This window comes from Capsicum annuum, chromosome 3 (genome assembly GCF_002878395.1).
Source record: "Capsicum annuum cultivar UCD-10X-F1 chromosome 3, UCD10Xv1.1, whole genome shotgun sequence".
In the NCBI taxonomy this organism is placed as follows: Eukaryota; Viridiplantae; Streptophyta; class Magnoliopsida; order Solanales; family Solanaceae; genus Capsicum; species Capsicum annuum.
Genome location: NC_061113.1, coordinates 197,323,127 through 197,467,305, shown reverse-complemented (window position 1 = coordinate 197,467,305; position 144,179 = coordinate 197,323,127). Strand labels below are relative to the sequence as shown.

Below are 144,179 nucleotides of genomic sequence, written 5' to 3'. Positions count from 1 at the left end.
TGTTTTACGAGATTGTAAGTTCATCTCATCGAAATAAAGAAAAGAAAATGAACAAAACACATAAAATATAAACAAAAAATAGTGGAAGAAATATTTAAAGCTTATCAAGAAGAAGATTGTTGATGACAGAATCTGTTTTTTTTTATAGATGATGGTATCTATAGCCCTCTAATGTATTTAGAAAGGTGATTTTTCGTGTAAATAATGACGTGGATTGTCCATGTGGTAATTTTTATCCACATGGCATGCTTGGTGGTATTCCATTATGATAGGGGTCTTTTTTAGTCAAAAAATAAATGAAATATATTTTTGCTGCATTCCGAATAGTTCAGGAGTAGGTTAGACCTTTATTCGTTAAAACTATTTAGAAAAAATTTCTCATGGATCAATATAGACCGTATATCACTCTTGTTTTTAAAAATAAGTTCAATTAAAAAGATCAAAATAAGCTCAATTTATAAAATAAGTGGGTCATCAACCCGCCCAAATCTAAACAAATCGGGAAGATCATTATTTTATGACCCTTCTTTTCCACCCTCCTATGTCCTAAGGATATAGGGGTATTTACATAAATTGTATAATATGTAATTTTATTTATTAATTATAGTATATGTTTATTCTTAACGTTGATAGCATTACTTTTTAAAATAAAAAATAGCTAAATACATATATAATACATGTTTAAATACGATTTTAATACAATAACACATAAACTAACTTGAATAGCATTTAAATATTTCAAACTTAATTATAATACATTTTGAATATCATTAACAAGAAGATAAAAATACACAAAAAATTTAATACATTTTGAGTTCAATATATTATACGTATTAAAGACATACTTCAACATACGGTGTGAATATATTTTAACTAAAATATTTTTAATAGAAATATATTATAAGTATTACATGTGAGTTTCAACATTCCATTATAATTTAAATTAGTTTGCGTCGTTAGAAATGTATTATATTTGTTAAGAAATAACAATTTTTGAATTCATAAAAAGGTATAATATTGAATTTGAATTGTATTACATCGATCTTTTATGTGAATTACTATACCGACGCCACTATACACCACCCTTTTCCGTCACCACCACCAAACTCCAGCCAGAGCTTCACCACCACCACCAACAGACCGTCACCTCCCACTTTTTATTTTTTTCAGTGAGAGCTCCGTCACCACCATCAAACTCCGGCCAGAGCTCGGTCACCACCACCAAACTCTGACCAGATCTTCACCACCCTTCATTTGTTTGAACAAAGAATCACCTTCGCAATTAACTCCCTCCGGCGAATTAGTCACCAAATAACCCTCATCTTTTCTGGCTAACTCACATCGCTGGAGCAACCAATAACTTCATTACCCACTCCGTTTCTCCTCCATTACCAAATAACTCAGTTAAAATTCAATAATTTCGGCCAGATTTGGACAAGTTCCGTCAAATCTAGTTGCTCCATTATAATTCTGACGTGAATGTGATAGCTGTCAGAGTCAGAGCTTTGATGATGATTGTGTTAAACAAAAAAAGTAATTGTTGACTAGTGTTTGAAGGAACGGTTAAAAAAAAGGAAGGGATCACTCCGACATCGTGAGTTCGTCAGAGAAGTCGAAAATGATGGAAGGTGAAAGAGAGAAGGTTGAGGAGATGTAGTGCAAAAGAAGTTGAGAATAATCCTATTATTAAAACAAAAGATAAGCTATACATGGTACTAAATTAAATATTATACTATACGTGGTAATAAATACAATAAAAGATATTAATGTTATTTCTCTCGGATTTAATAAAATCTGTATTTTTCAACAAAAACATCAAACAAATGTTCAATAATCATATGAACAATCAATGAAGTTTAAACTCTGTATTTACAACTTTAAACTTTTAACATTAAGTTCAACCCAACTTGTGAACATCAACAAAATGAAGTTCAAACTATTTTTTGAAAAATAGCAAAATAATATGTTAAGAACTTTAACACAAGTTCAACCAACTTATGAACAATAAAAATGAAGTTTTAAGAACTTCAAACACAAGTTCAAACAATTGAAGAACTATCAATATGAAGTTCAAACTATTTTATGAAAAAATAGTAAAACCAACATTAAAGAAAATGAGTTGGAAAAGAAAGATTCAAGTCCACCGACTCCATGTTGTGTCCTTAAGAAAGTTATTTTCATCGAGTTCTTGAGGTTATGAAATATATCCTCCCAAGATAAAATAAATCATTTCAAAAAAAAAAATAGTGGTACCTCAAATTTCGTCGAACTATGAACGCACTCAAAGGCAGTAAATCACACTAGATTTTTTTTTTCAAGAAAGAAGAGTATTTTTCTTCAAAATTTTTGGTCTATACTTGAGGAAAAATTTAGGTATTTACAGCCATCAAGGTATTGCTTCATGAAGACAAGCAATGGTTTAGAAAGGTGCATCCCTTCATAAAGGTGTAATTCTTCGAAAAAGGTGCAACTCTTCATAAAAGTCAGAATCCTTTGAAAAGGTCATAACATCCAATCCGAAAAGATGCCTATACAAATACATTCTTTATCTTGGGGTCTTTTAAAAAAAAAACACCTACTTGTTTTTCACTCACACCTCTTAAAAAATCAATAATTTCCCTTATGAATGGGGAATGACTATTTTATAAAAAATTTATGGACATGTGTGTGATTTACAAGCAAAGACTAGTTGCATCTGGATAAGTGAGTTTTCCTTTGAAATTTTTGTAGTGAACGTGCATCGGATGCACTTGAACAATCGATAGATTTGATATCTTTAAACCGTCGAACTTTAATGTAACCTAGTCAACACAAGCCATACAACCAACCTTTTATTGTTTATGGTTCCCAGGATTTTATTTGTTTCAGCCATGAACATGTCCCAATTTCATGAGGGCGTAGAGAATAGGTCATTACTAACATTCTCCTTAAAACGGCTTCCATTCTATCCCCACTTAGATGATTCCTAAACGTTTAATCATATAGATCATACTATTTGATCAAACCTACAAATTTAAAAACCATTAAACAACTTCAAACCATAAGCCTTATCCTTGTTCTTTGAACATTGTCTTTATCATGAGAATGAGTTGAGTATATTGACAATGAGAATGTTGAATCTAGTCTACTAAGAGAGTTACTGCCATGCTGACTTTCCTAGGCCTTAAACCCATTTCCTTCGACGATCTCTTAACTCCCTCTCTAAATAGATCTTTTGTAAGTGGATCCGACACATTATCTTTTGACTTTACATAATCAATAGTGATAATTGCACTAAAATTAGTTCTCTAATGATATTATGTCTCCATCTTATATGACGAGATTTACCATTGTATATTATGCTCCCTGCCCTACCTATCGCCGCTTGACTATCACAGTGTATACATACTGGTGCCAAAGGTTTGGGACAATGAGGAATATCGTCCAAGAAATTTTTGAGCCATTCAACTTCTTCACTGGCTTTATCAAATGCGATAAATTCAAATTTCATTGAAGAGCAAGCAATGCATGTCTGTTTGGACGATTTTCAAGAGATTTCTCCTCCACCCAAAGTAAATACATACCCACTCATGGATTTTACTTTATTCGATCTGGTGATCCCATTTGCATCACTGTATCCTTCAATTACCACTGGATATCTTTTATAATGCAAAGCATAGTCTTGTGTATATTTTAGATACCCCAAAACTATTTTCATTGTCATCCAATGAGTTTTCTTGGGATTACTCGTGTACCGGCCCAATTAGTTTTCTTGAGATTACTCATGTACCGACCCAATTTACTAATAGCACATGCTATATCTGATCGTGTATAATTCATGATATACATCAAACTTCTTAACACTCTTGAGTAGTCCAACTGTGAGTCACTTTTACCTCTATTTTTTTGAAGTGCAAAGCTCATGTCTAATGAAGTTTTGACAATACCGAAATCAAAATACTTGAACTTATCAAGTACCTTTCTAATGTAATAAGACTATGACAATGTCAACCCTTGTAGAGTTTTATGTATTATTATCACTAAGATCACATCCACAACTTCGGGGTCTTTCATATCAAACTTGATCTCACGCATTTATTTCATAGAATTTATGTCAGAAATATTTCTACTGATGATCAACATATCATCCACATATAAACAAACAATGACTTTGTAATTTGGAGTGTCTTCAATGTAAACACATTTATCACATTCATTTATCTTGAAGCCGTTTACCAACATAGTTTTGTGAAACTTTGCATACCACTGTTTGGGTGCTTGTTTTAGTCCATAAAGTGACTCAACTAGTTTGCACACTTTCTTTTCTTTACCAAGAACCACAAAATCCTCAGGTTATTCCATGTAAATTTCTTCCTTTAATTCTCCATTTAGGAAAATTGTTTTCATATCCATTTGATGGATTTCAAGACCATATATCGCTGCAAAGACAACTAACATCCGAATGGATGTTATCCTTGTTACAGGCAGTATGTATCAAAATAATTAAGTGATTTTTTTTTGAAGTCTTTCACTACAAGTCTTACCTTGTATTTATCAATAGTACCATCAATTTTTCTTTTTCTTTTGAAGATCCATTTAGAACCTAAAGTCTTATTTCCTGGAGGAAAATCAACCAACTCCCAAGTGTGGTTGCTCAAGATTGAATCAATCTCACTATTGACTCCCTCTTTCCAAAAGAAAGTATCCAAAGACGACATCACTTCTTTAAATGTTTGAGGCTCATTTTCAAGAAGAAATGTTACAAAATCTGATCCAAAGGAAATTGACGTTCTTTGAAGTGTACTACGCCTTGGATTCTCATCATTAAGTACATTGTCGTTTGATTCATCTCGAGGTCGTTTAGACCATCCACTAGACAGCTCATGTCCAATTTTATTGGGATAAATTTGTTCAAAGAACTCAGCATTATCTAATTCAATTACCGTATTTTCATTGATTTTCAAATGTTTAGATTTATGAATCAAAAATCGACATGATTTACTGCTTTTAGCTTATCCAATGAATACACAGTCCATATTCTTAGGTCCTATTTTTACCCTTTTAGGGATAGAAACTTGAACTTTCCCTAGACACCTCCATACTTTGAAATATTTCAAGTTGGGTTCCTTCCTTGTTTATTTTTATATGGAATTGAACATGTATTACTATGGGGCACTCTATTAAGTACTCAGTTAGATGTAAGGATAACATCTCCTCCACAAGTTTTGCGTTAATTCAAACTTATGAGTAAGGTATTTATTATTTTCTTTAATGTTTGATTTTTTCTTTTTCGCCATCCCATTTGATTGAGGTGAATACGGGGCAATAGTTTGATGGACTATTCTATTTTCTACACATATCTCCGCAAAAAAGAGATTCATATTCTCCACCCATGTACTTCTTATCGTTTTGATCTTTTTATCCAACTGATTTTCAATTTCTATTTTATATTGCCAAAATACGTCTATTGTTTCATCCTTACCATTTAGCAAATAAATATAACAATATCTAGTGCAATCGTCCATAAAAGTTATAATATACTTTTTTCCACCACGAGATGGTGTTGACTTCATATCACAAATGTTTGTATGGATTAAGTCTAAGGGATTGAACTATCTTTCAACAAACTTATACGGATACTTAGCATACTAGATTCCACACATATTTAACACTTTGATTTATTGCACTCAAAGTCAGGCAATACTTTCATACTAATCAGTTTTTGCAATGTTTTGTAACTGACATGTCCTAAATGGCTATGCCACAATCATTTCACTCTAGTAAGAAAAAAGAAGCTTTATCTTTTTTTTTTATTATTTTAACAGTCATTACATCAAGTTTGAAAAGACCCTCATTGAGGTAGTCCTTTCCTACATATGTGTCATTCTGGCTTATTACAACTTTCTTCAAAATAAACACACACTTAAACATGATTTTAACGAAAAGTATTGTCGACATTAAGTTCTTCCTAATAGTAAGAACATGGAGAACATTGTTGAGAGTCAACACCTTGTTGGGAGTCACTTTTAGGAATATCTTTCCACTTCCTTCAACCTTGGTTGTTGCATTATTTCCCATGAAGATAACTTCTTTGGGATCAACGGCATCATAAGTAGCAAAAACTTCTTTGTCCGCACAAACATGTGTAGTAGCTCTTGAATCAAACCACCATTCATTTGGATATCCAACTAGATTGCTTTCAGTGATCATAACACACGTATTTTCAATCTTTACAGTTGTTTCCAACATATTTATCTGATTTTATTCTTGTTCTTAATCAGAACTTGACTGTTTAGAGCTTTGTGGCCAACATCACTACAATTATAACACTTGTCTCTAAACGTTTTCTTGTTTCATTCTTTCTCTTGTCCAGAAGACTTCCTCATCTTCTTATTATTTGGAGCATCTTCCTTAACAGGATTTGCAACCAACATTGATGATTTCTCATGCAACTCATTATCCTCTTCTATCTTGGGATGACTCACAAGATCTTTCAATCATTATTTTTTCTGGAATATGAGAATCTATATTTATTAACATTTGCATTTCAAGTTTGTTCAGCCAAAATGACATCATTTGCTGTCATTTTTTAAGTTCATACCAATTTTTTTTTATTTTTCTGTCATTTTCGTTGCTAGATCAATATCTGAACAACTTAATGACACAACATTAATTATCATTAGCACAACACCATTCACAACCAAATCAATTTGTTGATCAGTTTCATTTGTCATTTTCTTGTCAATCTTCGACATATACTGTAGTATTTTAGAATACTAACAATAGAGATTTTAATCTTTAACCAACTTGTTTCTAGTCAATGATGAACTTTTTATATCTTCAAATCATCAACCGAATAAACTTTGAAACCTGACGAATTTTTTATGACTTCAAATAAGAATCAAATTCAAAAAGAGTGAAAGCCCATACGTTTTAAACTCCAGAAATCAATACAGAGATTTTACCAAATCAGTGAAGTTTTTATATTCTACAAATCAAATTTCCACACTGATTTTTCGATGAATTTTTATATTATTCTAACTGAGGGAGTAGAAATTAAAAGATTTTATCTCCACAAAATTGGACTCAATACAGATTAATCAATTAAATCAGACTCAATACAGATTAATCAATCAATTGATTTATAAATGGTGATAGTTTTTTCCTTTTCACCAAACAAGCACAAAACATATATTTTTCAATTTTCTTAAGATTGTTGTTTTTCTCAAATTTAGTAAAATCTGTATTTTTCAACCAAAACTTCAAATAAATTTTCAAATAGTCATATGAACAATCAAATGAAGTTTAAACTCTGTATTTACAACTTTAAACTTTTAATAATAAGTTCAACCCAACTTATGAACATCAACAAAATGAAGTTCAAACTATTTTTTATAAAATAGCAAAACTAGTTGTTAAGAACTTCAACCCAAATTCAACGAACTTATGAACTATCAAAATGAAGTTTCAAGAACTTCAAGAACAAGTTCAAACAGTTGAACAACTATCAATATGAAGTTCAAACTATTTTCTGAAAAAATAGTAAAATCAACGTTAAAGAAAATGAGATGAAAAAGAAAGATTCAAGTCCACTGAATTCATGGTGTGTCCTTAAGGAAATTATTTACCTCAAGTACATGAGGTTATGAAATATATCCTCCCATGAGAAAATGAATTACTTCAACAGAATAACAGTGCCTCAAATTCCACCGAACTACGAACGCACTCAACGATAGCAAATAACACTAGAGGTTTTTTTAAAAAAGAATTAAGAGTGTTTTTCTTCAAAATTTCATATCTATACCTAACAAAAAAGTCAGGTATTTATATCCATCAAGGTGCTGCTTCAAGAAGAGAAGCAATGGTTCAGAAAGGTGCACCCCTTCATAAAAGTGTAACTCTTCGAAAAAGTCACAACCTTTTGAAAAGGTCATAACCATCCAATCCGAAAAAGAGCCTATTTAAATTGCATCCTTTCTTCTGTTGTCTTTCCAGAAAAATCATCTATTTTTTTCACACCTCATAAAAATCCAATAATTAATTATATAAAAAATTGAAGGATATATTCTAAGAGCACAAACCGCCCTCATAAGGCGTAAAGAAATTGATGCTTCAAAAAACTATTATTCTTTAGTCCCAATTTATATAGCATTGTTTAATTAGGCATAAAAGAAATTTTTTTTGTAAATTTGTGGCTTAAAATAAACATTAACTATACATATGTATGATCACATATCATTTCATTTAGAGTAAAATGAAAATTGTTAAGTTGAATTATTTTAAATAGAGAAAATCCATTGTTTCCATCCTAAACTATACATGAAATTGTCGAGACACACCCGAACTTTAGAAGGGTCCTATTACCCTCCCTCCCCCCTCCCCCCGACTAATTAAAATTGTATTTTTGGCAATCTTAGTGACTGCTTGGCACATACGTGTGTCTACGTGGACCTTCAGTGTGCTAATTCACTGATGTACCATGTATGTGCCACATAGACACTAAGGTTGCAAAAAATGCAGTTTGAATTAGTCTAGGGGGTAATAGGACCCTCTTAAAGTTCGGGTGTGTCTCAACAATTTTGTGTATTGTTTAGAATGGAAACAGAGTATTTTTCCTTTTAAATATAAAAAAGTAATTTTTTTTTAGATAGGCTAAAAATATATGACATAAATCAAATAAGATAAAACATTATGTACTCTTATGTACCACAATATATAAATTAACTTATACTCAAAAAGTTTAATGACGTGGCCTCCTCCACCACCACTAAGCAAACAGATCCAAAAAAATATTTCCTAGCTGGCAACAAGTCATCTAACCCCAAATTTAGTAACCCTATCAGAAAATCTAATGATACAAATTTAGAAAGCTCAGTTCCCACTATAAATGTTTCCACGTACCAAGTCTTGGGAAGCATTACACCAGCTTTTATTAATGCTTCTATTCCTAGTACTATTAATACTACAAGCCGCACTCTCACTACTACTTCAATATCTTCCTTCCAACATGGCGAGAAGACCACGAAACTCTTAACGTACCAACTCCCAAAGCTCTAACTCCTAATTCTTCTACAACATAAATTCAATCCCAGTGCAGATCATGCTCCCTCCATCCAACTAGTCCCTCTCATGGGGTTCCCGACGGGAACAATTCTAGTATACACCACACCCCTCATCCCGTCGAACCCAAACCCAAATTCTTGGATCAAAATATGTCTCCAGGGGCAGATAGTGGCCCTCCATGTCCTAACGGAGCAAGGCAAAATAATGATCCTTATTTAAAATCCAGTGGTGCTAGCCACATTAGCATCGAACACCATGAGAACGTCTATGGAAATATACAACAGCCACCTATGGATGTGACAGTGCTACAACCACCAATGAATTACCAGCTACCAGTAATCCCATTCTTCTACATCCCAACTTAGGAGACTCCGACAGTAGGTCCGACTATGTAACCAGCTCAGATGGGGGCCTCGTTTCTACCTTCAGTGATGCCCAACTTCCAAGACATAGATCCCCTATACCACCACTGAAAGGTACAGGGGATGACCTAGGGACTAGGACCTCTCAACCAGGAAGTGGGAATGATGGGGTCGATGGAGACAATGGGCGCCCACGTTCCAAACAACAAGCCTCATCGTCTCAGGTACCCAATTCTTTAAACTCATTTCCTCTAAGAAAGGTTCGTACAATAACACAAGAAATAGAAGAAGCTCTCAAACTAATGCGAGAAACACACACAGAAATAATGGTTCTAAAAGAATTAAAAGTAATGATTTACAACAAGAAATTCATACTTCTCTGTCCCCTGAATCTTCTGAAAAGCTCAATAGATATCAGGCGCTCTTTCAATCCGCAAATAGGGAATTTTGTTTTGATAATGAATCCCACGATGAGGACCACAGACCTGGAGCTCACTTTGGAACCTACAACGGACACTCCCATGATAAATCCTCCCCACCTAAACAGATCTATGAACATAATCTTTTGGAACTGTAGGGGATGGAATGGGCCTGACTTTAGACGTAATTTACGATCATTGATTGATTGGCATAAACCACCTTTGGTAGCACTGCTTGAAACAAAAATGCAGGATCATCAAGCTTTTCTTGATGATTTTTCTTTCACAAGAATGATTGATGTCCTAGCAATAGGTAACTCTGGAGGTCTAGCCATCCTTTGGGATGATACTTTGTTGGAACTTGATCGAATCTCCACTACGGACCAGGAAATTCATGCTATTATCTCTACTAATACTTCCTGGATTTTTAGTTGTGTCTATGCTAGTACTTATAGGTACAAACGTAGAATTCTCCAGCAAAATATCAAAACCATTAAAAATAACTATAATGGTAAGTGGCTCATTGGAAGTGATTTTAATGATCTACTGAACTGTATTGAAAAGAAACATGGTAATCCTATGAATTTTTCTCGCGCCCCTGATTTTTGGGATATGATTAACTATTGTGAACTAAATAATATGGGATTTTGGGGCAGTAAATATACTTGGTTAAACAAATGATATAAATAAAAAATGCTTTAATTCTTGAGCGTTTGGATCGCCTTTTTGCAAATAATGAAAGGCTTTTAAATTATCCGGATGCTCATGTCATCCATTTGCGTAAGACCCACTCAGACCATTGTCCCCTACTCCTAAAAATTGATAGAGTAGGCCCTAGGCTAAAATCCAATTTATTCGCTTAGAAACAATGTGGGCCTCCCACGTTGACTTCCCCATTTTAGTAAAATGAATTTGGGATTCCAACTTATCTTTGACTGATGCTATCTCCAACTTCTAGATTGATATCCAAAAATAGAATAAAGAATCTTTTGGTAATATTTTTGCTAAAAAAGGATACTCTTGAAAAGAATCCAGGGTATCCAAAGCTCTCTAAGCATTGAAGACTTTAACACAATCCTAAAATTGGAAGAAGATTTTTGGAAACTTAAATCCCGTATCACGTGTCTAAGTCAAGGAGACGCTGATACAAAATTTTTTTCACTCTTCTACTCTAATCAGAAGAAAGAAAAATAGAATTCTCTCACTTAAAGATGAGAATAATAATTGATTTTTTGAGCAAGAGGACATCCTCAATCACGCAACTCATTTCTTTCAAAACCTCTTTAAAACTTCTCTCTAAGTGATAGAGATAGAGACTTCCTAGGTCGCTTTCCTACAGAATAAGAAATTCGTGATGCGGTTTTTTCTTTCCATCTGTACAAAGCGCCTGGACCTGACGGCTTGCACCTTTTCTTCTACCAAAACTACTGGGACTATGTTGGCCCCTCGGTTATATGTCTTTGCATGCAAACTTTCCATGAGGAACGAATCCCCGAGAAAATAAATAAAACCCATATTTGTCTTATGCCAAAATGCAATAATGCTACTTCGCTCAAGAATTTTTGTCCGATTAGCCTTTGTAATACATCTTACAAGATTATTACAAAGCTTATTACTCAAAGATTGCACCCCTTGATGAATAATCTAATCGTCCCCTGCCAAAGTAGCTTCCTAAAAAATCGTCAAACGGGTGATAATGCAATTGTAGTTCAAAAAATTATTAACCACTTCAAGAACTCCAAAGGTAAGCTGGGTTGCTTCCTTATGAAAATTGATCTGGAGAAGGCCTTCGATAAACTTGAATGGTTTTTTATCCACCATACCTTAATGTACTTCTACTTACCCACTAAATTAATTAACCTCATCATGGCCTGTATATGCTCTAGTTCTACGACCATCCTCATTAATGGTACCCAAACGAACTTCTTTAATCCTACTAGAGGTATCCGCCAGGGTGACCCTATTTCTCCATATATCTTTATTCTATGCATGGAAGTGCTATCACTAAACATCTCTGGCGCTGTCCATGAAAAAGGTTGGGACCCTATCCGCATCTATAGACGTGGCCCTTCTCTCTCTTATTTATTCTTTGCTGACGACTTGGTACTTATGTCATCTACCAAGTCAGCAAGCTGCTACAGCATCAATTCTTTCCTAACAAACTTTTGCTCATGGTCAGGCCAAAATATTAATTTCTCAAAGTCAAAAATTCTTTCTCTAAAAACTACACTTCGGAATTAGGTAATTGTTTGGGAAAAGTATCCAGATTACCATGCTAATAGTGACCGAAGAACATGTTATTTAAGAATAATCTAGTATATAGTAATCTAAAATGATCATATTTTGTTATGTATATGATTGAAGGGAATATTTTGAAAATAGCATCATATGAAAAAACATGACTACCTATTTATCTGATGGAATGATAGATAAATTTAAAATACTTGTTGTGTATGTACTTAAAGATATAGAAATAGTAGATATAAGAAAAATTATATACGAAGAGGTATTTTATTTTAATGAAGATTTATTAAGTTCTATAGAAAACTTACACCTATATAATGAAAGCTAATAATACACATTAGAAATATTAGAATATATTAGAAAAATTAGAGAAAAGACCATTGTTGTGTACACATACGGTTCGATAGAGAATTGGTTTTGAACCTCTCGATTATTTTTCTCTGACTACTATTCACTCACATACTCACTATCATATTCTATAATGATTTAATTATTATAATATAGTTTCTTCTGCAATTTGTAAAAAAAAAAGTTGATACTAATTGCTTGAGGATATGTCTTTTATTTTTTAATTTATTTCTGAGTAGATGATGATTTCTAGATTATGAACCCAACTGATTTTACTTTCTTATTTAGTCTTGCTATTTTTTTTTCATCTTCCAATTAATAGTTGTATTCTCTTTCCTGTATTTTTTATTACTTCGATTTTGTTTACATTTTTGAAATGTTTATTATTGGTATGATTATTCATTAAACTTAACTGATACTACTTTGTTTTTCTATATAGTTTTGGGAAGAAATTAAGATACAAAAAACTAACAGAATTGCAAATTATTGAGTGTCACTTTGAGAAAAGGTGAATTTCCCTATTTGATTTCAAATGAGGTTGTGAATACGTGTGTGTGTGTGTGTGTGTGTATAAATATAAATATTGGTGAAATATTTATATACACATCTATATACATAATAAAGTTGTATAGTCTAACATAAATTTAAGCCAAGTGGCATCTTGAGAACTATCCTATTGAATTCTTACAACAAAAAAATATCATTTTATAACAAAAAACTATTTTATTGATTATTTAAATATTTAATATTATTTCTTATTTAATATTTTGATTAAAAAATAACTAATATTTATTTCTATTGAGTGGAAGCTATTATGATTTCATACTATTTCATTTAATATTATTTCATATTGTGGTTAAAAAACAATTAAATTTCATTTCTGTCGGATGAAAACCATTACGATTGTTCAATTATTTCATATTAAAATTAGTAGTTAATTATGTCATATTATTCTATGTTTTTATTGATTATTTATTTATTTAATATTATCTCACATTTCATATTGTGGTAAAAATAAATGATTGTTCAATTATTTCATATTAAGATTAGTAGTTAATTAATTTATGTTTTGTCGATTATTTATTTATTTATTTCATAGCCTTCGTTTGTTTAAAAAGAGTATGTAATATTAGTTGTGCAATTACTTGACGTATATGAAAAGACATATTGAGTAACTCAATATGACAGGGTAATCAATTACAATCAAGAGACATAATTGGAAAAGAAATATTTTAATTGAGATGAGAAATTTTTAGTATTAATGGAAGGATGTACAATTTTGAAGTCAAATAAAACAAAAATACGAATTTAATTGAAAGATAGTTAAAATTAGATATCACTACTATATTGAGACTAATCCAACTAATTAAACTATCTTTGTATGAATTTCACTAATTACATTTTTGTATAATAGAAAATAGTTAATTGTCAATCTTGAAACAAATATTATCAAATGGGGAATATGATAGTAATATAGATGTCACCAATATGGGTTGTGGTGCAGTGGATAAGGTTGCTCTACCCTTAACCAGAGGTTGAGGGTTTGACCCTGGATATGGAGAAAACTCTGTTGGGAGCGCTGCTATCTTAATGGGCCCTGCAACACGCGATCCGTATTAGTTGGGGCTCCAATGAGGACACCGAATACCGGATTGAAAATCAATAAAAAATATAGATTTTATCCCTAAAATATGCAAACAATATAAATAATGATATTATATTAAAAAAATTATGATTTCATTATAACTGAGTAAATCGAGAAAGTATTACAAGAAAAATTTGTGAATTAATTATCAATTGGTAATCAAAGAACTTATATGAAAAAAGTTTAATTGAAATTTAAAAAAAAATATTTCAACTTTAATCGCAAATAAGTTTGACCTATTTTTGTAAAACAATAAATGAATGAATATAAGAAAATCCGTAAATAGGAAAGAAAATAGTTATTACCTTATTTGAGTGATTATAAAATTATAAAGATAATTAAATAATCAATTGACTATAGTCAAATTATAATTTTATAAGAAATTTTTGAGAAATAAATCAGTAGTTGAGAAAACAATTAATTGTTACCTTTTTAAAATTCTTCCCCAAATTATAAAGGTAACTAATATCAAATTAATATAATCAAACTATAAAAATATGAGAAATTTATTGGATTGAATTTCCGAAATTATAAAGGTAACTAATATCAATTGTTTTCGTTTTTGAGTCTTTTATGTAATTGTACATTAATTAAATACAATCAAGATATAAAATTAAGACAGATTTATGGTAAGTAGATATTTATAATATTAATAATAATTTTATTTTCATCAAATTAATTAGATTAAATTGATGTAAAAATCAGTTAATATTGAGAATTATTTTAACAGAAAATATATGCAAAGTTACGTAATTGATATACATATATTGGTAAAATAAAAAACAATAAACATTGACTACTACTTTAGCCATAAATATATTTTGAAATTTACAACATTAAATTTAAGGAACTTGAGTTTATATATTATGATTATAAAATTAATTATTATTAATTGAAATTAATTAGTTGATTGTGTAGTCTTATTACAATTATGTCGTACATTATTTATTTAATGGAAATACATATAATTAACTTATTTTGTGCAATCTACTATGAACTTATTAATTCAAATGAAATAATTTTTAAATGGTAAGTTTGGACTATAAAAGAAAGGAGATTATTTTGTTGAAATTTTAAATTAATATGTATTAATCTATTTTAGTGGGGTATTAGTCTTCAACAAGATCTCCACATTTAAATGGAGTAATTGTATGGCTTTAGCATCTTTTATGTATTAAAAAAAATAGAGACAAAAAATTATAATGCGACAACATTTTTGGATTATTTAATTCATTTATCACGTTTTAAAATATTATTTATATCAATTTAGTGATGTTTATATAGAAAAGTTAAATTTTTTAAAAATAAATATCTTAAGTTTTATAATTTAAGTTAATTTGTGTACTAATTTTAAAAAGTTAATTTATAATTTACATTCTATTTTTATTATATGGAAAATTTGACCTTATATGGCTATATATACTAATTCAATAACACAGAAATATTGTCACACTTTTCTTTTCTCTCTCTCTCTCTCTCTCTCTCTCTCTCTCTCTCTCTCTCTCTCTGCTATTGTTATTGATCATTAACCTTATTGGTATTTATCAAGCTTTTCATTATGAATATTTCTTTTCTATATTATAGAAGAGGTGGTTTCAACATGGTAGTTTTTTGTCTTTAAATTCATACTTAAGGGTATTAAAGTCATTACAATAAATTATAAGTTGAATTCAATTATTTTTTGTGCTTTGATTTTGGAATCTCATCAAAAGTTTGAATAAAAGCCCATTTTTTTCTCTTTAATTACAAGCAATGTCATGTAAGAAATTTACCATAATGTCATCACACATGGCCTTACATATATTTTCACACATCTGGGCCCTCTATCTTCCATTTATTTTTCAATCTTATTTATCCTTTTTATGTATAAAATTGTTTCAAATATATTTAAGTAAATTAATTAGTAGGATGATAATTTATTGTAAAAATTAATTATAATTGATGCAATTAAATAAATTTTATTCTTTATTTAATTTCATATCAAACATATAATTTACTTTCTTTCTTATTTGTTACTACAATTTCGCCTAATTTATTTTTCTTCTAATATATCAATCGTGATTTTATTATATCACCTCTAATTAATTATTATAGTCATCTAAGTATCATATCACTTAAATTGGAGTAGAAAAGTTTTACACAATAATTAAACATTTAAATTATTTTTAAAAATATAATTGACTATCAATGACACAAAACTTTGGACAAGGAAAGTAGCATATATTTTTTAAAAATTACATAAAATATATTATAAATTACAATAATTAAAAACTTGAAATATCTAAAAATAATTTGATCTATTATATATTTTTAAAAAATACTATAAATCACAATAATTAACAACTTAAAAATTTAAACAATATAAATATTTGGTTGACTCTCGATCCCAGATGAATCTTAGGATGTCTATGTAATCCATCTTTTTTTAAAACTTTTGTTTAAATATATCAAAATTGAAAATGCAAGTTCTAATACAGTACATTAAACGATGTATAAGAAATAATGTAAGCATAAATAATACCAATATTATTAATACAAACATTATTAATGCAAACATTATTAATACATTCTATCAACATTATTTTTATACACTCTAACAAACGACTCCACGTTTGAATGGAAGAAGAATATACAAAAGCAAAGTTCAATAAAATATCTACATAAGTATGTTTTATCGTATTTTCAAAGTCAAATAATTTAAATTAATATGAAAGATGGTTCTATATAATTTTTGAAACACTTAAAATTTGAATTTAAATTAATTTAGTTTAACGGCAACCCACATGTGATGTAATATGCAATGACTAGATAACCCTTTATATTTTTCAACAATTATTCTCTATTTTATACAACAAGTGTCAAGTCTTATGTATCAATTTTAATCTCATATTTTCTACTTAATGTAGCAAATCTTAATCATATGATTAAATATATAGTCTTCTATATGCATCGAATTTTGTTATTTATATGAGTAAGTTATACATAATTATCTTGTAAGACTTGACTCCTTGAAAAATACTACCAAGCAGTTAATATGTTTTGTTTATTCACATTTTATTATTCATAATTCGAACTAATATCAATTTAACTTGCTGTACATAGTAAAAATATCTTAACGTTGTGCCCGTACTGACACGGGACATGCTCCTCTATTGTAGAAATAAGAATTGTCAATAGCTTGCTAAATATTAATTCAAAATTTTCTTCATAAATTTCAAGCTTTAAATATAAAGGTTTCAACATAATAAGAATCACACATATTGATGAAATATTATCCATATTTCAGAATGAGAGTTCAGCAGAAGAATATACATATGAGAAAGTTGAACAATATAATCACAATGTAACATAAGTTTGAAACAAGAAAATCATTTGTTGAAAATGATTTGAATTATTCGTAGTGATTCTTCTTTCTCGAGAAAATTAAGTTTGTTAATTTTTTAATATCTTAATACAAATATAAATTTATACTATGAATAATATAATTTCTTGATTATATATTATTTTGAGGTTTTGCATAATTTTGATCTAAAAATGATTGATTTTTTTAATTTTATTAATCGTTATTCAATATCATATTTTGGTATAGTAAAAGATCCGCATATTGAAGGACTGTTGTCACTAATTAATAATGAGATTTCAAGAAGAAGAAACCTATGAGAAGGTCACTATATATTCAACAATATAGGTTTGAAACAAGAAAATTATTTGTTAAAAATGATTTTAATTATTCATAATGTTTTTCTTTCTTGAGAAAAATAAGTTTGTTACCTTAGTGATTTCTTTATCCAAATACAAATTTTTGTAATATAGTCTCACTAAATAATGAATCTATTAATATAATTTAAAAAAATATATCAATTTTTTTTTTACGCGAATGAAAAATAAAAATTTCAAGATCTTGCTTGAGATTATTATGATTTATTCGTTTAAAATTTTAAAATTTTTAAAGATAAATTTTACTTATCTCTTTTTTATATTTAATATTTTATGATCCTATTTTGACTTAAATGTGAATGTTATAAATGGTATAACTAGAACGATAATATTTTTTCTTTATACTTGGTCTCCTTTCAATATTCGTATATAGGTAAATATTTTTAATAAATTCAAATTGATTTTATCTACTTTTTTTTTCATTTGAAGTAATTTATTATGAATTATTTGTTATGAACTATTCAAGAAACTATAATTAATTGGAGATTTCGACTTACATTTCATTAGTTTATGTTGGCTTATTTATTGGTCAATGAAATATTTTTTATGCTTTACTTTTTGATAAATTTGTAAATCTAAATTATTTTTGTAATCTATCTTTATTTAATAATTACTTTTACTTAAATATTATCCGCATATCGTGCGGTTACTAATACTAGTTACACAATAAAAGTAAACACAAAACTTAAACTGCACTTGTATAGCTATAAAATTGTAAGGTTATAAAAGAAGTCATTGTCTTAGACTCTATTTGTAAAATTATTTTTGATACTTTATTGTTACTATATATATTTTTCGTTAAAGATGAGATAAAAGTACAAAATATGTTATTTCTAAATTTTAGAAATAAATTATTCCTCTTAAACGAACTAATAAACAGAATATGTCACATCATCAGACATCAGTGAATCAAAGGGGTACAATCTAAAATTCATTTGTTCCCACTACTAAACTAGAGTACTCATTCCGCAAACAACGGAAAAGTAGGGACCCTAGCAAAAGGTCGAAAATTATTTATTCTAATATTGGGACATACTATTGGATTAAAGATTTAATAAAAATATGATTAATGTTTAGACAACATTAGTAGTAGTGATTAGTGAATGACAAAAGTCAATAGCAAAAAGTATAGCGGAGCCAAAAGAGAAATATTACCTCCGTTCCCTTTTAATTGTTACAAAATTTCTAATTAAATTTTCATTTTTATTTATAATTTTTGACATATTAAGAAAAAATATTTTTTATTTTCATATCTTTTTCTTAGGATTAATTATTTTTTAAGAAAATTAATTTCAAGACACAATAATAAACATCATTTAGTAAAAATTCTACTCATGATAAAATAGCTTTGTCACTAATTATTTTTTTAATGAGTGTATAAATCAAAATATAACAAATAAAAATAAATTAAGAGAATAGTTGTTTGATTCACCTATCCAGGAGGGATAAAATAAAAAGAATATAGTTGTCCTTAAGTGCCTCGGTGTTTGCAAATTAATCCATAATCATGATAGTTTTCCACATTAATTGATCATCTTTGGCTTTAATTACTTGATTAGCAAGTTCCATCCATTCTATATTGGCATATCCTCTTCCTTTGCTAATTTGGATGACAGCTAGATCAGTTTTCAGCGTCTCTTGCAAGTTGGAACGATTCATGATGAAGTTTAAGAGTCTTTCGGTCATTTTCAAAAAGTACTTTCCAAATTTCTTTATTAAGATGTTTTAAAAATATTTTTTCTATCAAAATTAGTTCATTAGGAAAACAAGTTTCACAGATAACATTTTATATTGATTGTGTTATTTGTATCCTCCAACATGCTTGAATACTAATCTTCACCCCACTCTTATAGCCTTCATTCCCACCACCTCACATTCCTACTCCGACCATCACTTCCACATCCAATAATATTTAATAAATATTATTAGAAAAATATCTTTTACTTACATATCAAGAAAATAAGTAAAGAACACGTCCCAAGATAAGATATGTGAAATAAAAGAGAACAATACTTGTTGAGTTTTTAAGAGGTGTAAATGAAAAAAAAAATGGTGTTTTTTTTCAAAAGACACCAAGAGAAAAGATGCAATTTGAATAGGCTTCCTTTCAAATTGAATGATTCTGACATTTCCAATGGATTGTGACTTTTTCGAAGAGTTGCACCTTTTTCAAAGAGTTCCACCCTTACGAAGAGGTGCACCTTTTTGAACCATTGCTTCTCTTTATGAAGCAACACCTTGATGACTATAAATATCTAAATTTTTTCTCAGGTAAAGAAAAAAATTTTGAGTAGAAAAATAATCGTCTTCTTCTTCTAAAAACTCTTGTGTGATCATCAAATCGTTGAGTGTGTTCGAAGTTTCTGAAAATTTGAGGTACCACTATTTTCATAAAGAGAATCATTTTATCTTGGGAGGAAAGATTCCATAACCTCGGGTACTTGAGGAAAATAAATTCCTTAAGGACACATTGTATATTCGGTGGACTTGATTCTACAGTTTTCTGCTTCATCTTCTTTCTTAAAGTTGATAAACACTACATTTTGATAGTTCATTTGATTATTCATTTGGACTTGTGTTTGAAATTATAACTTCATTGTGGTTCTTGAAAGTTGTTCTTGAACTTGGTATTGAAGTTTGGGTTGAAACATACAGATTTTTGTATACGAAACAACAATCTTAAGGAATTTAATGAAAAAAAAATTTGTGCTTTTTTTGATGAAATATTTTTTTCACCATTTATAAATAAAGTACATTCATAGTCTGTATTGTTTGATTTCTGGAGATTAAAGCTTGTTTATTTCTACTCTGTTTGAACTTAATAGTGATTTGAAGATAAAATTTCATCACGAGTTAAAGTTCATTCGGTTGACGATTAGAAGAACATAAAAACTTCATCGTTAAACTAGAAACAAGTTGGTTTTTAAAATTTTAGAATTAGTATTCTGACATAAAACAAGTTGGTTGTCTTTCTATGACAACAAAATGAATACCGAAAGTCATGTAAATGATGGAGTGACAAGTGTAACAATAACAATTGTTGCTACGACTAGCCGTACAAATATTGCACCCGCAATGGCACCTGCAGAGAAATCCGAAAAGTTTTCAGGTGTAGATTCCAAACATTGGCAGCAAAAGATGTTTTTCTATTTGACGACTCTAAGTCTTCAAAGGTTCATTCCTGATAATGCTCCAGAATTTCTCGAAGAGACATCGGACAAGGAGAGATTTGTTGTAATGAAGACATAGAAACACTCGAACATCTTATGCAAGAATTATATATTAAGTAGCCTCCAAGATGACCTGTACAATGTGTGAAGCACTATGAAGAACTCGAAAAAGTTGTGGAATTCTTTGTAACAAAAGTATATAACAGAGGATACAGGAACTAAAAAGTTCTTTATTGTAAAGTTCCTTGACTACAAGATGATTCACAGTAAAACTGTCGTCTCTCAAGTACAAGAATTGCAAGTAATCATCCATGATCTCCTGTCAGAAGGTATGAATATAGTAAATACCTTATTTGAACATGTTAAATGTGTTCTTGATAATCACATGACCTTTGTTGTAGGTTTGATTGTGTATGAGGCTTTCCAAGTAGCGACCATAATAAAGAAGTTGTCACCTTTGTGGAAGGACTTAAAAAACTACTTGAAGTATGAGAGGAATGAGGTGTCAGTTGAAGACCTCATAATGAGGTTGTGTATTGAAGAAGATAACAAAGTTACTAAAAAGAGGTCGATAGGGAATTCCGCAATCAGTGGAGCTAACATTATGGAGGATCACCCTAACAACTCAAAGAAATCTAAGAAAGCTGATGGACAACAAAATAATTTACCAAAGAAGAAATTCGATGGGAAGTGCTTTAATTATGGCAAGGCTGGCCACAAGTTCGTAGATTGTCGGGTCCCTAAGAAAGTCATAAAGAAGGATCAAGGCAACCAGGCTGAATTCAAAAATAAAATGGATGATCTATGTATTATGCTTTTAGAATGCAACTTGGTGGGTAATCCTAGAGATTGGTGGATATATTCTGGTGCCACCTATCATATCTGTGCCAATAAAGATTTGTTTGCATTATAAGCTTCGGCTCAAGATGAGGGGAAGATTTATATGGCTAACTCCGCAAAAGAAAGGTTTAAGGGACGGGAAAAATCTGCTTAAAATAACGTCAGGCAAAGTGTTGACTCTCAACAGCGTCCTTTATGTACTGGAGTTGAGAAAGAACTTAATTTCTATATCGCTCTTGACCAAAAATGGATTTAAAGGTGTATTTGTTTCTGATAGGGTTGTAAATAGCAAAGGGGCAGTGTATGTAGAAAAAGGCTACCTCACCGAGGGCCTGTTTAAGATGAATATAATGACTGTTGAGATCAATAAAAGTTTTGTTTCTTCTTGCTTGCTTGAGTCTAATGAATTATGGCATGAACGATTAGGACATGTCAATTACAAAACTTTGTGAAAATTGATTAACATAGAAGTTTTGTCAAACTTTGAGTGCAATAAATCAAAATGTCAGGCATGTGTGGATCAAAGTATGCTAAGCATCCGTGTAAGTCCATTGAAAGAAATTTCAATCTGTTAGACTTAATCCACACAGACATTTGTGATATGAAGTTAACATCATCTCATGGCGGAGAAAAGTATGTTATAACTTTATTGATGATTGCACTAGGTGCTATATATCTATTTGCTAAATAGTAAGGATGAAGCAATAGATATATTTAGAAAATATAAAATATTAGTTGAAAATCAACTAGAGAAAAAGATCAAAACGATAAGAAATGATAGGAGTGGAGAAATGAATCTCCTTTTGTGGAGATATGTGTAGAGAATAAAATCGTCCATTAAACTACTGACCCATAGTTACCTCAATCAAATGGGATTACGAAAAAAAAAGCCAAATATTAAAGGAAATGATGAATGTCTTACTTATAAGTTTAGGTTTACTGTAAAACTTATTGGGGGAAGCTAACCTTACAGCCAATCGAATACTCAATAGAGTGCCCCATAGTAAGACACTTTCAATTCCATATGAAAAAATGAAAAAAAAAACCAACTTGAAATATTTCAAAGTGTGAAGGTGTGTAGCGAAGGTCCAAGTTCCTATGCCAAAAAGGGTAAAGATAGGACCTAAGATTGTGGACTGCGTGTTCATCGGATATGCTAAAAATAATAAAGCATGTAGGTTTTTAATTCATAAATCCAAACATCTTGATATCAATAAAAATACGATAATTGAATCAGATAATGTTGAGTTCTTTGAACACATTTATCTCTATAAAAATGGACATGAGCGATCTAGTGGGGGTTCTAAACGACCTTGAGATGAACCAAGAGAGAATGTACATAATGATGAGAATCTAAGGTGTAGTACACGTCAACTCCTAGAAAATGAGCCTCAAATATTTAAAGAAGCGATGTCATCTTCAGACTCATCCTTTTGGAAAGAGGCAGTCAATAGTAAAATTGATTCAATCTTAAAAAACCATACGTGGGAGTTGGTTGATATTCCTAAAGGAAATAAACCTTTAGGTTCTAATGAATCTTTAAAAGAAAAATAAAAGTGAATGGTACTATTGACAAATACAAGGCAAGATTTGAAGTTAAAGGCTTCAAATAGAAGGAAGACATTGATTATTTTAATACATACTCGTCTGTAATGAGGAAAACGTCAATTCAAATATTAGTTGCCTTGGTGACAGTATATGTTCTTGAAATTCACCGAATGGATGTGAAAACATCATTTCTAAATGGAGAGTTGGAGGAAGAGATTTACATGGAACAACCTGAGGGTTTTGTGATTCCTGGTAAAGAAACAAAGGTGTGCAAACTTGTTAAGTCACTTTATGGACTAAAATAAGCACCCAAACAGTAACATACAAACTTTGACCAAACCATATTGGTGAACGACTTTAAGATAAATGTGTTTACATTAAAGACACACCAAATCACAAAGTCATTGTTTGTTTATATGTGGATGACATGTTGATTATTAATAGAGATATTTTTGACATAAATGCTACGAAATGAATGTTTGAGAGCAAGTTTGATATGAAAGACCTTGGAGTTGCGGATGTGGTCTTAGGCATAAGAATCCATAAAACTCCACAAGGGTTGTCATTGTCACATTCCTATTACATTGATAATTTCAAGTATTTTGATTTTGGTATTGCCAAAACTCCATTAGACGTGAGCTTTGCACGTTAAAAGAATGAAAGTGAAAGTGACTCACAGTTGAACTACACAAGAGTGTTGGGATGTTTAATATATATCATGAATTGTACACGATCAAATATAGCATGTGCTATTAGTAAATTGAGCCGCTACAGGAGTAATCCTAATAAAATTTATTGGATGGCAATGAAAAGAGTTTTGGGGTATCTTGAATACACTCAACACTTTACTTTACATTATAATAAATATTCAGCGGTCATTGAAGGATATAGTAATAAAAATTGGATCACCGAATTGAATAAAGTAAAATCTATGAGTGGATATGTATTTACGTTAGGTGGAGAAGCAGCCTCTTGAAAATCATCCAAACAGACATATATTGCCTTCTCTATAATGGAATTTGAATTTATCACATTAGATAAAATCGGTGAAGAAGTTGAATGGCTCCGAAATTTTTTGAAATATATTTCTTATTGGCCCAAACCATTGGTACCAATATATATACACTATGATAGCCAAGTGGCGATAGGTAAGGCAAGGAGCATGATGTATAGCGGTAAATCTCATCATATAAGACAGAGACATAATACTGTTAGAGAGCTACTCTCTAGTGAAATTATCATTGTTGACTACGTAAAGTCAAAGGATAATGTGTCGGATTCACTTACCAAAGGCATATCTAGAGAGGGAGTTGAGAGATCATCAAAGAGAATGAGTTTAAGGTCCAGGACAAGTCCATGGCGGTACCTCTACCTAGCAGAATGGAGATCCCAAGAGCTAGGTTTAAGGAGATCAAACAAAGTTGTGACTGACGGTTTAACATTGTCAATATAATCAACCCATTCTCATGATGAAGACAATGTTCAGAGAGCAACGATAAGGCTTATGGTTTTAAGTTTTTTAATGGTTTCTAAGTTTGACAGGTTTGACCAAAAGTTTGATTTATAGGATTAAACATTTAGGAATCACCTATCTGAGGGTGAAGTGAAAACCGCTTCAAGGACAATGTTACTAAAGGGCTATTCTCTCTACTCTCATGAAACCAAAATATGTTCATGACTAAAATGAAAAAAATCGTGAAAAGCATAAATGATAAAAGGCTGGTTATGTGACTTATGTTGTCTAGGTGAACATTAAAGTTCAACAGTTCAAAGATATCAAATTTACCGATTGATCGAGTGCATCCGATACATGTTCACTATGAAAAGTTCAAAGGAAAACCTACTTATCTAGATAAAATTAGTCTTTGCTTGTTAGACACATTCATGAGAGGGATTGTTGGGTTTTTAAGAGATATAAATGGAAAATGAATAGGTGTTTTTTCGAAAAGACACCAAGAGAAAGGATGCAATTTGAATAAACACATTTTCGGATTGAATGGTTATGATCTTTCCAATGGGTTGTGACTTTTCCAAAGAGTTGCACCTTTATGAAGGGGTGCACCTTTCTAAACCATTACTTCTCTTCATGAAGCAACACCTTAATGGCGATAAATACCTCAATTTTTCCTCAGGTAAATAAGTTTTTTTGAGCAAAAAAATAATTGTCTTCTTCTTCTAAAAACTCTCGTATGATCATCAAATCATTGAGTGTGTTTGGAGTTTCTAAAAATTTGAGGTACCGCTATTTTCAGAAAGAGAATCATTTTATCCTGGGAGGAAAGATTCTATAACCTCGGGTACTTGAGGAGAATAAATTTCTTAAGGACACACCGTGTGTTTGGTGGACTTGATTCTATAATTTTCTGCTTTATCTTCTTTCTTAAAGTTGATAAACACTTTATATTGATAGTTCATTTGATTATTCATTTGGACTTGTGTTTGAAGTTGTTGTAACTTCATTGTAGTTCTTGAAAGATGTTCTTGAACTTAGTATTGAATTTTTTTAATTGAAATTTTTGGTCCAGGCCATACCTTTTTATTAATATCAAAAAATCAAAACATGGTCCATATCTTTACATTGAGTGGAAGGACCCAAAAAGTGACCCGGTGAAAAAAATTAGAAGATGAATGGTTTCCTAATAAGTATAAATAGGAAATAGACAAGAGTATTCAGTACTCTTAACTTTCCTTCGCCACCTCTCCTCTGCAATGCTCCATCCGAGTTGGTCTAGGAGTTTATCTTGTACTTGCTCTGGATAATCTTCAAGCTCGATCTATGCATCTCATTAGTAGTGCTCTAGCATAGCTCGGGTGGTCGGGGTGCATCCCCATAGGGCTAAAGTAGCATGCCAACACCTAGATTCTTCAGTAAGTTCTTCTACTTTCCTTCTTTCAATTTTCTCGATCTTAACGCCACCAATGCAAAAGTTGAGCTTTTCTGTAGAGTCTGATGATGAATCAGTAGGCGCTTAAATTAGAATAAGCTAAAATAAATTAAGAAATCTGAGGTGGTATGGCTGGAGGCTCAGTGTACGTTCTTTTTTGGTGAAGGCTTTTGGTAGCTAGGGAAGATAGCTAGTGTAGGCATAAATTTATGGTCTTTATAAGAAACAATTAAGTTGTTCATGTATTTTATTCACATCCCCGTGAATTTGTAATTATTGGGACCCCCTATGCACTGTTTTATGTGAATAAATGACTAGTTTTTATTGTGCTTTCTACTCTTAGCTGCCATTATTGACTGATTATCTTGCAAGTACTAATTCTCAGATTAGGACTTTGCGCCTTGTATATATTGATTAGCTTTCGTATAATTGATGGTAGATCTATAAACCTGTTGTATTCCTTTCTTGACTAGTTTCTATTACTGAGTTAGCTAAAGCATCAGCTACACTGTTACCTTCTCTGAATGTGTGAATTATTTTTCCTTGCACTGCCTATAATTTGACTTGTATGTTTTCTACATATTCCACTAATTCACAAGGAACTTTCCGTTGACTCTCTAACATCTTCTTAAGAATAAGAAAATCAGTTTCTATGATGATTCCTGTAATATTATGTGCTTGACAGTATGTCAAAGATTCCATGATAGCTAAAGTTTCCACCTCCACATTCGTAGTCTCATCTAATCCTCTGGCCTTAGCAAAAACCAAATCTCCATTCTCATTTTTGATACAGAAGGCAATAACACCCCTACCTAGATTGCCCCGATATGCTCCATCAGTGTTACATTTAAGCTTACCCTTATCTGGTAATCTCCATGTAACACTATGATAATATAACCTTGATTTATAGTATTTTAGCATGTTTACCAATGTGGTCCAGTCTCTTTTTTCCACTACTATCCAAGGATACATTGATTTGATGAATTTCCTCATCAAATCTTGTACTTGCCAAACCAAAGTAGAAAAAGTAACCTTAACCCATGTTTAATACCATTTCTTCTTTTTGATAGGCACCATATGAATACTGCTGGAATTGTTCCACACACTATTTTTAGCTTAACAGAATCTATCATTGTCCACCATGTATGATTAGTTGATGTAAATCCATGTCCTCTATGTCAATACCTGTAAAAATAGCAAACTGCCTCCATAACCTTTCAACTATAGGGGCTGTTAGAAAAAGGTTCTCCATTGTTTCCTCTTTCTTATCTTCACAAACCAATATCTAGAAATAATGTTAATCATCATATGCTTGAGATTATCATCAATAGCTATTCTCCTTCTTCAAGCTCTCCACAGAAAGAAACTAAGCTTAAAAGGCAAGCCTTTCATCCATATATAACTATACTCCTACTTTCTAACTTGCTTCCTTCTCAACATATAAAATGTTGATTTAACAGTGAAAGTCCCTTGAGTATTTCCCATCCACCGGGCTTTGTTAGTGCCTATTTTCTCACTAAGAGGCTTTATGCTTTCTACAATGAAGTCCGTCATCTCTTGTGATACTCTACTTCTTAATTTCAGATAATATAACCCTCTATCTACTACAAAGTCTTTAACCTCAAGCTCCTTCTCTATTACATTCTCTCCTTCAACAAAATAAAGAGCACCTTGTCTAGTCTAATTATAAAATCAGAAACTTGAGTTTGCTGACTTAATCTGCCACCAAATATTATGCTCTACATCTTCCCTTATGTCAACTAGTTTCCTCCAGACATGAGATAATCCAAAGCCTCTTGCCAAAATAGGATGCAACTTTTTATAGTACTTGTTCCACAGAAATTCACTCCTTAAGGATGAAGTAGAAGTTCTAAAATTCCATCATAACTTTGCATTCAAAGCTTTGGAGACTAAATGCATATCTTTGAAACCAATACCTCCTTCATTCTTTAGATAACACGTGTTCTCCTAAGATACCCAATGTTTATTTTTGGCTCCAGCAGTATTAGCCCAAAAAAGTTTCGTAAATATCTTATGAAACTGATTGATAACACTCACCGGGGGATTCATAGCTGAAAGTAGGTATATAGGAACTGATTGCAACACATGTGTTATCAAAGATGTATCTGCTTCTAAAAGATAATAACTTATTCTTCCAGAGCTTTGGTCTTTTCATAACTTTCTTGTCAACTCCTCAAAATGTCTCTTATTCTTTCATCCATAAAACACATGATATCCCTGTGCAATGCCAGTAATTCTTTTAATTTTATTAATCATACCTATTGGGGTTTTTCATGAAGATAGAACAGACTCGTATGTAAGTTGATCATCTGGCCTTATATTAATTCATAATCCCTCAATACCTTAATCATCTTCTTCATTGATCCTGAATGTCTTGAACAAAAGAGAATAGTATCATTTGCACACGACGGATGATTAATTTTAGGACTCTGTTTAGGCATTCCATATCCCTTAAACATAGGATCTTCAAACAAATTATTTAAACTTCCTGCAAGAACTTCTGCATCAATAATGAATAAAGTAGGAGATAGAGGGTCTCCTTGTTGTAGACCTTTTTAAGATTGGAAAAAACTAAAAGACTGACCATTCACCAAAATAGAATACCAATTACTGCTGATCAGTCTTACAACCATGTCAATCATTCTCTCTGAAAAACCAAATCTTCTCAAAACCTTAATTAAGAATTTCCAGGAGATCCTGTCATATGTTTTTGCCATATCCAATATCACTACCACATTTTGCTCTTTCTTTTTAAAATTAATATCTCTTATTATCTCTTGAGCTAACAAAACATTCTCAGTTATGCTTCTTTCTTTCACAAAACCAGTTTGGTTCTGAGATATGATCATGCAAAAATCTTGAGACAATTTTATTAGAAAAAGTACTAAGGCTTATAGGTCTTAGATCTCCAAAAGTTTTAACCACCTCTTTTTTAGGGATAAGAACCAAATTAGTATAAGTAATGTACCTTGGGAGTTCTTGACCACATAAATAGCCTTCACCATGTTTGTAATTTCCTCTTCAATAATATCCCAACATGATTTAAAAAACTAACCAGAAAAGTCATCAGGTCCATAAGAACTTTCCCCATTTAGAGAAAAAACCACCTATTTTACTTTCTCTTTGGATGGCAGCCATTCCATCTGTTCATTCTGTTCCTGCGTAATCAACTTAGGAATACATTGAAGCATTTCTGAATTGTCTGCCTCTTGTTTTTTACTAAACTACTTTCTAAAAACATTTACAGCTTCTTCTCATATATTCTGTGTTTCGTTTATCACATCTCCTTACATAGATTGTATTTCAGAATCTTGCATCTTCCTCCTCATCCCTTTAACATAGGCATGAAAAAATATAGTATTTCTATCCTTATCTTTGAACCATCTCATTTCGGCCTTTTGCTTCTAATATTCCTTCTCCAAATGCAGATATGTTTTAAGTTTAGCCTGCTCCTTATTCAAAGCTGTCCTATTCTCCTCGGTTGGGAAAATCTCTAACTGGATCTCCTTTTCTTTAACCATATCCTCCAAAGTAGCTATTTTTTGAAAAATATTTCCAAGAGTCAACCTGCTCCACTGTGCTAAAACTTTCTTTATTTTCTTATGAACTACAGTGAAAGGTGACCCCTCTATATCTACTGACCATGCTTACTGAACCACCTGTCTAAAATTCTTGTGCTTCACCCAAAAATTCAAAAACCTAAATAGTTTTATCATTTTCTCCTGCGAAGCATTACAAATTACATATAATGGAGCATGATCTGAGCCTTGTCTAATTAAGTGATGCACTTCACTATTAGGAAAAAGTTGCATAAATTCAGCATTCTCAAAAACTCTATCCAATATCTTAAAAATATATTCCTCCTCTATTCTACGATTCTACTAAGTAAAACAGCTACTATAAATTTTAATTTGTTTAAAACACATGAACTGATACAACATGCAAAATCAACAGTTTCTTGCTGAGTTACTGGTAGCCTTCCTAGTTTTACATTTTCATCCATAATAGTATTGATGTCCCCCCAAGTAACTAAGGGTATTGCATTTGATCGGAGATAGTTTCCAAATCTTTCCATAACTCCAATCTCTTCAAAGCAATGCACCTAGCATAAATTGCAGTTATAAAAAAGTTCTCATTTGTCCCTCTTCTCTAAAACTTTATAGTTATTTGTTGTATTGAATCAAATATTTCTTATACTTCCGAACCTTCCTCCCAAAAAATCTAATTTTTTGCCAAAGAGTTAATTTTGGCATAAGGCAGTCCCAATCTTCTTTTATACACCTCCATCTCACTGGGACTTCGAAAAGGCTTAAGTATGGCTATATATGAGTATGATGTCTCTTATGAAGGTCTACTAGTCTTTCAAAAGACTTTTGAGTTCTAACAGACCTTATAGTCCAAAAAATAACTTTATTAATCATTGATCAGATGTAAAAGATGACCCTTTCATTCTCCTTGTGTTGATTTGTGACTGTTGTACTGCTAGTTGTGTTCCTTTTTTTGCTTTTCCTTTCAAGTAACTAACCTGTCTTGGAGATAAGTCACCTTCCTTTCTAACTTGTTCAATATTGAGGTCTATGCTTTCGTCTTCCTTTCTGTGTTGTTTCTCCGTAATCTCCTTTTCTGATAAAGCATTCATATCATATTTGGACGATTTAACACTTCTCCCACTTCTCTTGTTTCCATCATATTATCATTCCCCTTCAGATTTTTTGTGTGCTTAACAGATCTTTTGCTCTTTTATTTGTTTCCTTCTACTGCATTTCAGATTGTGAGTTGTTTTCTATTCCCTCATTTGTTTTTACTGATTTCTCCTTGCTATCTTCTTCTTTGTGGGCACTGCGTGCATCCTGATAAAGACTATTGTTGGTTGATTCTTGTATTTGCTCTATTGGTTTTTTTCAACATCTTTCTCCTTTGACACATTTTGCTCTTTTTTACCCTCATCATCTTTATCAGTTTTTTCTTCCTCCAATGCTTCAAATTTGTTGCCAACGCTGACTTTTTAATTAACAAAAGGTCTTGGATTCCATTCATACCTCCCTTTGTTAAAATATCTTCCTCTTCTAAAAGTATTTTTTCTATTCTGTTCTTTAAAATCACCTCTCCACCTTGACCTGGTTTTTTTTGTCCTCCTTAGATTGTATTCCCCATTCTTGTTTTGTTGTTGTTCAACTGCTTTACCATTCCCTATCACTTCTTCTTTGTTTTCAGCCTTATTATCAAACTCCTTTTACTTCTTTGGATATAATTCAGGATGTAAGACATAACAATCCTTCTCATTATGGCCCTGTAATTTGCATGTCTTATAGTATTTAGGTACATAATCATACCTAATATTGATCCACTTCTCCTTGATTTCATCATTCTTCATTCTCATTCCCACTTTAATCCTCTTTGAGAATTCTCCCAACAAATCAACTTCAAATTTAACCCTAGCACAGATAGGTCTTGTTTTATTTTGTGTAGTCAAATCAACTTGCAATGGCTTCCCTAACGCTGCAGCGAGGGAAAAAACTACTTCTTTCCCAAAAAAATTAGGAGGTAGAGTTGGAAAAGAGATCCACGTAATAATCACCGATGTTTCCTCCTCTGGATCAAACAAAGAAACAAAGGATCGCATTTCAAAGTACACATTAGATATGACCTATAATTATGGGCAATGTAAAACTGAGGCTTTGATAAAAGGTGTACATAGTCATCCAACCTCGTAGCCCTAATCAAAATATAGCGATTACTTGGAAGTCCAATATTCACCTCCCCCTTCAATTCACATTATTTTGGAATTAATCTTCTTAGATCTTGAATATCAGGCCATCTATAAGAAAACTTCCCTATCACAGCATACTGTAAATACTTACTAATGATCATCTGATTAATTTCTTCTTTTTCCCAAATAATTTTGGGCTCCCCATGGAAATAAGCAATCTGCTTTAAAGGTATTGGTTTATATTGAGGTTTTGGAGGTTTAATTGTATTGATATACGACATCTTTGGGACTTTCTCTACTCCCACAAGAGATTCAGTTCGCCCAACCTCCATTAAGGCCATGGTTGATCAATGAAAGCAAGATTAAGGGTTTGACGACAAGGAGTCTAAAAAGCATTTTAAATTAGTATTGAAGTTTGGGTTGAAACATATAAATTTTTGTACCCGAAAAAACAATACTAACAATAGCATCTTGTAAACAGAAGCTGAACACAGAAGAATATGCAGGGTAAAAACTTATCCGCACTTAATGTATACACTAAATTAATGTAATTTATCATGATTAAGTGATTAAATAAAGTAAAAGACACGTTTATTAATCATCATTAAGTAAAATGAATTCTAAATTCAAACACATGATATGCATATATTAGTTAGTTGTATATACCGAATGTGAATAAGTTTTAACCGAATATGCAGTATGCTAAAACAGAGAATAGTGTGGCTGCAGATTTTTATTAGCAAAATGACATAATAAGTTTAAACGAAAAATCTAAAACTACTAATCCAAATTATTCCTATATAATACTCCGTAACAAATCCATGATAAAGTACTCTCCAAAAAATTAGGAACAAAGCTAAAAAAGGAGACTTTTGTTTACCAACAAACTACATAGTAATTCCCAATAAATTGAAGTTAATTATGTTATGAGTTCTACCGTCCACCTCCATTCAATAACATACAATTATATAAGCCCTTCCCCTTCTGTAAATTACTTCAGATTTTGAGGGCCTCATCAAGAATAATTCTATAAATTACTAGTATAACTTCTGAGGGTTTCAAAATAAGCATGATTAAGGGTGGCAAATAGGCGAGTTGGGCCGAATTTGGGCGGGTCAAAATGGGCTAAAGCAATAAATGGGTCATTGCCCAACCCGCCCTAAAAAAATGGTCTAAGATGGGCTAAATAATGGGTTATAGCCCAATCCGTCCAACTTAACTCATCATTGAATAATTATTATAATAGCAATTTAGGTTGGAATGACTTTTTTAATTTTTTTTATATTTATATTGTTATAATTATTATTTTCAAGTAAAAATAAAGAAAACTAAAAAAATGTAATAAAATTATTTACAACACAACCTATCCCGTATCTTAAATGTTCAATTTCAATCCACCATTTAAAATCATCACACCAACAATAACAACAACAACAAACCTAGTATATTCCCACATAATGGGGTCTGGGGGGGGGGGGGAGGTAAGATGTATGCAGTCCATACCACTACTTCAAGAGAAGTAGAAAGGCTATTTCTGAAAGACCCCCGGCTCAAGACAAGGAATAATAGACAAATACTTAATAAAGCATGGAACAAGATGTCAAGACAAAAATATGCCACCCACAAGGGATAATAAACAAAGAATAGTAGACACATTCGTAATAAAGCATAGAACAAAGTGTCCTAGCAAGAGTAATACATCTACCAAGTAATGTCCTACCCCAACGACTCAAACTAGTACTAGCCTTCTATCCTAATTCGAGCTCTCCAGATCTTCCTATCTAGGGTCATGTCCTCAGTGAGCTGTAACTGCTCCATGTTCCGCCTGATCACCCCTCTCCAGTATTTCTTCGACCTACCCCTACCCCACCTGAAACCATCCAAACCAAGCTTCTCACACCTACGAACTGGGGCATCCGTACCCCTCCTCATCACATGCCCGAACCATCTCAATCGGACTTCCCGCATCTTGTCCTCCACCGAAGCCACTCCAACCTTTTCCCGAATAGTCTCATTTCGAACTCTACCACCCCTATTAAGCCCACACATCCAACGCAAAATCCATATTTCCGCCACCTTTAATTTTTGAATGTGAGAGTTCTTGACTAGCCAATATTCCGCTCCATACAACATGGTCGGCCGAACTACCACCCTGTAGAATTTGCCTTTAAGCTAGGGCGGCACCTTCTTATCACACAACATCCCTGAGGCAAGCTTCCACTTCATCCATCCCGCTCCAATATGATTGGAGACATCCTCGTCAATCTCACCATTCTCCTGAATCATGGACCCCAGATAGTTAAAACTATCCCTCTTACACACCCTCTGAGAATCCAACCTTACTACCACCTCGTCTTCCTGCCTCACATCATTAAACTTGCCTTCTAAATATTCTGTCTTGCTCCTACTCAACCTGAACCATTTAGACTCAAGGGTCCGTATCTACACCTCTAATTTATTATTCACCCCCTCCTTCCCCCCTCTCCCCCACCTCTCATCAATCAAAACTACACCATCTGCAAGAAGCATACACCAAGGCACCTCTCCTTGAATACGCCGTGTCAACATATCTATCACCAAAGCAAACAAAAATGGGGTAAGAGTGGAACCCTGATGCAACCCCGTCAAGACAAGAAAATGCTCTGAGTCTCCTCCCGCCGTCCTCACCTGAGTCTTAGCTCCATTATACATATCTTTGATTGCTTTAATATACACCACCGGTACCCCACTCACCTCTAAGTATCTCCAATGCACCTCCCTAGGGACTTTGTCGTACGCCTTCTCCAAGTCGATAAATACCATGTGCAGATCTCTTTTCCTCTCTCTATACTGTTCCACCAGTATCCACACCAGGTGAGTTGCCTCCGTTATCGAGCGCCCGAGCATAAATCCAAACTAATTTTCCGAGATAGCCACTATCCTCCTCAACCTCAACTCGACCACTCTCTCCCAAATCTTCATAGTGTGGCTCAATAACTTAATACCTCTATAGTTATTGCAACTCTGAATGTCACCCTTATTCTTATAAAGAGGGATTATAGTACTCCATCTCCAAGCCTCGGGAATTTTTGCCAACTTGAAAATACCGTTAAATAATTCAGTCAACCACCTTAAGCCAGCCTCCCTAGAGAACTTCCAAAAATCTACAGGGATCTCATCAGGCCCCGTCGCCCTACCCCTGCGCATCTTACGAATAGCCTGTCTGACCTCGTCTACCTTAAAACATCTACAATAACTAAAATCACGACACTCCTCTAGGTGCTCCAGTTTCCCTAAAATAATAACTCTATCCCCTTTTTCATTCAATAACCTATAGAAGTACGACTGCCATTTCTTCTTAATGTGACCATCCTCTACCAATACTCTACCATCCTCCCCCTTAATGCATTCACCTGGTCGAGGTCACGATCCTTCCTCTACCTAGCCTTAGAAAGCCTAAACAACCTTTTTTCTCCTCCTTTCTCCTCTAACCCCATATACAAGCTCTCAAATGCTGTCATCTTAGCCGTCATGACTGCTAACTTAGCCTCCTTCCTAGCTATCTTGTACTCCTCCCTATTAGCCCGCTTATCATCTTCATCCCTACTCTCACCCAACTTAGCATACACCCTCTTCTTAGTCTCCACTTTCTTCCTAACTTCTTCATTCCACCACCAATTCCCCCGACGATGGCCGGCACAGCCTCTGGAAATACCAAACACCTCACTAGCAGTCTCTTTGATGCATCTAGCTGCCCTATCCCATATACCATCCACGTCCCCCCCCTGCACTCCCACACCCCCATTCCTTCCACCTTCTCCCCTATCTCCCTCACATTCATTGGCATAAGACCGTTTCACTTAATTTTAGGTCTACCCTCCTCACCCATTCTCTTCTTATCTTTATTAATACCTAAGTCCATCACCAAGAGTCTATGCTGGGTTGAAAGATTCTCACTCGGGATGACTTTATAGCCTTACACAACACCCTATCCCCTTTCCTAAGCAACAAAAAGTCAATTTGCATCTTGGCTATCACGCTTCGAAAGATGATCAGGTGCTCGTACTTCTTCGGGAAGCTCGAATTCACCACTACCAACCCAAAGGACCTCGCAAAATCCAACAGAGCAGTTCCCTCCTTATTTCTCTCCCCAAAACCAAAACCTCCATGCATATCGCCAAAGCCTCCCGGTAACGCCCCAATATGCCCATTGAAATCTGCTGCTATAACAATCTTCTCAGAACTAGGCACTCCTCTCACCACCTCATCCAACGCCTCCCAAAACCGTATCTTCTTCTCCCCATCCAAGCCCACTTGTGGTGCATAAACACTACACACGATCAGAGTAGACCCTCCAATGATCAACTTAACAGTCATCAACCTATCGCTGATCCTCTTAACCTCCACTACCTGCCCTCTAAGATCTTCATCTACTAAGATGCCAACTCCATTCCTCCGCTCTCGCTACCAGAGTACCACAGCTTGTAACCATCTACATCCCTAGCCTTAGACCTTACCCATTTAGTCTCCCGCACGTACGCAATATTGATCCTCCTCTTTCTAAGAATCTTCACTAGCTCTATAGACTTAACCTGCAGAGTACCTATATTCCAAAACCCAACCCGTAGCCTATCAACTCTAGCAACCCGTCTTCCTCTACCTCACCTAACGTTAGGCCTAGCCCCCTCTCCTCTACCCGCCCTTTCCTCCTCCCCCACCCCCAACATAGGCCCCCACCTCAACCCCCTCGGATATGACCGTATCCTACCATCAATGCCCACATCCACAACTCCCAGAAAAAACACACAACGACGATAATCAAGCAACGGCAGGAAATAGAAAGCACAAGCATAGTATATAATATGTAATAATAAAGACAAAGTCAAACCCACCAATTATAACTAAGTCGAGCAATGGAATAAACCGGAAATATAGGACAACAGACAATTCCAACAAATTAAGCGCAAGACAGGAAACAGGAGATAATACTAGAAATTACACGAAGAATGAAATAGCAAAGGTTAGAAGTCACCGGATTACACTTGTAGAAAAGGTTTAAATCATCACACCAACAAAGTTAATTATAGTGCTCTTCTTTACATTAGTTCTCTCCATGATTAACTAGACATACAGACTTAACCTTTTGTATGCAAATTTAAAAAAAAAAACTAAGGGGGTAGGGCTGGGTTGAGTGGGGTAAGAAAAAAATTAAATATCTTTTCTTTTGGGCGGGGAGAAGGGGTCGGGATAAGGGTAGGTGGGTGGGGTAAAAAAGTTATCTTTTTTTAAAAAAATTAATTTTAAAAAATATTTAATTTTTTTTTGTGGTGGTGGTGGGGGGGGGGGGGGGGGGGATGGGTTGAGACAAAAATACTTTTTTCAATAAAAAGATTATTTATTACAACAATTTTTTCAAGACGGAAAAAAATATAAATAAAGTAACTTAAAAATATTAAAAATGGGACTATAATTACTAGGTTTAAATATCTTATGGGTCAAAGTTGGGCATCATTGTGAGCTCATTTGGGTTGATGAAAAATTATAGAAAGTAGCATACCTAAGACTATAATTACAATAAATAGCAACACTTTCTCAAAATTACAGTTTATAGCAAAAATAGCATTTTTTTGCCCATAAGTTTCAAACACGTGTATTTCACTACCTCTCTCCTATTTTTACTCCATTACTTTATCTCTCTCCTATTTTCACTCAATTATTTTACCTCACTCTAATTTTACCATTTTTTTTAAATTACGCTTATTTTTCGAATTCCATTCCAATTTCTTACCTGTTTATCACACTTTTTTTTTATATTATTGATAAATATTTTGCTTCATTAAATAAGGTAACTATCAAATTACAACTATTGCATGTTATCTCTTCCACATATTCTATAAATTTTGTATTTTTTTATTCAACGTTGTTCTTGGAATTTTTCTTTGGGGTTTTCTTAATTTTTTGTTGTAAGATTGTGGAGGATTAATACAAGATGAAGATCTTAAATTTGTTTCTACACCTATTCAGTCGAAGAAAGCAGTGAGCATTAAAAAGGTGAGACCGAAGCATCGTAATAATTTGGAGAAAATTTCAAAAATTATGAAACGAAAAGAATTGAGAAAAGCTTCATCTCCAAATTCTCCAAAAATGCAAAGATCTGAGAAAAAGATAAAGTCAAAGAAAATGAGAGAATCAAGTAAAATTTCAAGCCCTGTTGGTCAAAATTTTTCTAAATACGATTTCAAAGAGATAAAATCGAAGAGATATTTGTAATTTTATTAGTTTATGGGTCATGTGTAATATATATGTATTTTTTATATACATATGGTTATTGTTGATATATTTTTTAGAGGGTAACATATATAAATATGTATATATATTTTAGTATTTTTTATGTTTATGATATGTATTATGTATTATTTTATTTAACTATATGTATATATACATAGTTGTAGTTGTTACTGTTTAAGATATGCATTTGTATTTTCTTGTTTTATCTGAGTCACCTTTGTATTTCACAAATACATAAGAAGATATATATTATAGTTATGTTTGGTACTATTTAATATGAATATGATATGTATTTTGTAAATATATATCAGAGTCATATTTATATTTTTTGCATGGTAATATACATATGGATAGGTATGTATTCTGTAAATACATATGCAGAGTTATCTGTATTTTTTTGTAATGTAATATATATAATTGTCATACAGATCTGGATATGTATCCTGTATTTTTTGATTACCTATATATAAATGTATATAATTATCCTATTTGTTATAGATTTTTTGTTTCCAATATGTTTATATATACATATGAGTAAGATATGTATTTCTATAAGTACATATGCATATATATTTGTATGTTTTATATTGTAAATACATATTCAGATCTGTATGGCTATGTATTTTATATATTTTTTGAATATCTGTATGTCATATACATATTTGCCTTTTAAAAATAATAGCTAGAGATAGAAGAGTAAAAAAATTAAAAAAAATAGAAAAAAATGAAAAAAAAAGTGAAAAAAGGATTAAAAAAAATAAAAGTGTAAAAATAAAGGAAACAAAAAAATAAAAAAGAAGAAGAAGAAAACGAAAATAGAAAAATATGAGAAAGGAAAAAAATAAAAAAAATAAAGAAAAGAACGAAAAAGGAAAAAAAAAAAAAGAAGAGAAATAGAAGAAAGAAAATAAAATGAAAAGAAAAAATAATAAAAAATAAAAATATAAAAAAAGAAGATGAAAAAAAAAACTAACAAGAATTTTTATTAGAGATATAAGAGAGTGAAAAAAACATTAATGATCCTTTATTTTGAAATTTTGAAGATCATGAAGATAATAATCTTCAGACTTGAGTTTGATTTGAAAAAGTAATCTACTAGTTAAAGAAAAATATGTGAAAGGAAAAAAAAGAAAACGAAAAAATAAAATAAAGAGAAATAGAAGAGAAAAAATAAAGTGGAAAGAAAAAATGGAAAAGAAAAAGAAATTCAAATAAAAAAATAAAATGATAAAAAAAATAAGATGAAAAAAAAAACTAACAACAAAAGTTAGAGATATAAGAAAGTGAAAGAGGAAAAAAACAGTAATGATGCTTTATTTTGAAATTCTGAAATTAAATAATAACCTTTGAGTTTGATTTGGAAAAGGAACTACTAGTTTAAGTAAGAGTAATTTATGAAAAAAGAATTTACTGCTTTAAATACCTGGGTAATTATTCCATCTTTAACTCAACTGATTTGAGTAAAAGAAGAAAAGTAAATATCGTTTTTGTATATATTTAAATAGCAAACTTTACCTAAAATACAACGTGCTATTATTTGTAATTATGAAATAGTTGCTATGAAACTTCTAATTTTGAGCTTAAGTTTGCTACTTATAAAATTTTTCGTTGATTTTATGATGGGTTTACTTGGGTTGACCCAAATCAGCCCATCTTCAAAATCACTCTAGCCCAACCCATCAAAATATGGACGGGTTGGATGGGTCAAATGGGTTTAGGCTAGTTTTGCCACCTCTAAGCATGATCATATGTTTCGTTTATTTATCAAGTTTGACTGAATCAATTAACTTAGTCTATATTGATCCATATAAATTTAGCTAATTTAAAAGGTTAATTGATTTAATTTAGACTAATTACGTAGTCCAAATTGATCTATAGGAGAATTCATCAATATATCTAAGTAATTTTTTTTTGATATGTTATATATCGTTTTAATACTGAAGAAAGATAGCTTTATTTATTTTGTTTGGTAATTAATATACTCTATGAAACAAGCAAAGAAATTAAACTTTTATAAGAGTTGGGATGGATTGAGTTATGATTAATTGTTTATCTCACACTGAATCAATACATCTAAGCCCAACTAGCTTTCGAGCACTAAAAAGGTGAAAAAATTCATAAAAACACAATTTAAGTTATCAAAAATAATAAAAACTCCTTCAGTTTTAAAAAAATATTAAAATCTATATTTTTACCATTTTAACTAAATTTGAGCAATAAAAAATTTCACCAGGCACCCTATTTGGTCAGTCCCATCCAACCAATATCCATTTTCCTTTTTTCTTTTTTAAAAAGCTAATAATAACTTCATATAAAACTACTACTACTAATGCTCCTCCACTTCGTCGTCGCAAATCAAATGAATGTCGCTAGACAAACTTAAAATTGTTGGCAAATTCACATTTGTTGTTGTTTTAGCAAATTGATAATTGAGGTGTTCTTTATAGTATTTATGAAATCTATGTTTCAAATTTATGTTCATTTGAAGTAAATTTTGAGTGTTGAATCGATGTAAAATTATTAAAATTTGAAGAATAAGTTGTTTCTGGACAAAAGTATATTCCCATGAACTTCATACTAAAAGGTCTAAAGTGCAGCCATATATATGCCTGAACTTCTTGTCAAAATGTTTGAAGTTTGATTTTGTCAAGGGTACAACTTCATCAAAAATACATGAAGTTTTGACCTTGGCAAGTATGTTTGAACTGCAACCATTATATGGAGTGACAAATTTATGTGGAAAAAAAGCTCATGTGAACCTTTGGTCTCCCAGTAAATTAGATATTTATGTATATAGTAAGTATAATATTAGGATAACTTACATAAATTCCTGAATTTTTAAGTAATATTACATAAATTTTGATTATTTAGTTAATTACATTTTATTTCTGTTTTTTGAAACAGCGATACATATAAAAAAAGTGTTACATTTAAAACAGATTAGATCTTTGTTTTAGGAAGTAACGAATTTTGTTTAATGCTGCGACGCAAATCACGCCAAAATTGTTATAAGCATAAAATCTCCATCAGCCAGATTTCAAATTTGAAGCAAACCAAAATTTCTGAAGCAAACCAGATTACAAGCTCAATCATTTTGAATTTTCCCCAAAAAAACTTCTTTCTTCCTTCTTAATTTTCTGATTAACTTCAACGGAACTCATGACTGTGTTGTTGCATCATTTCGGGGTCTGAATTTCAAAAATTAGGTACGATAATTATCGGGTCGACGGTATTGTAATTCATGAAAAAACATCGTACCACAATTTAATGGACGCTATATCAATTCAATTAAAAATTGATGCATTTCTGAAAAAATTCATGTCAAATACGTTGTTCAAGGCAATTCATCAGCATTAGAGATTCATAATGATGTGGCTGTGAAACTTTTTCTTCAGATTTTGAAACATGAACCTGTATTCGAAAAGTGTCCACTGTATATTACAACAAGTAATATTGTAATTAACAGTGATGATTTTGACGTGGATGATATGGAAATTGAGTGCCATGATATTGTTGAGTTGTCTTAACTTCCAGTAGCTGTAGTTGATAACGTTGAATCTCTGCCAGTTGTTGATATGGGTGGTGAAGAACTAATAAGTTATTGCTATAACAATGTTGTAAAGGTGAGACAAAAGTATAAAAACAAAGCTACTATCGGTAATGCTTAACTATGCAATCAAGTACAGGTTCAATTTCAGAGTTGAGAGATATGACAAACAGAGGTTTGCTTTAAGTCTTTCATCGTCAATTTCTGATTTAATTGCTAATTGATACATCTGAAAATTTTAGTGATACATTTGTCTAAATTATACAGAGTTGTTGATTTTTTTTGTTTGCAAGTTAAGTTTTGTAATTTTTTTATAAAAGTGGATCTATATATTGTTTGTTATAGTATGTGATTCATATAATTACTTGCTTGCTATGCATTATTATTTTTTTATAACGCATAACCATTTTGGAGTTTTAATAGAGTAAATGTGATTAATATGAATAATACATATGTTATCATTATATTTGTAAAAATGATGATTCATATGGTAGTTGATGTTTTTTTGTCATGAAAATGGTGATACATTTAGTTAAAGTTTGATAACACATAACAATGTTTGTGTTTTTATAGAGTAAATGTGATTCATATGAATGATACATATGTTATAATTATATTTTTTAAATGGTGATTCATATGCTAGTTGATTTTTTTATGTCAGAACAATAGTGATACATTTAGTTTTTATGTCAAGCATTAGGTTGTATTTCATATTTATATCAAAATGTTGAATGTATATGAAATCTGTAGCATACAACCAAAAATATGATTACTTTCAAAAATTTTGATTAATATTTAAATAATGTGACATAGTGTAAAATTTGTACGATATATATATAACTTATGTGATACATTTAATAACAGATTAACGAAAATTTATATTTGTGATAAATTTTATTGGCATTTATTTCAGTTATGTCTTGATGTGCAAATCTCCAAATGTAGTTGGTTATTTAAGGTATCCTGTAAGCTTGGTACTGATACATTTGTAGTACGTACTTTCAATGATGAACACACTTGTCCATTAATGGACAGAGTATTTGATCAGCAGCATGCACAATTGCTTTTGTAGCTGGAATAACAGCTCCATAGTTGGTGAACCATAAAAGAATGATCACACGAAGTGTCATTATTGAAGATATAAAAAGGTAACTTGATTTGGACATAGATTACATGAAGGCATGACGTGCTAAAGAATGTGCTTTAAAGATATTGAGAGGGCGACCGTCAAACGGATATAAGAAAATGCCTACCTACATATACATGTTGAATTCTGTTTATCCCAATTCACATATAAGGATGCATAAGTCTCTGGATAATCAGTTCCTGTATCTATTCATAGCACTACATTCATTTATTAGGGGATTTGGGTATTGTAGACCTGTTGTGGTAGTAGACGGTAGTCACATGAGTGGACTATATAAGGGAACATTCATTTTAGCTAGCACACTTGATGGAGCAGGTATTGGACGTAGCGGTTCTTTTATATTTTTATATCAAATCATGCTAATTAATATATAAATTAGACTTAATGTTTGATTGATGTTATGTATTAGGTCATATATTGCCGCTTGCGTATGAAATTTTAAATTCTGAGAATGATTCCTCCTGGATATAATTTTTTCAGCAATTTAAGTGTGCTTTCGATGAGTGCGATAATAAGTGTGTTGTCTCTGATAAACATGAAAGCATAATTAAGGCAGTTAGTATGGTCTATCCATGTATACCACATTTTGCATATGTTTGACATCTTTGGAATAATGTCTTCATGAATTATAGAAAGAGTAAGGACAAGCTGACCAACGAGTTTTTTGCCTTGGCTAAAGCGTACAAGCTGGATGACCTTGATGAGCTTATGTGTAAAGTGGGAAAAATTGACAATAGAGTAAAGGTATATCTGAAAAATGCTGGATATGAAAGTGGTCACGAGTTCATGCTCCAATAAATAGGAGGAGGATGATGACTTCCAACATTACAAAATGTATCAACTCTCATCTTATTGAGGCACGTGAACTGCCAATTTTAGATTTTCTTGAACAGGTCAGAATCTTATTTGGTGCGCGGAGCTGTAAAAATAGAGACTGGTCTAGCTTTCTTGCTAAAAACTCATTGGGAGGTAAGTTTCAATAAATTCTTCAATTGAACGAGGTAAAGTCATTGCGTAGGATGGTAAGGTATTTAATATTTATTATATAGTAACTAAGTTGCTTTGCAATCTATTATAGTTTTTTTTTATAACAGATGTATCAAAGTGATACATCTGAAACTCATATGTATCATTCTGATACATCTGTAAAAATATTCCACCACTTGAAATCTCATTTCTTTATATTTAATTAATTTGTAATATTTATGATTCATATATTATGTTGACTAACATAACTCCATATGAAAAAATATTTTTAAGGTTAGGGAATCAACAAACTACATATACGGTGTGTATGAAGAAGGAAGAAAATACATAGTTCAGTTGAATTATAGAACATGTAATTGTGGTAGATTTCAGCTTGACGAGATACTATGCGTGCACGCTATTGTTGTTTTGAAAAGCAAACATGTAAAAGAAATAAAGTCATATTGTTCTTATTACTACAAGAAGGAAACACTAGTGAAGCCTTATGAAATGCTACTTTGTTTAATGCCCGATAAATGAGATTGGCATGTACCACTGGAGGTATCGAAAGATGTGGTTTTGCCTCCAAAATATAAACGTCCACTAGGAAGACGTAAGAAAGAAGACAAAAGAAAAGTAGCGAAAAGTTCTCATCAACCTCAAATCGTTGTGGCAAGTGTGGGTATGAAGGCCATAACAGACGCACTTGCAACTACTTTTCAATAGAGATGTGACATTTTTCTTTGAGTTGGGATCAGACTTGTTTACTTAGTTCAATATTTTGAATTCAAAAATTTGAGTTAAATACTCAAAAATTTATTGCTTGAGATATTTTATTTATAATGGAATCAGAAATGTTTTTTAAGATCAATGTTTATAATTCATTAGTACTATTCTCAGATGCAGGTATGTTAGAGTTCATGGTAGTTATGTGATTCATACTATCAATCCTTGTTACATTTTAAGAGATTTTTCCAGATGAGGAATAATAGTGATACATTTTCAACATATTATTACAAAGTGATACATATTAAAAAGATTTATGAATGTTATATGATTCATATCAAGCATTCATGAAATTTATGTGATTCATACTAATAATTCCTGATTCAGTGTTAAGACAATTAAACTCAACTGAATAATTAGGGATACATTTTCAACATATTGTTTGAAAGTGATACATATTAAAAAATTTATGAATGTTATATGAATCATATTAACCGTTCATGAAAGTTATGTGATTCATATTAGTAATGCGTGATTTATTGATAAGTCTATTTAACACAACTGAACTGCTGGTGATATATCTACAATAAATTATTTTCTAATGATACATATTAAAGTATTTGTGATTGTCAAATGATTCATATTAAGCGTTCAATAAAGACATGTGATTCATATTAGTAATGCGTGATTCATTGTTAAGGCGTTTCAACATAAATGATATTTTAGTTAAACTCCTTAATGAATTAGCTATATATTTATTTCACAAAGGTTTCATTAATAATTCTTTGTATTTTATATGAATTAAACATATGCATCAAACACACATTAAATGATGATAAACACAGTCATAATATAACAGATTAAATAATATGGTCGAACTACATGGGAACGAATTATTTCATAAGCTAAAATGTCATGACATTAACAATAAAAATACTAAAAACTTAATTCATAAAATAGGTTGTCTTGAAATATCCAGAAATCCCAAACATAAGAAATGAAATATCTAAAAATCCATAAACATAAGAAACCACAATTCTTTTATCAAACAACAAATACTAGACAATTACGGCTCAATATCAATCATCTCTATATCCTCAGATGGAATGAAGGTGCGTTTACGCCTAGGCGGATCTTGATTGTCATTAACATATTTATTGGATGTCTTGTTCACACCATAGTTCCATAAAAATGATGCGTATCTGGTACGATGTATTCTTGAATCAAACTCTGAATAAAAAATTTAATGTCCATCACTTAAATATTTAGCATATGCTGCAACAAATAAGACACAATCCCTGAAAAATAAAACAGTGGGTAGATTATGAGTTGTTGTGATCTCTTATGTAAAAGAATATATTTAAAATAATAAATGATACATACAGTTTGATGCTTGCTTGTTGCACAATACCATTAACAAAATAAACATCAAAAGGATGTTGATCCATCTTTTCCTTATATGCTTCTAGTTGTGACCAGTTTGTGCGCTTTTTTTTTTTAATAAGTAAGATATTGATAAATATGTTGACAACATTTCAGTTAGCTTTTTTATCTGAACTTCATAACCTCTATGAGCTTTCAAAGAGTCATACACACAAATACATCTTTCTTTGGCACTATCACAGTCAAAACCCAATGGAATGATTCCTGACAATTTATTGACACGTACACCTTATCTATCAAATGCCACGAAATACCTGCTGGAATGCATAGTCCTTGAATAATCTCACAAATTGGTCTCTTTATTAAAGCAATTTTTATTGAACGAACATTTTCGTCCTGCGAGCTAAGATCAATCTCAGATTGACTTCGATGATAATGAGTGTATATGGTATGGATGTAGTTCCTGAACATTCAATTTACAGTGGTATATCTATATTCACTGGTGGTGTCCAGTTTTTTTTTTTAAAAAATAGTAAATACCACATCGATGTGCTATAATAGAAGATTAAAATGTATAAGAACATGTAATTCATATAAGCCATATATAAAACAAAATGTAAAATAGTTGATACTTATGAATTTATAAAAGCATTGACTAGAAAACACTTACAAATTTAGATTTACGTTAGTCAGCATAGTATATGAATCATAAATATTACAGATTAATTCAAGTGTTGACATATTATTACATATGTATCACAATGATACATATAATTTTCAGATGTATCACTTTGAAACATCTGTTACACCTAAAAGCAAAAATAGACTGTAAAAATTAATTTGATTGGCATGTTATAAAAATCAGCTTGTGCTTAAATCATAAAAATCAATAAAGCAGTTATGTGCTATATATATTTCTTTGAGGCATACCTCATCATTCGGACATGTACTTGATTGGGCCATGGTATAAAACCAACTTTATGTGTAACTACAAAATCAAACTTCGATTTTAGGTCAGTGTATTTGGCCGTGTAGTGCTCATGCTTCCCTTTCCTAAAAGCAAATTATGATCCCAATCAGTATTGAGAGTAATACATATAAATGATATTTTAAAAAGTGATTCATCAATCTTACCTACTAGCTTGTGTTTTGTACAGTCCAACTGACATTCAAAGAGAGAACTTAGAGAAGAGCTCTTCAGCATATGGTCCATAAATGTTGAAACCTTCAAACGGGTAGTTCAACTCTTTACATGGTTGGGTGACTTCTTCATCTTTTAACCCAGAATCATAAATATTGGCATATGGTGATTGATATAGTTTTGAAGGCTGCCTATTTCTTTTGGCAGGTTTCTTGATAATATTTGACAAATTAGTCTTACAGATAGGGACCTGAGAAATAGCTGCAGTAGCATTGTCACTAACATAAGACTGACTATCAGTGTTGCCTTGCAGATTGCATGTGTCAATAGTTGCAATAGCATTATCAGTTATTCTTGTTAGATAGGCAGCAGGCAATGGTGGTACATACATGGTAATAGCTTTAGATAAATCTTTATCTATATTATGAAGGTTTTCTTCAGATTTCTGTGTGACGTATGTAAAAAGTAAACTTAGTATTATGTATTGATTGGAAATGCCTAAGCTATCTATATGTATTATAATGATACGTATGGACAAATATGTATAATTATGATACATCTGAAAAACTTACATAACAGATATCCAACTATTATTACTTGAAACTTTGATCATCTTTAGATAAGATTAAAACATTGCTACTGAAAAGTTGTTATGCCATAAAAAAATTTAAAATAAGTTTGTGACTCTTATAATGAACAATTTTAACTTACCAAATAATAAGAAATAATATTTGTGAGCAATTAAAAATAATCTCCGTTATAAGTAAATCGATATTACCTTTAGGCGCTCGTCCCTTATTCCTTCATCTATTTTATCAACTGTATTGTGCCTATATTCTTCTTGCACCTTGTCTGTGTACGCACTCTCAGCCTCCTGTTTGACGTTATGTCAAATCGTACTTTTGTGTGAAATTTAATTTCTGATATGAATTGATTAAATTGTTTATATGTATCAAATTGATACATGTGAAAACATATGTATCAAAATGTAGAGCCGTCAATATGGACTAGGCCCGTTGAGCTGGCCCGACCCAGTCTGCAATTTGATGAAGTTGGGCTTCAGGTTTTGCAGCCTATTTAAGAATAGGACTTTTTAACCCGGCCTGGATAAGCCCATGGCCCGTGGGGGTTGAGCAATGTGGGTTGGGCTAGCCTATGGGCCAGCCCGTAAGTCAAATACATGCAACTATTTAGATTGCTCATTACTCCCTCCATTTTAAAAAGAATGACCTACTTTTCTTTTCAGTCCGTTTAAAAAAGAATGACCCATTTCCTTTTTTGAAAATACTTTAATTTCAACTTTTCACATGGCATCTTTAGGGTCATAAGATTAAAGGGCATTTTGGTACATTTGACACAACTTTAATTAAAGGCCACAAATTCAAAAGTCTTCTTTATTTTCTTAAACTTTGTGCCAAGTCAAAGTAGGTCATTTTTTTTTAAACGGGGGAAGTAGTATTTTTATTTGGTTTGAAGGATATCATGATGAAAGTTATTTAATTTTGCAATTAGGAGTATTTTGGGGGGTGTTAGAGACTTAATTAACAAGTATTAACACTATGTAATATTATCTGATAATATTTATGTTTATTAATATTGTCTGATAAAGTTGTTGCCATGTGACCAGGAGGTCACGGGTTCAATCCTTGGAAATAGCCTCTGGCAGAAATGCAAGGTAAGGCTGCGTACGATACACCCTTGTGGTGGGGCCCTTCCCCGGAGACCCCGCATAGCGGTAGCTTTAGTGTACCGGACTGTTCTTTTTAACATTCTAAATTTAAATTATAAAATATTATTTTTTAAAAAGTTGTCTGGTCCGTGAGGCTTGCAACCCACAGAGTAATGTTGTGGGCTTGGTGTTTTTTGGCCCATCATTTTGATGGACTAGTCCGGCCTAGCCCGTCAAACTCAAATTTCGTGTGGGTTAGCCCAGATGGATTGGGTCGACCCGTATTGACGGCTCTATCAAAATGATACATCTGAAAAATATAAGGAACACATATCAAATATTTGTTACTGAAATCTTGATTAAACTTTCTATATGTATCAAAATGATACATATGAGTAACTTAATTATTACATATAAACCATTATGTTAACAGTTTCAACACTTCCAAAAATAACATATAAGCTATCTGAGGCTAATGTTTTGAGCAAGTAGTAACAAATTGATCATACAATTAAGTCAAATTAATTACCTTTAAGCACTTGTCAGCTCCTCCTTCATTGCCACCAACTTTAGATGATTGTCCATCATTCTCCACAATATTCTCACTTTTAGCATCCATGTTATGCTCATTAAGAGATTGAGGAGGATCTCCTTCTCTATTCGGGATATCTTTTTCACTTTCATTCACCGAATAATGAGCAACCTGCAAGATAATAAATTAGAATAATATGGTAACATAGTGATATTAATGATAAGTTGTGAATACCTTGCCATATGAAGCAAAACCTTCTTTCACAACTTCAAAAAGCCTGTATAATGGTCCACCATCAACTTTTCCAGATCATTAAATTTTATGACAACCTACATTGTGAATAACATTTTGAATTTCATGTCAACCTATAATCTATTTTAACATTAACACAACAAACCAAAAAAATGTTATACTTGTAAAAGTCTTAACATAAGACTTTATGTCATCCAAATCTGACTTGGATAGTGATTCTTTTTTCTCTCCAGCAGCAGATGCATTATCGGCATCCTTCATCTCAACATTATGCATAACTTTGTGTTTATCCAAGAAAACATGAGGCTCTGAACGAGCTCTTGATGGACCTGCCAAATGTTTTTCTTTGGACAACTTCTCTGACTATTTTTGTGTCTTTTCTACACGTGAACTCATATTTTCTAACTCCTCAACTATTTTTTGTTTCTTCGCAGGAGGGTGTGAAGACGGACCAGCATCAAGCCTCATCTTTTTCAGAAGGTCTATATTTGAAAGACTACTGAAATCATCAAATTCATGAAGAAAATCAGTCGGAGCTGTCCTTTCAGATTGTTGTTGTACAGATATAGACTGTGCTACATTTGCATCATGATCTATTGGACCAAATGTCAGAGGGTTGGGCAAATCAAGTTAATTCAATTTCTGTGGTAACGGGGATAAATTCATGTATACAAGTTGTACAAAAGAACACAAAATACAAAAAGTTAACAGTACCTTAAAAATTAACAAAACACATACAAAAGTATCACTATAAAAAAATAGTACCTTACTAAACATGTCCTCCATCAAATCCTCATATCTAGTCTTTGCTTTAACCACTTTTCAATTCACCATACTTGGAATTAAATTATTCTCATGAACGGCTATTGATTCATAAACTTCGAAACAACATTCATACTAACAAATTTGAAGAGTGTATGACATGTCATTCAAACGATAATATTGTTCCACCTCATTCATGGACCGACAAATTGAAGCCATCAGTTTCGCAAATGCCAATTTACCCCATGAAAAATGACTATAACTTTCGTCATCCACCATGTGAAAGTCTCGAGCAGTGATATTGACTTTATCTAACTGGGAGAACACAAATGTGTGTATAAAGTACAATATCCCAATCTTTACCTCATCTTTCAGATTTTTTCCCTCTTTTTATTCAAAAAAAGCTTGATCAAGTCACTTCTTTTCACATTTGTTGTCAAATATGAAAAATATTTTTTTTTATAGTCGACATGGTGAAAGGTCTAAATAATTGAAATCATCTTTGTTGCCGATGCATTTCAATTCGATAACGATAGCAAACTCGTACAGTGAAAATCGAAGAATTGTATTATTGACCAATACCCTTAGTTGATCCTGATATGGGTGTTGGACCTCTAAGGTCATCAAACACCTTACTATCGATCCTTGAAAGTTACAATTAGGGAGGTCCAAAAATGACCCAAAACAAGTGCTTCTAAAAATTTTGATTCCTTCATCCTTCAAAACTTCTTTAAGCCTATCTACTACATTGATGTTGTGTGCAGTACCAATTCTTACGTTGTGGGCAGGTCATTTTTCACAACTAAATTAACATTCTGCCAACAACAAAGATTGACAATAACACAAATTAGAAGATGATTCATATGTCAAATGTATCACATATTTATAAATTACAACAACAACAAAATGAGTAGAGAAAGTATTATCATATATGTATTACTAATAATATGTTCCACAGAGAATCACTCTTACACTGTAGGACACTATGTATCTCCAATTAAATATCAGAATATGTATCAAATATTTAGTGTGAACAAAATGTATCACCCATTAATAGCATATGAATCACCCAATAATTAAAATAATAATTGTAACAACCATATGAATCCCCAGAACACCATATGTATCACTCATTATCTAATATGTACACCCATTAAAAATATAGAAACGGTACAAATCGTATGAATCACCATAATATCCATATAATTATAACACATATATCATCCATATGAATCACCATTAAATTATAAACATATATGAATAACTAAATACTTTTATATTTGTATCAATCGATTTTTTATATTTACCATCTAATATGTATCACTTGTGATATCAATACCCGATTCAACGAGGATTTAGGGACATGTTCTATTACCTCATAATCTTCCATTTGCATGTCGGAATTTTGATTTTTAGCAGTAAAAACATGTCTTAAATCTTTAATTTTTCAGGGTCACTGCGCTGCTTTGACCTATTTTCACTAAAACCTTCCTCAGTGTAATCAAAGTTTCCCAGAGTAAAATCCAAATCTTGATTACTAGTAGGAACACCTTTTTGTGTTTCAATTTGAGAAATTCTCAAGATGAATGAGGGTGAATCTTCATTAGCCATTGAAGACCAAACAAATTAACACAAAAGAAGTTAAAGCATATATGGATATTGACTTGTCTTGTTAAAAACTAACTTAAAATTCACATAAAAAAATAACTAACCTCTTTGAAGTAGTTGACAATTTTTAAAATTTAATGATGAAAGATTACGGTTCAAATTAGTTGAAGTAGTGGAGAAGGAAGTTAACTCAAAATCTGCTGAAGGAAGAGATTTTAGGGGAGGGATTTGTGGAAAAAAAGTTGTTACATTAAAGGATGAGAGAAAATCGCGTTAATGGAGGAGAGAAAATCAGGTATGAGATTTACAACATATGTATCAACAGTAAAATTGTAAAAAGGAATTTTATGTAATTTTTAAAAAAGTAAGGGATATTTGGTAATATGGTGTCTTAAGTTTTGAAATTTATGTAATTTATCGATAATATCTATTGATATCCATGTAATAAGACTAAGGGTACATTTGTTTTTATTAAGATTCAAACGTCTAAATCTGAATGTATATCTGAATGATTAAGATGTTGTCTTCAGATCTGAAATCTGAATGATTAAGACTATTTTTCTTTCAATATATGAATATGCAAAATTTATTTATTTGCATATATAATAAAAAATATAATTCAAATAACAAATAATTATATTTTAAAAAATATTTGATTTTAATACAATAAAATTATTATTTGATTAAAAAATATTTATATTTATTAGTGATAATGGAGATGATTTGTAACGGTGATGGTGGTGGTAATGATTAGTGTTAGTGATTAGCATTATTGGTGATGATAATTGTGAAGATAGAGATGTTTGTTATTGTAGTGACTATTATGATGATGGTGATTGGTAGTGGTGGTGGTAGTGATTTGAAGTTGGTTGATGTTAGTAGTTGGAGGTGTTGATTGAGATAGCTTAAAAATGAATGCATTATGATTGACGATGTGTTGGTGGTAGTTTGAGATGTTATTAATTGTGATGGTGGAGATTATTATTAGTAGATATATACTGTAGCAATGATGGTGGTTAAAGCGGTGGTAGAGGTGGCGACACCGGTGACAATGGTGGTGGAAGAAAATGTGTGGATGTTGATAATGTCTTAGTGGTAGTTAGAGGTGGCGCTAGTTGTGATAGATGAGTTGGTTAGTAGTTGGAATTGACCGATAGTGGTTGATGATTGGTGTTGGCATTGGCATTGACATTTACGGTGGTGATAGCGACAAATATAATTAAAATAATGGAGGTGGTAGATATGATAGCGGCTAAAAATATTGGTTAATAAAAATTATGATTGTGAGTGGTGGTGGTGGTGGTTGGTGGTAAGGTGGTGGTTGGTGGTAAGGTGGTGGTTGACAATGGTGGTAGTGGCAGAGGTATTTAGTGGTGGTGACTGATGATTATGGATAGAGTGGTGGTGAATATTATTCAACAGAAGACCTTTTAATGATTAAGACTTAGTTCCTGATCTGAATGATTAAGACCTATTCAGACCTATTAAGAGCCAAAATCTTAATGAAAAACAAATGCACTTAATGGTCTAAAGTCTGAATCATTCAGATTTATACCTCCATTAAGTGTAAACAAATGAGGCCTAAGTGATATCCTTGGTTGAATGTTGAGTTATTCACTTAAAGGACTAGAGATCAAGGCCAAGTTTGGGCTTGTCAGGCACCACACAAGTCAAAAATATTCAAAATTGGCCTTGCTAAGCTATTGCGTCTTCCTTATCTATAATCTATATCTATAATTTATAATATTAAAAGTGTGAATACCGTTAGAAAAGTGAATTGAACTTTTTACCCTTCATTAGAAAGTCTTGTAATAGACAAAACTGTCATTTACTAATTTTTAAAATAATATTTTTTAATATCTAATAATAATAAATAAAACTTGATAAGATAAAAAAGGAAAAAGAACATATTTTTTGATTGAAACTTAAAAGTCATTAACCTTTGAAATTGGAAAAGGTTTAAAAAAGGAGGGGGATGATAAATAGAATTGGCCTAAGTTAAAACAAGAAGGAAGAAAAGGTAATAAAGTATAAGAAGGAAATGATTGGTGCTAAATTCCTAATATTTAGAAATTATCCGTTAACCCTTATATATCAATTAAAAAATTACTTTATATAAAAATAGAATTTTATATTTTTTAAAAAATATATGGTAAGAAAAAATCCTATTGTATTAGGAACAAATTTTCAATAAATTCTAATAAGGTTAAAAAAATCCTCCAATTATAAAAAATTACTTTATATAAAAACATAATTTTATAATTTTTTTAAAAATATATGGTAAGAAAAAAAATCCTATTGTATTAGGAACAAATTTGCAATAAATTCTAATAAGGTGAGAAAAATCCTCCAATTATAAAGATTTATACCTCATTCGTCTCCGGTATATTGGAGTACTTCTCAATTTGTTTGATCATATAATCACGTATAATAAACTTTATAATCTAAATACATGGTTGGCTATATGCAGAAAGAATTTTTCTATTGAATTTTGAAAAATTATCACCTCCACAGGCATTATTTTGTCAATACTAGATAATCTTTATTTTGTGAGGAATATTGACATGGATTTTATAATGATATGAGTTTTTTATTATGTTTTGTAAGAATTATTAGGTTTAATAGTATTGTTTTATTATCTTGATTATCACATTATTTTGTTACAGTTTTTGTTATGTTCAAGTGTATATTATAAATGATTGTTTGGTTGAACTTTACAGAATTTTTTGTTTAAAAATTATGTTTAATTATATTATTCTAATATCTCCGTTATTGTAGGTTTTGTTATGTTATTATCTATTATTTTTCTTGCTTAATATAGGTGGTAGATGAACGTTCGATCGGGCTTTGAGAATTTTTTGTGTAAAAATTAGATTTAATCGTATTATACCGATATCTCCATTATCACATTATTTCTTTGTAGTTTACACGTAAATAAATATTCGATCGAGCTTTGAGAAATTTCTGTGTAAAAGTTAGATTTATATTATTTTGATATTATTAGTTTATTTGTTGTAAAATATTGCTCTGTTAATATTATTCATTATTCACTATGTTACTTGCATTTGTTTGATGTCATTTGATCTAATTTCAAGTTAATGTCCATTTACTCAAAAATTCTTGTGAAAATATATATGATGTTATTTGCAAATATTATTAGTATCTTTTTTATACTTAGTGAGCTATATAAATATTTAGCACATAAAATATTAGATTAAATATATATTGGACAACAAGCTGATTGACAGTTTAACATGAAGCACACGTACACTTGACTGGTAATAATATAAGGTCACAACTTCATTTTTTTTTTAAAAGGTCACACACGAGTATTGAATAAACTAACATGCTATAGTGCTAGCTAGCACCATATTTAGATGCATCCCCTCACAACTTGTGATTTTTGAACAAAGTTTATCAACTTTGATAATTAAAAGCTTCTTCTGTTCTGTTGAAAGTAAAATCGATAAGAATTAAGTGTTAAAATTATTAGTTATTTAAATTAATCATTACTACTTATTTAAGTAAATGTGTTGAAGCTGATAATATGCCATCTCGTAGAAGCAATAGTTATCAGCTCCGATTAGGAATATAATCTTGCTTTTGGCGCAATTACTCCGTGGCTAAAAGCTACTAGCATTCTCCGATTTTTTTAATTATTATTATTATAAACGTTAACAGCTGCTATAGCTAATTCTGTTAGTCCCTATATCAAGTATACTAACGATTATTGGTTGGTGTACATTTTTCATTAATCATGAATCATTTGAAATGATTAGGGATTTGATTGCGTAATTATACATTACAAATTTGTACGTCTAGTATTTACATAAATGTATCCCAACCAAGTTTCGGGGAAATAATCAAGTTTTCAGTACAAATCTGTCTAGTTTTAACATGATATTAGCCAAATTTATCATCCTAATTTAATTCTTTGATTTATCTGATGTTGTACCCGCCCCACATTATGTTGTTTATGTGGAATGCTAAGTTAAGTTGTCCGACATCAATTACAAGATGTGAGATTAATCTCTTGATATAGTTTTAAGCAATCCTCACCTTTTGGAGTTGAGTTAGTCGAACGTTCATACACACGTCCGTCCAAATGAACAAGGCCTATAGCTTGACAAGGAGTGTTATTCCTTATCTAAGCAGAAGCATCGTCATTAAGAATTACTAGTGGCCACGAAAATAGAAAAATCAGCAAATTTATGCCATTGTATCCAGCTTGCACTTTGTTGAAACAAAAATATATCGGAGCCTCATTGATTCATTCCAGCGGGAAGAGAAAATGACCATTTGATGTGGAAATGTAAATATAATAGGTTCTCCAATTAGTACTAGCTAGAAGTATTTAGTCTAGTCTATTATTACACCACATTACTCATTGTCCTTTAATTTATGTAAACTCTCTGTCAGTGTAACACTTTATTGCTCTGATTGCGGCTTCAGTACGAGGTAGTATTTACTCATTTATAATGACAGAAGTAAACGAGTACTCTAGCAGTCTAGCTCCGGCCCCTACATATTGCTTATCGTTTCACCGTACAACCAGCTAAGATACCATGGCCAATGCCCAATGGTACAACTGCAAAAGTTTCTGTTCATTTCACCAGATACTCTTAATGGAAGCCAGTAAAACCTTTCCCAAATGGTGTGGGGAATGTCTTACAATATTAATCTTACCCATAAATTATTATAAACCAAATGGGAGAGCAAATTGGAGAGCCTAACCCAAAAGACTAGTCTAATAGTTGGGAGAATCCATTTGGCTTATAATCCCCTTGGTATTTCTCTATTTCCCCAAAAGACTAGTATAATAGATGGGAGAACTCATTTGGCTTATAATCCCCTAGCATTTCTCTATTTTTCCAATGGGACAATTAGTTCATAACAATCGCCTCCGCTTGAGAATCAACGACCTCGTTCAATTGGTCACGGGCTGGCACCCCTCTTAGGTCCAAGCCACCACTTCGAGTCGAGGCTCCACGCGTGGATCGATCCTCATTGGTCACGGCTATGCTTCCAATGTGGGACAATTGGTTCATAACAATCGCCTCCGCTTGAGAACCAATGACCTCGTTCAGTTGGTCACGGGCTGGCACCCCTCTTAGGTCCAGGCCACCACTCCGAGTCGAGGCTCCACTCGTGGATCGATCCTCGTTGGTCACGGCTGGCACCCCTCTTGGATCCAGGCCATCACTCCGAGTCACGGCCCAACGCGTAGGACTCTCAATGAAAGTACCAATGTTATAAATCAAACGGGAGAGCCCAACCCAAAAGACTAGTCTAATAGGTGGGAGAGCCCATTTAACTTATAATCCCCTTGGCATTTCTCTATTTTTCCAAATGTAGTACAATTTGCTCATAATATAAATCCTTGTCAAAGACATTCCACTAGAGCAACGATAACAGTACAGAAACAAAATTAAACTTCAGTTGGTTCACCTTACTGGGTTTTTGGCCATGAAAATCAAAAGTTTTTGGAGTTGAAATTTGGAGTTGTGTTTGGTCATAAATATAAATTGGAGTTGTTTTTTACTTTTTGTAAGAGAAGTAAAAGTGAAAAAAGTGATAACGAGATTAATTTGTTTTCACTTTTCTAAATACAATTCCAAATTATATTTGAAAATTTTGGGATCAAACACTGCAGTTCTCACTTAAGTGAAATAATTTTTTGAAAAAAAGTTTGATGTGTTGAATGCCTTAACAACCCACAATGCCACCTTCAAGCTATAAAAATTCAATGGCCCAAAAGAAAATGAAAGGAAGACCAGGGAAAGGACAGGTGAGAAATCACAACTTTTGACTTGGAATTTGCAAAAAAAAAAAATACTATATACCGTCCATGCTTAGGTTTCCCATAATCCATGAATCCAAATCTATACTTAGTTTTCCATTTTGAGCTTGCAAATATGGTAAGATCAATTTTGGTGAAAGTTAAGACTGATAGATTCCAACTGTTTCCGTGTGAACGAGAATACGTATATGATATCACACTGCCTGTGGCACAATCCACTTTCAGAAGTGTTCGTGGAATTACATCGTCAGAGTTTCACATTTGTAGTTTACAAGACTCAACAAACTAACTAAAAGTTACCTAAATACTTGATATAACATTTAAAAATCAGTTTTCACTATTAAATTTCTCATTCTGCAGGTACTTCAACACTCCATAGGCAACTGTACCAGCCACGAACAGGAAGACCGTCGGAGTAAAGGATGGATACAGATACTTCACAAAAAAATTGTCCCATGCATCGGGTAAAAAACCTAGTTGCAACAGAAGAGTTAGAAAATTGCCATGTGGAGATATACACATCCAAAGTAATTGCTCATAGATCCAGCTGTAATGTGAAACTAATTTATCAAAACACATAAGAAAGATTTAGAATGTGTGTGATGAACACACAACTCATGTAAAACTACTTTTTGTAAGTTGTTGAAACTGTAATCAATCTAATCATAATCTGTAAGTTACAAGAACAAATGTTCAACTTTTGATGCAAAAGATGTTGTGAGAAATTGTGATCATAGACTCTACTAATGCTCAATCATGCTTCCTAACTTGATGTTGTTGCTATTAAGGATAACTTGTAGGAAACATGAACACCAAACTTTATGGAGCCTATTTCAATTGTTTTCATGTCCAAATCAGCAGTAATAGATTACTAGAGAGACACCTATAGAGACCAACGGATACGTGTCTCCTAGTTTTTGTTTTCTTAAATCTCCATCTATACCACGCTATCGTACACCATTACGTTAGTAGTTTCAAAATTTTCTGCCTTACTAGGAATTTTGATCTTCCGCAAGTATTAGAGTTTCGCTTTAATAATATTTTCCTATGCAAAAAAAAAAAAAAAAAAAAAAAAAAAAAGAAAGTTCTAATAGCTTCTTCAAAATGTGTGCAGCTCTCGGAGCAACTTGAGGAATGGTGACTGAATACCACTTTGTTGACTGGCACCCTTTCTGGTCGAGAACTGGAGAGAGAGTAGCCAATGAGCAGACCATCATAACCATAGAAACTTCCAAATGGAGATTTTCATTTTTGAAACTTGAATGAGCCTAGCACTAGTTCAGCACTGATCTACATATGTTTTAATGTAAATTCCAAAATTAAAATCTTTGAAACTTTCAATACAAGTGAAAGTGGTAAACTATATGGTAATATAGTGAGCTCCACTTCATTTATGAGGAAACTGCCAAATCCTGGATAGGTCACCAAGGAGATCTTGTGCATATTTACTCTCTTTGTACTTTAGGAATTATCCTTAACTTTATCAGAGGCAAATGAGGCAATTCATGTGTCCATTTGTGAACTAGGAGATTTACTCAAAAGGTATGGAACATGGTCAGAACTGTTAAAATTGGCTCTGAGGTGAATTAAGAATTCCTTACAGTCCGTGTGTGCCTCTTCAACCCCCCCAACCACCACCACACTCACACAACAATAGTCCATCGCCCAATGTCTAACACTTACTAGACACACAAGACCGTGAACTCTGGCTCAACGAAAAATGTCAATATTTTTGTCAAACTATTTTTTCAATTGATGTAGATTAACAAATATAAACAGCATCTAGTATTCTTTATTTTTTCCATTGTATTCTTTCAGATTTTTCTAAAGTTCTTCAAAATTAGTATGTGATGCTTTTTTTCCTCTACGTATTTGTAATTCTAAAATTATTGGTGGTAGTTTGGTGCATGGTGATGGTGCTGATGTTGGAAGGTGGAGTTGGTGGAGGGAGAAGAAGAAGGTTAAAAAAAATTACCAAAGAAAAAAAGCTTACCAGTGGTAGTTAAAGGTGGTGGAACGTGGACTTGGTGGAGGAAGAAAAAGGGAAGAAGAAGAAGAAGTAGAAGAAGGTAAAAAAAATTGAAAAATCATAAAACAGAGCTTCTCACGCGCCTAAGTTTCGTGCAACACACACAATGTGCTATGTCAGCAAAAGGTGGCAAAATGAGACACTTGGACACTTGTTTAGGTGCTTAAAATGAATAATGGTTGGTTGAGGTGCCAAAATGAAAGTTCGTGCCAAGTTTAGGGGGTTGGCAATGTGTTTGGCCTATTTTTTACAGCACTTTTTTAATGCTATTTCAATAATAAGCTCAGCATCTTTGAAAAAACAATGTGACAGAGTTATCCTTTGTATTACTTACAATTAATAACTATATCTAGTTTTCATTTTCTATTGAGAAAGGTGATGTAGTTGTTACCATCATTATTTTTTTTCTCAACTCAAGTGTGCTTTCATATCTGACTGATGCACTTAGTTAAGGCACAGCCATGTCATATAAGTCATAGGCATATCACTATTTTTCATAGATGTAATGCACATTACTGATTTCAAAAGATCACCCTGGGAGTAAGAGATCATGACTTAGAAACATCATTAAACACAGGAAATGTTCGTTCGTGATATATCCCAAGAATAATTAGGAAACATCATGTAAAGTATATTAGCTTATTGCTACCCAATGACATAATTTGAGTATGCAGTGGGGTGATGTAAAAAAAATCATACTAGTGAATTAAAACAGGTAATAGAGTGACACACTAAGATTTTGAACATGTGATCTAAAGCAACTTTTGAACTCCTTTGCCACTACAATAGAATCTTCTCTTATGTTAAGGGGATTCAACAGTTCATATATAACAAAAAGAGTTTGTTTTTGACTGATTTGCACAGTAAAATTTCTGAATTTCCGATGAAGGGAATTGAATTGAACTCTTCCCCTCTATTTAGCTGCGCTCTTACTTATAAATGGGAAGAGGCAACCAAGAACAAATAGAGACTAGACACATATACAAGTAACCTGTGCATCTAAAACAAGTACTAGAGTGTCACACCTAGGATTTGAACATGTGATCTAAGCAACTTTTGAACCCCTTTACCACAACACTAGTCTCTTATGACAAGGGGATTAACCAAAACAGTTTGCTTTGCCCTATTTGCACAGTACAATTTCTGAATTTCCTGATGAAGGGAATTTAATTGAGAACCTGGGCCTAACTCAGCCAGGAAAGATAGCTCACGAGGAAGGATTGCGCAAGTACATATAAGCAAACCACTGGTCCATCCCCACCCCCCACCCCCCAAACCAATGTGGGAAATCTAACCAACTCTAACAATAACCAAGAACCTAAAAGTTAATCAGATAATCACTCACTTATCAAAAGAAAAGAAGCTACTCTTTATATTTACTAAGCGTGAAGAAAAAAGGAGCGAAATTAGAAAATGCAATTAAAGGGTGGGCAATGATTTTACCAGAGGCAGCAAGGAGAATACCCTCTACAAGGATAATTCCGCCAAGTCCTAACCAAGCAAGAAGAAAAGCACTCTCATTTTTCTGAAATTCCTTCGATTCCACCGCTGGTTGGGTAGCAAAACTGGGCTTCTGAATGGGTTCTCGTCGAATAATTGTGTCCCTCTCTCTTTTCCCCTTTTGTTGTTTCTTCTTCGATGTCGAAACAGATGAGCCAAAACCTAAGGAACTCGAGCTGGAGCTGGTGGCCTTCTTGGTCACCGTAGATGATGATGATGATGATGGGGTGTCCTCTCTAGATTTACTATCATCAGAAGAAGAAGTGTCCTGGAATTTGATGGACAAATTTCTGAGGGGATGCGGGTAGGTGTGGGAGTACTGGAGAAGAAGATGAGGTCCCTTGGTATGTGGTGAGTTCAATAGTAGCGCCATTTTCAGTTTTGTTTGTTCAACTCCCTCTTTTTCTTTTCTTTTTTCCTTCTTTAATTATCACCCCCAAATCAATTGGCTTTTGGATGGGATCAAGTAGAATACAACCGTACAACATTAGAAGGACGAAAATATTTTCTTCGGAAAATAAAGTGAGTTTCTCATTTGTTTTTTTAATTGAAAAATATTTTCTTTGATACTGGATTATGGTAGGTGTGCATTGGTCGGTTTAGTTCGATTTTATGTATTATTGGTTCAGTTTATCAATTTTTGTTTTTTAAATATACAAAATCAATAAGATATTCTTATCGGTTTTCGATTTTTGGTGTTTAACGGTTCGATTTTCGGTTTAACCGATAAGAAAATATTCATAAAATAAAAATAGTAACAACCAAAAAAAAAAAAACTTAGTTGCTGCCAAAATTATAAGCAATGCGTTTTAGTTTATAAGAATCTTCAAATTTGAACTGAATGTTAGTTTGGAAAAAAACTGAATCCTAATTATTGAAAGCAACTAAATCCTTCAAGCTTTCCAATACGACAACACCCAAGCTTTGTATTATGTCTTTGTTGTACTGAATAGGTTAATACTTTATAAATCTGAATAAGTAGTGTGTGTGTATATATATATATATATATATATATATATATATATATATATATATATATATATATATATATATATATTATTAATATAAATATTTATATATATAACACAAATAGAAGTAAAACAATAATTTAGTGTATCCTTAAACCGATAATCCAACAAGTTAAAATCAAAATCGAACCGCTTACCCAATAAAATTTTTTATAAACCAATAAAAAATCGTTAACCCAATAACATTTTTATCGGTTTGGTTTATTGGTTGGTTCGGTTCTTGCACACTCTAAATTAAGGAATTAGTGCACCCTTCAAAACAACATAGCAACATTCTTTTGAAAATTTAAAAAAAAATCTATTTGAGGAGAGATGAGAGATATTTTGTTCCACTACAGAAAATTATTTGATTCTTGTCTTTCAAAAAAGTTTTATGACATACCCAAATAATCATTTATAGGATTTAATGATTCCTAACAACGAATTCATCTCTTTCAGAGTGATAATAAGTGAATATTTTACTTACTTTTTAGTGTTTGATAAGTAAATTACATTGTCTTAAAAATAAGCAAAATAGCTTGATGGATTCTTGTACTTGGTCTAATTTGTAAAGTGGATACTCTTACTTATACATTTGTCATCTGAACCACGCAATTCAATATTTTAAACTCTTATTTGCTCATGTGGCATTAATTTGATGATTTGGCAAAATGGGTGTAAAACACGCGCATTTTAGCGTGTGAAGCCAATTTTTTACCTCTAATTTTTTTAAAATAACTGTAATTTTTTAAAAAAGAAATAAAAAAGGACCCTTCTTCTTCATCCCCCACCTCCCGCACCAGTCTCATTCCCCATTCCTCTATTTTTTACTTCTTCTCCATCAAATAAACTGCTACACATACATACACGAAAAACAGGGGAGGGGAGCAAATACTCCATAGACGAAAAAAGGGATTTAGAGGAGGAAAATAGTAGGCAAAAATTAGGAGAAAGATAGAGAAAAATCAAATAGATCGAGAGAGAAATAGAACAGGGAGAGGGAAATTGAGTGAAAGAAAAAGAGTTGGTCGGAGAAAAATAGAGAAAGAGTAATCAGAAAAGAGTGACAATCAAAGAAAATAGTGAGAAAAATAGAGTGAAAAAAAGGAAGAAACAACAGTTTAGGCCACTCGAATTTTTCGGCGAAATATCGCCAAAAACACCATCTTAATCGGCGACCAAACGACCCCTGTTGTTGACTCCGGTGACAATCTTTTGAAAATTGCTAACCTCCCACCCCTGCACCAGCCCATCTCCCTCACCCTGCACCAAATACCCCCACCAGTTCCCCACTTTCCTCATGACTTTTTTTTTTACAAAAAAATTTATAATTTTGTCATATAATAGAAACTCCCTTTACTATTATTATTATCTGATATCTATGTCGGCGACGGCAGAAGACTGTTGCTCTGCTTGATCGATCTCATCGGCTTGGTCACCACAACTTTTCGATTCTGACAGGTTTGCCGCCACGATGCTATTGGCGGTGTTGACCGTAGTGCTAGAATTGTCAGCCATAGGAAGAGAAAAGAGAGTAGGAAAGTAAAAAAAAAAAGAGTAAGTAGTATAAGAAAGATTATATATTTAAATATTTAATTTCCTATGTGGCATGTACGTGTCATTGAAAAATGACATGGCATGCCACGTGTTGGCGAGTGTATTGCACTCATATTAGTTGGATGAAAAAAGATTTAAAATGTTATGTTTTGATGGGTAGAGGGTTTAAAATATTGAGTTTTATTGAGTTGAGTGGTTCAGATGACAAATGTATAAGTAAGAGTATCCACTTTACAAATCAGACCAAGTACAAGGGTCCACCGAGTTATTTTGCCCTTAAAAATATATGTATATTCTTACTATATAGAAGCATGAGTGGCAGCTGTTGACACCCAATTTTGACCTCCCGATACTAGTTTTGGGCTGCTATTTAATCAAAATTATTTAATTTCAATTATTAATATTTTTACACATTTTTCTTATATTAAATACATATTGACGTGTCACATTCATAACTTAGAAAAATGCACAAACTATTTTATTATCATTTAGTATCATTTTTATAATCAAATACGACATTTATATAATTTTATTAATATTTATTAAATTATTTTTTCACGTAATTGTGCACACTCACATTTTTGTAAATACATTGCCTAGTTTCTCATTATTATTATTATTATTATTATTATTATTATTATTATTATTATTATTATATTGTTATCATTTATTGTTATGATTATTATTATTATTATCCTTACTATTATTTAAATAATAGCCTATTAAATCAGTTTATTTAATCTATTTATTTTCTGACCCAATTTTTACCACAATATATCAATTCTAGCCTAAGTTCTATTCAATTTATTACAATTATAGCCAAAATTGATTCAATTTTTTAAACCCCCAAATTAAAAGCCAATTGTTGACCTTCTTTTAAATAATTTTGATCTCAGTCGTTGATCAAAACTAATCCAACGGCTGAGATCGTTTCAATCCCCTTCCTTTTTAAAATTAAAAGAAAACCCTAATCCTCATCACCCAAAAAAATAAGCCACACCCTTTTCTTCCTCTCTCTATGATGAAATCAACAGGAACCCAAACTGAAAACAACCAATGGAATAGTGCAAAATAGGAAAATAAGAAGAAGCAGCTAAGTAACTAGCAGCTAGGGTAATTTCATTAGATAATGAGCTAAGAAAATGGAACATTACAATTTATAGTACTTCTCCAACCCTAGATGACTCATCACTGTACTATTATCAGATAAGAATGGAATCTTCCATTAACAATTTCTGACAAGGACTAATAAAGGACTTCTAGATAATTTCTAGGACTAAATATACAATTTAAGTAACTTCTTATTTAAAAGATAAAGGTCCTAAATGCAAAAACTCATTTTCAGCTTATTTAACTAACTTAACTATTGGGTACTACTTCCTAGCACTAGGTTCCTTTGGTCTTGATCCTTCTCAGCCACTTTTCTCCATGCTAGTTTGTAACACTTCTCTCTCCTTAGAAACTTCCTTGTCCTCAAGAAAGAGAGCTGGAAACCTCTGTTTCACAACATAGCAATATTCCCATATTGCTTGCTCCCTGGACATATCCTTCCAATGAATCAACACTTGGGTGACTGCCTTATTTTCTTTCTTAATCATCCTTTTATCCAAGATAGCCTGAGGTTCCACACAGTAAGGACTTGCTAAGGCAACTATGGGGGGATGATTGATAACAACAGATATTTCATGACAAGGTTTGAGCTGGGACACATGGAAGGTGGGGTGAATAGCCACTTGAGGATGAAGGAGTAATTTGTAAGCCACTGGTCCTACTCTTTGAATGATCTGATAAGGTCCATAGTATTTAGAAGATAACTTGTTGAAGTTCTGACTAGAGAGAGTGTGCTGTCTATAGGATTGTATTTTTAAGTATACCCAATCGCCTTCTTGAAGCTGTCTGTTACTTCTACCCTTGTTAGCTAAAGATGTCATTCTCTATTGAGCCCTGTGTAAATGAAATTTGAGCAACTGAGCCTTGAACTCCCTTGCTACTAAACTTCTGTCCACCTCTAAATTAGTAGCTTCTCCTGTCATGTACGGCAAGTGGAGTGGAGGTGGTTTCCCATACAAAACTTCATAAGAAGTGGTTTGTATGGCTGAGTGAAAGGTAATGTTATACCACTACTCTGCCAAGGGCAAGTACAATGACCAATCAGACTGACTATCTGAACAATAACACCTGAGGTAAGTTTCCAAGGTCCTATTCAATACCTCTGTTTATCCATTTGTTTGAGGATGGTAGGAGGTCGAGGTGCTGAGAGTAACCCCATGTACTGAAAATAACTCTTGCCAGAACTTGCTTATGAAGATAGAGTCCCTGTCACTAACAATATTTTCAGGCATCCCATGCAACTTGTACACTTAGTCCAGAAAAACTTGTGCAACAGAAGCTGTTGTATAGGGGTGACTAAGAGCTATGAAATGTCCACTCTTAGTCAACCTACCTACCACCACCAAACTAGTAGATTTACCTCTTGATTTGGGTAATCCGTCAATAAAGTCCATACTGATATTGGACCAAATGGTATCAGGAATAGCCAGGGGTTGTAATAAACCGGTGAGGCAGCTGCGTCATACTTGCTTCTTTGACAAATAGAGCATCCTTTGACATAGTTGTTGATATCATCTCTCATTTTCTTCCAGTAAAACATAGCTGAAACCCTCCTATAAATATTTTACATACCTGAATGCCCCCCATTAGGGTTGTTATGCCACGTATGCAGAATCTCTTGCCTCAGAGGTTGATCATTTCCCACTACTAATCTGCCATACCTTCTTAATTGTTCATTAATATAAGTGAACCCCTTAAGGTTGGCTTTATGAGTCTGTACCTTGGAAATGAGGCTCAACATCTCAGAATCATTGTTCCAGCTAGTTTTGATCCTATGGAAGAGTGTAGTCCCTGAAGGAATAACAGACATCAAGAATAAACTTGCACTTGGAAGTCTAGACAAAGAATCAGCTGCCTTGTTTTCTCTTCCCTTCTTATACTCAATCAAGAAATCATATTACATCAATTTAGCTATCCATTTCATTTGAGTTTCGGTGTAAAGTTTCTGTTCCAGCAAAAACTTAAGGTCTTTCTGATCAGTCCTAACCACAAAGCTCCTTCCCAAGAGATATTGTGACCACTTGGTAATAGCCAGTACCAAAGCCAACAATTCCTTGTCATATACAGACAAAATTTGATGCCTTGGGACAAGCCTTTACTAAGATAAGCCAAAGGGTGGTCCTCTTGTATCAACACAGCTCCCACTTCAATGTCACATGCATCAGTTTCCACTACAAATTGTAGTAAATTATTAGGCAGCTTTAACACTGGTGCAGAAATTAGAGTACTCTTTAGTTGCTAAAATGCTCTTGTGGCTTCATCACTCCATATGAATCCTTGTTTCTTTAATAAGTCAGTGAGGGGTTTACTTATGATGCCATAGCACCAGATGAACCTTCTATAATAACCAGAAAACCCTAAGAATCCTCGTAACTCTCCTAATGTCTTAGGTATAGGCCAATCTTGAACAACTTCAATTTTTTAGGGATCAGTTTCTACCCCCTCTGCAGAAATAATGTGGCCTAAGTACTCCACCCTGGTAGCACCAAATGAACACTTAGCCTTTCTCACTAACAATTTATGCTGGATCAAAAGCTTAAATGTGATTCTTAAATGCTGCAAATGCTCTTCCATGTTCTTGCTGTATATTAAGATATCATCAAAGAAAACTAGGATGAATTTCCTGAGATGTTCTCTGAATATGTAGTTCATGAGCCTTTGGATGCTAGAAGGTGCATTTGTGAGGCCAAAAGGCATCACTAAGTACTCATAATGGCCTGAATAGGTTTTAAATGCAGTTTTCTGAACATCTTCGGCAGCCATCCTAATTTGATGATACCCTGGCCTCAAGTCTAATTTAGTAAAAACGTGTACTTCTCCTAGCTTATCTAACAACTCTTTAATGAGTGGAATTGGGAACTTGTCCTTTATGGTCATTTTGTTGAGAGCTCTATAGTCAACACAAAGCCTCCAAGAACTATCCTTCTTGCCAACAAGGACTACAGGAGAAGCATAAGGGCTACAGCTTGGTTGAATAATCCCTTGGTCAAGCATCTCTTGAACCAATTGCTATATGATGTCATTCTGTCTAAAAGAATACCTATATGGTCTAGCATTTACTGGATTGTTGTCTTTGTGCAATGGAATCTGTGATCGAAGGTAGACCTGCTTGGAGGTAGTTGCTCAGGATCACCTAAGAGCTTCTGGAATTATTTAGTCAATGTTAAAATTTATGGATGGATAACCTCTGCATCCTCATTAGGGGACTTACCTACCGGTAACACCTTGATCATGAATAGTTGTGCCCCATTCTGAGATATTTTTCCCAACCCTTTAGCACCAACCAACTTAGTGCTCTCCTTGATTCCTTTAAGCACCACCTTCTCTCCCTTATACATGAATCCTAAAGTTAGCTTCTGAAGGCTCAATTGCAAATCTCCAAAGGGCAGCAACCATTGCACCCCTAAGATCATATCACATGACCCTAATGGTAGCAATAGAAAACTGTCTATAAATATAACCCCTTGCATCATCCAAGTGAGATTCTTACATACCTCAGTATTTAGTCTAGCTCCTTCATCTGCTACATTAACAGACTGAGGTTTCACTGTAACCACTTCCCAACCTAGCTGTCTCACTAGTTTTTCATCAATAAAATTATGAGTACTGCCAGGGTCTATCAATATGTTCAAGGGTCTGTGTTCACTATATCCAACCACCCTTTAGGTGCAGTAACCAGAAACTCCATTCAAAGAATGAACAGAGATATAACACACCTCTTTTTGGGGATCCTCAACTTCCTTTTCACCCTTCAGCTCAACTGGATCTTCTGTTTCTTGAAAATTGTCCTCCTCATGGACCTTAAGGAGGTATAATTGTTTATTAGTTTGATATTTATGGCCTGGTACAAACTTCTCATCACAAAAGAAACAAAGTTCCTTCAATCTCTTCTCGCTCATCTTTGCAGGAGTGAGCCTCTTGGTATTTCTCCTATTAAGATTGACAGGTTGGTGACTCCTAGGTTGGGGTTACTCCTTTTTGCCTGATAACCCTCTAGATCCACCTCCATATATACCCCATTTAGAATGAGGTTGTCCACCACTATAGTAGGAAGACCTAGCCAGTTTCAATTGAGCATTCACCTGAGCTTGAGCATTCCTTGCCAACTGATATGCTTGTGGCAGAGAGTAAGGTCTATGATTCTTTACTGTATAGCCAATCTCTGGCTTTAATCTAGCTATGTAAGCACTAATAGCATATTCAGGAAGAATGACCAGCCTAGTCATGATACTATTAAACTCTCTTTGATATTCCTCAACTGTTCCAGTTTGTTTTATCATTTTTAGCTCAGCCATTAGGTCTACATACTCAACCCCAAACCTATCCATGAGAGCATAAACATATTCTTCCCATAAAGGATAGGGTAAATGAGATCTACTCCTTAGATAAGTTAAGTGCCATTCAATTCATCAAAGTGTATGGAGGCTACTCTTACCTTCATGTGATGAGCTACCTCATCCAAAGAAAAAAACTGCTCAACCCTGCATAACCAAGCTCTCAAGTTGGTGCCACTAAACCTTGGAAACTCCATCTTGGCCAACCTAGACATGGTTGATCCTCCTTGACCATTGTGTCCCTGTTGTGCTGTAGAATTTGGTGGTGTAACTCCGGTGTGGCTACCACCAACTTGTGTCCTGATTAGAGTTTGACCAGCTGAAGCCATGTTGTTAATTGGGATCTCCATGTGAGCTGGGAAGGAGGGTATAGCTCCACCCCCCATTGCATAACCAGTTGAGTGAGTAGGTGGTAACCCACCAGCAACGCTGGGCACCCAAGCTGCAGGATTACCAGAGGGGGTATATATCTCTCCTCCATCTTGAACCTCCACACATTTTCCTCTATCAAACCTCCTCGTTTCTTTTATGGATTCTTTTAATTCCACAAAAGCCTTTTCATGTTGATTCTCTAGCTGAGTCTGTCTAAGAGAGAAATTAGCCATTTTAATTGTCATCCTCTCGAACATAGATTTAATCTCATTTATATCTGTAGACATTCTGATTTTAACCCACAGAGCTCAAGGAAAGTGCTTTGATATCAAATGATGCAAATCAACAGGAACCCAAACTGAAAACAACCAATGGAACAGTGCAAAACAGGAAAATAAGAAGAAGAAGTTAAGTAACTACAGATAGGGTAATTTCATTAGATAATGAGCTAAGAAAATGGAACATTACAATTTATAGTACTTCTCTAACCCTAGATGACTCATCACAGTACTATTATCAGATAAGAATGGAATCTTTCACTAACAACTTCTGACAAGGACTAATAAAGGACTTCTAGATAATTTCTAGGACTAAATATATAATTTAAGTAACTTCCTATTTAAAAGATAAAGGTCCTAAATGTAAAAACCCATTTTTAGCTTCTTTAACTAACTTAACTGTTGGGTACTACTTTCCCAGCACTAGGTTCCTTTGGTCTTGATCCTTCTCAGCCACTTTTCTCCATGCTAGTCTGTAATACTCTATCCTTTCTCTCTCTTTCTAAACCCAACTTCTACCAACTACCTTCGTTCGCCACTTCGACCAATAAGAGCACCGGCGTTGCCATCGTCCTCACCCCAGGGATGACCTCCTCCGCTCGGTCTCTCATCGCCGCTAGCAAGGGAGCCACTCCAGACGCCGCTGTTTCAGATGCCAACAACCGCATCTCCTTCTGCCACTACCGATTAGCCTCCGTCCAGCGCGAGACATCTGTCACCGCTGCGAGCAACTACGCAACCAATGAGCAAACCAACTAACATCGTCGCCGCCATTGCCAGCGCCAGATCCGCTGCTTACCCTCTTCACCCTTACTGTCGGTAAGAGACCATAGCCATGCCGCCACTCCATTCTCTGCATCTCTACCACCAATCAGCCTCAAAACCTTTCTCCCGCTGCCGCTGCACGACCATGCAGTCACGAGTTTATCCTATTTTTCCTCACCGGAGGTCATGATCAGTGAGGTATCGATTGGTAACCTCTCCGACCATATTTGATTGATAGAAATCATCACAGGTTTCGTCTATTATTAATTTTATATTAATCTTTATTTTAATCTTACTTTTCGTGATCTAAAATCGACTAAACTTGGCTAATGTTATTGATTATTAATTTTGACATTGATTTCTGTGATTTGGGTTTACTGATATGTTTAGGCTCTCACATACATGAAGTTGGTGACACTTAACTAGGTTGTTGGTTGTTTTTCAACTCTTGAAATCATTATTCTTGCTTGCGACTTGTATTTTGTTTGATTTGTTTGACATTGATGAAAAATTTGTTTCATAAGCTGCACATTTAGTGTTTGCGGAAAATGATTAATCTTGTTTTTACTCTTGACTGAATATTATGAAACTGATTGCGCATGTAATTTTGATGATTTGATGATCTGAGTTGATTGGATGCATAATTAACCTTAGTGATTAAGGAACATTCTTATATGATTAATTGCCTTTTGTTTTCTATTCTTTTTATGGTAATTAGCAGCCTTTTTTCTCATAACATCAGACATATTCCATAAGTCTATTCGTGGTAAATATATAATTTGTGCATAGAACTATACAAGTACAGAAGTAATTACAAGTATTCTAACACTCCCCATCAAGCTGGTGCATAGAAGATATATGTACCAAGCTTGTCATGGATGTAACTAATATAAGAATCGGTGAGGGATTTGGTGAAGATATCTGCAAGAAAACTGATAAGGACTGTTTTGGACGTCTTGGAGACCTCAATTGAAACGAAACAAACTGAAAAAATGATTCAAAAAGTAGTAAATATTGTTGTAAAGTCGATGTGTTGCTGGAAAATTGCCTAAAACTAGTATAAAATATACGGGTCATCTCGAAATTAAAAGACGAGTAGATCTTGCACATGATAGTCACTGAAAACTTAGCCGAAACATGCTCACACGCCGGATTATTAGATTTGATGGCTGAAAAGTGACTACAATCTGAGGGAAAAAAAGTATATGGGTAGGGTCCGAATGATGACACTATCCTACTGGAAAAAAGAAATATGTGTAGGGTCGGAATGATAGCACGACCTTATTTGAAATAAAAATTATATGAGTAGGGTCGGAATGACGGTACGATCCTACTGGAAAAGAGAAATTATATGGGCAGGGTCGAAATGATGGAACGACCCTACTGAAAAAGATCTGAGGAGTCATCGGAAAGACGTACGAAACTATGTAAATTAAATCTGAGGAGTCACCAGAAAGATGTATGGTGCTATGTAACTCAGATATGAGACAGTAGTCCAAAAAGATACACGGTGCTATACAAATCAGATATGAGAAAATAGTCACCGAAAAGAAATACGATGCTAAGAAAAATAGATATGAAAAAGTAGTCGCCGAACAGATGCATGGTGCTACGCAAAGATATGAGAAACTAGTTACTAGAAAGATACACAGTGAGTCAGTGACCCAACTTTTGCTAACATAATCATTGGCCAGACAGGCGGCATATATGGATTATAGCCGTGCGCTGGCAGCGGAAACTCTTTGATTCTTTACCAAGATCGTGGAAACTTTGATACCATGTGAAGAAATATAAGAGAAGAATATTATTGAATTGTTGAACTACATTATTACATGGAGACCCTATTCATAGACAATACATTCCAATCCTTTTCCTAATAGGACACTATATTACAATCTTGTTCCAAGTAGAATTTTATATGTTATTCCTATTCCTACTCATATTCTAACACAATTCTTGATGTTTTAAATTAATATGACATCTTAATTTAGTCAAGTGTCAAGGCGGAGAAGTATCGAGAATAATGTGTTGTCCCTTCCAGCATATCGGGAACAAACAAGTCCAAGGGAGCTAAATAGAGGGAATATTTGCGCAAATTCATTTCAACCTGGTATGTTGGGTAAGCTATCAGATTACAATGAGCTCATATTCGTTCATATTACATTTCGTAATTTATTTATGTTCTTTCTTTACATGTTAGGCTTGTTGTCTATAAGCATTATTAAAATAGCCCATCTCATGCTATTGTAAATAAACCAGCTAAATAAAGTTTTATGTATGTTGTTCTTTCATACAGTTCTTAGATTATTTATGCCACTAACTGAAACAAATTAGAGCGTAAGTTATTTCTTTTAAATGGACTAACTAGGAATGTTAGATAAATGAAATGAAAATGAGAGAGGATACTAATAACCCTTTTGTGGGATTTGATGAGAACCTGTTGCGCTCAGTTGCCACTGAATTATGAAATCTTTACTTCATTTTGTTTTTGTTCTATATTAACTTAAAGAGTTGTTCACGGGGTTTTCTTCTTAGTAGTAGATGCAAATTAAGCTAACTTTTGTAATTGACCAAACTTCTTATCATTTCCTTTGGTAATTTTGCTGCATCTTCTTAATGTGTTTAATGGAACTCTTCATATATACTTTATCAAAGATAAAACACAAGCTTTGAAATGACTTTTAAATTTCTCTTACATTTATATCAAGTATGATGTTTTGTCCTTTTGGGTAGAATCTCATATATGATCAGTGGCGGAGCTACATGTAGGATGGGGATTCATCCGAACCCCCTTCGACTGAAAAACTATACCATATATACATGGTTAAAATTATTTTTTATGTATATATAGTAGATGTCGAACCTCCTTCGACTAGTCTGTATGTTCACTTGTGAACCCCCTTGGTGAAAATTCAGACTTCGCCACTGCATATATAATATACCTTGGAAGCAACTGAAGGTCGGCATGCTAGCTTGCCGACCAAGCCTCTTCTTGGTATTTCTACTTATAGTTATTGATGAATTATTACTAGCTAGCCCTTTTATACTGCTTTTGGTGGGTTCCTATATAGTAGTTTATTGTATGGTGATTAGCTTATTTGAATTGTGGATCTTTTTTGCTACAACAGTAAGTGGTTGTAAGAGCTGGTGGTTTTCCTGTACCACCTTCGCAGTATGAAGCTTTTTCAGGGGAATAGCCGCAAGGTAGGAAATCAGGGGAAGAAGGGAACTCTAGAATTATTGAAAAGCTCGAAGGATCGAACTTTCCCGCCACAATTCTGAGAGTTGGGAGCTGGGAGGTAATATTGATGTTTTAGCATTGACCGTAATTTGTAATTTACAAATTGCAGTTTAGAAGAGCTACTACTGATGGGAATTGTGTTGTTATTTTGGTGCATTTTGTTTATTTCTGGAAATTGAGCTGAGTTGGGAAAGTGAATTTTTTCAAAATTTCTACGAATTCAGCTGAAATGGGACTTTTTTTTTTTTAAAACTCTTAATATAATTCTGATTGCGACATTCAAAGCTGACAGTTACAAATTATAGCTATGTCGGGCCTGCGGTTACAAATTATAGCTACATCCCTATTATTGGACCCGCGCTTGCGCGGGCTTCCACATCTAGTAATTTAAATAATATTATGAGTGAGCTGGAGGGTACACACTCATTTTTTAAGTACCATTTTTGAAATAAGGCAGGTGTGCCAAGTTAGCGCAATAAAAAGTAGAGGTCTTTTGAGATTTTAAGACAAAGCAAAAACCTCAAGGCAGTTTGTTTGACACTCGGGTTCTATCCAATTTAGCTGGTGGAAATTAGGTGTGGTATATATATATTTTTTTCCCCGTTGGAGTTGAGACTGGAAAAGTGTGTTCATCTATTAATATTACAGGAGATGCTGGGAATGTTCGAGGTAACTTTGCCATAAACCAAACAATCTTTCCGCAGTCAAAATTCATATCGCACATTGATATCTCTTAGCATCAGTATGTCTCCTGTTAGATTGGAAATATACAAACACTATCCACATTAAGCCAACCATAATTAGAAGAATTGCTTAATAAATGGTCTGGCCAAGATATGTTTCCTCGGAACGCCAACTTATAGAATGACATGCTTGAAATTACTTTGACCGTGCTGAAATCTCTTCGGATCAGCCTATTTAGTTGTTATTACGATGGGAAACCTCTCTTTTTAAATTAACTCCAATTTTTCAATGGCGGTCCACTATCTGCATGCACAGCTAGTTCGCCTCGCCATGGTTAAATGGTTTAGTGCAGGGGAGGGAACGTTTTCTCAATACGGGGGTTATAAGAGTTTCATTTCCTTGCAAAGGCTTGTAATGTCTGGTATTATTCCCCCATTGCAACTCCTTACAATGCCACTCCCAACAAGATCATTCAATATATCAGCTGGATCTTTGGCTCCTCCATGCTGCAAGAATTTTGTTCTTAAAGCCAAACCAGTATCCAATGATAAAGGATTCTCATGGCACATCCTTTGCCAGGTAGTCGTGGCAAAGCATTTCGCATACAAGTAGCTGTAATAGCCTGCCCAAGGCAAAAGTTGTTGCACCATTTTCTTCGTTAGTGCAATGAGCAAAACTAGAAATACAATGAATATATAAGCTACACTAGAACTGACAAAATACTTAATATAAGATGCACTAGAGCTGACAAAATCCTTATTGTTGCCATTTTCTAAAAAGAACCAACAAAATTCAGAGATTCAAAACCAAACATTCCAGAAAGGAATATTTATCAAAAAGAAAAAACAAACTAAATCAAATAACAATGAAAACAGAAAATTTTCACAGGTAATTAGTTTTTAGACAATATATTCCGCATGTACAACTTTAAGAACAGAATTACAAGTTGAAAATAAAAAGGTTGTATGTTATGGAATAGATATTTCTTGCAGCTGCTATTTCCACAGTTCTCCATTTCGCTATATGAAGCAGTATATTTTCGACGTCAAACATAGCCTTTAGGGGATAAAAAGCCTTTATGAACATCATTTAACTACAAAACAAACAACCACATACCCAGTGTATTCCCACAAAGTGGGGTATTTGACTCAAAACATATTATAATTATATTCAGTCACTGTGGCATCTAATTTGATTCATCAATTGAATCCCCTTTTGGTATGATCAAAAAAGTCTCTAAGCAACTAAGAATGAAAAATTGATGCCCAGAAAGGATGACACATGATCTTACCACTCCCTAAGAAGACAAGGCAAACACCCGCCAAAACATCTTGCCAAAATTTCCACTAGCCCCATCACCGTCTCTCACTACCATGGAGTTATGAGAATCGCACAACAGATTATAGAGGAACGCCACTTCTAACCAGCAGCCAATCTACCACTTAATTCTTTTCAAGAGACTTTAGATCTTAATATAAAGTTAATAAAAGGAAGTCCTTATTGGACCATCAACTATGAATCATCTATCGAATTATGTCCAAATTTCCAAACAGTAGGTGTGCAGGTGGTATATCAGACAAATAACAATGCAATTTCTCTCACATATACAGGCAACTATCACAAACATGAGTCGATTAACTATAGTATTCTGATACCTGCGCCATAGTTTGTAAGGTGACTGAATCGGGTATGCCAATGTGTTCCATCCACATGCGTCCAACTTGTATGTTGTCTTTTTAAATCTGCAACAATTGCTATTGTATCTCTCCCCGTGGCTGGCTGCTCTCCAAAGAGTGTTTGGTCAACTAGTGCATAGAATATCTGAAAAAATTAAAAGGTTGCATATGTCAAAGCTCTTGCCTCAAGTTTGCCAAAAGTTGAAACTGAAGAAATGCTTATAAACAGAGTTAACTAGGAAGGGCCCCGTAAAACATACCTGCCGTTGCAATTCAGTTGCGGCAAACATCTTTTTAGCTCCCACCAGTGATTCTACAAGTTCTTTGGGAATGATATCACCAGTTGAGTAGTGTTTAGCAAATGTCTTTAACACCCGATAATCCCAGGCATAGGACCTATGGACCAACAACAGTGAAAAAGCTTTAGTAAATAACTGATAAGACAGCACTAACATGTGCATGCAGCATTCATCCTGACAGAGTAAAAATAGCATGCACACTGCATAACAGTGGTGGATTAAACCTGAAACTAGAATTAAAAAACTTTTCCTTTTCGTGCCAAACCTAGAGACAATGATATCACAAGAAAGGAAAAGGTAAATAAACAACAGATAATCAAATTAGTAGTATCTGTCTAAACATTTCACTTCATCACTGATGAAAAGTATGGATCAAAGATTCGGCATTTGGCTCACTCAAATAGGTTCGAAGGCGTTTCAGCAAAATCAAGAACCACCCTCGTACCAGAGAAGTGTTGGTATTCCTGCAGGTAGCCAGCCATCAAGTGAACTCGATGACGATTTCAAAGCAAAAGTGAAAACGGCTAGCAAATAAAAGCAGAATTAAACTAGTACCGTTCTTGAAAGCAATGAATGTAGAGCATGCCCAAACTCATGGAAAAGCGTTTCTACTTCAGAGTGGTTAAGCCTCACAGGAGCCAAACTTGACCCAGAGAAATTGCAAACAAGTGCTACAACCTATAAGTTAACATGCACAAATAATTTTCAATAACAAGGTAAAATAAAATAAAAATATTGCAATGATTCACAGAATATCCATGAAGCAGTGAGCTTAAAGCAGACTCTAGCATGATATATGCATTTAGGGATCAGTTCATCTGGGAGGGGAATGTCAAACACAGAAAGTTTCATCTGGTTAAATGGGAGAAGGTTATTAGGGACAGAAAGGACGAGAATTGGGAGTAAGAAATCTGAAGATGCACAACAAGAGTTTGCTTTTCAAGTGACTGTGGAAATAAGGACGAGAATTGGGAGTAAGAAATCTGAAGATGCACAACAAGAGTTTGCTTTTCACGTGACAGTGGAAATATAATTCAGAAAATGAAGCATTCTGGAAGAAGATAATTGAAACTGTTTATGGTAAAAGAGATGGTTGGAGACCTTGTCCTACAAACTCACATTTGAAAGATGGATTTGGAAAAAACATTAGCAGGTTGTGAGATGAGTTCCAGTCACATAGTAAAATAAGTGGGAAATGCTGAAAAAGTTAGGTTCTGCTAAGATATTCGGACAGGGTATGAAAGCTCAAAGATCAAATGCCCAGTGTTACACAGTTGCTCCATCAATAAGAGTGGTACTATAGCTGAACTTCATTCAAGTTCAGGCTGGCAAGTATATTTTAGAAAAGCTTGGAGGACTGGGAACTGGATGAGTGGATGGTTTCTGCCAGATGCTGCAGCAGCTGGATTCAATTACTGATCAGAACAGAAGGGACTCCTTGATATGGGCAGACAGTAAGGATAAAAAGTTCTCACTTGATAACAGTTACAGAACTTTGATGAGGCCATTGGGAACTTAATTGGCGCTGGAAGATAAAGCTCCCATCAAAGTGGCATGCTTTTATTGGATTGCAGCCTGTGAAGCTTCCTTAACTCAGGATAATCTCCGGAAGAGAGGTTTCTCTCTTGTTAACAGGTGTTGTTTGTGTGAAATGTGAAGAGATCAGGGATAAATAGAGCATTTGTTTCTCCAATGTCCAGGCACTGCTGGAATCTATTCCTAAGCATATGGTAGTGTTTCTTGGACAATGCCTAATAGCACAAGGGGTCTGCTGGTGCTGGAAGGAAGATTGTGCAAAGAAAACTCGAAAAGAATCTGCATCGCTAGTCATCTATGTATCTTTTGGACTCTTATGGTTGGAACAGAATAGAGCTTGTTTTGAAGGGCACAAAGCTTTTATCTCTAGAATTAAAAACAATTGTTTGCACAATCTTTTTTAGTAATGCAATAGCAGGCAAATTGGAAGTATGGAGCAGTATATGGATTTCTTGGAAATGTTAGGAGGATAGCAGTTGCATCAGTTTGACTGTGTACAGAGTTCAAGAAAGAAAGGAAATACTTTTAGAACTTGTGGTCTTTGCATAGATATTTGTGCAGCTACAAATCATTTCATTAGAGTACAAGGGGAACTTTAAAGCTATATTGCTAATAGTAAATATAGAAAGCTATCATTTTTTTGGGACAGACTAATAAGGAAAATGGATTGTAAAAATTGGGACAGAGGGAGTAAAAATCCCAGAAACTACAACATGCAAGTAGAGACAAATATTTCATTTAAGAAAATTGTGAGGTCTATCAGAATAAAGCCAAATACTACAACAAATTTATTGGGTGACCTTCAAAATTATCGTCCAGTTCTAAGCTAGCCAGGTGGCAAGCACATTTAATTTTTATCAATTTCCAGGGAACTATGAAAGATAAGTACCAAGCCCACATCATACCAAATGATGAACGGGTAGTTGAAAAGTCAATGTTGATACGGATTGACTGATTGACGGAGCATTTCCTGGTCGTTCTGTATTCCTCAAACTTACAAGTTACTATCGGCAGCATCTAAATAGAGACGCAAGAACTACATGCATAGCATATAATGAAAAACTGAATGAAGAAAAAGAGAGTAATGCTCATACATACAGGAAGTTGGTATTCGGTCTCAGAAACTCGACGCCCTCCTCGGATAGCAAAATGAGCACAAATGGGATGTTTACCTTTCCTTGATTTCAAATCGAGGTATAAGTACCCCAGGTCTCCCTGAAAACATGTTGTGAAAAGGCTTACTAAGACTCCATTAATGGAGCTAAGAAGAGAAGAAGCTAAGAAGAGAAGAAGAAGAATCAAAGTTATAACTGCTACTGAAAAACTGTGTTACAACTTACAATGTGAGCTGTTGTGCCTTATATAGGCTGTGAGTGTGATACAAAATATCTAATAACTAACTTCTTCTAGAACATTCTCTTTGACAGCTCACTCCACTCACTAACCGACTAGACATCCTACAATACAAATGGAACCAATGTGACAGTAACAGTGCTAAGCTAATGTAACAGTAACAACTAACTGGTGACTTCTCTAAGCTGACTGCAACTAGTATATATATTTGGAACACTCCCCCTCAAGCTGCAGGGTGCATGATGTTGAGCACACCAAGCTTGCCAAGTAGATGTGAATGTTGAGCCTGACTAAGACCTTTAGTCAGCAGATCAGCAACTTGACCATGAGTAGAAACATGTTCAGCACGGATCAGACCACTCTTAATCTTATCCCTGATGAAGTGACAATCAATATCAATGTGTTTGGTTCTCTCATGGAACACGGGATTGTTGGCTAGCTGAATAGCAGAATAGCTGTCACTAAACACTGGAATAGGCATGTTAATAGGAACACTGAGATCGTGAAACAATCCAACTAACCAAGTTAATTCAGCCACAGCTGTGGCCATGTACTCCTCAGCAGAACTTCTGGATACAGTGTGCTGTTTCTTGGAGTTCCAAGAAATTAAAGAATCACCAAAGTGAACCACATAACCTCTGACTGCTGTTCTAGTATTGGGACAAGCAGCCCAATCTGAGTCACACCAACAAGTAAGAGATGTGGAAGACTGAGCTTTCAACCAAACTCCTTGCCCAACTGTACCTTTGAGATACCTCACTACTCTAGTGGCAGCTTCCCAATGGGATCTTTTCGGTTGTTGCATAAACTGACTAAGAGTTTGTACAGCAAAACTTATGTCATTTGCCCATTAGTCTTTGATAGGAGAAAGTATCTAAAATTAACTCATGTACACCAATGGATTGATCATACTCTGCAGTAGTTAGTCTCAGATTTGATTCCAAATAGGTGTGAGCTGGCTTAGCACTCTGAGTCCACTGTCTGATATAAGCCCAAGAATGTATTTCCTTTGGTTTAGAATTTGACTCCTGAATCTGACCTAAGAACTTCAATCCCCAAGAAATATTTGAGATCACCTAAATCTTTCAACTTGAATTGTTGCTGAAGCACCTCCTTTGTGGAATAATTAAGGCAACACTGTTCCCAGTAATAAGCAGATCATCAACATACACTAGAACAATCACTACATCAGATGCTTTCTTTAGAGTGAAAAGAGAGTAATCATGTGCACTTTGAGTAAATTCAGTTGTAATTAATGCAGAAGTAAGCTTGAGATTCCATTATCCGAAGGCTTGTTTAAGTTCGTGTAATGACTTGAGCAATTTGCAAACTTTCTTCTCCCCCTGTCTTTTAAAACCTTCTGGTAGTTCCATATAAACTTCTTCCTCAAGGTCACCCCGCAAAAAAGCGTTGTAGACATTCATTTGCTAAATACACCAACCTTTAGATACTGCTACTGAAATAACACACCTCACTGTTACCATCTTTGCAAGAGGTGAGTATGTCTCATGATAGTCCAATCCCTCTTTCTGACTGTAACCTTTGGCTACCAGTCTTGCTTTAAACCTCTCCACTTCACCATTTGCCTTGTATTTGATCTTGTAGATCTATTTGGAACCAACAGTATTCTTACCCTTTGGTAAGTCTACAAATATCTATGTATTGTTAGCTTCTAGAGCCTGAATCTCCAACTGCATTGCTGTTACCCATCTATCATCCTTAATAGCTTGCTTGAAACATTGCGGCTCAGTTTTATTTGAGAAATTTTCCAAGTAGCTTTGATAAGCATTACTCATTTTTCTATAACACAAATTGTGAGCTAGAGGATATGAACATTTCTGGCCTCTAGTAGGATTAATATAATCCTGCATCTATATAGGGGGTTTACTAACTCTAGATGGTCTGCTTGATGTAGTGGGTATGTTTGTATTTTCACCAGATGAATCTGCATTCATGCTTGTAACTGCATCATAAGTTGCATCTGCAATAGGTAATATCTCAGGGATGAAACTAGCATCTTCACTATGTGGAGATGGTTCATGATAGACATCCTCATGAGTGTCACAGTCACCATCAGTGTCTCTGAGACCAAAAAAGCAGACATGCACACATCATTGTGAGTATCATCTGGAGTCGGCATGTGCTTCAGCTGTGCAAAAGGAAAAACATCCTCTTGAAAAATAACAGCTCTACTTACTATCAACGTCGTTGTATGGATGTCTAGCAAGATATAACCCTTCTGAGTGTCAGAATATCCCATTAATACAGTAGGTTTGGCGGTTTGGCCCTTTCAAAGAACTTATCTCCCTTGGGAACTACTGTCACATAACATAAACAACCTATGACTCTCAGATGAGATAGTTTAGGTTCCTTAGAGAACATAAGTTCAAAAGACCTTTTGCCAGCTAGAACTGAAGAAGGCAGCCCATTCATCAAGTACACAGCAGCTTTCACACACAATCCCCAATATCTGGTAGGTATATGAGGTTGAAATTTGAGTGCCCTTGCTATGTTTAAAAGTTGTCTATGCTTCCTCTCTACCACACCATTTTGTTGTGGTGTATGAGGGCAACTAGTTTGATGTAAAATGCCAAGAGATTGAAACATCTTACACTGTGAGTTAAGAAACTTTGTCCCATTATCAGACTTTATAGCCTTAATCAATACACCAAATTGTGTTTTGATCATAGAAATAAAGTTTTTAATGGCTAATATAATTTCAGATTTCAATTGTAACAGATGAATCCAAGTATGTCTACTATGATCATCCACCATAGTAAGGAAATAGTATTTATTGTCAAAAGTAAAAGTTTTGTAAGGTCCCCAGAAATCCCATATGTACAAGGTCAAAGCAAGCAAATGATCTAGACTCACTAACAGGAAAGGACGGCCTGGTTTGCTTAGCAAGTGGACATACCGTACACTTATGTAAAGCCTCTACCTCCTTATTACTCTTCAAGATATTCAATACTCTTAAAATCTGTGAAGCTGGATGTCCAAGTCTCTTGTGCCAGAAAGTGTAGCTGGGAACAACAACTTCTGCAGCAATCTTATCATGCCTGCTTACTGCAATGTTAGTTCTTTCCTCCCAGTCATTCTAAAAAATATAGAGTCCACCTTCTTGTCTACCAATCCCCTTCACCTTGCCATTGAAGAGGGCCTGAAACACACAGAAATCAGGATAAAAGAAAATAAAGCAAGACAATTCCTTGGTTACTTTAGCTCCAGACGGCAGGTTAAGCTTGAATTCTGGCACAAACAGAACATCATTAATCAGCTCATCTCCAAAAATATATACTTCTCCAGTGCGTGATATATCTATTGCAGCTCCATTGGGTAAATGCAACTTGTCATGGTGATACTGACATGAACCTTTGACATCCTTGGACATATGCCTTGTTGTAGACGCATGATGTGTAGCTCCTGAATCCACAACTCAACTTTGAGAACAACTTTTGGATAGAGAACAAGTAGTAATACCTGTCATGTTGACTTGTTTCATTTCCTTGGTGTCCTTGCTCAACATAGTCATGATTTGATTATATTCTCCTTCAGTAAAAGTATGCACCTTAGCCACTTGTAGATGATACATCTCTTGACTGGTGCTAGCCACATTTAATTGTCCAGTCACTGTGTTTGTATTGCGTGATTGCATTCCACCATTACCAGAGTAGTTGTGACTAGGTCCTACCTGGCCACATCCACTACCATAGGACTTCTTAGTGCCATATCCACTACCATAGGACTTCTTAGTGCCAACATTGTATCCTGGCGTCTTCTTTTGCTTCCCATCAGCAGGGTAACCTATTAGCTTGTAGCAATTATCCTTGGTATGACCTATGAGGTGACAATATTCACACCTTCTTACTCTATAATTCGAATTCCCTTGTCCACAATTGTTATTTCGATGCACTTGCATAGCAAGTGATTCTAATTTCTCATGCACAACAATCATACAAGATGAATGTTGTATTTCATCCTCTATAATCATGGCATATGCTTGGTTAATAGTAGGTGTCTCTCTTCAACAGGATTTTCCAGCGAGCCTGGTCATATGACTCATTCAACCCACTCAAAAATTGGAGCAAACTCAATTCATACATATGATCTACATACTCCTTAGATTTAAGGCAATAACAACTAGGATTTAGAACTAAAACATCATACTCATAAGCTCTTCAGCTTTGTAAAACAAAATTAGTACCTTGAGAAAGCATGTTAATTTCGCGATGTAATTGGTAACTGCGTTCCTTAAGATCCTCCCAGACTATATAAGCACTAGTAGCATAGACAATTCCACTGAGTAAATTTTCACTTACTGTATTCATAATCCATGAAAGTATGATCGCATTGCAGGTCTCTCATTGTTCATGAAGTTCATCACAGAATATTTGTTTGCTGCAAGATCCAGTAACAAAGCCATATTTTCTCTTCCCTAGAAGAGCAATTCGCATCGATCTACTCCACAAACTGTAATTTTCGAATCCAGTTAACATGATAGGTACAAGCACTGCACTCGAACTATCTGAGGCACTAATGTACAGTGGATCATCAATTTTGATTGCAGATGCAGCCAGAGGAAATGGATCGAAACTTCAGAGAATTGAATCAAACGAAATGCAGAGAACAGATTAGCCAGACGAGAAGGAATCTAAATCCTCTCCATGGCCCTGTTACCATGTGAAAAGGCTTACTAAGACTCCATTAATGGAGCTAAGAAGAGAAGAAGAAGAAGAATCAAAGTTATAACTGCTTCTGAAAAACTGTGTTACAATGTGAGCTGTTGTGCCTTATATAGGCGGTGAATGTGATAAAATCTAATAACTAATTTCTTCTAGAACATTCTCTTTGATAGCTCACTCCACTCACTAACTAACCGACTGGACATCCTACAATACAAATGGAACCAATGTAACAGTAACAGTGCTAAGCTAATGTAACAATAACAGCTAACCGGTGACTTCTCTAAGCTGACTGCAGCTAGTATATATATTTGGAACACGTGTTATAACTAGTTCAAGTGGATGGATGTTAAGACTACCACTAAATGGACATTAATGAAAGAGCCAAAGGCACATCAGGATATTAAATGATCAACTCAACAGAAAAAAGGAAGGTAAAGTTAAGTTAAATCTGCCAACATCTGAAGTTATTGACCACTAATCCATTCTCACCGTCCACAGGTCAATATCACAAAGAAAGAGAAATGATTCATGCCAATGGACTGATAGGTTGATTAGTAAAGAAATAGCATTAGCAAATAACAATAATGAATGAAATTTCCCCTTCGCCACACACCAAATTTATCATCTCGAAAGGAAAAGGCTAAAATAAAGATAGAAAATGAAAAAGAATTCTCTTGAAGAGGTCGGAACTGGGAACCAATAATCTCAGAGTTAATATGACATATGTTACAATCCAATCAGACACAACCACTCTTTCTAGAATATTACACTTGCCTCAGTAGGATGATGTAGCACTATCTTCATCACATCAGGATGCCATGATTCACCAAGTCCAAGGGGTACTCCATGAAAGGTCACACCAAATAGCGACTCAACCAAAACCTTCAAACCCTCAATACACTGTCGTAAAGGAAAATATGATCCTATAACCTGCAATATTAATAGACAAGGACAGTTCTGTCAAAAAAGGAAAAAAATTCAGAGCATGTAAAAGTCTTCATGAGAGAAGCATTCAGCACTTCATATGTCAGCTGAATCAGAATCTGTAAGTACTAGATAGGACAAGTCCATATGCCTATACCCATTCACAACAATAGTAGGCAGAAACAGGGAATAAGTCCACCTCAAAAATTTCTAGTTTGTGCTCTCTCTCCTCAGTCCACCTCTTTTTTTTTAACATTTACATCCAACTTCCTCAACAAGCACAAAAGAAAGGTAACAATTCCATGAAAACAAGAAAAAGAATAGAAGACCAAGTTCAATTTGCTCAATCATGTTAATTACACATGAAATAGACTACACTTTGGCAAAGCTCGAGTCTCTGACACTGGTGCTAGATTTGTTCCAAAACATTTAAATGGAAATGCACTAGGGAATTATGACATTTGAGCAGGAAACCATAGCTCATCGATGTCACTGGTAGAAAATTCTTCTGTTTTCTGGTTTTCATTTTTTCTGTTGGTAGAGTAAAAGGGCTCAGCAAGACTCCTCTTATAGTGTTTAGTAATTCTGCCAATGCAGTATTAATTGCAATGATCACTTTTTGTCCATATGGCAGAACAGGCAGATGAAAAGTTCAAAAGGATGGTTTATAGAATTGAGTTGATTAAGTAAATTGCTGATAGAAAGGTCAACTTCAAATTTTCTATATGTTTACCTAGTTCTTCCAAAGCCATTAAAAGATTCAAGTTTTACCAAACTCACATCATCAATCCACAGAATCATTCCAACAAACGAAATAGAACTCCAGCAAACCAAGCAGGAAAAACAAGGATGGAGAAACGTCCCTTTTAAATGCTAAGTTACACGAAATTAAGAATGCAGACTAAGAAGAGCGTCAGTACACCTTGATAATTAAAGCTCAGAGAAGTAGCAAAGATAATAGAAAAACCATTAGGCTTAACTCTTTACCGAGGAGTCCAACTTGTATGCTGCGGACTTCATCAACCACGTGAAGTATGCCTCATCCCATGGCTCCAACTCTCCACTGGGATCACCACTGCTCTTTTTCTTGAAATCCTGAATCGCTTCAAACTCCTATTCAAACATATGAGCATTTAGAAGATCTTGAAACAGCTCCTGCAATGTAACATAATCAGTGTCTCATTCATATAAGTATAATCTACTTCCAGAACATACTTGGTCAGCCTTGGGTCTGACAACTTTGCTCATCTCAAGCAAAAAGGACATGACCACATCAGGAGATGCAGCCATAGTAGAATGCAGAGCAAATTCAGCATAAGATTTATACCCCATAAGCTGCAAGTTAACAGGATAAAGCATATTAGTATTGACAACAATCTCTCTTCTTTCTGTTTTTTGGGGGGGGAGTGGGGGGGAGGGTCATTGATCAATGCACAAGCGGAAGTAACAGTGAATAATGAGAATCAAGGAGAAGAAAGTACTGAATAATGACTGACCAAATAAGGAAAATATAAATTCAGCATTACCAATCATGAGTTATAATCTCCATGCCAAAATAGTTATCTTACTTTCATATTTACATTGTGAAAAGATGTTTAACTTCATATCTCGTTATGCTCCTATTCCTAGGGAAACTATAAAAGAAAGGTTCAGATATCTTATACTCCAACAGTACCTTTTTGCACCATGCTCCCATGATTTTTTTTTATTTTTTTCCTGGAATTATGATGAGATACCACAATGGCTGTTACCTATGTACATACAGTACCACGCATACAACCAGTGAAACTACTATCCTTGACTTAACCCCTGAGTACTTGGAAATGGTGAGGTTAAAGGACCTTCCATCATCTCTCAGCATAATTTGAAGTTCTGTTCTGAAACAAAAATACACAACTACAAAATGTGTAATGAAACTGATACATGTTGGAATATTTTTGGTAAAAGTTAGTTTTTCATGAACTAAATATAAGATATGAATTGTATATCACATCTATTAGGTTTGTCTTATATTCCATCATTAGGTCATCTTCAGTTTTTTCTTATTTCTCCATATGGCATTAGAACCTCTATGATATTAACAGAGACTAAAGTAAAAATATCAGAGTTTCTGTGTAGGAGCCTTACTGCTACCGATAATAAAAAAAAATATCCACATGCTTGGCCCAAAAAATAAAATCAGGCTACAAATGAGGATGCTTGTTCGAGAACTAAGTAATTCAGAAGTGCCCCTTCTCTGATAGCTTAAACTTTCTGATGAGAAGATCATGCATTTCTTTGGATGAGAACATAATACAATTCAACAACAACAACAACAACAACAAACCCAGTGTATTCCCACTTTGTGGGGTCTGGGGGGGGGTAAGATGTACGCAGTCCATACCTCTACCTCTGATGAAGTAGAAAGGCTGTTTCCGAAAGACCCCCGGCTCGGAAAACATAATACAATTCAACAAAAACTAATAACCTGGCTAAACGAAAAGTGCTCAGACAACAACCTGTGCAAATTCGTGTCTAGTTGCAATAAGCTTATCAAGAACCTCAAGATTTGCATGTGGAACAGAATTTCCTTGAATATATGCCTCCTTCCTGACCTGGACAAGATCATGAGAAAAATACACTAAATCATTCAGTCATTGGACGGTAAAGCTCTTTTCTTTTTCCCATCAGTAGTCGAATGAAACCTCATGAAAACACAAATAAGGTAAAAACAGTAGAGAAATATAAATGTTTTAAGTCTCTTCTTGACTTGTCAATGTATAATGAGATTTAGATGGAATCTTTTGGATGTAGGTGCTTTTGAGAGGAAACAAATAACAAGGTACTTGTACTTAGTGGAAGCAAAGGGGGGAAATGGTGATTCACGAAGCAAAGGATCATCCACATCTTTTCTGTTCTCCAATTTGCCAAGTCCAAAAAACGATGCACTATTCATCAATTGGTGACAGAATCATTTCTTTTATTTTCTTTGGTGGTCTTCTCTTTTCTTTTCCCGAAGTCTAAAACCTTAGTTCGGCATTCAATCCCTACCATATATAAACCTATTAATCATTTTAAAAGATATTATGTTTATTAGGCTTGCACTCTCATCCATGCTACATATAAGAGGTTTACCTTGAGCTGCTAATGATTTAGTTTCCTAACACTAGGAAAGAGTGTGAACAGGGAAGAAGTTGCTGTACTGATACAAATATGCATAACTTTGATTGCTATAAAAACCATTTGGAAATTTTCTAAACAGGATTAAGTTATAACTAACAGAAATCAGAGGTTGCTCAATGTTACCCCAGCATCTGGTGCACACTGAAGAAAGCCTTGCAGAGTACTTGACTCAGTTACTAAGCGAAATCCTTTTTCTTTGACGCTATCTCTTGACCCCCAAGATCCCTTAGATGCACCTGGCAGGTTACGATAGATAGGGCTGACAAGGTGGTGCAATTTTTTAGGGATCTTAGAAGCTGGAAATATATCCACATGGCCTGGGTCAGCAATAATATTTTCATTATACCTGGAAAAATAAAAAGGAAAAATAAGCATTGCAAAGACTACATCATTGGTCCCATAACTGCCACTTACAATGAAAAGAGAGAAAAACTGGACTTTCTTGAAGGAAGAGAAAATAGAGGGAGGAGATGAGTGGCTCCTTTTGACCCTGTACCAACTAGAGGTCCTCGAAAGTATTACTCAAGAGTTCATACAAGCAAAATACTGAATACCTATTTCTCAATTCTACTTACGCAAATTTAAGCAGGATTTCAACTTTAGATGCATAAACTAGGTCCGAAAGATACAGGCTTCTTTACAAACAAATTAAAGAAAATATAATTAAAAAGAAACAAAACAAATCTCAGTAAAACACCAAATTTTAACTTCTCCAAATGCTAGTTCAGTAAATCATCTCAGAAAAAGTTGCACTTGATGTATGGGTGCTCACTTAAACTCATCTATGATCTGAGAAGTGCTGAACATAATTTTTTCCCTTAGGAATATGAGTTAATTTGATAATCACCCCAGAAATTAAATTTTAGTTGAGCATAATTGGTAAATATTTAGCAGACTGCATACAACATATCGTCAAAATTCAAATGTGCCATGGCGTAAGTCCATTTATTTGAAGAATAAAACCTGATTCAAATGTCAATTGAAACAAAACAAACAGTACACAAAAGGGCAAGAAATAGTGGGTATCCCATTTCAGATACAAAACCAACTTCTAAACCTAAAAGCATCATCTGATCTCTTTCAACAACATGAAAATTACAGAAAACATCAAAAAGGTCCATCAATAAATAAAAATTCATGAAACTAACAAGGGGACAATTCTCACTTACTCTCTACACAACTGAATAATGTCAATGGAAAGCTCATTAGCTCGATCCAGTTTTTCTGTCAAGCCAACAAAGGTTCTCAAATTAGTGCAACAGAAATGATTTACCGAGAAAAACAGCAGTTGTAAGAAGTCAAGCACCAGAGCAAAGATGGATTCCACCCTTCTCCAAGTCCATTCGTAGAAAGCGCGCTGCCCTCTGCGCTTCATGTGTGAGTGAATTGCTGTCTTTTTCTGCTTTTATCACTGCCTTGTATATACAATGGTTTGTATTAAGGTACTGCATTCCAAAGACCCAAAGAGTCAATAAATCAATTGCACTGAGAATCTTCCAAAGCAACTACACCTTGAATAGAGTCCATCACTAGCAAGGGAGATTTCCAGAATATAAGACTGCCCTTATACAAGTATTGCATTAACCTAGTCAACATTGCCAACTTGGAGACAGTTTTGATTCCCACCCCCTCCGGGGAGGAGGGAGAAGGAGGTACATATTCTACATGAAGATGGATTTACTTTTACCTTCTTCATTTTCTACTCGGTATTAATCTAATTCTTCAGTTCATGGTTCTTATTTATAGTTTGACAAAGATATGTGCATAGGATAGCAATACCACACACGGAGGTAAAAAGACATGAAATTTAGCTAATATCAAAATGAAGCTTACTGGACGTGAATAGATTACTTTACCACAAATAAACTGAATTCAGATCACCTCAAACTTTAGGAGTCCACTAAACCTAATTACTGGCAACCACCAATTGTAAGAAGAGACAAAGGTCACAAAGTGTATCAAGGAGCATAGACCAAATAAGACGGGGTCAAGGGACATAAAATTGTAAAATCCTAATGATCCTCTTCTTCTTTACCATTAAATAGTTCAACAGTTTATTCTCTGACATCACTAGCTGAAATTTGAAGCAAGTAGGTCCAATACAACAGTCAGCATAAACACAAGTAACATCACTTTATATACCATCAACTTTTATCAGTCTAAAAGGATCTCCAGGTTTTACTTTTCCATAGAGTGGTTAAGAGCTCTTGGATGGTAGGGAATTATACAGCTTAAGCAGCTATTATTTCAAATCTGATATAATCAGCAAAGCAAAAAAACAAACTAATAAACCCAATCAAATTTTAAGAACTTTACATGTAAAAACTCATTTACTCTTAACGATGCCTTGCTTGCTTCATCAACAAACTCCCTAAAAAGTGACAATTTTTATGTAAGTGCTCAAAACAATTGAAAAGAAGATAGGAAACTGTAAATAAGGATCCATAGTTTATCTCAAACCTAGTTCACCACCTGTCTGGATGAGTATGTCTGCACAATTCAGCTGAATCAATTACTGAGCACACCTATCAAATTAAATAGGTCAGTTATGGCCTGTCGCTTTAACAAAATCAAATTTTCAAAAAGATACTGCCCAACTAAAACGCTACAACACGTAGCAAAATATACATGTACACTACACTATATTGTACAACATTATACCTAGAGGAAAGCATTATACATAATGTGTCAACCTTGTATAAAAGTACACAATATGTGGGCTAACTCGGGTATAATGTTGTATAATAGTTTATATTGGGCTACTAACGTAAATATTTTCTCCCATCAAACATAGAGCAGAATTTTCCCTTTAACAAAGTCCAACTACTTGTCTTCTTTTAACAAAGGCATAATTAGACCACAAAAACCCAAACTCACAGTATCAGAAATCTCATCCATTGCTCGTATAATTTGAGGAGATGACGGCATGCCAGCTATGTACTTCACAAGTTCTTCTGACCTAATAAGCATGTTAATATTTTTTTTAATCGAACACGTTAAGGACATGAAACAGAAACTCGTAAAGCAATTTGTGGAACAATGCAAAGAATTTGGTCTCTGTTTTGTTTATGTTTTTACCTGTCAATAGCATCGTCAACGAATCGTTGAAAGCCTTTAGCAGTTTTCAAATGATGATAGCCGTAGAGGCCAGTTTGTTTGATTGAGGGGGCTGTAGATGTTGTTGAAATGTGGATGAACTGGGAGTTGGCTCGTACATAAGCAACTGCGCCGGCGGACTTGCGAATTAGAGCGTGCATGGCGTTTGCCGTAGACAAAACTGCTGCAATTTACGGCTCTAATTGGAGGCCCTTCTACATAAGTCCGGTGAGTAATGGCGCTTTTCGACTTGGAAAGCGTTCTCCAAGTCGCGGGGGGTCCAGTGGCAAATGACAATTATAACCCGGAAAGCGGAAATGACAAAATTGTCTTTATGCCAAAGGCATATTTGTCAAATAACAAAGGGACTTAAAATAAATGTGCTGGGTAAAGTTATAAATTTCCAAAACAACCATTCAAGTTGAAGTAAATATCATTCCTCACATACAAAGTGGGCCCCATCTCTTATAAAAGTAGTTATTCTAATAACAAGGTCACAAACTTTTTGATATTTCCTTGAATATAAATCTTTATTTTATTATGTACTCCATTATCTTTTACTCCCTATTTTGAATTAGATGCCCTTCAGCCTTGACACATCTATTAAGAAATCTAATAATTAGGAGTATATTTTATTCTTTTAACCTTTTTGGCATTATAAAATTCAATAATCAATTAAACATGAAAACTTGGTGCAATTAGGAGTGTAATTTTTTTCTTTTACCCTTCTTGACATTGTAAAATTCAATAATCAATTAAGCATGGAAACTTGGTGCAATTATTCCAATTCATGCATGATAAGTCTAGAATCTATAAATCATTAAAAACTTTCTTGGAGAAGTGAAAACTTGATGTAACGCCCCACATTTTCGAGCTAGAAATCGAACTGTCGTTCCTACGCGTGTAAACTCTAATCCCGTGATTTGTATTTTTGAATACATGTGCCATGATCATTATCCTAGTGTGAAGAGTGCTTATTAGGTGAAAAGTGTTCATAGGAATCACTTAGAGTAAAATTGATCTAAGAGCCTTTGATTCAGCTAAATTTTGGTATTCAATTCTACAAGGGTCAACTTTGAACGTGTATAACTTTTGAAACATGTGGAATTTCATAGCTCAAGACCCACCAAATAATAGATAATTGAGTTAGCTTTTCAACGATACCAATTTCGCCTTAATCCGATACCCGAGCAAAAAGTTATGACTTTTTTCGTGAGAGATAATAAAGGGTCGCGATTGCCCCACATTGCGAGGACTATTCCACCCAACTAGGGGTCGCGTCGCAAGGGCTGTTTCACCCAACTAGTGGTCATACCACAAGGTATATTCCCACGGGAAAAAGAGGCCAAGGGGTAATTTAGTCTTTTTTCCTCAACCCCAGACATCCAAACATAATTTATAACACAAAAAGGGGCATTATTTGCCCATCTTCCTTAAAAAAACTAACGTAAAAACCCTCCCCTTTTTAAGAACAATAATTCAATCTTCTTATCTCAAGAACACAAGGATTTAAGTTTTGAATTCAAGATTTCTTCAAGAATCCAAGAGTTCAAGCCTCCAAGTTCAAGAAATCTTTAAGAAATATCAAGAATATGGTTTCTTTCACAAGTTCATCATTCAAGTCCTAAGCTTTAAGATTTCTTCACAAGTCAAAAAATTTAAGGTATGTGGGGTTTATGGACAAGGGTACCCCTTTTACCCTTGTGCTAAAAGTGCATGATTTTAAGATTTAATTTACTTATTTTTGAATTAGCTTCATATCCAAATTGCTATATTCTTGAAGCAAGTTATTACCATGAGATTGAAAGCTTTAAGTATATCAAGAATTGTTTATGTTCATGTTTTAACTTATAAGATTCACATTATGATTTTAGTTTCATTATTTTGACTGAGATTGTTGAAAGATTTTAAGATGACTATTGAGTATGAAGTTTTTTCATGAATTTCTAAGAATTTAAGAATATATTATAAGTCCTAAGTACAAGCATTGGGTTTACAAGAAGATTATGTTCCTAAGCTCCATTGATAAGTTTTAGATCATAATCTATAGCAAAGATTGATCTTTTGATCCTAAGATAAGAGATGAAATCCACATTTGTTCATCCTGATTATGATTTAAAGAAAAAGACACATACCTGGTCTTTATTCTATACACCCTTATGCTATTTTAAGGTAGATTTCCTAAAGCATGAGCATATAAGTAATAAGGGAGTAGTATTTAGCACCGAGTAGGGTATGGGTCCAAGGTCACATGCCCTAGAACTATATGCCACCATAGGTGTAAGTCCCAATATGGGTTAAGTATAGTGATCACTCAAGTTAAGGTTCTATTCCAATGGCAAGGGTAGAACAACTCTCCTCAACATGGGTAAGACGTTGGACTCCATAATAGCTCACATGTTTATGTCGGTTAAAAGAACCTCCCTAAAAAAAACTAAAGGGAAAACTTTTAGAACTAAGTGTTGTGGCTCACAAAGTTTATTCTCTTGCTTCATTACTTATGTTTATGATTTTGCAGACTTTGTTTTATTCAAGCTCAAGGTGAGTCATTTACACTTAGCATGCATCATTTGAAAGTTTATATAAATATTCAATTATTGTTTTACTTATGCATTCACCCCCACATATACTTAGTACATTCCAGAAGTACTGACCCACATATATATCTATGTGTTCCATTATCTCATAATGTAGGTACCAGTTGTAGCACATCATAATCAGATAGCTTGCAGCTTCCAATTAATAGGTGAAGAGTTCTTTTGATTTGAGGACTCGAGTTAAATCTTGTTATAGTAGCATATTTTTATTCAGTCGTATTGATTAGGGATAGTTGGAGGTCATGTGCCGACTATTTATAGTCAGTATTAGTAGAGTCTTCATAGAGGATCACTCAGAGTTAACGTATTTACTTTCAGTTTTGTTTTGTATAACCAAAGTATATTTTAAACAGTCTTGTATTGAACATATTTAGCCAAGACATCTCTTCCGCTTATTTCTTTCAGATTTATGTAACATATTTAGTTGCTCATAAGTTATGCAAGTATCATGGGTTAGCTTAGGATCACTTGTGGTTCTAAGTACCATATGACGTCCCGGGTGTAGTCTTAAAACTTGGTATCAGAGCACAGAGTTCAAGTGTCCTAGGGAATCTATAAGGTTGTGTCTAGTAGAGGCTTGCAGAATGGTACAAAAATATTTATAATTTTCTTCAAAAGGCTACAGGGTATCTAAGAATTGTTTCCCTTCTTTCATGTCTCAGATCGTGCAGTAAAAGTGTTTTTTAAAAAACTTATATAGATTCTCATCATGCTCTATTCATGCCAACTCTGCCTAGTTTTGAGGTAACAGAAACAATCAAACTCAAATTCCTAGAGATGGAGCTTTCTTAGACAGTCCCCACAAACAGTTATGGGATTACAGGTTGGCTAAAAAAGTATCCCATCAGTTCCTTTATGTTCTAAAGTTAGAAATATTTCATTCACGATCATGAAAGATCTTGCATTAAGCCGAAGTTAGATATGTTTTCGATCCCTTCTCAGAATTCTATGACAATATGTGACCTAGAGTTAAAAGCATGAACCCAGAAGTTTAGCAGCAGTAAAGTGGGGATAATGTTTATCTGGATTTAGTAGATTATGTATCCATGGGGCTAGTTGCATAAAGGTGAATTAGTAGGCTTGCAATAGTGTATGAAAGAATTTAAGTTTATTAATTCGAAATTATATGTTTTTAATATTGGGTATGTTGGTGTAATGGTAATTCTCATGATTTAGGAAAAAATATAATTTAGAGATGTGATGTTAATAGGTTGTGAAGGAATTTAGTATGGTTCATTAAAGTTTTAGGGATATCCATGTTAAGTGTTAGAATCTAAGTTTGAATCTTTGAAGATTGAGCTAATAGAAAAAAAAAAGTTAAAGCTCTAGATGGTGTGAATCAGGGTATGGTGATACTCATGAAGATTTTAAGTTAGTAAGTGTTCAAGTTATTATATGTTAGCCATTGGGGCTATAGAAAGTTAAGAGTTGTATCTCAGAAGGATGTATTAACAGTGGGTTTTACATTTTTAAGTGTAGTCTTTCAGGGTGAGTTTATCATTTATGTGTATTATTATATCTCGGACTCTAGAGTAGAATGGTTGCAGTTAAGTTTAGAGTTTATTAAAGGGGTCCGCAGACTTAGAATGATGGGTTAAATCTAAAGGGGAGATGATAGAACAAGTAACTAAGTCAGGCTCTCAGATTTTAGTAGTAATGCTAGCATGTTGTAGAACAGCAGAAAGGGAGAAGGATGCCCGGACCATTCTTATCTCAGTGCAAAGTCTTGTACTTCAGTCATCTTGATATTTACTCATGCCTTACATGTCATCTCCATGATCATAACTCATATTCGTGTACTTTCCATAGAATCATGTACGTTTCCAGTTTCTAGTATAGGAGTACTAGTTCACTCAGCAGTATGAATCATATTTCATGAATTTATGAACTTCAAACTCAAGTCATACAGCTCATGACTCATGTACTCATGCTTTACGGTATGCTCAGTTCCCATAACTCATGGTACACTCTTAATGATCAGCGAAATTCAGATTATGTCATGTATGTCCTCAGTTTTGATCTTTTTAATGAATTCATGCCTTTGATATTCTATTCCGCATGCCTTAGTTAAGTGTCAAAGTTACGTATAGTATCCTTCCATGCTTTAGAATCTCATGTTCTAGCCTTTTCAGTGACCTCTCCTTGTGAAAAGATAGTGGTGATGAAAAATTGATGAACAATTATTTAGATGGAAGAGAGTAAATGTTTCTTGTTAGGGAAAGATTGTTGTATACTTGTTTTATCTAAGGCTATTAGTTTGAAGGATGATTGAGGCAGAGCTTTTGGTATATGTCATGATTAGTTGAGAATTCCATATGTGTCTTATTAAGAATAGTCTAAAGAAAATTGTTATTGATAAAGGTTTAAAGAATATGAGAAATATGTTTTTATGGGTTGTTGCCTAGAAGTTCATATGTGGTTATAATGATAGGCTTGAACATCATATTGGTACATAAGTGGATGGGTGTATTGTCCGCTAGTGAATTCCTACTAAGAGGTTGAGTTTAGTTGTTGAAGTGGTAAGAAGAATTATTCTTAAAATGAGAGCTATGAAAACGCATGGGGTATTGAATTCATGGTTCAGACTAGTGTTATGGTGTTATGTGTAGTACCTTGTAATTTTGAGTAAGGCTTGAACATGGCAAGAGTATATAGCTCGACTCAGACTTTGGCTGGAGTAGTTATATGTACCCATGTAAGGATTATAAGTTGAATCAAATGAGCATGGTATTTAAGGGAAAAATTATAGTTGAAAGAGTATTTTAGAGTGTGGCTAAGCTTGAAAGTTTGCAGTTGTATTGCCTAAGGCTTAGTAATTCTATCCTAGCTTATGTTTCATAGGTCTATATTCTATGTTATAGAGTATAGCCATATTAAGATTCCTTACTCATATATCTTATTCAGATTTTGCCCAATATTCTTTGCTCCCTAATGTTATTAGAACTTCTTGCATAGAGTGTTGAAGAAATACTCCAGTTGAGTATGAACTTTCAGTATAATTCAGTCTGTATAGCCAGTAATTCAGTTTAGCAATCAGAAAAACAAGTTCTCATGATTTTGCATCTTTCCATCTAGTCTTACTATCCGAAGTTTCATGAGTATGACTATTCCATGAGGTAATTCATTTACGTCCATGCAACTTAGGAATTCAGTTCAGTTCAAGCATCATGTTTCAGATTCAGCTATTTAGTCGTGACTCAGTCCATAAGTGTTTAGTGCATGATTTCAATTTTTCAAGTATTCCATCTCATACATTGTGATAACCATTGTACGACCTTAGTCTCGTTGTAACATGATTCATGCTTACATAATGTACTTGGCGATGCCATGAAGCCCTTTTCTTTTTATTCCTATACGTGTTTTATTGAGGGTCAATTCCTAATAAAAGTTACATACTTTATTCCATCCTTAGTAACTCTTGATATTTCATTGCATCAGTTATCACTTCACAGTTCTATATGTAAGTTCATACCGTGAACATTTCAAGTGGGCTCTAAACTCTCAGCATCAATCAGCTCCTTATAGTAAGTAAAGTCAAGTCAGCTCAGAAATCGGTTTCATGATAAAGTTATAATATTTCAGCTCAACTATATCTTTTATTACCAGACATGTCATGTGTAAATTATTCCATACTTCTAAGGCTTCAACAAGTTCCTATCCATCATTCAAGGATGAATGATTCCAAAGGGGAGATAATGTAACACCCTAAATTTTTGAGCTAGAAATTAAACCATCGTTCCTACGCGTGTAAACTCTAATCCCATGATTTGTATTTTTGAATACATGTGTCCTGATCATTATCCTAGTGTGAAGAGTGTTTATTAGGTGAAAAATATTCATAGGAATCACTAGGGGTCGCTTCACAAGGGCTGCTTCTCCCAACTAGGGGTCACTCCATAAGGTCTGTTACCACGTGAAAAAGAGGACAAGGGGCAGTTTAGTCTTTTCCCCTCAACCCCAGCCGTCCAGACACAATTTATAACACAAAAGGGGCATTATTTTCCATCTTCCTCAAAACAACTCATGTAAAAACCCTCTCCTTTCTCAAGCATAATAATTCAAGTTTCTTCTCCCAAGAACACAAGGATTTAAGTTTTGAATTCAAGATTTCTTCAAGAATCCAAGAGTTCAAGCTTCTAAGTTCAAGAAATCTTCAAGAAATATCAAGAATAGGATTTCTTTCACAAGTTCATCATTCAAGTCCCAAGCTTCAAGCTTTCTTTACAAGTCAAGAAACTTAAGGTATGTAGGGTTTATGAACAAGGGTACCCCTTTCACCCTTGTGCTCAAAGTGCATGATTTTATGATTTAATTTACTTGTTTTTGAATTAGGGTTCATATCCAAATTGCTATATTCTTGAAGCATGTTATTACCATGAGGTTGAAATCTTTAAGTATATCAAGAACTGATTATGTTTATGTTTTAACTTATAAGATTCATATTGTGATATTATTTTTATTATTTTGACTGAGATTGTTGAAATATTTTAAGATGACTATTGAGCATGACGTTTTGTCATGAATTTCTAAGAATTTAGGCATATATTATAAGTCCTACATACAAGTATTGAGTTTACAAGAAGATTATGCTCCTAAGCTCAATTGATAAGTTTTATATCATGATTTAAAGCAAAGAATGATATTTTGATCCTAAGATAAGATATGAAATCCATATTTGTTCATCCTGATTATGATTTAAAGAAAGAGGCGCATAACTGGTTTTCATTCTATAAACCCCTATGCTATTTTAAGGTAGATTTCCTAAAGTATGAGCATATAAGTAATAAGGGAGTAGTATTTAGCATCGAGTTGGGTATGAGTCCGAGGTCACATGCCCCAGAACTACATGCCACCACAGGTTTAAGTCCCAATATGGGTTAAGTATAGTGATCACTCAAGTTAAGGTTCTATTCTGATGGCAAGGGTAGAACAACTCTCCTCAACGTGGGTAAGACGTTGGACTCCATAATAGCTTACATAGTTTATGTCGGTTAGAAGAACCACCCTAAAAAAGAATTAAAGAGAAAGCTTTTAGAACTAAATGTTATGACTCACAAAGTTTGTCCTTTTGCTTCATTACTCATGGTTATGATTTTGCAGTCTTTGTTTTATTCAAGCTCAAAGTGAGTCATTTACACTTAGCATGCATCATTTGAAAGTTTGTATAAATATTCAGTTATTGTTTTTACTTATGCATTCACCCCCATATACTCAGTACCTTCCAAAAGTACTGACCCACATATATGTCTATATGCTACATTGTCTCATAATGTAGGTACCAGTTGTAGCACATCATAGTCAGACAGCTCGCATCTTCCAGTTAGTAGGTAAAGAGTTCTTTTGATTTGAGGACTCGAGTTAACTCTGGTTCTAGTAGCATTTTTTTATTCAGTCATATTGATTAGGGATAGTTGGGGGTCATGTCCCGACTACCTACAGTCAGTATTAGTAGAGGCTTCATAGACGGGCATTTAGAGTTGATGTATTTACTTTCAGCTTGATTTTGTATATGTTTTAAGCAATCTTGTATTGAACATATTTAGCAAAGACATCTCTTCCGCTTATTTATTTCAGATTTATGTAACATATTCAGTTGTTCACGAGTTATACAAGTATCATGGGTTAGCTTAGGATCACTCGTGGTTCTAAGCACCGTGCGACGTCCAGGGGTAGTCTCGGGGCATTACACTTGAGCTCTCCGTTCCATACTACTCTATCTAAAAAAAAGCATTAATAAAAAATGTCGAGTATAGGATTAAGACGTGTGTGTTCAGCAAATTTGAATACTAAGCTGTAGACTAATACTACTCCATTGAATTTATTTATTCATTAAGCTATAGAGTTTATAGTTTTTGAAATTTATAATTTATTAATGATTTATATTTTATCTTTTGTATATATGTAACCTATCAACTCTATTCTATAGTTTATTAATGATTCACGTGCAGTGATTTAGTTAGAATATATTCTATGGAATTATATACTATTTTAGAATGAAACTATAGTAGGATAGGATTTAAACATGCATTGATGTACTCCGTGAAATTTTTATTCTAAGCGCTTTTTGGCAAATGTATTTTATTGAAAGTTTAAATTTTATTTCAAATTATAAAAATTTTGAAGGCAAAGTTTGAGCAAAAAAATTAAGAACGTAACTTTCCCACCAAAAAAATATTATAAAAGGTGATTCAATCTAATATTGTTAAAATAAGTAAGTGTTTAAATAAAAATGACTACAACACATAATCTCAAAGTTCATGGAAGCTAATAGATCTAAATATACCTGCCGAATTTGAAGATGATTGTTCCGTCACATATCATGTACCCTATCTTAATCTTGATTCAACCACTCCAATAGATGAGACATCTTTGGGGAGTAATTTTTTGTTAGATTTAAACAACAAGACAAGTGAGGAAGATACACCATTTGAGAAAGGACCACAATCAATACATGAAAAATTGAGTATTATCAGTATTGGTATGCATATAATTTTTTGCTTCTAATTGTTGAGCTCTTTTTTTTTTCATGCATTACATTGTTCACATCTTGAAAATAAAAATTATTTAGAAATACTACTTTGCAAAATAAATTTTATATGCATGCTTTTAGAAATCCTACATTGTTAGACTTAGCTTTCTCTTATAAATGCATATTATTACAAAACAAACATTTGTAAAGTATTTTTTTTTTGAAAAAATAATTAAACAAGTGATTATATACATGATGGAAATATAGATAATGAATTACCACAACCACCAAGGTTCAAAAGAGAGTTGAGTAATAATGATCGTAAGGCAATATATGAAGCACTACTAAAAGAAAGTGTTGATGAAAAATTGAAAAGAGGAGCACAACAAATAGTGGCAACACATTTTTCAATTTCAAAGCGGACAGTTCGACGTATTTGGAAGCAATCCAGTTTCGGTACACAAAATGATGTGTCATATAAAAAGAAAAAAAGTTGTGGTTGTAAGAAGATTCAGAAGCTAAGAAAGACGCATCAATTTTGAACCATATTTATGTTACGGTTATTTTTTTTTATATTAAATTTTTTTTCTTATTTTTAAAGTCAAGGTATAGTTATTTTTTATATATATATTTAAAATATTTCCTTGTTCTTAAAGTCAAACTTTTATAAAATATTTGGTAGTTCTTAATTTTTTTTTATTCTAACACTTTTATATTTATTTCTATATTTTTCAAATTATCTTAAAATCAAATTAGTTTATTTAGAATTCTTAAACTAATGGAAAAAGTAATAGTTGACATTAATTCTGATGACTTCTAATAAGGAAAGGTTTTATCATAAATATATTTAATTAATTTTCAACTCTTATATTTGGTAAACAATAGTGAAAAGATAATTTTGTCTAAAACAAAGACTTTTAATGAAGGACAAAAAGTTCAAATGATATTTTTAAGACCATTCACACTTTTAATATATTATAGATATGACCGAGAGAGGACTCATGTTATCCGATATTTACTCAGCAAGACAATGCTTAGCCACACATAATCAATCAAGATGAAGAATTTCTGCAAGTCGCACAAGAAGATGGATTTGATATTCGCTTAATATGTCAACCTCCTAATTCTCCAAATCTGAACGTGTTGAATCTTGAATTTTTCAATGCTATTCAATCATTACAACATCAAGAGGCGTCAAAAACCATGGATGAACTTGTTAATGGCGTTGTTAAGGAATATGAATTGTTTCCAACTGATAAGATCAATTGAATTTTTCTGACACTACAATCTTGCATGGTAGAAATTATGCAAGTGAAAAGTTTCAATAAGTACAATATTTTGCATATAAAAAAGGTAATGCTAGAGAAAGAAGGTTAACTTCCTATTCAAATGAAATGTGATCCTGAACTGATAGATGATGTTCTCAATTATTTAGGATGAATCTAGTTTCATATTTTTTTTTCTTTTTAAACCTATCTTGAAGCATTTGAATATTATTCCTTAAAAGAAATCTTTTCTCTCACTAACAAATCACAATTATTAGTCAGTTGTGTTAATCTTTGTAACGATCCGAAATCGCCTCCCGGGACGTCACACGGTGCTTAAGGCTACAAGTAGCCCCAAGCTAACCCTTAGAGTCAGTTTCTACCCAAAAACACCCAATTTAAGATAAGGATAGACTTAAACACTGGCATAGCCATATCACGAGAAAGGAAATAAGAAATGATAATTAGTTCATATGACCACAACATAGAGAAATCTCAACAAAACCACAATACTGATCTCTCTCGACATATCACAAGTCTGATACTAGTCTGACAAAGCCTCTATGAATCAAAATCTAGAGAACCATTGGGACAGGTCCCAACTAACTCGAAATGGATTGAAAATAAAATATAGCCTCTCAAGCACAGTAAACATCTGAAGATCGGTCCTCGAACCAGGAGGACTCACCACTGTAGAAAACATAGGCAAGGTGCTCGAAAAATCACGAGGGAGGTTGGGACTGAGCACTTGAACCTACATTATAAGAAAATGCAGCACATAGACATAAATATAGATCAGTACTTTGGAAAGTACTGAGTATGCGGGGGTGCATGCATATGTATAAAGTAGTAACGATATTTTCTTCAATCAAATCATGTATGCATAATGAGATAATTCACATAGCTTGAACAAGTGTAAAATATGAAACTCATAAGTCATGTAGAATGAAGCATGTAACACAATCTCGTTAGTCATCATTATTTAACTTCAAAATCAGAAACCTTCTCTTACTCTCAATGCCCAAAGGCTAAGGGATTTCAAACCACACTTTCAAGTCATGCATATATCTTAAGAGAGTAAAAGTTCTTCAATGCTCAACACTTCACAATCATTTAGAAACTCATATACTTGGAATTCGAAATCATAAAACTTGAAAACATACTTGAAGGCATTTCATTTACTTTAAAAAATATCTCATCTCAAATTAATACCTTGATTAGGGAATATCTTTGCAATTCAACCATTTAGGAAAATAACTTATGGGGAAGGAAAATAAGACCTATGGTTAGCATGATACTCACTTAGGAAGCCACTTCTTAATATTTTAGGACTAGAATCACACCTCACTCGACACGCCCTAGGGCTCAAACTACAAGAAAACTTTGTGGGACCTTACAATATCTCTCCCTTGGGAACACTCGTCCTCAAATTTCGTGAGTTAGGCTAGGAATAAAGGAAAACAGAGTACACACATCTGAAATAAGGACTAAACTGTTCAAGGTCTCTCTAAACTCATGAATACTCCAGAAAATACACGAACTCATACAAGAATAGATGCATAGCTAAACTTTAGATTAGAAAAGCTTTATCAAGAAAGAATAGTACCTTCAGATTGGTCTGAACTTACGAAAAAGAGGTGCGGGTATTTGGCTCGCATGTCTGTTTCTGCCTCCCAAGTAGCACCCTCAACAGATTGGTTTCACTACAAAACTTTGACCAAGGGAACTTCTTTGTTCCTTAGTCTACGTATCTAAGAATCTAGGATCTCCACGGGAATCTCATCGAAGGAAAGGCTATCCTGAATATCAACACTCTTTGAAGGATCAACCACAATGGAATCACCAATATGCTTCTTAAGCATGGAGACATGAAAGATAGAATGAACAACGAACAACTCCGGGGGCAACTCAACCTCATAGGCCACTCTACCAACACGGCTCAGAACTCGATACGGGCTAACATAATGGGGACTAAGCTTCCCTTTCCTACCAAATATCTTCACCCCTTTCATGGGTGAAATGTTCAAGTACACCAAATCACCCACCTTAAACTTAAGATCTCTCCTCCTAATATTATCGTAAAACTTTTGACGACTCTGAGCGATCTCCAGCCTTTCTCTAATCAACTTAACTTTCTCCATAGCCTCGAACACTGCATCAGGCCCACATGCAGCAGCTTTGCTCACTTCAAACCAACCTATGGGTGATCTACACCTCCTACCATGCAAAGCCTCAAATGGTGCCATCTCAATGCTAGCATGGAAACTATTGTTATAGGCAAACTCTATCAATGGAAAATGCTCATCCCAACTTTCTTTAAAATCAAGAGCGCACGCTCTCAACATATTCTCTAGGGTCTGAATGGTCCTCTCAGCCTGACCATCTGTCTGCGAGTGAAAAACTAAACTCGAAAGAACTTGGGTGACAAGACCCTGTTGAAATGCCATCCAAAGCTGAGAAGTAAATTGAGTACCCCTATCCGAAATGATAGATAAGGGAACTCCATGTAGTCTGAACAACTCCCGGACATACAATCTAGCATAATCCTCAACCGTATAAGATGTATGCACAAGCAAAAAATGTGCAGACTTAGTCAACCTATCCACAACAACCAAAATAAAATCATGATGACGACGCGAAAGAGGCAACCCGGTCATGAAGTCCATATTCACCATCTTCCACTTCCAAGTGGGTATACTAAACTCTTGCATCACACCACCCGGTCTTTGGTGCTCTACCTTAACCTGTTGACACGTCGCACACTTCGCTACAAACTCGGCGATGTCTTTCTTTATGCTGCTCCACTAATAGATTTCCCGCAAGTCGTGATACATCTTGGTAGTACCGGGATGAATGGAATAACGCGCGCCATGCGCATCACCCATAATCCTCTACCTCAAATCATCAACACACGGAACACACAACCTACTATGCACCCTCAACACACCATCTCCCCCTTTGGAGAAAACCTCGATATTTTGGTTCTTAACTGACTCCTTCAGTTTGACCAAACTAGGATCCCTATCCTGCTTCTCCTTTACTTTCGAAACTAAAGAAGATTCAAAACTACTCTGCACCAACGTACTCCCCTCTACTAAATTAAGCAATCTAACATCCAACCTAGCCAGACAATGAACATCATGAGCTAACTCTCTCTTACTTTCCTCAATATGCGCAACACTACCCATGAACAATCTGCTAAGGGCACCCGCCACTACATTGGCCTTTCTCGGGTGATACAACACACTTATATCATAATTTTTCAACAACTCTAACCATCTCCTCTGCCTAAGATTCAACTCCTTCTGGGTAAACACATACTACAGACTTTTATGATCAGTAAACACATCAACATGGACATCATAAAGATAGTGTCTCCAAATTTTCAAAGCAAAACCACAACAGCTAACTCAAGATCATGGGTCGGGTAGTTCTTTTCATGCGGCTTCAACTGTCGAGAGGCAAAGGATATAACCTTACCCCTTTGCATCAAAACACACCCAAACTAACTCTAAAAATATCATAATACACCACAAAACCATCAGTACCATCAGGCAAAGTCAACACAGGGGCTGAAGTGAGTCGAGTCTTCAACTCCTGAAAACTCTTCTCACAGGAATTGGACCACTGGAATTTAACCTTCTTTTGGGTCAACTGGGTCATAAGAGACACAATGGAAGAGAAACCCTCAACAAAATAACGGTAATAGCTCACTAGACCTAAGAAACTTCTAATATCAGAAGGAGAGGTAGGTCTAGGCCAATCTATAATAGCTTCTATCTTTTGGGGATCAATTCTAATACCCTCAGCTGAAACAACATGACCCAGAAAGGCTTCATACCTTAGCCAAAATTCACACTTACTGAACTTGGTGAACAACTGATGATCCCTAAGAGTTTGCAAGACAATTCTAAGGTGAGTTGCATGGTCATTCTCATCACGGGAGTACACAAGGATGTCATCTATGAAAACAATGATGAACGTATTAAGGTATTGCTTGAACACTCAATTCATGAGGTCCATAAAGGCTGCTGGGGCATTGGTTAGCCTGAAAAACATGACTAGAAACTCAAAATGACCATAACGGGTTCAAAAGGCTGTCTTTGGAATATCATATTCTCTCACCTTAAGCTGATGTTAGCCGAATCTAAGGTCTATCTTAGAGAAATAACTTGAACCTTGCAACTGATCAAACAGGTCATCAATTCTCAGAAGAGGATACTTATTTTTGACGGTGACTTTGTTAAGTTGACGGTAGTCAATGCACATACACAAAGATCCATCTTTCTTTCACACGAACAAGACGGGTGCACCCCAAGGAGAAATACTGGGCCTAATAAACCTTTATCTAAGAGATCCTTGAGTTGCTCCTTCAACTCCTTGAGTTCTGCAGGTGACATACGATATGTCAGAATAGAAATACGCCGAGTGTCAGGAAGAAGGTCAATTTCGAAATCTATCTCTCTATCGGGAGGTACCCCTGGGAGATCTTCTAGGAAGACATCGGGAAACTCTTTTACAATATCGACTGACTGAATATTTTGAGTCTCAGACTTAGTGTCCTTGACTCTAACTAAGTGGTAGATGCATCACTTAGATATAACTGGCTTTGATATAGGAGATAAAATAACTCTTGGGGATTCTGAACTCCCGGACCACTCAAACACTGGCTCACCAGTGAACTAAAACTTGACCACACGGTTACGACAATCTATAGATGCATAAGAAGAATGAAGCCAATCCATACCTAGAATGAGTTCAAAATCTATCATGTCTATCTCTATCAAATCCGCAAGTATGACTCTATGAAGCACAGTAACATGGCAATTTCTATACACTCGTTTAGTAACAACAGACTCTCCGACTGGTGTAGAAACTAGAAAAGGCTCAGAGATTTTTTCAGGACTCATTTTGAAATTCACAGCTACAAGTGGGGTCATATAAGAGAGATTTGACCTGGGGTCCAACAACACATAAACATCAAGACAAAAGACGCGGAGCATACCAGTAACAACATCAGGGGAGTCCTCCTGCTTTTGAAGGGGTGGCAAAGCATAGAAATTATTCTGGCACTGACTGCCAGTGGTGCTAGAAGAAGCGCCCTGAGAAGGGGCGGGATGAAGTACTGGAGTTGGTGTACTAGCAGCCTGTGCCTGAGGTCGGGCATATCTGTTCCCCTGTCTGGCATGGGGGCAATCTCTAAGTCTGTGGCCCTGCTTGCCACAACCAAAACAACTCCTCAAATCCCCGAAGCACTCCCCAATGTGGTTCCTACCATATTTAGAACAAGAAGGATAACGGGGCCTGTTACCAATACTGTTCCGCAGCCCAGACATGATAGGCCTACTACCTTATTCCGGCCTACCTCTGCACTAACTGATGAAAGAACTGCAATAGGTGGACGTCTCTGAAACTGAGGGAAGCTCCCTCCAAGGAACCTAGGCCGAGTAAACTCATGCTGATCAGATTTAGTTTTCTTATTACCCCTCAACCTATCTCTCTCTCTAAGCTTATCCGCCTCTATCTGATGGGCATGAGTCATCAACCAAGCAAGATCCATATCCTTATGTAACATCGTAGTCCTACACTTCTTCAGTACCATCCCAAAAACACCGGCCACAAACTTAGTCATACCAGCCCGAGTGTCAAAAATCAAATCCGGAGCATACTTGGGCCAACTGATTGAACTTCAAGCAATACTCCTTAACAGGCCTTTTCTCAAGTTCATAAACTCCTCAATCTTAGCGTCCCTTATCTCAAGCAGAAAGAACTGATCTAAGAAGGCATCATAGAACAATTTCCAAGTCATAGGAGCGACATTCTCACCTCTACCGTTCTTCCACGATACAACCCAATTATAAGAAATGTCTTTTAATATATAAGATGCCAATACAACACTCTCTTCTTCTAAAACCTGCATCACATCAGTGATCTTCCTTACCTCTTCTAAGTACAACAGAGGGTCCTCGTCTGTCTTGGACCCATAGAACTCAGGCAGATTCATCCGTATAAAGTCACGAATCCTAGCTGCGGCTATATCACCACCCTGCTGATTAGCAATTGAGGCCTGGTTATTGGCCCTAACATTTGTGGTGATCGCTTGGGCTAACGCTTAAAAGGCCACCCTAAACTCAGCATGAGATACCGTCTCATTCAAGGGATTAATAGGTGGGGGTTGCTCATCATTTTTTTCGCGAACATTCGCTCTTTAAGGAGTGATTTCTTTTGAAAAAGGAAGAGCATAGATCATTAGATAAGAGGGACAACTGTAGGCATGATAGAATCTGAAAAAAAAAATAACTTTTTTCTAAAATATCTCATAGCCTCTTGCTCATAGATGTGGCGCGCTACACACTGATGATGAAGACTCTACTCAACGCAGCTTGTCAGACTCCCTAGGACTCCTTAGAAACCTTAGGCTGTGATACCAAGTTTGTAACGACCCGAAATCGCCTCCCGAGACGTCACATGGTGCTTAAGGCTACAAGTAGCCCCAAGCTAACCCTTAGAGTCAGTTTCTACCCAAAAACACCTAATTCAAGATAAGGATAGACTTAAACACTGGCATAGCCATATCACGAGAAAGGAAATAAGAAAGGATAATTGGTTCATATGACCACAATATAGATAAATCTCAACAAAACCATAATACTGATCCCTCTCGACATATCACAAGTCTGATACTAGTCTAACAAAGCCTTTATGATTCAAAATCTAATGAACCATTGGGACAGGCCCCAACTGACTCGAAATGAATTGAAAATAAAACATAGCCTTTTAAGCACAGTAAATATCTGAAGATCGGTCCTCGAACCAGGAGGACTCACCACTATAGAAAACATAGGCAAAATGCTTAGAAAATCATGGGTGAGGTTGGGACTGAGCACCTGAACCTATATTATAAGAAAATGTAGCACATAGACATAAATATGGATCAGTACTTTGGAAAGTACTGAGTATGCGGGGGTGCATGCATATGTATAAAGTAGTAACGATATTTTCTTCAATCAAATATGCATAATGAGATAACTCACATAGCTTGAACAAATGTAAAATATGAAACTCATAAGTCATGTAGAATGAAGCATGTAACACAATCTTGTGAGTCATCATTATTTAACTTCAAAATCGGAAACCTTCTCTTACTCTCAATATCCAAAGGCTAAGGGATTTTAAACCACACTTTCAAGTCATGCATATATCTTAAGAGAGTAAAAGTTCTTCAATGCTCAACACTTCACAATCATTTAGAAACTCATATACTTGGAATTCGAAATCATAAAACTTGAAAACATACTTGAAGGCATTTCATTCACTTTAGAAAATATCTCATCTCAAATCAATACCTTGATTAGGGAATATCTTTGCAATTCAACCATTTAGGAAAATAGCTTATAGGGAAGGAAAATAAGCATTTAATTTTAAAGTTTGAAAGGCAAGGGAGGTTCTCGTAACCGACATAAACCATGCGAGCTACATGGAGTCTAACGTTTTGTCCTCCTAAGGAAGAGACCCCAAGTTAAGGAGGAGTGTCATACTCTTTTCAAGGAGTATAACCTAGGTCTAGTGATCACTAAACGAAAATTAACCTCGGGCCCACATAATCAAATCGGCCTCAGGACCACTCATAATCATAATATAATCAGCCTCAGGCTCACATCCTATGGTGGCACGCAGTTTTTGGGGTAAGAAACCATAGTAGCTTACCTGCTCGGTGCTAAATACTACTCCCTTTAGATTACCTGCGCTAATCTCATAAAAATCCATTTTTAGAACAATCTTATGGTTTACCATGAACCCATTAATCAAATCAATAATCTTGTATAGTAAAGTGGATTTCAAAGCTTTTGGACCATTAGGTCAATTCAATTTTCAACCATCTCAAAATACTCAAATAATGGGTGCTTATATCACGAGAGTTCATAATTTCATGTCTCGAATGGGGCATATTAACCCATAGTTCAATTTCAAGTTAAAGCTTATCAAAAGCATAATATATAGCATGTAGATTCATAAATCATGTGGAAATCTGGAAATTTCCAGCAATTCATCTCAAAATCTCAATATAGTCATATGCTTCAATATCTTAATATTTCAAATATAAGCTTCTCAAAGAGTAAAGTCATGGGGTTTATCCAGCTGTAAAAACTCAAGAAAACATGTAGAAATCATGCCATTTAACTCTCAATTCATGAGAAATATCAACATAATGCATTCAATAAATATGGGTGAAAACCCCAATTCAAACTCATGTAAAAACCCCATGATCTCAGCAAAATCATGATGTTTGGGCACAAGGGTGAAAGGGTTACCCAAGTTCAAAACCCCACATACCTTGAATTTGAAGTTTTAGAAGAACTCTCACTTTTGGAACTCTACTCTTGCTCTAGAATGAGGGTTCTTGAGACCCTTCACTTGGGAACCTAGAATCTTGACTCAATTTTAAAAATCCATGGTGAATTCTTGAGATTTATGGAAGAGGTTTTGAGTACTTAGGGCTTTTGTAGAGAGGATACTTGATAAAACCCTCATAGAATGCTTGCAAATGGGTTTAATCTAGTGTTTCCACAATGTTATAGGCTTGGAAAAAGGTCCAAAATGCCCTTTTAAACGTCTGTGCAAAACTGGAAAAATTGAACTGGAACCCAATTTCAAAGGCCTCCGCGACACGCCACTAATCGCGTTGGCTCTCTGGAAAATGACAATTGGGAAATTGACAGACTTCGCGATGCGGAGCCATGCATTTTCCCACTGGTTAGGGCCTGGGACTCCTCCACGATGTGCCACTATTGTAGAGTCCCACTGGAAATTGACAATTGCTAAATGCACCCTCTCCGTGACGCGCTAGGCTCTCAAATGACGCAGTTTTTACGATGGAGGCTTAAATTGGCCATAACTTCTTACCCGAGTGTCCGATTTGGACAAATCTTATATCGATGGAAAGCTTATCAGATTTCCCACGTTATAAAAAGTCAAAATTAGGGAAATTCTACATGGTTAGCATGATACTCACTTAGGAAGTCATTTCTCAATATTTTAGGGCCGGAATCACGTCTCACTCGACATGCCCTAATGCTCAAACTACGAGGAAACTTTGCGGGACCTTACAATCTTATATTCTATTGTCAGGTTTATATCAATAAACAGTATAAAATAGAATAAATATTTTAAAACTCATTTTTTCAACTAGTAGTCGAGTTGGAACTCATTTTTTCAAACCTAAACAAGCATATGCACGAGAATTTTAAGAAGAGGGAGTAAAAAAAAATCGTCGAATACATCTAAAATTAACTAAAGGCAAAAAAAATTTCATGGCTGCACAGTGCACGGATGTTGTCTTCACCAAATTTACTAACCGATCTTAAAGATTGAATCATCTATTTTGTTGTTGTGACGTACAACAATTGTAATATCAATTTTTTTTATAAATTGTAATCTAAAAACAGCATAATATTTTTTAAATAACAAAAATATTTCATTAAGGTTGTAACTTTGAATAAGTTTACATAGAGAACTTGCTAAAATAAATAAATTTATACAACTTTTAATCTTGAATGCTAATTTGTAACTCCAATCTCAATAAAATCTAGGAAGTAATATTTTCAACCATTTTGCATACGTCTTTTCTAATTCTTCGTCTTTAAATCCTTCCTCTCTTTCTACAGAAAATTTGTTTAAGTCAAACCCAAGTCTTTGACGTTCAAATAAAAATTCTCAATTCTTTTTATTGAATCAACAATTATAATCTTCGTTGAATCTTCAACTTTTGTAAATGATTCCTGAACGATAGATGTGTTTTGCATATCAATCTCCATATTTCAAATATACTCGTAGTAATCAAAATAGGAAATTTGATTAAAAAATATTTAAAAGAGATACTCCTCTTTTGGAATATATATGCAATAAGTGAAAGAAAAGTAGAAGGAATGGTATACTACTTTTGAAAAGAAAGATGGAGAAGTGGTGCGTGGATGGTTTGTACTTATAGGAATAGTACTCTTGAAAAGAGAAGAAAAAGTAAAGTTTCATACTTAAAGTTAGTATTGAAAATATAAAATTGTTACTTTTAATAATTTTGAAAAATGTGATTATATTTAATACTATCAAGGGTAGAATGAGAAGAATATGTGTAAAATAGTCTTGATTTTACAACTTGGACAAGTAAATAGAAATAAATATTTTTAAAAAGAGGGCCAACTAAAATGAAACGGAGGAAGTGTAAAATATTTTTTTATAAAACCAACACTTTCTATTTAATTTTAAACTAGTGACAAAAACCTCGTGTTGTGCACAAGCTTAATATGTGTTCATGAATTAATTTATTAAAATAATATTAATTAATAATTTTATACTTTTTATCTAAATAATTATTATTTTTATAGTAAATCATCTCATTAAGTATAAAATGAATACTTAAAAAATATTATTAACAGTGATAAATTTTGTTGATAAAATAATTTTAAATTATTGATCTAGCATAATTCATATAGATTTGTATAGTAGTAAACAATTTCAATATTTTTTTTTGTATATTTTCTAAAACGTACCCCCTTTTTGACACAGAGATGACAATTCAAAAGTACTTCATCCATTCATTTTTACTTATCCGATATGTTAAAAATAATTATCTAAATTTATTTGTCTAGTCTGAAAAGTCAAGAATAAATTTATTATTTTATATTTTTTATCCTTATTATTAAGTATAAGAGAATTTTTAAATGCTTAGATAACTTATAATTATTAACTGAAAGTAATTTAGTAAAATTAAAAATATTTGTGGAGCACATATGAGTTGAAGCAAGCATGTCGACGGGAGGCAACCTGCTTCAACTGCTCAACTTTCTCTTATATAATAAGAGAATTTCTTAAACTATGATTGGATCTAATCATTGATGTTTTGATATCCCTTCATATTTTATTCTATTTATCATGTTTACTAAAAATGATTAAATATATTTAAATATTTATTATTTTAAAAATCAAAATATAATTCATTCACATTTTTTCACTTGTAATTTTGCTCTAATAATATATATAAAAAATAAATATAGTATAAGAATATTATTAACTTGAGATCAAATAAAAAATAAGATTAATTTAATAAAAGAATTCTTTTCATATTCTTTTAGAGCATATAAATGAAGACAATATGAAAAATTAAATCGACGTGATGTAATTAATGAAATCAAAGTAAACTAAGAAAGTTCACAAAATTCTATATTATAGTTCTTCACTTAAGTAAAAAATTAAGACATACAACAATAAACCCAGTGTGTTCCCACAAAGTGGGGTCTGGGGAGGGTAAGATGTACGCAGTCCATACTGCTAACTCCAAAAAAGTAGAGAGGTTGTTTTCGATTAACCCCCGGCTCAAGATAAAGAATAGGCGATAAGGAGATGGATTAAATAACAGAGAAAACGTAAGGAATAATAAAAAGTAAATCAAAGCAATACAAAAATACGAGAGATATGGCAACACGAAATAAACAGATAGTAACTGAGAAGATATGAAAGGGACACCCACGTATAAGTAACACATACTCGCCGCCATAGACACAGACCTAAGATTACTAACCCGGATACACAAGATCTCTCCTGGTGGCTTGCTACAACCCATACCCTTCCGCTAGCCTTCTACCCTTATCCGCGACGTTCACACCTTTCTATCTAGGGTCATGTCCTCGGTAAGCTGCAGCTGCTCCATGTCATGTCTGATCACCTCCCTCCAGTATTTCTTCGGCCTACCTCTACTCCTCTTAAATCCATCTAACGCTAGTCTCTCACACCTACGCACTGGGGCATCCGCGTCCCTCCTCATCACATGTCCAAACCATCTCAGCCTTCCTTCCTGCATCTTGTCCTCTACCGATGCCACTTCCATCTTCTCCCAAATAATCTCATTTCTAATACTGTCCCTTCTAGTAAGCCCACACATCTAATGCAGTATCCTCATTTCTGCCACCCTTACTTTTTGGATATGGGAGTGCTTGACTGGCCAACACTCTGCGCCATACAACATGGCCGAATGGACTGCCACTTTATAGAATTTTCCTTTAAGCTTTAGGGGCACTTTTTTATCACATAGCACCCCTGAGGCGTGCCTCCACTTCATCCAACCCGCTCCAATACGATTGGTGACATCCTCATCAATCTCACTATTCCCCTGGATCAAAGACCTAAGATACTTAAAACTATCCCTCTTACAAACATCTTTGGAGTCCAACCTCATCACCACATGTCCTCCTGCCTCAAGTCACCAAACTTGCATTCCAAATACTCTATCTTGGACCTACTCAACCTGAACCCCTTCGAATCAAGGGTTTGTCTCCAAACCTCCAATTTGTCCTTCAAGCCCCTCCACGTCTCATCAATCAGCACTCCATCATCCGCAAATAGCATACACCAAGGCACCTCACCTTGAATACTCCACGTCAACATATCCGTCACCATCGCAAATAGGAACGGATTAAGAGTCGATCCCTGATGCAACCTTGTCTCTATCAGAAAATGGTCTAACTCCTCCCGCCGTCCTTACCCTGGTCTTCTCTCCACCGTACATTTCCTTAATAACTCTGGTGTACGCCACCGGGACCCCTCTCACCTCTAAACACCTCCAAAGAACCTCCTTTAAAACTTTATCATACGTCTTTTCTAGGTTGATGAACACCAAGTGTAAGTCCATCTTTCTTTCTCTATACTGATCCACCAATCTCCTCACCAAATGGATTACCTCTGTCATTGAACGACCAGGCATAAATCCAAATTGGTTCTCCGAAATATACATAACCCTCCGCAATCTCCGCTCAAGCACTCTCTCCGAAATCTTCATAGTGTGACTCAATAGCTTAATACCCCTATAGTTGTTGCAACTCTGAATGTCACCCTTATTTTTATAAAGTGGAATCATCGTACTTCATCTCCAAGCCTCAAGTATTCTCGTACTTAAAAATACCGTTAAACAAATTCGTCAACCACCTAAGCCCTGCCCCGCCCGCATACTTCTAAAAATCCACCGAAATCTCGTCCAGCCCCATTGCCCGACCCTTCCGCATTTTACAAATAGCCTCTTTGACCTCCTCTACCTTAAAACGCCTGCAGTAGCTAAAATCATGGCTCTCCTCCAAATGCTCTAGCTCCCCTAGCTCAATGTCTCATTCCCTTTCCTCATTCAAAAGTTCATGAAAGTAGTCCAGCCATCTCTTCTTAATGTGAGCATCCTTCACCAGAACACTACCATCCTTTCGTTTAATGAACTTTACTTGATCTAGGTCACGAACCTTCCACTTTATAACTTTTCCAAGCCTATACAACCTTTATCCCTTTTTTTCTCCTCTAACCGAGCATACAAACACTCAAACGCTGCTGACTTGGTAGCCGCAACTGCTAACTTAGCCTCCTTCCTAGCTACCTTGTACACCTCCCTATTCACCCGCTTCTCTTCTTTATCTTTACTCTCAATCAACTTAACATACACCCCCTTCTTGATCTCCATTTTATTCTTCACTTCTTCATTCCACCACCAGTCCCCCTTATGCCAACCTGCTCGGCCCCTCGAAACACCCAAAACACCTTTAACAGTCTTTGTGATGCAGCTGGCCACCCTATCTCACATAGCATCTACATCTCCCCTGCACTCCTACCCCTTCATACCCGCCACCTTTTCCCCTATCTCCAATGCACTTTCTGGCATCAAGCTACCCCACTTAATTCTAGATCGACCCTTCCCGACCCATCTCTTCTTTCTCTTCTTGATAGACAAGTCTATCACTAACAGCCTATGCTGGGTTGAGAGGTGCTCGCTTGGAATAACCTTACAGTCCTTACATAGCACCATATCCCTCTTTCTAAGCAGCAGAAAGTCAATCTGAGTCTTGGATTTTGCACTTCGGAAGATAATCAGGTGATCCTCCTTCGGGAAACTCGAGTTCACAACCACCAGCTCAAAGGCCCTTGCAAAATTCAATAGGTCTGTTCCCTCGCCATTTCTAACATCGAAGCCAAAATCACCATGCACATCATCATAGCCTTCAGGTAGGACCCCAATGTGCCCATTAAAGTCCCCTGCTATGACGATCTTCTCCACGTTAGGCACGCTTCTCACCACCTCATCTAAATCTTCCCAAAATCTCTCCTTCACCTCCTCTTCCAAGCCTATCTGCGGCACATAAACACTACACACATGCAACGTAAAACCCCCAAGACAAACTTAATCTTCATCAGCCTATCACCGACCCTCTTAACCTCCACCACCTAACCTCTAAGCTCGTCATCCACTAAGATATCGACTCAATTCCGATGCCTGTCCCTCCCTGAGTACCAAATCTTGTACGTATCCATATCCTTAGACTTAGATCCTACCCACCTAGTCTCCTGAACACACGCAATATTCACCCTCATTTTCTTAAGAATCTTCACCAACTCCATGGACTTACCCTGAAGGGTCCTAATATTCCACGACCCTACCCGCAACCTATCTTCTCTTGTCTCTCACCTCCCTCTACCACCCCTCCCTGACCCAACCACAACACCAGACCTATACCCCCACCCACCTCTGCCCTTACCCCCAACCTCCTCAGACTCCCTATTCCACCATCGACCCCTCCAGCCACTACTCAACACCCAACATACCAAAAAACAAAGGCCCAAGCCGACAACCCAATGGACAAAATAACCTTACGAAAATAGCAAAAAGGCACGTACACAGAACACTACCCGACCTAGTAGCCAAAACACACACCACACAAATCACTAATAAGCACCACAGCCAGTCCCCACTGTACTCACAAGAAGCCAGAACTAAGCACAGACAGAGATAATAAATAAGCTATAGGAAATATATAGGAGACAAATAAGAAACCAGAACAAGAGTAAAAACAAAGACAAACAAGACGGAAACAAGGAACAAAATAAACAAAATAAACATAATTGAAACAAAATTCTTCCTAAAATGTGTCTGCGTAGAATTGGTGCTCTTCTAATATTTGTAATACATGTATTTCTTTATTTATTTGAATAAAAGATAAGTTATCCGCCTTTATTTTGATTTCAAAATTTTCTTTTATTACTTTAAGTAATAAATTTAAACTTTAAAATTCAAAATTTAAATTTAAACTTTAAATTTTCAAATTCATAAAAATATTAAAGTTTATAAAGTAAAAAAAATCAAAGTTTTAAATGTTCAAGTTTCAAAAAAAATTTAAACTTTAAAGTTGAAAATTGTATATTTAAACTTTAAAGTTTGCATTTGAAATAAATTTTAAAGTTTTTAAAATTTAAAGTTCAACATTCGAATTTCAAAAGATTCAAATAAAATAAACTTTAAGTGAAAATTTAAATGAAAACTTTAAAGTTCAATGTTGAAAATTTAAAATTTCAACGTTAAAAAAATAAAATTTAAAAAAATTGAGAAATTAACTGAAATAAAAAGTATAAGTATGAAAGTTTTATACTTTAGTATAAAAAATACAAGTATAAAATGATATTTTAAAACTTTAAATTTAAAATTAACTCAAATAAAAAAATACAAGTACAAAAGTTTTATACTTATAAAAAATATTAGTATAAATTTAAAATCACTTTTATAATATAAATTATATAATTTATTATTTTGATTTATAATTATAAAATTAAATTTAATATATATATATATATATATATATTTATATATATATATATAAATCGGGTGGCCCATCCGGCCAATAGATGGATTGGTACCAAACGGACCGATGCAGGCAACCCCCTATATCGGGCAACCCGATTTGAGAATGCCCATTCATCACTGGCCATCAGTATTGAGGTGAGACCTTAAGCCGCCCATTCCAGTCCGTTGCGGAGCTTAATTCTAACCAATCTCCTTTATCATTTTGAATCTTCATTAGTTTGAGCATTTGTCTTCTGTCCTTAACTAGACTACAAAAAGATCTAGTATTCTTATCTTTATTAATAAGTCAATCATATCCAGCTTTTTGTAATAGAAAAAATTCTTTAAGGTGCAAATATTTATTATATTCCTCATTAGCTTTATACATAATCTCTTTATTCTCTCCTAATGGATCTTCTTAAAATTGTTGCTCCTTAATTCTAGAAATTTCCTCTTAGATGATCAACGGTTGGAAAATGTCCCCTTAAGCTTGCCTACTCTACACTATAAACATCTTTTTGATCTTCTTATGTTTCATTTTAAAATTAAGGAAAGGACTAGTTATTGTCACACCATCCCAGTTAAGTCTCACCACCTCTTTGAAACCCTCATGACCAATCCAAAAATTAAGAAATCTAGAAGGTATTTTAAATCTATTAGAATTATTCACACAATTTAATAACATGAGAGAATGATCTGATCAATTTCTTGATAGATGCTTAACCTCTATAAATGAATAGAGGTACCGAAAATTAAAATAAATCAAAACTCTATCTAGTCTCTAAAAAATATAGTCACCCCTCACTCTTTCATCCCACCATGTAAAAGGAATTACCCCATATTGAACTTGTTCAATCTCACAAGATCCATACACGTTTTGAAATCCTCATAATCAGATTAACCATAGGTTGCCCCCATTAAGGAAAACATTAAAATATTCACTAATAAACTAGGGGTTGTTCATTCCTGCAGCTAATGAATATATGTCATCTCACAACTTCATTCTCATCTGATCATCACACTTAGCATACATCAAAGAAGCATAAAAACAGGCTAGTAAAAAATATTCTTGTAATCTAATGGCAATCTGCTGAACTGTATTTTTTATCACAGTAGTATCAAAACCATGATTAGTAAAAATTCAAATCTTACCATTTAGATTATGAATAACTTGAGACATCTTCAGCCTTACTCTATATCTATTAATGGTTCTAACATGATGAAAAGGTTCCATTAAACCCACAAAAGAAAACTTATGATAATTATGCTTTATCTAAAATCTCTGAAAAGCTTTCTATAAATTTAGAGACCTAATATACCAAATGATGGCTTTCATCCTTGAGCATCTTGTTTAGTAACCACCTTTCTCTTTGGCTAAACTCTGATAGGTTGGGACAATTCTCCATCACCTTTATTCTTCCCCAGATTTTGCAAATTTAATTGCATTCTCCATTCTTGGAGATAAATCAGCATCCTTAAAAATATGATCCTCATCCAACAAACAAATATATTCTTCTGATATTAATTGTTCCTTGACATTTGCATCCAATCTATGAGTAATAATATTGTGAAGATCTTTATTAAGAGATTTATAACTCCCAAAATAATTTGTGAGATTCATCCACTTGAACTGCAGTACAGACTTTCTTGATAGCCATATTATTAGAACTTCATTATTGAACACTAGCTTACTATGATACCATGTTGTTGTTTCTCTTTTATACATCCCTTTCACCAACAAGATTTGACACCTTTCTACTGTTATTTACACCTTTACCATCTTTTCTAAAATTAAATTATCCATATCTGTGCTTTTTGAATTTTCCATTATGTTATAATTATCATCCTTGTATGCAATTCTTTTACAATCACTAATCATATTATTGACCAATGTTATAGGATTGATACTATACTCTTCACTGGGAACCATATCAATATGAGAAATATTATAAACTTTCCCTAGTGCATAGCCAATTTCTCTATTTTCTTATTGTACCAACTATTTTTTCAGGACTGTTGATAGAAGTCCTCTGTTGTATATATATAATGTTTGCTAAAAGCCTGTAAAATTCACTCTTTTGTGGATGAGTAGTAATTTTTTGCCCCCTGTTTAATGCTTATTGTTGTCTCGATTATATAAAGAGTAGTTGTTGTATTCTCTCTGTTATCATTATCATTATGTTTGTCTCCTTCAATTTGAGTGGTATCAGATATATCCACACTTGTATAAGTCATTTTGGACTGAGAAGAGTTAAAAATTTATTGAGATATGTGTTGCTTCTCCCTCCCATTATCAATGCCGTAAACAATTTCAGCTTTTTTGCCATTATACTCCTCCCCCCATATTCTCTTATTCCTCTTATAAAATATTGAAATGATTAGAAGTGTTAGTCCCTTTAGGTTGATGGACATTCTCCTCAGTACTCTCCTTAAACTCATTGGGAATTCCCTTTTTCATATTTAATGCCAAAAACTATCACAAAACCTAATATCACAATATAAGAACAAACTAAGTACATCTCGAAGTCTAAAAGTGCAACTAAAAATTTGAAATAAAACATGTCTATTTCTAAATACATAATAAGACATAAACTAGATAGTATGAGGTTGAAGGTCGACTCTGAAAACATAGAGCGACCACTACCTAAAAAATATGCCAATCACCATCTGAGCTCAGCTACTGTGCAGTTGTAACACCCTATAAATTTTGAGAAATTTATTTTTGGGCCTCTCGTATTCAAAACGTTGATTTTTGACTTAATTTGTATTTAGGCATGTGAATGGGGTGCCCTAGAAGAGTTTTAAAATTTTGGATAGGGTTTGGACCACGGAGATAGTGAGCCTATGTGATATCCCTGTGTCACGAAGGATAATCTCCATGTTAGGGTCCATGGCACGGAGGTTAGCATCCACGATAAGGTCCGTGCCATACCCCCATGTAAAATCCATGCAATTTTATTTTATTTACTTGGGATGAGGGGTATTGGGGTCCTTTAACTTATGTACGACCCTTAAGTATTATGTATCCTATTCCTTTTAGTTTTAAGAGATAAAGAATCCCCAATTCCACTCTCAATCTCAAAACCCCAAGAGAGCCTAAGAAATTTACCGTACGTACATGTTTTGAGTTTCAAACTCCAAATTATTTCCAATTCTCGTGTGTCTAAGGAATGTATCTCTTTCCCTATACTTGTATTTCCTTAATGACATGAAAATTGCTTTATTATTCATGGTTTTAATGTTGGGTTTTGAACTATGGGTTGAGGGTTTTGGATATAAATTGTTTGAATATTTTTCCATGGTTTTTATTGGTTTATTATGCATGAACTGTTGGTTTGTACACTCATTTGGGTGCATGAGAATTGTGAATGAATTTAGGGTATAATGGATTCCCCAAATAATTAGTTTTGGTATGAAAATTGATAATAACCCCAACCCACTTGCGTAAATAATTTTGGAATATGAAATATCATTTGGTTTGTGTATTCTCCTTAAAACTAATGCCTTGCATAAATGGCAAAATGGTTAAGGATGGTTTTGAAAACCTTGTACGGTGGTACAATGAAATCCCTCAAGTTAATTTTAATAATGGAGTATGGGGTACAAGGATTCCCAAGGTAATGGCTTAATGACATTTGCTTGCAAGCTGTAGTCGATATGACAATACCACATAATGATTTCTTAATGGTTGAATCCTTAATGTAATGGTTGGGTTATATGTTAAATATTTTGTATGGGCTTAAAGAGGGTTGTGTAGCTAAGTTGTGAAGGTGGATGTCTCAGGGGGACTGATACTGAAAACTCACATTTGCCGATGTGATCTTGGTCTTGATGGCCGTGTGCATGAGTCACACTTGATATATATTTTGGAATAGCTAGTTGACTTGATGGCTCTTGCTTTTCCTGAGTTTTCTTTATTTCATGCGGCTAACACACACTAGGTCCCTTTTAGTAGGAGGAGCTGAACCCATTTAGCCAATGGGTTCCAGTTTAAGACAGTTAAGCTACACAGTCCAAGATAAGTTTTTTTTTAAAGTTTATTCTAAGCTTTGTTCCCTTTTCCAGCACATGAGTATATATATATGTATGTATTTCATATGATGTTGTGCACTGATTTTAATGGTTTCTATATTATGGTTCATGGTATTATTTCATTATTTATCCCTAAGAGTACATGATAGCACTCCAACCACTAACTATCTTCAGATATTGTATCTCTACACAATGCAGGAACTGACAATACTCCCATTCCTTCTAAACAGTGACTAGGTAATCGGGGGACGACTCGTGAGTCAAACTAAACTGGTGAGCTTTCATCTTTCAGAAGATCCAATTTTATGCTTTGGGTTTTCTTATGTATTGAATCTTTCTTTTGAATTTGTTTTTTGCTATGGTGGGGGCATGTCCCGACCAGATTATCTTTGATTTTATTAGAGGCTTTGTTGGACATTACTGCAGATATGAGTATTATGGTTGGTTATTTATTGGTGATTTTTGGATATTGATCTATCATAGATTATTTGATCCTTCTTATTATATCTTATTTTATGTTGGAATACATCAATTGCTAGATGTACTTAGTTCTATTGGATTAGGCTAAGGGGGTAGTCTCCAATCCTTGGTGGACTTGAGATGCCCGTCACAGCCAAAACCTAGTTTGGGTTATGACAAAGTTGGTATCAGAGCCTGGCTTCATAGTCAATTGGGTATCAATAAAGTCATATCAAGTAGAGTCTCTTTTATGGGTGGGTAGTATGCCATACTTATATGGGAGAGGCTACAAGGTATTTAGGAATATTTTTCTTTCTCGTTGTCTTAATTTTGAGCTATAGATTCTAAGGTCTTGGATTCTTCTAACTCCCATTTATTTGCCTTTCAGATCATGCCTCCAAACGATCTGAAGCTTATGAAAACTCATCTGTCCCGCCTAAGGACAGTGTAGGAGAATCTCGTCTAACTTATGGGGTACAGACCTGGTCAAGGATTACTACTTTTGATTGTCCCCATAGAGTTCCATCTGTCTCCCCTGACCCTTCTTCAGCTGGTGGCACTCGTACTCAGTCACCTCAGGGAGATATTACTAATATTGAGTTTCACCAGTCCATTCATCTGTTAACCCAATTGGTAATATCTCAGTCACATTAGAAGGGTTCTGCTAGTATTGCTCTGAGTTCATCTGAGGCCACTTAAGTTGGCCAGTTTATGAGGTTGAGCCCTCTAAATTTTACTGGTACTAAGGTTGAGGAGGATCCTCAAGGTTTTATAGATGAGATAGAGAAAATCTTCTGGGTTATTCATGCTACTGATGTACAGGGTGTGTAATTCGTTGCTTATCAGTTTAAAGATGTAGCATACCAATGGCATGAAGAGTGGGAGCAGCTTATGGGTGATGATGTTGAGTCCATTTTGTGGGATGATTGCTCTAGTGCTTTTCTTGATTGCTTGTTCCTCAGGTGTTGAGGGAGGTAAAGGTGAGAAGTTTGTAAACTTGAAGCAAGGCAGGATAACGATGAAGGAATATGCCTTAAATTCCACCAATTATCGCGATATGCTGCTAGTGTTTAGCATGAGGGCTAGAATGAGAAAATTTGCTTCCGATTTGTTTTTTGAGTTAATTTTAGAGAGTAAGGATGCCTTGTTGAACAAGGATATAGATATATCTCGACTGGTGGTGTATGTGTAATAGGTTAAAGAAGAAAAAAAGAAGCAAGCAAAGGTGGGAGAAAGGTAGAGTAAGAAGTTTTGATATTCATCAGGGTAGAGGTCAGTACAGAGTGGTAGAGATGGTGAGAAATTGTCTAACAAGAAGTGGGGCAACTCTGGTTACTATTCAACAACTAGTGAATCTTATTCGAAGCTATTTAAAGATCGTTATTTTTCAAACTGGTGATGGTTCTAGTTCACAGGCTACCCAATCTCAGGCTAATGAGGCCCAGCCAGCTTCATCATATCCTTTTTGCCGACTTTATGGCCAATTGCATCGCAGTTTCTATGAGTAGGGGAGAAATTGGTGTTTCAAATATGGCCATTTGGGACATGTGTCGAATGATTGCCCGTGGAAAAGGTTGCTACGGGGCTAATAAGATTCTGAATGCCACATCATCAGCTCTTGCACCAAGGGGTGCCTCTTCTAGTACTGGTACTTGTTAAAATTTCCTGTATGCTCTTACTACCAGTCAAGAGTCTAAGGCATCTCCTGATGTCATCACTGGTATGTGAAAAATCTTCTCTCGTGATGTGTACTATTACTTGACCTGAGGTTTACCCTTTTTTTATGTGACCTTATTTGTGGCTGTGCATTTGGGTTTTGGTCCCAAGTGTATTTTGGACCTTTTTTTTTATTTCTACCTCGGGGGTGACTCGGTGGTTGCTAAAAGAGTTTATAGGGGTTGTGTGGTATCTGTTAGTGGTAGGGAAACTTTGATGGATTCGATTGAATTAGACATGCTAGATTTTGATATCATCTTAGGGATGGATTGGTTGCATTCGTGCTATACCTCCTTAAACTATCGGACCCATAAGGTCATCTTTAAATTTTCTAATGACCTAATTATTGAGTTGGAAGGGAGTTCCCTCGTGCCTAAGAGAAGGTTTATATCATATCTTAGAGCCCGAAAATTAATTTCCAAGGGGTGTCTTTATCATTTGGTTTGGGTTAAGGATTCTAACTTGGGGGGTCTTTCTTTACAATCAGTTCTTGTGGTTATAAATTTCCTGAGGTTTTCCATAATGACCTTATGGGCATCCCTCCCGATAGGAAAATTAATTTTTGGATCGATCTTCTTTTGAACACTCATCCTATCTCTATCCCTCTTTATAGAATGGCTCCAGCTGAGTTGAAAGAACTGAAGGAGCAGTAGAAAGATCTTCTTGACAAAGGTTTTATCTGCCTTAGTGTGTCTCCATGGGGAACTCCCATTCTTTTTGTGTGCAATAGGATGGTTCTCTTCAGATGTGTATTGATTACTATCAGCTGAATAAGGCGACAGTGAATAATAAGTACCATATTCCTAGGATTGATGACCTGTTTGACCAACTTCAGGGTGCTACGTATTTATCTAAGATTGACCTTCAGTCGGGTTATCATCAGTTAAAAATTAGGGAGGATAATATCCCTAAGACTGCCTTTCGTACTGGTATGGACATTTTGAGTTCTTTGTCATGTCTTTTGGGTTGACCAATGCCTCGACGACATTTATAGATCTCATGAATTGGGTATTTCATCAGTTTTTGGACTTGCTCTTGATTGTGTTTATAGATGATATTTTTGTATATTCGAAGAGCTAGGTGTATCATGCCAATCACCTCCGTATTGTGTTGTACACCCTAAAAGATCAATGATTGTATGCTAAGTTTTTGAAGTATGAATTTTGGTTGAATGTTGTTACTTTTCTGGGTTATTTTGTTTATAGTGAAGGGATCATGGTGGATCCACAGAAAGTTGTGGTGGTTAAGAAGTGGCCTAGACCCACGACTCTAATCGATATTCGAAGCTTCTTAGGTTTAGCTGGTTATTATAGGAGGTTTTTGGAGAGCTTCTCGTCGATTGTAGCATATTTGACTAAGTTGACTCAGAAGAAGGTGAAATTTTTGTGGTTCGATGGTTGAGAGAGAAGTTTTGAGAAGCTGAAAGATAAATTGACTTCTGCTTCAGTTTTGACCTTGCACAAGGGTACTGATGGATTCATGGTTTATTGTGATACATCCCGTATGAAACTTGGTTGTGTGTTAATGTAGCATGGTAAGGTGGTAGCATATGCTTCTAGGCAACTGAAAGTTTATGAGAGGAATTATCTGACTTATGATTTGGAGTTGTTGGTTGTGGTGTTTGCATTGTAGATTTGGCGACATTATCTATATGGGGTCCATATTGACATTCATTCAGATCATACGAGCCTACAATATGTATTCACCCTGAAGGAGTTGAATCTTCGGTAAAGAAGATGACTTGAGTTACTCAAGGACTACGACAATATCCGTGACTTTCTGCACCATATCAAGGAATACCTGTGGGTCCTCTTCAGACTTAGATCCTGTAAATGATGGAGGGTTCATTCGGGTGAAGTCCAAAATTCTGGCTATAGTAGTATTGGCCACTAGGTTGGCCTGAATAGCAGTTGGAAATTCATTCTGGGCTGCTACAGAATGATCCAAAATGGTGAAAGATGCTTCAAATTCTGTGTGAGAGACATACTCATCCAGGGGATCTGCCTGAATGGGCGGAGGTGCTAACTGGTTTCTAGTTCTTCTTCTATTAGTCTATTGGGAGACATATTCTATAAACAAAAAGGAAACTTGAATTAGACAGAGATTTAACTTGAGCTCATGCTCATTCGCATGATATGAACACTGAAAGAAGGGAAACTTTTTCTAAAAATGCCTCATAGCCTCTTGTTCATAAGTATGACGCGCAACACACCCATGCACAATACTCTACTTGACGCGGCTTTCAGACTCCCTAGGAATTTGTTAACCTTAGGCTCTAATACCAAGTTTTTAATACCCCGAGTTTGTACCCCGAACATCACACGGTGCTTACTACCCTGAAGGACCACAAGCTAAATCATGATTGGTACCTGCTGTGAACACTGAATAATAATACTGAAATAATGCAAAAGTTAGGCTAAAACGCCATAAGGTTCATAATATGAATACTGATAAATATAAAAACTAATAATAATATCTGAAAACTGAATACTATCTGAACTAGTCTAGTCTGAAAAGCCTCTAACTGAACTATCTGAATATGGAGTTGATGGGAAAATCCCCCAACTAACTCCAACTAATAAAATATTGAATCTACTAAAATACTAAAATGAATAGTATCCTCTAAGGATAAAGACTCACTATTAAATCTGCAGTTGCTATCTGAATCTGGCTAAGCACGGTCAGGAACCTGAGCGTCCAAACCTATGATATAAGACATCATAACGCAAAAGAAAAGTATGTGTCAGTACTTTGAATGTACTGTTATGCTAAGTGAGGTAGGCTGATATACATGGTTTCGCATGCATGAATAATTTCAGACTGAATGATATAAATATAATGGAATGAGAGTACGTGGATAACTGAGACTACTGTAAATATTGAGTATGCAATACTGTGTATATACATACATATACTGTATCTGAGATCATATTGAAACTGACTACTGAGTTCTGATAACTGGGTGTCTGATATCTGAGATTACTAATAACTGTATTACTGATACTGGGTGACTATTTCTAATACTCCTAATTTTGTAGAACTGAACTGAGTTCTATACTGAGTCTAAAATTGAAACTGTAACTGTGGGATTGTTCATCTAACTGACATACCTGGATTATAAACTGAGTTAGGATCCCACCTGTAACCCCAGATGAAAGGGTGTTAGCACCTTGCCAAAGGATAATAACAATGCTAGTTCAACCCTAATCTAGCAAGAAGACTCGTGAATTATATATATATATATATATATATATATATATATATATATATATATATATATATATATATATTATATATGGTTGCATCAACTCTAGTCTGGAAGGAGGACGTTTTACCCTACGATGGTTACGTAGTTCTATAATACAGGGGCTGCTACTAAGGGTCAAACCCTCTGCTGGAAGGAATGCCTCAATCCATGGGTTTACTCGGTGCTAAATCCTACTCCCAACTGAATGGATATTAAACTGATCACTAAACTATACTAGGCTTGATGAACTACTACTGATCGTATTGACTGGCTGAACTAGACTGAGTTCACTGAGTTTTGTAACTAAGTTTTACTATTCGTGACATGATTGAGACTATTCTGTAGCTACTATAATTCTAGGTAAATAGCTAGATTATCGGGTATTAATATCCCAGGACTCGATAGCATCAATAGTTAAGACTGGCATAATCTTAAAAGCATAACAATAATTGCTTGTTCACAATGCATTCACTTAGACATTTTGTCAAACACTTGAGAGACATAAACTTTTACATAAATGGGAATACATGCTAACTTGTCATGATATCACTGTTCAATTCACATAGGCATTCTATCAAACATTTAGGGAGCACAAGTGATGTACATGATAATGGTCGTCACATAAGCATCATGAATATAATACTCAACTTGCAATTAGAAGCTTTAACATGAGGATCACATAATTCAACACATATACTATCTTAATTTTCATGAAAATTTGAAATTAAACGTGGATTGAAACCCCAAACCATACATGAACACAATCAAATTCTAACATGTAAATCATGAAATCATAAACTTATAGTTTAAAAAGGGTTCTTGAACTCCAAGGGTAGAAGAAAACCCAAGGATGAACACCTAACATACCTTGGTAATAAAATTCGTGAAGATCGTTGGCGTGTTCTTGAAGCTTGGACTTGAAATTGAATAACCTAGGGCTTTGTTCTTGAGAGAAATTGAGAATAAAGAATGAATTTTTCCCTTAAGATGGCTTAATATCATGTTTTAGGGCTGAATAAAAGTGGGAAATCGACTTAATTACCCCTCTGAACATGGAATTAAAAGAGCAAAAATTATGCCCAGTGATGCATAGACCGACATGCCGTGTCGATGGGGTCAACGCGATGGCTAACGCGACGTATCGAGATCGCATTGGATCATTGGAATTTGATTTGTTTAGCTGGTGACAATACTGTCAATGCTATGGATGATGTGATGCGTCAATATCTCATCGATCCACTATTTTAGAAACTGAAACCTGCCTCAAACGACGTTTGAGAAATCAAAAATTCATCCGAGAACACATATTGACATCCCTGATTATGAACCAATCTAAGTATTGATATTTTAAGGTCGTAAGGGTCATAAATAAAGTCATTAAAATATCGAGGCAAAATATGAGACTAAGTGTCAATACTTAGTTGAAATTTGCTAAGTCTAGGACCTTTTTTCATGCTATATGGGACTGAATTAGACTAGAAGTTTTATGAGGCCTTACACTACTGGCCGTAGGTGATAGATAATAGGTTCCATATTTGAAGTTTCATATTGATTAAAGCTCCAGATAGGATCTGCTGCCTACTTAGGCCTACTTACAGCCCGTAGGTGCTACCTATGGCCCGTAGGTGGCCACCAACTCAAGTTTTCTTCTTTTGTTTAGGATTTAATTCCTAGGGTTTCCATGTAACCTATAAAAATTATTTTGAAGTTTATTAGTTTGTTTATTCCCTTAGAGGCCCTTGGGGGCTATTTTGCGCACTTTTAATACTTACATACATATATTTAACTTCGAGATTCAATTTTGATCTTGGGATTGTTTTGCTCTTGCTTTTGGTTGATCATTCAATATGAGACACTGGATTTTATTTTTTAATTATTGTGAGATTGATTTAATGCTTTTAATTATGAATTCAATTGATTGTTTCACTATGATGAACGGCTAATTCCCTTAGCTTGGGTTATGGGAATCTTGGTGTATTAATGAAGTAGGGGAAGTTTTCAGTCCTTCTAAATTATTGTTGATGAATGTATTGTGGTTTTCTTTGATCTTATTGTTTTCTTAATTGTTGCAAATGTTAGGATCCTACCTATATTTAGTACGAATATAGGAGGGAGGTAGAGATTGGAAAAAGGAAATCACAATAGTGATTTGAAGTTAATTGTTGATATAAGCTAATCATTGCCATCTACTTAATATAATTATATTCATATAATCAACTTGAGATAAAGAGGAGATAGTTAAAATGGCGGTCTAATAAAAGGGTAAGTAATGCGACACTCTGAGACCGAGAGGAGATAAGTAAAATTCACCAAAGTGTGTCGAGAGGCTATTGATGATACATAACTTTCCAGATTCTACATGCACAACTATTTGATAGTTAGATTGAGCATAATAAACCTACAGAGTTATAAGCCAGGGGGAAAACAAGCATAGTATTTGTTTCTGATTGATCATAACCAAGAGTGTTTGAGTTTTGTTACTGTTTACTATTCACATAAAAATCCCCTCATTTACTTTTTGTACTGCCTGGTGATTTCAACAATCTATAGAGATAGTTCCACGTATACCTTGTGGGTTCGACCCCAACCTAGTTGGGTTACTATATTTTGCTTCAACTATTTTATCTTCAATTGGAGGTGTAGCTTTGGATGGTATCAAAATTTTTGCCTCATTATCGGGGAATACGACTGTGAGTAATTGATTGGATTTGTTGAAGTTTTTGAGTTTTTTTTTTGTATTTGCTACTCTTCTATATATGATATATTTACATGAGAAAGGGTGGAGTGATGATGAATCCTTATTTATTGATCCTTATACTTTTGATATAGTTCATTACTGCAGGAGCGTGATTGATATATTGTTAGAGCATAATGAGAGCATGCTAGGCACCTTGATGCTCCTGAAAAAATAAAAAGTGGAGTTTAGTCAAAAGGCTGACAGGTTTAGCTTTGATATTCACAACTTACAGGTAAAATTAAATGCAGAGTTTGATGCGTGTAACGTGCATGTAATGCCCAACAATTTAGTTATGAGTTGTGTAAGGCTGAAAAACTTCTTAAAAGCCAAATTAAGGAGCTAAAATAGGAGAAGTCAACACTTAATCAGACTTTTTTTGGATGTTGTCACTATTTAGAATAGCACACTAAAATTATATGAGGATGTAAAGGATAATGTGGTTCATGAGTTGAGACGTATTGGACCTTATTTGATTCACTTTTATACATTATGTTTGGATAGTATGATATTATTCAAGCTATCCAAGATCATAGAAGAGTGAAAGAATGAGGAAAAATATCTATATTTTTAAATTTGTTGAGGAAGAATCAAATAATTACACTCCTCACTTAAGGTCCAAGAATTGTAACATGTCACATCTATTTCTTAGTTTCTTTATTTTTATACCAGTGCCTCTTGAGCATGGAAGGAAATTAGAAACACAATTAGGGGTGACATTTATAAGTTCAAAGTGGAAAGAAAAGTTGAATACCACTTCCTTAGCTATCGTGATAAAGTTTGAGTAATCAAGGTACTCGTGTTGTGCTACAATGTTAAATCAGGCACCACATGAGAGTCAACCATGGGCTTGTTGGTGAAGTATGAGTAACCAATATATCCACGTCGTGACATGATGAAAAATCAAGAATTTCTTGGGAGTCAACCTAAGGCATTTGTGTTTGTGTTCGTGTGATTGATGTGAGACCTTCACACCTATGGTGTTGTAGGTATGTTTCTAACTCTTTTTTTTTGTAGCGGTCTAATATATTAGGGACAATTCATGATTTTAAGTTGAGGGTGGGGCTAGTTTTGAGTCTCGATGTCCTCTTGAGTTTTTTGTTGTTATGTCTCTTTTCCCTAGAGTTTTGTTCTTAGTAGTGCCGACATATTTAGGTCGTATTGTGTTTTATTTTGTGTTGTGTTATGTTGTTTTGTAATTAGGAAATTTTTTAGCATCTAAGGCATTTGATGTACTTTGTTTCTAATTTTTTGAAAAAATGATACCCCTCTAAAATTTTGTTTTGAATTGTGTGATGTGTATATATGTGTAACCATTGTGAATCTCATGATGATATTAGAATTAGGGACATAATAATCATAGGGAATAGTTGCATGAACTGGATAGGTATTAGTTTGTGATGCAACCCTGTGCCATATGTGTGTGACATGCTTATTTTGTTCCCGTTGTATATTGAATCCAAAACTTGCTCGTTTAGTCTTGCCTAGGTTGCAGGATAGTTGATTAGGAAAGAATCATAGGTCGTTCTTGAAATTAGTCCACTTTTAGCCTAAACGACCTTCCAAAGAGAATAAGTATCCCTTGATCCCTATTTTGAGCCTATATAGATTATTTTTCTTATTTCATCTTTCACCTCCCTATTTTTTTGTTACAATGAACATATTTTGGCCCTAGTCTTCCTTGGACGTTGTGCACCTCAACTCAGGCAAATAACCTAAGTTGAGAGTAGCTATTATAGGGGTGCGTAATGTGAACTAGGTATGAAGAAGCATAAATAAGAGAAAAGAAAGTAGGAATGAGTGTGGTAGAATAAATAAGAAAAGAAAAAATAAAAAAATAAAAAGAAAGAATAAAAGAAACCACACCTAACCTGAATGAGCTGTAAAAGAATAGAAAAGGAGAAATAAGGGTAGAGTAAAAGAAAAAGTCACTTAATAAGTGAACCCCTAATGTAAGTGTAGTGCTAAAGAGGTTTACACTAAATTACTATATGTACCATACCAGCCCCTAAGCCTACATTACAAGCCGAGAAAAGTCCTATAGTGATCCTAAACCGACTATCTGAAAGCTAAGGTAAAGAAAACAAGGGCAAGCCTATGGCATTCTGTGCATATTGCTGGAACTTCTTTATGAGTATGTGTGTCTCGTGATCGTCCCATCATTAACATGCATGATTTTTCTAAATGAGGGACTTCTTTGGCAAAAGGGTAAATGGGCTATGTTGCTAAAACTGCTTATTTATTCGAGTAGTGTAACTTGTATATGCGCATGATTGTTTGTTGCTAATGTAATGCCATATCTTGATTCCCTTGTGTCAAATTGTTGTGCTTCATTGATGCACACAGTTGGTTTTGGAAAGCTAAAATAGGAGAGGGTAATGTTCTTGAGCTTATAGTTGATGATTGACTGTCGTAAGTATGTTAGGTTTCTCTTGGTTAAGCAACGTTGTGATATTTTATTATGTTTTATTATTTGAGGACATGGAAATGTCTAAGTTGAGGGTGTTGATATTCTATGATTTCATAGAACTTTCGTTGCATAAAAACAAGAAATATACAAGCACGTAGGTGTGTTTTGTCGGATATGATGTGTTTTTGAGTTGATTTTGCAGGAAACTAGATTCTAGGAGCTAACTGGAAGAAAAAATTGAAAGAAAAAACTTTATTCCACCTACCTTGGCACCTACGGGTCATAGGTACCACCTACTATCCATAGGTGATGGACCGTAGGTGCCAGATTTGAAGTTTCATATAGATTAAAGCTCTAGAAGGAGTCTACTACCTACATGGGCCCACCTACGGCTCGTAGGAGCCACCTACTGTCAATAAGTGGCACCGTAGGTGGCCACTAACTCAAGTTCTCCTATTTTGTTTAGGGTTTGATTCCGAGGGTTTTAATGTAATCTATAAATACCCTTTTGACCTTTTTAGTTAGATTATGCCCTTAGAGGCCCCTGGGGGCTAGTTTGTGCACTCTTAATACTTACAAACATATATTTGATTTTGAGATTCAATTTTGACCTTGGGATTGTTTTGTTCTTGATTTTGGTTGATTATTCAATATAAGACTTTGGATTTTATTTTTTAATTATTATGAGATTGATTTAATGCTTTCAATTATGAATTTCATTAATTGTTTCACAATGATGAGCAGCTAATTCCCTTAGCTAGGGTTGTGGGAATCTTGTTGGATTTACAAAGTAGGGCAAGTGTTCAATCCTTTTAGATTATTGTTGTTGTATGTATTGTGGATTTCTTCACGCTTATTGATTTCTTAATGGTAGAAAATGTTAGGATCCCACCTGTATTCACTACGAACCTGAGAGGGAGGTAAAGACTGGGAAAAAGAGTTCATAACAGTGATTTGAAGTAAATTGTCAATATAAGCTAATAATCACTATCTACTTAAGATAATTATCTTCATTTAATCAACTTGAGACCAAGAGGAGATAGTTGAAACATGGGTCCAAGGCAAGGGTTAGTAATGTAACACTCTGTGATCGAGAGGAAATAAGTGAAATTCATCAAACTGTGTCAAGAGGCTATTGGTGATACATAACATGTTAGATTCTACATGCACAATAGTTTGATAGTTAGCTTGAGCACGATAAACCTACAAAGTTAGAAGCTAGGGAAAACACAATCCTAGTGTTCATTTCTGATTGATCACAACCAAGAGCGTTTGAATTTTGTTACTATTTACTGTTCACATTAAAATCCCCCTATTTACTTTCTGTACTGGCTTGTGATTTCTACAATCAAGAGAGATAGTTCCACATATTCCCTGTGGATTTGACCCTGACCTAGTTGGGCTACTATATTTTGCTTCGACCACTTATATTCAATTGGAGGTGTAGCTTTGGGAAATATCAAAAAGATCATTTCAACTACCTCTAGTTTGTTATAGAATCAGGACGATCTCAATTAACCACGGGGTTTCGTTCCAGACAGAGACAATGGGAACAACTTCAATCGGATTGCATTCTAACCAACTCTTGGAAGGTTGAAGGACTTAAATATGTTGACGAAGTTCACCAAATGCATGTTCAGATCAGCACTAGGCAATTCACCAAATCATCCTTTTATGTTTAGCAATTGTATCATTGTGTTATTTATATTAAACTTCACTCCAAGAGCTAGCGAGGGTAGCACAATCACCCTAGTAGCACCAACCCTATCTAAATCAACATAATCTTCATTATCTAAAGAAAACCCTCTACCCCATGCTTGCTAATTTTGATTGGCTGGAGTAACATTATCTAATCGTTGCCCATTCATGGGATCAACTAACTCATCATCACCCAAGTCCTCATTTTCATTATTTCACACACTACCAGTTGTTTCCAAGTTCTGTTGGATTAGTTGGGTGGCGACAAGTGTAGCCAGTCTTTCTGCTTCTTGTGGTGCATCTATGTTACCCCTCAATGTTTAATTGAGTTCAAAATCGTAAGGCAATAGTGGTTTTCCTAAGAGACGAGTGTGTGGAATGCATAATTAATAGCCTGTAAATATTAAAACAACAAATAAAAGTAAAATTTGAAAATAAGACTAAAAGTTAAATAATCACAAACTTAACAGACAATCGTCTTTCTCGGCAGCGACACTAAAATTTGATACACCCAAACTACAACTCCCTTTTAAGAAGCATACAGTTCATTATAAAATATATAACCTAATAGACTTTGGGGTCGAATACCGCAGGGAATATGGTGTTAACTAAGATGCATGTGATTTAAATGACCGCTACTCGACGATTTCCATGAAATGGAGGATTTTGTTATGACAATTTGTAAAACAATATTCAATTTTTACTAAAAAACAACATTGAATCAGAGAGATATAAATCAGTGGTGAATTTGAACTAAGGCTGTATTTATCATGGCTAATATCCCAAGTATGTATCAATTGTTAAGTAGGATTCTCATGACATAGGAAAATATAAATTTATTGTTTGTTGAAATTCACCTAATTATTTCTCAACCTATGTTAGGTGGTTAATCCTTTAATTCCTTCAATCTTAAAGAAAAATACATCCAAATTTGATTTCATTTTGATTTAGTCAATTTCGTTAAAGCATTGACAATTAGATGAAGAATTAACATTTCTGAATCCTTGTTGATAATCCAAGTTTCTGTTTTAATTCATTATTTTAAGCGACTTAAACCTAATTCATGTTCTACTATTTGCAACCAATAGAAATCTATTAAAATGATGGGGTTATCAAGATATTTCCTTTATCATTTGAATTCCACTAACAATAAATAGTCAAACAATGAATTCAACATGACTCCCATTACCCTAGTTGTGGGATTTTAGTTACTCATTAATTTAAAAGAGAATATAGAAGAAAAACTCATAGATGAAAGAGTTAAGCTTACAAAATATGGAATCAAACTTCAATTCTCTTTCAAAGGTCCATAAAGTTTCCAAAATACCTAAACAAAATTCAAAAATTTAATTTCTTGTCTCTCAATAACAGCTGCTGAAGGAAAATATTCAAAAGATAATGAGAAAATCCTAAAAGCTTCTATTTATAGTAGAGGAAGTTCAAAATTCAAAATAAAACATCAGATTTTCCTTCCCACAGTTGGCGACTGGTCAACTAGTTGACGACTCATCAACTGTAGTCTTCAGAAGTGTCCTCACTAATTAACACATAGTTTCAGGTGAGATGGAAGTTGACGACTCGTCAACTAGTTGACATCCCGTTAGCTGAAGTTTTCAACAATTTCTGAACTCTGCTTTAGGATAACAATAAAAGTTGATGGCTCGTCAACATGTTGACAACCCGTCAACTCAATTCGTCAACACACCTTTTTAGTTTATTTTCTATATTTTTCTCAAAATTTGAATTTTATGCCACCTACTTTGGCATCTACGGGTTGTAGGTACGACCTACTAGTCGTAGGTGATAGACCATAGGTACCAGAGTTGAATTTTCAGAGATATTAAAGCTCCAAAATAGGTCTGCTACCTACGTGGGCCCACCTACAGCCCGTAAGTGGCACCGTAGGTAGCCACCGACTCAAGTTTTCCTCCTTTGTTCAGGTTTTGATTCCTAGGGTTTTCATGTAATCTATAAATACCTTTTTGATGTTTTAGTTAGTTTATGCCCTTAGAGGCCCTTAGAGGCTATTTTACGCACTCTTAATACTTACGAACATAAATTTGATTCTGAGATTCAATTTTGACCTTGGGATTGTTTTGTTCTTAATTTTGGTTGATTATTCAATACGAGACTTTGGATTTTATTCATTAATTTTTGTGAGATTGATTTAATGTTTTCAATTATAAATTACATTGATTGTTTCACAATGATGAGTAGCTAATTACCTTAGCTAGGGTTGTGGGTATCCTAATGGATTAATGAAGAAGAGGAAGTGTTCAATCCTTGTACATTATTGTTGCTGCATCTATTGTGTCTTTCTTTGCGCTTATTGATTTCTTAATGTTTGAAAACTTTAGGATCCAATTTTTATTCACTATGAACCTAAGAAGAGGTAGATATTAGGATAAAGAGTTCACAACAGTGATTTGAAGTTAATTGTTGATATAAGCTAATCATCATTATATACTTAAGATAATTATATTCATCTAATCAACTTAAGACAAAGAGGAGATAGTTAAAACATGTGTCCAAGGCAAGGGTTAGTAATGCAATACTCTATGATCGAGAGGAAATAAGTAAAATTCATCAAAGTGTGTTGAGAGGTTTTTGTTGATACATAACTTGTCAGATTCTACATGCATAACAGTTTGATAGTTAACTTGAGCACGATAAACCTACAAAGTTAGAAAATAGGGGGGGGGGGGGGCACAAGCCTAGTGTTTATTTCTGATTGATAACAACCAAAAGCATTTGAGTTTTGTTATTGTTTACTGTTCACATAATAATCACCCCATTTACTTTATGTACTTCTCTTTGATTTCAACAATCTAGAGAGATAGTTCCACGTATTCCTTGTGGGTTCAACCCCAACCTAGTTAGGTTACTATATTTTGCTTTGACCCCTTCATCTTCAATTAGAGGTGTAGCTTTGGGCGATATCAAAAATCTCCTTTCAACTACCTCCAATTTATTATAGAATCGGGTACGAGCTCAGCTAACCATGGTATTTCCTCCCAGACAGAGACAATGGGAACAACCTCAATAAGATTGTATTCTGACCAACTCTTGGAAAGTTGAAGGACTTGCATATGTTGACAAAGTTCAACAAATGTATGTTCGGATCATCACTAGGCAATCCAAAAAATCACCCTTTTAGGTTTAGCAACTGTATCATTGTGATGGTGATATTAAACTTTACTCCAAGAGCTAGCGAGGGTAGCACAATCACCTCAGTAGCACCAACCTCTTCTTCATCATCCAAAGCAAACCCTTTACCCCGTGCTTGCTGATTTTGATTGGCTGCAACAATATTATCTAATCGTTGCCCATTCATGGGATCAACCAACTCATCATCACCCATGTACTTATTTTCATTATTTCGTACACTACCAGGTGAATCCTAGTTCTATTGGTTCAGTTGGCCGGCCGCAAGTGCAACCCATCTCCCTACTTCTTGTGGTGCATCTATGTTTCTCATCAATGTCTGATCGAGTTCAAGAACGTAAAAAATAGTAGTTTGGTTGAGAGATGAGTGCTTGGCATTCATAATTAATAGCCTACAAATACTAAAACAACAAATAAAAGTAAAATTAAAAAATAAGATTAGAAGTCAAATATTCACAAACTTAACTAACAATCGTCTTTCCCGGCAACGACACTAAAATCTAATACGCCCAAACTACAACTACCTTTAAAGAAGCATGTGCAGTCATTATAAAATATATAACCCAATAGAGGTTGGGATCGAATACCATAGGAAAAATTTGTTAACTAGGATGTATGTGATTTAAATGACCGCTACTTAACAATTTCCATGAAATGGAGGATTTTGGTATGATAATTTGTAAAACAATATTCAATTTTTACTATAAAACAACATTGAATCAGAGAGCTATAATTCAGTGGTGACTTTGAACTAAGGTTGTATTTACTATGGCTAATATCACAAGTATGTATCAATTGCTCAGTAGGATTCTCATGACATTGGAAAATATAAATTTATCGTTGCCTGAAATTCACCTAATTATTTCTCAACCTATATTAGGTGGTTAATCCTTTAATTCTTTCAAAATTAAGGAAAATTACATCCAAATTCGATTTCATTTCGAGTTAGTCAATCTCATTAAAGAATTGACTATTGGATGAAGAATTAATATCTGAAAATCCTCGTTGATAATCCAAGTTTTTGTTTTAATTCATTATTTCAAGAGACTTAAACCTAAGGCATGTTCTACTATTTGCAACCAATATATATTTGTTAAAATGACGAGGTTATCAATATAATTTACATTATCTTTCAAATTCTACTAATAATCAACAGTCAAATAATGAATTGAACATGGTTCCCACTACCCTAGTTGTAGGAGTTTAGTTACTCATGAATTTAAAAAGGAATATAGAAGAAAAATTCATATATGGAAGATTTATAAAATATGGAATCAAACTTTAATTCTCTTTCAACGGTCCACAACGTTTCCAAAATACACAAACAAAATTCAAAAATTTAATTTCTTGTCTCTCAATAACGGCTGCTGAAGGAAAATATTCAAAAGATAATGAGAAAACCCTAAAAACTTTTATTTATAGTATAGGAAGTTCAAAATTCAAAACAAAATATCAGATTCGCCTGCTCATAGTTGACGACTCATCAACTGGAGTATTTAGAATAGTCCTCACTAATTAACACACTGTTTCAGGTGAGATAGATGTTGATAGCTCATCAACTAGTTGACAACCAGTCAACTTAAGTTTTCAACAACTTCTAAACTCTGCTTCAGGTTGACGATGAAAGTTAACGTCTCATCAACATGTTGACAACCCTTCAACTCACATCGTCAACATACCTTTTTGTTTATTTTCTATGTTTCTCTCAATATTTGACTTTTCCTGTAGATCAAAGTAAAATACAATTAAAAATAATAAAAATTGCTTAAGAACTTGAAATTATTTCCAGATAAAAGCCTCAAATATGATATCAGAAAGACAGCACATCACCAGTCTTGGTTATGAAATGAAAGATAACTTAATGCATTCAAAGTAGACCCTCTTATCCCTTCTTACTGATGTGGTTTTGAGACTAATTTGGATATAGTACTCAGAGGATGCCTATTTATGAATCATCATTTTAACCTCATTAATGAACAATCATGATAAACAATTTAACCGACAAGAAATCATAGTTTTGCATGGTTGTGAGTATGTCTTGACCTTGGAATCCTCCTTGATATTGTTTCAACCCCAAGTCTATCATCTTTAGTATAGTTTGTTAGTTTCATATTTTAAATATCATATATCTTTGGTTCTATTTCTTGAATAAGTACTAAGAATTGGTTTGGTCTAAGTGCATAGTTAAATGATAAGTCTGTGTGGGTTCAAAATTTTGCTTGCAAAAGCCACTATATTACTTGTAAGATCGTGTATAGTTGCATATGAGTCTCAATAGGACCTACCCCAATAAGTCATGTTGGGCATCTACCTGCACCTACCTAGATAGGAGAACCCTAAATATCCCACCATTCAACTAAATTTGGAAGCTACTACTATATACACTTACTTAATTTAATGTTCACCAACTAAAAATCTCATCAAGTTGAAATTAGATTTCTTATTTAATTCTTTCCAAAGCTTGTTTTAACATATCAAATATGAAAAGTAAATGTAGAAAATAACTACAAGTGACTCTCCTGAACCTAACCTAAATAGGTACAAGAGCACCAGATAAGAAGTAGGAACATCCATGGCGCAACATCTATGAAGGATAGAAATGCTAGGAATTGTTGTTGAGTGATTGACATTATTGCTATATAAACTCCAACTGACTACACCATGGCTATACCCTGAGCAGAGGTATAGTAAGTGTAACATCGGTACCACCACACATATTGGAAAGCATCATCGGTCGACCAATGTTAGAAACAAATAACATCAATAATAAATATGAAAAAATCATAACATTAAATATAGATTCGATTCTAACCTCAATTAAGGACTCCTCAACATATCATCTTAGCATCTATATGACCTACTTGTCATTCAACAATTTCGTATATCTTTGTCCTTTAACTACGTAATCCAAATTAACCCTTTCTCACTTCACATCGACCTATTCTTATGCTACCAATAATTCCTTAAGTTACATCCACCAAGTCATTCAATACTCTCTATTGCAAGACATCACAATACCACATCATGTAAATTCATAAGTTACACTAATTATGTTATACCAAAATTGGTCCTCTGAAGGGACCATAAATTCCCACCTATAACCCGACCCATACAAGGAGCCTAATTTACATTCATAAACTCTCTTCTACCATTTACCACAACCAGAGAACACGTATGAGAACATATATATAAAATAAAAATGATATTTAAATATATAAATAAATGCATGCATGTAAGATGTGCATATCATCTCTTACCCTTCTCAATATTAGAATCATATCTGTGTCTGCGTGGTACCCAACCCATATCATAACAAGCATATCTATACCAATGTGGTACCCGATTCATATAACAACCATTATATTCATACCGGTGTGGTACTCTATCCATATCACAAAAATCATATTTTTATCAGTGTGGTACCCGATTCATATTATTTTAACATATTGATACAGTGCAAATAAAATGCAATGCAATCTTTAAGTCAAAAGACATGCTAAAAGACAATAAAAGATGTCAGGTGCACAATCAATCATAAGTCCAAGAAAGTTTAAGTACTACAAAATTGTCTAACGCAATTGATCATTAATCTTAATTTTTACATACGTACATATCCCAATCACAACTTACCAAACATTCCTATGGGCTGGCGTTACCCAAGTTCATATTATTCTCTTTCTCTAACCATACCCCAACATTGAGATTTCCATTTTACCTTGTAAACTCTAGAAAATATTAATCACGACAATATAAAAACAATGCCGACACTGTAAACCAGCTAACCGTGATACCTTTTTAATTATTATCTCATTTTATAATCTCTAGAAGGCGTCAATTATTACCAATAAGACATTATAATTATACAAGGTTTTCTTAAGCACTTCTGATATTTAAGCATTTATGTTTAAGTCAAGTTACCTTAATTTCCCTTTTTACCATTTCTCACTATCTCGTTTAACCTTCTTCTATACTCGAACCCTATAAATAATAAATTACACGCATTTGCCACATAATATCATTCATCACTTATCCCAAATAAAAAATCAACATAAAATATCATAATTTGATATACTCAAGCCTATCAGGATTCTAAACATGTCCATCTGTCCAACTCCGTGTTTGGAGGCCTAATGCATGATATTTCTGATATTATTATTAATGTTGAATACATCAAGCCCAAGTGTAGTTTTTACAAAATAAATCTTATCTTACCTTGTAGGAAAAAAAATACCGCTACAGAGAGGAGTAAGTTGTCCTGTGCGTGCTAGACATATTCTAATGTCGGTTCTCTCTAGGTATGTCTCAAAACTGCTCTCACGAACCTTCATATCAAAAATCTCATTATTAGGAAGATAGGATGTTTCAGAGTGTTTTTAGAGGAATTAGATGACCTAGATAATAAAAAAAGAGGGTTTTAAAATTCCTCGACTAGGTTACTGCCTTTTACCGCTACAACAAAACTTTTATCAGTGCAATTGTAACACCTCAAGTATTTGGTCCTTGAAAATTTTGTCCTCATTATCCTGACTATGACTTCCCTGACAAGTCATAGGGAGTCTTGACGAGTCATTGGACTCGAATCGTAACCAAATCAGTAAGTGTGTAACTAAGTTTTGCACTGAGTACAAGTGGCTCACTAAGAGACGTAAGGTCTTGTTATGAGTCGGTGGGTGTAAATCATAGGATGCCCAGTGTTTAACCCAAATAGGTTCTGCATTGACTATGACTGGACCCTATTAGTTGTAAGGTCCCATTACGAGTCATATTAGTTGAGTCATAGGGTTAACAGATTTTGAGTGCTTTGGAGACTGTAATGCCCCGAGAATATACTCTGGGCATCACACGGTGCTTACAGTCCTAAGGGACCATAAGCTAACCCATGAGCTGGTACTTGCTGTGAGCACTAACTAACATAATAACATACGCAGAAGAACAACTGTTAATCCATAAGGTTTTAAGAAATGAAACTGATATAATCTGTAAACTAACTGATGAAATAATCTGGCAATGTTAACTGAAGTCTGAATACTGAATAACTAACTATAGTATCTAAAGGCTTTAGACTGACTGAATATGAGTTGATGGGATAAGCCCCAACTAACTACTGAACTAAAAATATGAAAATAAATAATCTGTCCTCGAAATATGAGAACTCACCACTACTACGACTGATAGTGTGAGAAGTCTATGCACGATCCACAAACTGGGCATCTAAACCTATGATATGAAATATCATAGCATAAGAAAAGAGTATTCGATCAATACTTTGAATGTACTAGTATGCTAAATGAGGTAGGCTGATATATATGGTTTCATGAACATAAATAATAATAACTGTCTATATGCATATACGTAGACATATAACATTTAAAACTAGATAGAGTGCATGAAATCTGTAGACACTGAGGATACATGAAGTCTATAAATACGGGGAATACGTGAAATCTATAAATAATGAGGATGCATGACAAAGCATATAATATGTTCTGAATATGATCTATAAATATTAAAATATTGAAGTCTAATAACTGAATCACTGATATCGGATACTATGGTCAAGCAACTAAAACTAAATTATTGGACTGAGACTGTGGGAGATATCATCTAACCGAAATGCCCCAATGAGCAAGCTTGGGGTCCAACCTGTAACCCTAGTTGGAAGGGTGTTAGTACCATGCCAAGGGTACTAAAGCTGGCTGTGTGGATCCACTATACTGATGTACTGTCCCGAAGGACTAAGAGTGTCAATCCTAAACTGACGGGTGACCCCTGCGAGGTAGTCAAGCCTAATCTGATGGGTGACTCCTCTTATCCTATGCTAGCTACATAGTTTTGGAGTTTAGAGACTTCTACTAACAACTCTACCTATCTAACGGGGAAGTTGCCATCCCTATCCTCGCTCAGTGTTAAATCCTACTCCTAAATGAATTGACTCAGAATGCTTTACAGTTATGAGTTTAACTGATCTCGATAGCTGTTTGAACTGATATTGCTTATATTATGTCTGAAACTATTTTGAATTTACTAAGACCAAGTAAACAACTATGTTTTTGGGTATTCATAACCCCTAGGACTCAATATCAATACGAGTAAAATAGTACTTAGGCTTGGAGGACCAATTATGAAAGCATTCATTCAAAATCTATTCTTGTAGGCATTTTATCAAACACTTGACATGCATGGTTTAGGCTAAGCATGGGAATAATATAAATCTTGGAGTAATAGAATGATTTAAACATTAACAATACTTAATCATGATTTAATTCACAAAAATAGCAATATAAAAACATGTGGGATTTGATAATGACAACAATTTCATGTAAGCATGGTATGAAATCAAGATTATGAAGATTCATGGTTGAAATTCCCAATTAAAGATCATAATTGCTTGTAAAGATCATTGTTTGAATTTAAAACATGGTACTTGGACTTCATGGGTGAAAGGAACCCATGAATGAACACTTAACATACCTGGGTTGATGAATTCGTGAAAATTGATGGTGAATTCTTGGAATTTTATCTTGAATTTGAAGGCTCGGGATTTTTTACTTGAGAGAGTGATCTTCAATTTTTAGAGAATTAAGTAATGATGATTAATTAGGTTATTTAGGTGTTAATTTTGTGTTTAGGACAGATTAGGGCCATGAAAAATACCTATTTATCCTTGGGAGGTTATTAAAATTCGTCACTAAAAATCCCAATTTTGGGCTTCACCGCGATGCGGTGGTATCACGGTGAGCCACTAAAATTTGGCTGACACTGTTAAAAAAGGGGTGAGCATAAAATGGAATGGTGGCATGATATGGTGGTATCACGAAGCTTCACTGAAAAATGATAATTGGGAAAATAGCCCTTGGCGCAATGCGCCAAGATTGCGGAGCCTCACTGGTAAATGCCAATTGGGAACTGGCATTTCTCCACGATATAGGATTATTGAAGTGGCTCACTGGAAATTGACAATTGCCATTTGGAAAGCCTCTGCAACGCGTTGATGCACCATTTGACACACTATTTTACAAAAATTGTTATAACTTCTCACCCGGTTATCGGATTTGGGCAAATTTTATATTGTTGGTAAACTGACTGAATTTCCTACACAATGGTAAGAACTAAACTGAAAATTTTTGAGTATTTTGAAAATTTTATACAGGAATGATCATGTACTGAGAGCTATACGGGGTATTACAATATCTCCACCTTGGGAACATTCGTCCTCGAATGCGACTGATTAAACTGGAAAGTACTAATGGACTGAGGTTACATATGGGACATGCATAACTGAAGCATGATTGCATGATTGAAACTACTGATAAACTGAGTTTTCATATTGAACATTTATAGCTGATAAATGAGTACATGACTAAGCTGATTCATGAATGCTTGACTGA

The 144,179-nt window shown here is 34.3% G+C and overlaps 4 protein-coding genes across 5 annotated transcripts; 1 reads left to right on the top strand and 3 right to left on the bottom strand.

Moving 5' to 3' along the window:
* The first annotated feature begins 20,762 nt into the window (after positions 1 to 20,762).
* LOC107865164 lies at positions 20,763 to 21,860 on the top strand. The gene is made up of 3 exons (XM_016711500.1): positions 20,763 to 21,011; positions 21,144 to 21,276; positions 21,349 to 21,860. The coding sequence occupies exons 1-3, from the start codon at positions 20,763 to 20,765 to the stop codon at positions 21,858 to 21,860; spliced, it is 894 nt and encodes a 297-aa protein (XP_016566986.1).
* A 36,054-nt stretch (positions 21,861 to 57,914) lies between these two features.
* Positions 57,915 to 61,787, bottom strand: LOC107863421 (protein LPA2). Its single transcript, XM_016709330.2, has 2 exons — positions 61,224 to 61,787; positions 57,915 to 58,224 (listed from the first exon to the last, which is right to left on the bottom strand). The coding sequence occupies exons 1-2, from the start codon at positions 61,651 to 61,653 to the stop codon at positions 58,079 to 58,081; spliced, it is 576 nt and encodes a 191-aa protein (XP_016564816.1). The 5' UTR covers positions 61,654 to 61,787; the 3' UTR covers positions 57,915 to 58,078.
* Positions 61,788 to 74,596: 12,809 nt separating this feature from the next.
* LOC107863420 (mitochondrial intermediate peptidase, mitochondrial) lies at positions 74,597 to 91,703 on the bottom strand. Of its 2 annotated transcripts, XM_016709328.2 has the most exons (17): positions 91,342 to 91,703; positions 91,141 to 91,222; positions 90,736 to 90,788; positions 90,580 to 90,634; positions 89,570 to 89,708; positions 89,433 to 89,487; positions 88,387 to 88,609; positions 87,600 to 87,695; positions 86,317 to 86,436; positions 86,089 to 86,214; positions 84,952 to 85,107; positions 79,238 to 79,354; positions 77,159 to 77,281; positions 77,000 to 77,067; positions 76,565 to 76,700; positions 76,284 to 76,449; positions 74,597 to 75,250 (listed from the first exon to the last, which is right to left on the bottom strand). In XM_016709328.2, exons 1-17 carry the CDS (start codon positions 91,518 to 91,520, stop codon positions 75,009 to 75,011), a joined length of 2,136 nt encoding a protein of 711 aa, XP_016564814.1. In that variant the 5' UTR covers positions 91,521 to 91,703; the 3' UTR covers positions 74,597 to 75,008. The 2 variants fall into 2 exon arrangements, with proteins under 2 accessions (XP_016564814.1, XP_016564815.1); XM_016709329.2 differs by having other exon boundaries at positions 89,433 to 89,708; positions 90,724 to 90,788; positions 91,342 to 91,419.
* A 22,988-nt stretch (positions 91,704 to 114,691) lies between these two features.
* On the bottom strand, positions 114,692 to 136,987 carry LOC124896781 (craniofacial development protein 2-like). The gene is made up of 3 exons (XM_047408623.1): positions 136,856 to 136,987; positions 115,575 to 115,845; positions 114,692 to 114,828 (listed from the first exon to the last, which is right to left on the bottom strand). The coding sequence occupies exons 1-3, from the start codon at positions 136,985 to 136,987 to the stop codon at positions 114,692 to 114,694; spliced, it is 540 nt and encodes a 179-aa protein (XP_047264579.1).
* Positions 136,988 to 144,179: the final 7,192 nt, after the last annotated feature.

What these genes read in the sequence shown, in the direction of transcription:
- LOC107865164 (XM_016711500.1), top strand. Translation starts at nt 20,763, where the DNA reads ATGAATACCGAAAGTCATGTAAATGATGGAGTGACAAGTGTAACAATA. An exon ending in CGGACAAGGAGAGATTTGTT is followed by an intron (nt 21,012 to 21,143) that starts GTAATGAAGACA and finishes TTGTAACAAAAG; the next exon opens with TATATAACAGAGGATACAGG. An exon ending in CCATGATCTCCTGTCAGAAG is followed by an intron (nt 21,277 to 21,348) that starts GTATGAATATAG and finishes CCTTTGTTGTAG; the next exon opens with GTTTGATTGTGTATGAGGCT.
- LOC107863421 (XM_016709330.2), bottom strand. Translation starts at nt 61,653, where the DNA reads ATGGCGCTACTATTGAACTCACCACATACCAAGGGACCTCATCTTCTT. An exon ending in TATTCTCCTTGCTGCCTCTG is followed by an intron (nt 58,225 to 61,223) that starts GTAAAATCATTG and finishes TGTTGCAACTAG; the next exon opens with GTTTTTTACCCGATGCATGG.
- LOC107863420 (XM_016709328.2), bottom strand. Translation starts at nt 91,520, where the DNA reads ATGCACGCTCTAATTCGCAAGTCCGCCGGCGCAGTTGCTTATGTACGA. An exon ending in AGACATACTCATCCAGACAG is followed by an intron (nt 90,635 to 90,735) that starts GTGGTGAACTAG and finishes GTCACTTTTTAG; the next exon opens with GGAGTTTGTTGATGAAGCAA. An exon ending in CTAGACACGAATTTGCACAG is followed by an intron (nt 86,437 to 87,599) that starts GTTGTTGTCTGA and finishes GTTAACTTGCAG; the next exon opens with CTTATGGGGTATAAATCTTA.
- LOC124896781 (XM_047408623.1), bottom strand. Translation starts at nt 136,987, where the DNA reads ATGGGTGATGATGAGTTGGTTGATCCCATGAATGGGCAACGATTAGAT. An exon ending in AAGAGGTTGGTGCTACTGAG is followed by an intron (nt 115,846 to 136,855) that starts GTGATTGTGCTA and finishes TATGTGCCGCAG; the next exon opens with ATAGGCTTGGAAGAGGAGGT. An exon ending in TCACCTGATTATCTTCCGAA is followed by an intron (nt 114,829 to 115,574) that starts GTGCAAAATCCA and finishes ACATTGAGCTAG; the next exon opens with GGGAGCTAGAGCATTTGGAG.